This window comes from Poecilia mexicana, unplaced genomic scaffold (genome assembly GCF_051168715.1).
Source record: "Poecilia mexicana isolate PSO_F unplaced genomic scaffold, ASM5116871v1 scaffold_5, whole genome shotgun sequence".
Taxonomy (NCBI): domain Eukaryota; kingdom Metazoa; phylum Chordata; class Actinopteri; order Cyprinodontiformes; family Poeciliidae; genus Poecilia; species Poecilia mexicana.
Window position 1 is genome coordinate 17,356,408 of NW_028263374.1, and position 144,179 is coordinate 17,500,586.

Genomic DNA, 144,179 nt, shown 5'->3' on the forward strand with positions numbered 1-144,179 from the left:
TGCTACAAATGGTGGATGAAGGGGAACTTAAAATACTGACATACAGCTGCAGCTAAGCATCTTCTCATTCATTCGTCTCAGAGACTGAGAAAAAGAAACACAGCAATTATTGTAGCTAAGCATGTTACAAGATCGTTAGGATGAAAGAGTTCTTTATTTGATGTGAGTTTTGTGCTAACAGAGTGCCTGTTGTCACCATGAATGTTTTTTTACAGCGGACCCAAACACAGGAGTGGCAGAACTGATCGTGGAGAATATTTATTGAAAAAAATTATGGACAAGCTTATAAAAATCACAGGGAACCAGAGCTAAACAAAAACAGGGAATCCAGGGTGAAAAGACAGCATGGCTGCATGGGAACAAAATGAAGAAATAAACAGGATTTAAAAGGAGGAACCAGCAAAGGGTGAGATCAGCGGAAGTGTTGGGGGAGCGAATGTGGAACAATTGACCTGGACTGATTGTCTAACCGATTGCAGGTGTGAGGGGAGAGAGCAGAAGGCAGGCTGAGGTGAGAGAGATAGAGAGAGAGAGAGTGAGAGAGAGAGTGAGAAAGTGGCCCAGGGAGCGAGGGAGAGTACATGGAGGACTAGGAAATAAATCTAACCCTAAATAATAAACTAGACCTAAGAAACATAACTAAACAAGCAATAACTAGAGACATGAAATAAACTAGAATCACGAAGAAGGATTTCACTAAACAGAAACAAGATGTATCTAGTCAAAGACAAAGACTGAAGAACGCAGAATAATAGACAAACCTCAAAACGATCCAGGATCGAAACAGCTGTATGATGAATCGTTTTCTTAACTAAACTTTATTCTCACAACATAAAATCATAAAGTGGTGCAATTGGTGCAGTCCGTCAGTTTACTTTCACGGAGTTTGCTCATTCCTACAGACCAGTTTGACATATTCTGTTTGTTAAACATTCTGGGAGGTTTTACATCCTGTGTATAATAACAATTATTGATCAGAATACTTTTCATTATGCACATATTGTATTCCAGTTCCTATTTTTAAGAAATTGTAGCTACAAACGTATTTTGTTGTCAAAAAGTGGAAAACTTGCACACCCCTCTTAAAAAGCAATGGAAAGGCATATTATGATTTATTTCATGTCCTATGCTTTGAGTGTGTATTGGTTTTATTACTAAAATATTATACTTAGACTTTAAATCAGGCGTGCCACACTCTAGCCCTCCTGGCGTGACGTCCTGCATCTTTGGGATGCGTCCCAACTGTAACACACCTGAATCAAGTGACTGAATTACCTCCTCCTGCCCTCAAGTTCTACGGAGTCCTGCAAATGATCTAATTATCTGATTCAGGTGCGCTGACGCAGAGACGTATGTTAAAGTCAGATGACTCTGGCCCTTGAGGATTCAAATTTGGCACTTATACTTTAAGCTTCTTTTATGATTAAAATTTTGATTGCGTTGAGCCCTGTCCTCAAAGAAATATTTAGATTTCTTTTCATAAGATTAAGTGAAGGATTCACACAGATTGAGCAAATGATTTAAAAGCCCTTTGCTGCAATGCTCTTGAGGACATACAGAGATGGCTACAGTCGTGTATTTAGGGGAAACATTGAGATTTTGTAGACAGCTACTCCACTGTTTTCTTGTAAATAAAGCAAACCACACATGAGACTGTCTCACCTTTGTTGCAGTGCCCCCTCCCTCTCGATATATATATATATCTGTATTTAGGTGATACAATATCAACAAAGAAAATCATATAAGATTTCTTATTTTCTTACCTCCATAGAAAAGTTAAACAACAGTGAGGATATGTCAAATAAATCAAAATAAACATGTTTTCTTCTAGTACAAAAAGGAATAGTTTTCTACAGGATGGTTTTGACTCAATTTGCCCTTGGGAAGAGTTTGCACCAACTTGACTTTTGACAATTGTATGAACTTTTTATTATCAAGCCAGTGTACTGTAAAGAAATGTGGTTATGTAACTTTAATAAATACATTCTGAAAGCAAAAGATTTTTTTTAAAATCATAAGTCCTAATCTGTTTTTATCTCTTTTTTTATTTTATTTTATATGTTAGCTAATCCAAGTGTGGCTTGGAACTGCAGTCTATGGAAAGGCATTGCTGTATGTAAAATTAAGAAAACTATATATAATTTGTTTTTGGTGATGTGACAGCTGTTCCTGCTGTCACACAGGAGACAAGTTGCCAAATAGTAATCTGTGTTTTATCTACTGTGTATTTTTCAGTTTTTTTTTATTTATTGGTTTACATAATGTGAATCACTGGACATTCCTATACTATAAACCATAAACCATTATCATTATTTATGAGCCAAGTAGTCAGCTTTTTTTAGCTGACTACTTGGACTGCACACATTTTGTTAAATTTGTCAGTTTTCTATAATTTGTTTAAGTAACAGATTAATGTGCCTTTTAGTTTTGGAGTTATGAGTAGATTATTTTGAGTGCCTCGAAAACAAAAAATGCATCCCAGCTGGATCATTTCATCTTAAATGGCATTACCCACTAAGGGGATCATGCAACTCTCTGCATGTAGGGGGTCAGAACATTTTGTGTTCATTATTTGTTCAGCTTTTCTTCTGCTTTGAGGAGATAGCTCTGACTCATTAGCATGTGTGTTTTATTGGTTGCTAATTAGTTCTATTCTGTCTCATGTTTATCAGGTTGTTAATTGTCTTTTACCTTTTTCTGTCATCTGTGGTTTGATCAGCCTCTGTTAAGTTTCCCTCATTTTTCTAAGGTCAGATGGTGCTTGAGCTGCTTGTGCTCCTTCCTGAGTTGAAATCCGTGATGCTGACCTCTGATTTGGGCCCCAAATTTTACATATTGTACATAAATTCAACTTATTTTCGAAAACTCCTAGTGTCTCTCTGGCTGGTGTGCGTAAGTCCCTGACACTGAGCACATCTTCTCCATGTTTCTTATCTACATAATTCATCAAAATATTTAACCCCCAAAAGAAATACACTGATGTGCAATAAGCCTACGGCTATGAAACAGTTTGATTACTGATCCAAAATTAATGTTGGATGCGATGAAATGGGAAATCATGAGTAGAAAGTGTTGAAGCATTTATTTTTAGTGGAGTTTTGTGGACTTTTTGACACCCCATATATTACCAGCAGAGGCAGGAGAGAAATCTCGGCTAGAAGAAATAAAAGGAAGTTCTGGTGGCCAGAAAGTCGGGCTAACTACTCATCGAAGTGGAACGAGTTGATGAAAATGTTTCTGAGATCATAATGTTTATTTATTTACCAGCTTTCTAATGCGGAAATTCTACTTTAGACTGCAGTAGAATTATACTTGGATAAATGTAACAGACAATGTTACATTTATTTGTAAGCACATGTTAAATGTAGTTCACAAGTGTAAAACATTCAGATCCCCATAACAAAGATTTGCTAAAAATATAACTATTTGTGGTTTTATATATGCTTTTAATTGAAGTCTTTAATAGAATTTTAACAACCCCTATTGTTAACTACACTGTTAACAATAGGGGTTGTTGTTGTTGATCATTTATAATGATTTATAATGATCATTTATAATCATTGTTGTTGTTGATCAACAATGTTGTTGTTGATCATTTATAATGAATAACAAATAAAGAAAGTCAATAAGAGAACCACAGCAGGCCAGACTGACTTTTTTGTAATGTGCAGTGAGATGACATGTGGTGTGAACTGGGATTCTACAACTGAATTGATTTTTTTCCAAGTACCAATTAAATATCAGGTAGGGGCCTGCCAAACAAGCTCATTATAAGGTGTAACTGCCAAGAATAACCATGAAGGAGACATGTAGATAGATAGATAGATAGATAGATAGATAGATAGATAGATAGATAGATAGATAGATAGATAGATAGATAGATAGATAGATAGATAGATAGAAACTTTATTTACAGATCCTGGATTGGTTCTTTTTCTCAAGTGAAAAGTTAAAAAAAAATGTTTAATCCACATTGGAATCTGGAAAGTTATTGATTATAGTGTTCATTAAAGCCATCGACTTTACTCAAATCTATTCACCACACAGAAAGATTTGCTTTTGTACATTTTTAGAAAAACTTAGCATTTGGAGAGACCTTGTAGTAGAAATTCATGATAATTCAGTTAAAATTTCAACATAAGAACATCAGAGGAAGAGGAAGTTCTGGAAAAGGAAGTATACCTCTCGCCAAAGGATAAAAGTGCACTTACAATCAATTGTTATTTGCTAAATAAGTAAGAATAAAATAAATGTCAGGATTAATTTACATATAAATAACTCTTTGTAGCATATATTTTCTGGACCATCAGTCAAACTTTTTCGCAGTTTGGCTGGTCCTGCGACTTAAACATGATTTTTTTGTTTTACTCATCATAATTCATTTTTGACTGATGAGTTAAATATTAACTTATACTGCCTGACATGAACCAAAGAGTGAACATTACCATCTGCAGCCACGAAGAAAGCTAATAGAAGCCTGAAAACAAGATGGCCAAAGCTGGAGGAACAAGTCCACAAAATTAGGTGCTTGAAGAACATGCTGCTGGGAGAGGCTTATTAACGGTGCCGTTACGTCTCCACATCCTGGTAGTTGCCAAGGAGATGAATATAAAGGACTTTGCAGGCGTGCCTTTTTCATTTGCAGCTTCATGAAATGCAACTGTCTCTTTTTCAGAGAACAGAGATCAATGTGTCAGGAACTGGGAAGGTTCGACAGTTCCCATATGGTTATTGAAAAGCAGGTAACTGAACACAAAGTGGTGGTGTAATTAACATGGAAGAAGTCACCCTCACGTTTGGCAAACTTCTAAATAAGTGGGACTGATAGTCCTGTGCGGCTTACATATGATTGTTTTTCTCATTATGACGCATTTTTTGAATTATATGACTTGCAGGCCAGAAAACACGTGTGTTTTAGTTAAGCAAAATTCAGACCCAAAGGTTAATTACATTACAATCAATAAACAGAAATGTTCCTTTAGTTTCTACTCATTGTCTGGACCAGAAGTTTGTGCTCAATTTCTAAATAGAACTTTTATAATAAAGACGATAAAACTGGTCATTATTTTTTTTCATAAAAAAAAAAAAAAAAACTATTCACAACATCAAGGATAAAATTTGGTTTATTAAGTTTATTAAGCCCGGTGTTTGTTGCAACTGAATCAGATTAAAGACAAGTACTTCAAAAAGGCTGTAATGTTTTATTCAAGAGCATAAATCTAAATATCTTCAGAGGGAGTGTGTTTACTTATTCCACTGTCATTGTGCTCAAAGTGGTCACACACATTTTCTGATCAAGCATGGTACCTCTGCCACGAGCCTTTTTTCTTTCATCACGGGAAAATCGCAATTCAATATAAGACCTTTTCGATTGGTTTGACTGAGTCAATGTGTCCCTCTGGTAATAAAATCTTCCCACCCTCCTTAGTTAATTAGCACTAAAAAGTACAGAGGCTCTAAGCTGTTTAGGTTTTATCGCAATAAAGCAAATTATAGGACCACTAAAGATACAAAAGCCATGAATTTTCTTCTGTTTAAATTCAGTTTTATCTGCATAGCACCAAATCATAACACAAGTCATATCAGGGCACATTACATTGTAAGGTTAAAGCCTGGCAATATTACAGAGAGAGAGAAAAAAAAAAGTCATCAGTTTTTCTTTGAGCAAAGCACCAAGGGGGAGGGAAAAAGGCTCCCTTTCATTTGAAATAAAAGTCAGACAGAACGAGACTCAGGGTGAACACTGGGCGGCCATCTGCCTCAACCGGTTGGGGTGAAAGGAGAAGGGAGGGATCAAAGTCCTAAGATCCATTGTGTGGGGCTTACAAAAGACTGCAAAATGTTTCATCAAAAAACCATTTTCATCAAGTCAGTACTGAGCAAATCCAAGAAAAGCAAAACAAGCTTGTTAGTGCAAGCAGGTATTACTTTTAGGTTTTGACTTTGCCAGGGTCAAAAATCGATCCGAGTTTTATTGTACAAAAAGTTCATAAGTAGACAGGAATTTCTGTAATGTTCACTGAACTGAAAGTGGGGGCGGGGGGCGAGGGGGCATCTGCAGCTGGGTAATAAATTTTACCTTTATAAAGGTTATAATGATGTATTATTGTTGTTCAGGTGTCAATAAGTGGATTTGGAAGTTTTATTTTGAAGATATCATATTGTGAAGGGTAATTTTACTTTGTGTTATCAAAGCTTGAAGCCATCCTCAAGTCTATTTAACTATTTTAATCACAGGAGTCCTATTATTTTGGCTAAAAAAATACCTTTTGCCCTGAAGCTGCATTATGAAGGTGTTTGACAATGTATATAAACAAATCTTGAAACTCTTTTTTTAGCTCACTCAGGGGAAGTCAGATGTTTTTTTTTTCTTTTCTTTACTTATTGTAGCAACATAATCTGTATTAACATTCACCCTCATTTACTTTGATACCCCTATATGAAGCTTAGAGTGACATCAGAAAACCTGTCAGAAGCTGCAGTGGACTGGAAACTAGAATGAAGGTTCATCTTCCAGGAGGAAAGTGACTAAACAAACATCCAGAGCCACAAAAGAACAGTTGGCTTGGTTAAAAGCACTTTTATATATTTTTTAATTGGGTATATACAAGAAGATGCATAAATCTAACTGAGCATTTGTGCCAGTTAATGCAAACAAACATGTCAAGTTTAACTGGCCATGAGGTTTAATATGTACAAGTATATATACAACAGAAATTAACCAAACCTGGAAGATTGGTGCCAGGTTTTATAATAAGACAAACAGAGCTGAAGCATAGAATACAAAGAAGAAAGAAAGAGAGAAACTAAGACCGAAATTTAAAGAAAAGTGATACTGTGTGAAGGTGTACAAGAAAAGCACTTGCCACAAGATTGTAATTTAAATTTGTCCAAAAAAGATACCAAGGACTCTCCTTGTCTACACCAGTTTGAGTTGCTTTGCAAGGAAGAATTGGAAAAATGCCCATTTCTAGACGTGCTAAGCTTGAAGAGATAACCCCCAAAAAGAGTTGCAGCTGTAATTTCAGTGAAGGGTGGTGGGATGCCTGATCCCTTCCACACTTTTCAGAAAAATCTATTTACAAACTGTATTTGAAACCATAAACCCATTCCTCGCCGTTTCACAATGATGAACTAGATTGTGTTTTTCCACATAAGATCGCAGTGAAATACAAAGAGGTTTGTTGTAACGTGACAAGTGTGGAATTACTAAAGGGAAAAGATACTTACAAGGCTTTGTATATAAGCTTAACTGGACTACCGTCTTTAAATCTTACCTCATTTGTTGAAAGACTCCTCTTGATCATTTAATCATATGGATTGTGCAGTTTTTTTGTTGCCCCCCCCCTTACAGTTGAAGTCTCCCGGCCCTATAAGTCAGCACACCGTGGCCATGGCTCATTTGTTCAATGCTAATGTGATGGAAAAAAGATGAGGTCAGCAAGGCATCGAAGTCACCAAAGAGAGATTGATTCCAGATCAGATCTCACTTACATGAGAAACATGGGTGTAAACGTATCGATTGTGAATGCTGAGAAATCTTCAGAGCCGCTGGCGAGATTAAGGCTCCCTGAGTTGGAATCCGCCTCGTCCTCCTCCTCCTCCGGCCTCGTCCTTCTCTGACAAGGTTGCGATTATCGGGGATCTGATCCTGACAACTCTTCCCACTGTTGGCTTCGCGACATTAACCACCGGTCAGCATTACTTCACTGGATATCACACTTGCTGAAGGTGTTTAATTAATAGCTACAAATTCTATTTGCAGGAGAATCCCTCCCCCCCGTACAGGGCAGAACATATAAAACAGTTTAGCTTATATTTTTTTTAATTTTACTTGACGGCGATTTAAATCATTTAGATGTTCTGTGCGGAAGTAAAACAATTGCCAGACTTACATCTTGATTGTCCCTCTTTTTCTTAGCGTTTCAATTTTTTTTCTTTTTTCAATCTAATTTAGTTAGAAATTTAAAGCCACCGGAATGAAACGGCTTCTGTACAAATATCTAATCATTCACAAGGTGACACTCACAGACCCCAGAGGCGGCCCTCCTTCACAAGTCTCAATGATAATCTGCACTTACTTACATCATTGATTATGTCTCTGGAAGAGAAGGTCCAGTGGGCATTCAATCCCGCTATTGCACAGAGACAGAGAAACATGAAACAAACAAGATTAATAATAGCCTATGGTGCTCATCCCTGGGGCCACGCAGCTAACAACTCTTGACAAAACAGGGTTTAGAACAGCAGATGGATTGTCTGTAGAAATGAAGGGAATGTGCAATGGGAGTGTAATGAAGAGCGCTGGGTGCAGGCTTTTTTTTTCCCAGAGTCACTGAGAACGAGTCTATGGAAATTAAATCAGCACGTGACAGTTCCCATCGACTGCCTCCACCTGGGGACAGTGACCACAGATATGAATATACACTAATAAGCCTTTGTTTTATCAGGAGAAAAGAGTGCATTTAATGATCACAAGGAACACTCATGTGGTTCAATAAAAAGACAAACCAGACCTTGGGAGATTTCGCACCGGGGTAACCAAAAGAGATTGAACATGGGTATCAACATCTTTCCCAGGCTGCAAGACTATCCGTGACATGCATCTATTTATCACAAGGTTAAGCCGCTCCTGGAGGTTTGGTTTTGAATTTGGCAGCAGTTGTGTCTGATAATGTGGGTGCTGTTCTCGCCACGTTCGTGCTGCCGAGGTCCTTCGGCAGATCAACGAGATAGGAAAGTGGAAGTAAGAACATAATACAGGTAAAAATAATAAATCATTTACGTTTTCGGTGAAAACAAAGATGCACTGCAAATTTATTATGCAAACTTGTTTGTCACGCATGCTTTGCTGTTGGTGCGTGCATAAACAGGACAGGCTTATTTTTATTTAAGATGTCCTCGCTTTATTTTCCACAGACAAAATTATATTTTGCATAATAGCTGTCTGGATTAGGCTGAAAGGAGATCGTTTAAAGCTAAGTCCAGCCACCGGGAAGGCGGTTATGCTGTTCAGTGGACCACCTGCTGTCCACTTTCACTGCTTCTTCTCAGGCTGTTCTCTTGAACTTTCACTCCTTGTGTCAAGTGCTAACTTTAAAAAAGGAACAATTCTCACGCTCTACATGGAAGCTGTAACATGGTTAAAGAGGCCTTTTTTTTCAGGAGGCTTAAAAGAGCAGGTTTGCACGTTTATTGCTCACAAAACATTTTATTTTATGTTTCGCTTTGCTGCAGCAATTTATCACCTTCTGCAAGTGTCAAACTCCTGCTTAAAAAAGGGTTTGAAGAATGAAAAACTGAAAAACTGATGGTTGTTTCATCATTTATCACAATGCTTACCTAGTGAGTCATAACTCAATTATATTGACTGTGATGAACCTGAAATAAGGTGCTGTTGTCCTAGTTAAGTTTTTCTAACTTTTCCACATTTGCATCTTTTAGCTCATACCACAGTTTACAGAGAGGCTTCATACTGATTTCTCTGTAACAATCTATTTGAAAGGAAGAAGTGGAAAAAGTTCCACAGCATTTTTCTTACACTCGACAAATCTGATTTGTTTGTCTTGTAAAGTGCCTTTAGAGGACAATGGTGTGAATTGCCACTAAATTGAATTGAACTTTTCCCTGGCACAGTGAAAGACACTCAAGCAAGGTTGCCAAGAGGCTTAAATGCTGGTAGTGTGCTACATGTGACAACAATCTCCTGTATTCACTATATGTCCAAGGCTGAGGATTAGGGCTGTGAGACAGAAGCTTTTTGTTTCCGCAGGCCTGGCTGAAATCTCCCAAAACCTTGAGGAATAATGCATTATTGTAACCGCTTTACTGACTTTCCTAATCAAATAGGGTGATTTAATTTCAGTCCATCGTAATAGGATACTGGAGTGCTATTGACCACAAACACAAGGGGAAAAAGAATTTTAGTTAAAATTGCCAATAGCAAGAAACAAACAAGGAAGACAAACAATTTGTTACATAAACAGATGCAAAAAGAAAAAAAAAAACTTAAATGATTATGCTGTTTTTTTTTTTTTTTTTTCATTTCTGGATCAGCTAAATCAAATGTCTTCAGAAGTTTCAATCCATGACAGGTATCCTGAGGAGATATAAGAATCCACAGTTCCTACCAACTCAGCAGGCGTTGTCAAGTCTTCATAAATAGGTTCTTGTGTCAAGAGTAACTCATCACAGATTGCACAGCAGTCAGAAATCATGCATTTATTAAACAACCATTTGGTTGTGCAACACTTCAAATTTATAATAAACGTTTGATTTTTTTCCCCCCCTCTTTAGGTATAGTGTCAATCTTCTTTTACTAAATAGAAAAGAAGAAAAAAAAAATCAACAACAAGCAGGAAGAAACAGGAATTTGTTTCCATCTTGCTGTGGACAGGAGACATACCTTTGCAGAGGAGTGGACATACATTACCGAGTCAAGATGAAAGAAGCAGATAAACTCCAATCACGAAAAGCTGGATGTCAAAATTGAATTTAAAGGTGGTTCAAGAAAGTATTAAAGGAGGCACTAAGTAAAGTCAACTTTTGTGAGCTTTACATCATGTTATAATGTTCTTCCCTCATCAAAAACGTACCTGGAGTGTTGCTTTGATTCTTTCATGCATGTTTGAGAAATCCTTTAATCTCCCGTGGCAACCATTCAGTGTTGAGTTTCTAAGCGCTTGCTAACACAAAGCATTGTGTTTTTCCACAAAGCTCCTCCTTGAAGCTCCAGTCTGCAGCTGAGTTTCCACCTCACAGAGCACCCAGGCACTGCGACTCCCCCACTCAGCTCCTCCAGACTAGCAGCAGCAGCAGTTAGCAAACACCTGGTAGATCTGCACATCCGCTCAGCATACTAACTACTTCTCAGGCCAATGCTCCTAAAAATGACCGTGAATGTCTCAATGAAAAAACACTATTGTGATAACTTGCTGTTTTAGAAAGAGCAGTAGCTTCTTAAAGAGACGGAGGCCAAATTCAAGACGTCACACTACAATGTCAATCTTTTGAGTTATGTTAGAGTTAGAGCATTTTTTATTAAGTGAAGGTGCCAAAGTTACTTGATTGTGACCTGGGATAGCGCTATGTGTCTGGAAAAGACATAATAGCAGCCCTTTCACCATTAATAATCAGAACCAAATGTCTTTAATTTAGAGTTGTACATTTTTCCTTATAAATATTTTGTCTTTCGTTTAGTTGACAGTAAAATGTTACTTTACTTTATGTTTACTTTCCTTTTTATTTACATCTCACAAACCTGAGTTCCCTTTAAAATCCACTGCTGCTTCTTGGTGTTCCAGAGATGTATGGAATGAGAAAAAAAAAAAAAGACAATTTACTTCAAAAAAACTTTAGGAATATTACAAATACCAGATTTTCATGTGATGCGATTAAAACTACGCCAAACTGAGACAATCTTCAAGTTCCAGACTCTAGAAGAAGTCATGAAAGCACAACACACTGTTAAGTGACCATCCTGTAATTAATTATGAAGGAAGCTACAAATGCACAGATCGCTGTCATCTTCCTTGCAGTTTTATCTGTGCTGAGACAACCTCACATGTCTGATTCTCTGCCCGTGGCTGATTTTGCCAAACGGCTCCGAAGAATCGCAACACACACCAGCACCAATCAACACATAGATGAAGCCAGTAGGTGATCAAAATCTCCACCCGAGTTTCTCTTAATGCCAAACAGATCAGGTCTATCAAACTGAGTTAGGTCATATAATCGCAAGGTATAACTGTTAATTTTGTGCTCATGTCTTTTTTTTAAAAAAAGAAGGAACGAAACAGAGATCAGAGATCAAATCCAGAAGCTGTCAGGAAACTACACCCACTGGAAGGCCCCAGGCAGCTGGCAACACGGCGCTGATGTGAAGACCAACTGCTCCCGACACATTTAATCAAGTGAGAGGGTCTACATTTAGACAGGCACGGCCCACAGGGAACGTGCAGAAGGTTCTCACGGCAAAATGAAGAGAAAGGGAGAAAAAGACCAACCCTGTCTGTGCTGGATTGATTCTCTCTGTGGCCTCGATTGAGATTCACCCGCCGCTGTTTAAACACGTCAATAGAGAAAAGGGATTTAGCTTCAGAGCTTCAGATGAAACAGTGCCTCAAAGTGCGATTTAGACATTAATGAGGAAGCGACAACAGAAATATATAGATTGAATTGGTAAATTAATGAGGATATAATCAAATTTGGCTTAGGTTCGCATATTAATAACTAATTATGTTAGATTTTAAATAAGGTACTCTGCTCTCAGATACTGCAAGAGTGATTAAGACATATCGAATGATAATAAGGCGGCATGCATTGTTATACATTCCACGCGTTCTGGGTTATGTTTGAAATAAATACTTTAACTTCTTCATTTTATGTTCATCTTCTGAGAGCAATAAAAGTTGCAGCTCAGTCGACTGGAAAGTGCTAATTAAGTTTGATATCTCAAGGTTTCCGAGTGTTTTTTAAGAATAACAAAAATACACATACCTTCATTGTGGCCTTAATTGATTTGAATTAATTATCTGCAGAGTATTTCAAGCTCTTGCATCACTGTGGTCTTAAAATAGAAAGATCTATTTTTGCTTAATTTTGATTTGAATATCAATGAGTTTAATTTGGACATGACTTTAGGCTTTAGAATCAAACTGTGAATGCAGCATCAAGGAGGAGGAATTCTCCCAAGAGACATGGAGCATGTACGCTTTGAAACCCTGGGAACTGCGTCTCCGATCCGGGAACAAGAGCGTGTTGGGTTGGGACATAATACATGTTTTGGAGTTTCATCAGAAAAGTGGGTTTGATTATTTTTAAGCCAATTAAAGAAATAAATCTGCAGGCTGCTATTGAAAAGTCTTTTTGTTTGTTTTGCACTGAAATATAAAATAGCTCGAATCCTAGATGAGGTCTACACAAATTAGTTCAGATATTCACTGTCGTCTACTGTCTTGCCTTTAATGTTGATCAGGTTTACAGATGAAGTTGGGCTATTTTTACACAAGTACTGTACCTATCAGCAGCTATTATGCGAGCATTTAAACATGTATTTTTTCCAATGGTGCTTGAGAATATCTCAAGGATTTCTTATTATTTTGAGTGGTTAAGAATGCATTCTGGTCAATGTTATAGCTTTATACTCATTTACTTTATGCTCTGCTCACCATTAAGTTTTTTTCTCGTTTTGTGTGACAGTAATGATTATCCATCAAATTACAGGCAATATTTGCATTGCTGTGCAAATGTTTTGGACCATGACTGAGTCTTTTTAAGCAAGGTTTTCTTGTATTGTTTACACCAACATACAACTTTTTCTCATATGGTACTTTACGAAATTATTCACACCCCTTTAATATTTTCACATTTTATCACATTACAGTCTCAAAAGTTATTGTGAGATATAATGAGCTCGACGCACAAATAAGAACAAAACAGGGAAAGTAAATTGGACAATGAGAATTTGTTTTTTGTTGTTATTGGGAAATATGAATGCAAAAAGTGCATTAAGCTTATATAATTAGCCCTCTGAGTTATTAAGTACTAGACTTCTATCAAATGTTTTGGGGTACATCACTCCAAACTTTCTCATCAAAAGACTCACATTTATGCTCAGTCTTCTTTGCAAATATAACTCGAGTTCAAGATTGGATGGAGCATTAAAAAGCTACATTTTTAATGGTTGCCATAGATTCTCAGTTTTGTTTAGAGCTGGACTAAGTAAGATTGAAATTGTGGTGATAGCATACGACATGAGTATGCTTTGATCTAAACCATCCCGTTGCAGCTCTGGCCTGTTCTGTCGAAGGATGAACTCCGACCTCAGTTGATAGACAAAGACGTTCAAACTTTATGTGGCCTTTAAGAACTGTGGGTGAGCATTATGAAATGCGCTTTCATGATTGAGCAGCTGCGTCCAAACTTTGGATTACCCCTCACCTGATTGCAAAGTTTAAATTTTGGTGCAGAGGGGATTATGGTATGGGGGAAATGATACATATTTAGGTCATGTCCCAGTCTTTCTGGGGATAGTTTGGGAAAGGCTCCTCTCTTCCCCTACATAAAGAAACGGTGCTTGGCGGAGAACAACTCGGCCATGACAACCGTCTATAGAGCGCTGCAATAACAACAAACATAAGACTAAGTTAGGGATTGGATGGTGACCAGAAGCGTCAGCAGTTAAAATTCTGACTTTTTTTTTAATCCCCTCGGGGTGTGGAAGGAGAAAGCAAAACAGATCCATGGAAGTGGTCAAAAGTCAGCAACGTGATTTTCAGATGAATGTTTTGGCTGCATGGCACATTGTGGTGACAGATTTTTCCTTCTGCTCATTGCACATTAGAGAGTGAGCAGGCCCGCTGAACGAGTCCCCAGCATGTTGCTTAGCTGGAGTTATGTGGCAGGAGGGTGTTGTTTCAGGCTTCATGACTGACTGGAGAGTGATTAGTGACTCAGATGAGTATAATGCACAGCTTTAGGTTGGCAAGTTAACGGCAAAGTAAACAGTGTTTACATTCCTCTCCACCCAGGCACTGAGAGACAACTCTAGTATATGGAAATCAGTTGTTTCATCTATTTAGTAAGCGCGCACACACACATACACACACATTCATGTCACAATTATTCATTGTTGTTGCATAATGAGAATGTTTTTCACTACATTCATATGAGAAATATTGTTTTCTCTTACCCTCAGGTGAAGCTTCATAAATTAAAGTGCGAAAAGCACATTTCTCAACCCTATCAGGTCATGTTCATTATTCAAACAAACAGACGTTGGCACAGTTTTCTTAGCCTACAGGTTCTATAGTTTCCCTGAAATCAGTTTAAGAAGTTGCATCAAGACATAAAAAAAAAAAAAAGAACAGTCTGACATGACATTGTTCAAAAGTGAACTCTGTTTAGTTAGCATACAGCACAGTTGCATAATATACATATTTGCATCTTTGTTGGAAGTTTCCGGAGATGCAAAATGAATGATTTGCTTTTATTTTTAACTTATGTGAGAGCATTTCCTCAGCTCTGTTAGTTGATGAACTTGGATATAATATCATGTAGCAGCATTTTTCACATTATACGTCGACCTCTATCACAGGATCATCTATGGTGAGAGCTCTACCCATGTTTTCCATTTAATGAGACTTTGGCAACATTCACCAGTGATGGGGTCTTTCATCACTCAAGTGACTGCACAATGCTTGTACTCGTGTAGCTGAACATATGGAGAGTGCTATCAAAGTCTCTTCAGTGGTTTCAGCTGAGACACATCTCATCTACCACCCTAACACAAATGGCATCAGCAGCGGAAAAAAAAAAAAAAAAAAAAGAATCAAGCCAGGGGAATCTGTATTAAATGCACTTTCCCATAAACACTGCTGGCAGATGAATCACTGCCAGCAGCGCCTGTGAAATGCACTGTGAATTTTTAGCTTCAAATGGGAGAAAAATAATTTCGGAAATGTAGCGACAGATAGGTACTTGTTAAAAGACCTTGGTCCATTCCTGCCCCACTGCATTATTCTGTTGAGATGAGTGTCCTGTTTTTTTTTTTTTGTGTGTGTTTTTTGTTTTTTTTCCTGTTATTAGCTGTTATTTTTCATTAGTAAGAACCATCAGACCAGGTCCATAATGCACATTTCACCTTGGCACATCATTGATTTTCATTTTGTCTTAATTTGTTTTCCTTTTTTATTTGCTTGGCTGTCCACTATGTCATAATGAATACACCTTTGAGACTTTAATAATGGCTGCAAACTTTAGTGTGACCTCAGCTGAGAAGGTTTTAATTTATTTAGCATATTTTCTGTTATCGTTTATTAGAAAAAACACATTTTAGCGGAATTTGGTGCAAATGCAAAATTGGTTTTGTATTTATTTTTCCTGCTATTCAAAAATGGGTTTTTCCTCTGAATGAAATAAGTGACATCTGCAGCACAGCATTTGTCTTGAGTCAACTCTGCTGAGACAGCTCTGTTCTTCGTACAAGGCCCCGAAGGCAGCGGTAGAGCTTTGATGCAGTCCTCGTTTCTCACTTGACCTTAACTGGAACTTTGGACATTGTAAATAATGGCATCTAACTATCCATCTAGACTACAATGTACATTTCAGGCATGGAGGATTATTTGAAACAAATCTCAGTGGGGATTCATTCAAGTTCTTACTGAAAAGATGAACATTCATATTCTGTCACCTTTGCTCTGTTGTGCCTCAAGGCCTGCTGCTTGGAGCCTTTTCTCTTTTGTAATATACATCTAGTCCTTAGGCCTAGTCATTATTTCGCATGGCTCTTCATATCACTGCCACACAGATGATATCCTACAGTACTGAAAAGTTTTGCCCAATGACCCTAAGGTCCCAAATCTTAAATTTTCTCTCTGACATATCCAATATCTCTTGGTTATTTTTGCTGTGTGCTTTATAACTTTAGAGAAAAAAAATGAGCGTAGCTGACCCAATAAGTCTGGATTTAGTACAGGTCGTGGTTTCTCTCTCTTTCTTTCTTACTGCAATGCTTCTCTTGCAAGTTCCCCTATTATTTAAAGGGAAAATGTCTGTGTTATAACAGCCCCAAAAGGATAAACAAGCAGCTGCCACTCACAAACATCCACTTGTTTACATTGAGAAGTGACCACTTATTTATTACACATATAAACACAGTGTGAGGTTCTAAAACTCATACAAAAAGTCAATTCACAATATCATCAGTGGACTGGATATTAGTACAGGATATTACATAGACAGCAGCAAATAACACATTTTATTTGTAGGAGTAAATGGTAAAATAATAGCAGTATAATAGAGAGTTGAAGCAAAAAAAAAATAAATAAATAAAAAATGGAACAAAAGCTGTACTTCCAAATTTTTATTCATTCAGTCATTCCCTTTTTCTTGTTTACTGCACAGAGGACTAGGTAGTGAAAATGAGTTTTTCTAGTTGTTTACATTTTGAAATCTTATTTTGATAAAGCAGCATTTCACAATTAAATGCTGCTTTTGCCTGGCAATACATTTTGATTTATCACAAACTTCTCTCATAACGCTGGCATTAAAATATATCCCTTGCATTTTTATGCTATGTAACCAGTAGACCATCCCATCTAGTGCTTGTTTTTAAACTTAAAACTTAAAGTTTAAAACTTTAAGTTTTAAACTTTGTGTATGCCAGTAAAGATTTTAAAAACTTAAAAACAAGCATTTTTGCATCACAAAACACAGTGTTTTGAGAGAACATCACTTTCAAATAATATTTAGTACCAACTCTGATCATCGGGGCTGCCAGTTTGTAGAAATTGTAAAAAGGACACCTGGTCCTGCCATCGCAACAACAATGCAACAAAAACATTGAGAAGACGTACACTAAGCTATGTACGTACAGCAGTTGAGTCAGATTTGTACTCTGGGACGAACGGAATCTGTAGATGTTTTTAATAGAAATGTTAAATACATTTTAAGATGTAGATAATTTGAAAGTTGTATTGCAATTGATGTCAAAATGTATAAAATACTCACAATTACTTTCTGTTAATAATCTTAATAATAAAAATACATCCCAAAACTAGGAAAAAAACAAAACAAAAACATCTTAACAGCTAGTGAAGATTTTTAAGTTGTGTTTACATTGAAACAATCCAATAATAACCGAGAATTATTTTTGTCAGACCAAAGGGATACCTTGGATAATGCATTTTCTCCCTGGAAAAGCAGATACTAAGTCATTGATTAAACTCCTTTTACCCTTTACTTTGATGGTGATCAACCAATTCACTCCCTTTAACCTCGCAGTTAACCTCTTTGGTTTGATATATGAGCATAAAGCTGAACATTTCATTTCTTCAGGTACTTTTTTTATTGGGTGCACCCAGGCTAAATCACCTCAAGAGAAGTTGAACAATGGAAAAGGTGAATGTGGTCAGTGTAAAAGAACAAAATTAATTCAGGAACAAGCTACACCCCCCACTAGCTTCAGTGAGTGCTTCCCTATTCGGTGAAATTCTGCAGAGTATCTGATATTCAGCAATCTGCTTCAGACGTTGAGCCAAAGCCTGACTGCTTGTTGTTTTTATGCAATGTGAAAACACCAGAATTGCCCGTGGGATCACTTAAAATGGTGCACGAGTACAAGGTGTTTTTGTGTGTCGACGGTGAGCAAAGCAACAACTTCCCCCTCCCTGGAAGAAAACATTCTTGAAGTAAAACAACTGTGATGCTCTGGGTCTCAGCAGAAATCTCCATCCCCAGAAGAGACGTCAGAGAAGGCAGACTTGTTTTGGGAAGAGACGCGTCACGAGGCCTGCAGGCTGATGAGTCACTTTGAGGCAGATCTGAGAATGCCATTATGGTTGCAGGGGCTGGAGAATTGTCAGCCACACGGTCTTAAACCTGAAACGCAGCGGGAACACGTCTCCCCCTCACTTCCTCGCTAATATTAAGCAACAGTGAATAAGTCATGTTTAAGATAGTGCACGTCTATTTAGGATATGGTTTATGGTTTATTGAATTATTGTAGTCACGCTGCAACACCTGCCAAGACGCTGAGGTAAAATTTCATGGCAATGGCAGTGATATGCTTCCTCTGCAAATCGAATAAGACAACAACACTGAAACAACCATGAATACATATGTGGGGAGTGAAAAAGTCTCCAAAGTTGGAAGACTTACACATACAAGTGTAAAAGATTGTGTTTTAAGTTCAAAATGCCACAAAGGAGAAAATGAAAGCGTTTTCTAAAGGCCTTATCTTTGTATGTACTAGAAATTACTTTTTTATCTTCAGTAGACTGTAAAAAGTGATGAACTAAATGCAGTTCATAAGGTCTCCTCTAAGCAGTGCAAAAGATTACCTTAATCTATTATACCGTAATTTAAAAAAGAGGGAAAGGTTAATGATGAAAGAGGGGCTGCCGTCTGCTGGCTAAAACTACAACAGTGGCTTACAGAGGATTATGCTTAAATATTTTACCGAAATGACTTGGGAAAATGTTTCACTGATTAGTTAATTAGATGCATTAGATTCCTTTATTTCTCATACCATTTCGCTTTATGAGACAAGGTGCTTTTTTTTTAAACTCCGATATTGTGTGAGGCGAGTTGTTACATGCGATGTGTGTATGCCAGTAAAGATTTTAACAATTTATATCACGAGGGAGAGAAGTTCTCTCTGATATCATATTTGAAAAGGGACAAGAAGAAAGATCATCAACAGTAGATTTACAGTAAATCAGATTGAGTTTAAAGTATTAAATATTAATCTGATATATATTATTAATAGTATAAGCCTTGTTTGTACACTTACATGAATAATAGATAACATTTGATAAACACAGATGAACAATTGCTAGACAGATATTCTATGCCACAGACCACAGTTTGCATGTGCTTCTAAATCTCAAACTAATCACAATGGCAGATCTGCCCCAAACATAGTACTTAAGAGAAAATAGCAACTTTGTGCAATGAAACTGTTTCCCTACATTTAACTGAAGCATTAAGCATGAATTTCAGCTATAGTTAATCTGAGTACTTGCTTTGGATTTTAAAAGATCAAAGCTTTTTCTATCGCAGATTATATATATATAAAAAAAGAAATACCACTTGCTGAAAGTTGGTGGCTTTTGTAATGAAAGAGAGTAACAATTTGACACAATAAGCTGCTGTGCCACTGACTTTATAAAAACAGAGCAGGACTGTTTTGACAGCAGACAAAATCTCCACTATTGAGGTGTGATTAATGTTTTAGTCGATTTTTACTGTAATGAGTAAAAAGCTCCATCGCTTCCCAATTTAACCTTTTCACGTAGGGCAAAAGAAGATTAAATTGATTAAAAAAATGCCAATCCAAATGTTATTCATTCATGATACAGCCAGATGTTACAATTAAAGGGGGCTGTATTATGCAAAATTCACAATTTGCACATTTTTGTATGCTGTATTTGTGTTTGGAAAATTGCTCCAAACTGTTAGACTAGGTAGACATGTTTGCATTTGCAGACATTAAGTGCAATCTTATGCAAAAAGAGAAGCGATAGCTTGAGCCAAACAGTTGCATGTGTTGCAGGAGATTGAACTCCTTTTGAAATTCCCCCTACGTTTTATATTTTGTTTTCTTTTTTTCTTATTTTCAGAAGAGACAATGCCATAACCACACTACTCAGGCAGCAATGTGAAGAGCACTTGGTTCAGTTATGTCCTCAATAGTGCAAATATAACCACAAGCCAGCAGGTATAGTAAGAACTTACAGCACACAAACAAAATAGGCCTGGATGAATAATTTATGTGGTCAAGACAAAGTACAGCTAAAACCGCCTCATTGTCTTCATTATGCCAACAGTAGACGAACTAGTTTAAAGTGTCACTGTGGGTTCTTTCTCGACAGGGAGCGGGAAAGTCGATGATGTCCAATTTTTTTCCCCCCCTGTCTGTTTGCAGAGCCAAATTTCAAAGAGGTTTTTGGTTGCAGGTAAGTAAATTGAGATTGAGGAGGAGAGATTCACTTTAAACACATACACAGGGATGTCTGGAAATCCCTTGGAATGAAATATTCAGAGTTGGAAGTTCTATTTTTTTTATATCAGTTTTTGAAAAAGTCAGAGTGGGGATGTGCACTTGATTGATTTCACCTCATTTGTGCCATATTGCTTCAGCCACGACCACCTCAGTTTGCGCTTGCAACTTGCATCCAACTGTTGCACCAGGTTAATGTTGCTTTTAGGGAAGATTGTTGAATCCTGTTGGCTTAACGGCACTGATAGTTGAAGTTTACTTTTCTAATGTTTTGGTTGGTAGACTGAATTTTTTTATTTATTATTATTTTTTTTTATTTCAAGTATAATAAACAGGGAACATTGGATGACAAAATGAATATATGGAAACAAACTATCCAAATAAGAAAAAAAAAATAAAGTTGCATTAAGCATTGCTTTAAAAGCTGCTAAATTTGAGTAACAATCACAGTTGCTCATTTCTGTTAGAACATTTCTGATCATTGTTTTATTTGTCCTTATAATTTCCTGATATACCACTTATCTCCTTTAATATTTTGGATGTCTATCTAACACTTGAGGCCAGTCTAATGTTTTGGAGCAAGTAATTAATCCCGGCACCCATCTAAATCCTCAGCCCATCTTACCTTAGGTATCACAGCAATCAGTCTAAGCATTTTTCAGTCCATATAGAGAAATCGCTAAATATATCTACACTTAATTGGAGTCTGATAAATACACACTTACCACAAAAAAGTATTTTGTTCGACTACCTCTTTGCTGAAACTATCCTTCTAGACAATACATTGTCTAGAAGTTATTTTCCTTTGAATGTGCCTTATTTGCAAGGAAACTGCATTTGTGGGTTGAGTAGCTGAGCTGGTTATGCATACCACATAGCTTATTGTGTTGCTGACTCTTTTTTTTGGTGTTGCTTATTAGATTATTGGAGTTTAAAGAAGCAAGATATATTGGCAATTAAAATTGTGTTAACAAACAGGGACCTCGGCGGCGCATGGAAGAACTGTTCACCTCCTCCTCATGCCGGTCACTAGCTGGGTCAAACACTGCTGTGGAACAGCGTTCCCTTGTTCAACCAGAATTTGTTGCAAGTCAGCAAGGTTGTATTAGTCACTCTGGCTGAAGCGGTCCCACAAGGGTTAAATAAGGAGGTTTCAATAAAAGATTTATTGCAAGGAAACATTGTCACAAAACAGGATTAATTGACCAAGCACCAATGTCATTATTTTTGTTTGTTTTGTCCCTGATTTCAATTGATTGTCCCCAAAGCAAAGCAAAACAAAAAAGCTTTTGTTTTCAGTGACTTAAAGTGGAGCTATTATACACAATTAACCTTTTGCATGTTTTTGTGTTTCTATTTGGGTTTCTAATGTTTCTAGAAATAAAATAATTCAAGTATTTAATAAAACATCCAGTTGTTTTCTGACAATAAGTTAATGCTTTTTGCTGTTTAGAAAATAAGCTGGAGTGCCTGCTGGGTGGCTCAGTTGGTAGAGTGTGTGCACCAAGTGCAGAAGCTGTAGTCCTCTATGCAGTTGTCCTGGGTTCAATTTCCAGTCTCAGGCCGTTTGCCTTACGTCTTTGCTCTCTCTCTCTCTCCACCCTGTTTCCTGCTAATTTAGTGTATAATAAAAGCCAATAGTGCCAAAGAAATGGGGAAAAAAATGAGGTGGTTCAAAAACCTCCCATTTACTAAGTCATAATCGGCAGGCACTGCCTTGTTACCAAGCAACCCCAGTCAACCCCAAACTTTCACCTAGCAACCCAAGTGGAGTTCTGCTCATGACGTTTGGTTACGTTTAAATGTGCTGTACAATGGCTGCTGAAAAAGACAAGAGTTTTGTTGCTGCTGCAACCCTGATGTTTGCGCAGGAGACAAACATCCTGCGCAAACCCAGGATGTTTGTCAGACCCAGAATCTGATTCAGATTCTGGGTCTGAATCAGGGTCAGCGATGTGTCGTTGTACAATTTTGCATCTGTTTGCAACCACTTTCATGTGTGTAAAGTGTGTAAATGTTGAGTTGGGTGACACGGACAGCAGCAACTTCTTTGCATAAAAGTGACAGAGCCTGAAAACAGCTCATTCTGAAAGGGGCTCAAAATAGGCAGAAATGAGAAAAAGTGAAATCTCATTACCTACAAATGATTTTGAGTAAAAAATGAATTGAAAATGTATTTTATAGACCATAGACTTATCTTGTCTTGTTTAAAAGGAAGCATAATATGTCCCCTTTAATCATAACATCAGTTAATAAACAGATATAACTGCACATACTTAGTTTTGTGTCAACATCTCCTCTGTCTGTCTGTCTTATAATCTTATCTTTATATTTGCTTTACTAATGACTGATTGTTTTCATGTAGATCAGTGTTTGGCAATCTTTTGTCCTCATAGACTCCTTCTTGCATAAAAAAAGACTGCATTTAAGCCCAGGTTAATACATGTGCATATCTTGGCATGCAAATTGTGATGTAATAAATTGCTAATTTATTATCTCCCTATTTTTTGTGAGATATACAACGTAATGTTTTCTTCCATAAGAACGTTCCTTGACCGTTCCTTCCTTTGTCAGTCCTGCTTGTTAGAGTTCTGCTTTTATAGTCACTTAAAGGCTGAATGCCTTTGCATGCATGACCTTAAATCTTTATGTTTAGTCAGTCTGAGCACACCATCTTGTCCTTTGAGAATCCAGAACGTTTCTGTCATTGTCCTACATGAATTACTTTTCTCTGAATCAGCTTGAAAACTATTACATTCACTTTAGCTGATAGTTTGTGTCCTAAAATGAAAAAGTACAACACTTTCAAAATACATAGTGAACTACGTACATTTATGAAGTGCTCAGTTGCTTACTGATACGAATCACAAAGCGGAGACTCAGTTCGATTACATTTATGACTGCGGGAAAAATAACCTGCTGAAAACAAACTCTCTGAAACAAAGCCACTAACTGGCTACAGCAGCAGACGACCATAAGCTGCCTGTCCTTTCAGGTCAGAACAGGTGAATGATTTACACGGGCTAAAAAAAATAATAAAATCAGAAGAAAAAAAAGGCCTTGTCTGATGAGTCTCATTTTCACCCGCAGTTGAATTGAATTCAAGGAGACATGCTCTTGGTGCACTTTGAACATTTTACTTTAACTAAGCACCGTTTACACACCACAGTCTGCCTGTGTGTTGGAACCCACCCCTTTGTGAATACTGTGTACCAAACTCCTGACGGATGCTTCCAGACTTTAATGCACCATTGCAAAAGATCAAATTATTGAAAACAGTTATTTTGTACATTGAACAACTGTGTGTCTGAATTCATTGCTTATTGTACTCAAGTAATCTCCACCAGATCTCAACCCATGTATATGCAGCTTTCAAATCTGCTGTAATGGCATGATGATGTCTCATTAATATGGAGAGAAAGTTTATGGCATCTTATTCAACCTGTGTTAGGAGTAACTAAGGCAATTCTGAAGGCAAAGAAGGTCCATACAGTACAATGTGGCTCTAGCAGAATAAACCTAATACCTGTTAAACATCAAGTAATGTATTTACAAAAATACAGCAAATGGGTGCACAGAGATGTCTGTACAGAGCCACCAGACTTTCCTTTTGATTGAAATGTTGGTCCTAGCCAATTATTTACTTACCCTCTCCTCTGTTTTCAAAAATGGGAAAATGTCATAATCAGACAGCAGGGAAGCGGAGGTTTGTCCCATCAGACAAACAGCTCTCAGCAAGTTTTTCAGCATGAATATTCAGCTGCAACAACGTATCAATTAGTTAATTTTTTTACACAATTTGTTTTTGAAGCTAAACTGAATGTTGAGGGTGCTGTACATATTCTACTTTGTCTTTTTACTGTAGTTTTTTCTGTAAATTCATACATACAGACCCTTTCTGTTCCTCCATTATTTTGGAACCTCTTCCATCCGCTGCCATCTGTCACTCTTCTTTTCCGATACACTTCATCATTAGGATGCCACCGAAGACTCTTGTCCTTTCCTATTTTTCCTCCTGCCCTGGCGGCCGCCCTCACATTGGCGAACTCTCTGCCATACAAGATCCCTATTTTCTCAAGGATTGCCAGTGCGTCGTGGAGTCAGAGAGCAGATCATTTTTGTTACTATTTTGGATACATCCACGCTGAAATAAACTCAACAACACAGTCATCATTACCAACAAGCCAGCAGTTTTGCACAGCATCCTCCTGTGCCTCCTGTGTGTGCTTGGCAGAGGTTTGAATGCCTCTTGCACAAGCAATCTCATGTTGTCGGTGTATGTTTGAACAACCTGATTCCGATGTCAATCTGCAGAGTTTATGTGTGAAAACTGCTAAGAGAAAAAAAAAAAAAACTGCAGGCGCTAACAGGGAAACTGCTGTCTTCTGCATCTGAAGTGTGTTTTTCTGTTTGTCTAACTATTTCATCCATCTTGTTGTTTTCATTATAATTTCACCTGACGTCATTCATTGTGCCTACCATAATTACTGGGCTGTCAGTCTTTGTTCAGAGCATGCTGGATATTTGTGTGCATGACGATTAAATCTGAATTTTTTTTTTTAACAAACATACATATTTACCTTTTTTGGGGGTTAAGTATGTAATATGCCTTTTTTGTCTGTGCACAGTTATAGTCCAACTACTGGTATGCCAAGATAGTTTAACATAAAAATATACATTAGTTTCTGCCTCTAAAATCCTTTTGCAAAAAAAAATAATGTTATTTACTAATTTTTTTTCATCGTAATTAAAGCTCAAAGCCGAGCCCCTGCGCTGGGTTTAACTATAGGTCCAGGTAAGTAGAAAACAATGTCAATTTTCTGTATTCAGGAGAAGAATCCTTTTCCACTGTCTCGACGCAACGACTCCAACACAAATAAGATGAAGTATATATTGAAATACAAATGAGTTGATCTCAACATATCACACATTTTAAAGGAGCCATGGTAACGCTGTATCCAGGTGTAAATATAGAAGAAAACTGTGCTGGAACTTTCGAAAATTATAACACAAACTATAACGCAACCTTGTAATGTTTAACCTAAGATTCAATTCAATGAAAACTTTTCTTTGTGCCATGCGCTGCAGAGGATTAATACACCTAAGAAATAAGACCTGCTGAATGTCACAAGCAGCTCAATACAGCTACACAGTGAATGGGAGGAGGGAATTGTATTTCATTGTGTGTGCTTCAGGCACGGAGCAGCCTGTGTTAATTTAGTGATGGTAAAAAAAAGCTCTTTATTGCACCATGTTTGCCCAAACACCAATTGTTGGGCTCAGTTAAAAGCCAACAATAGTCTATGTCCTCCACCCAGTTTATTTCACTTCTCCAATTTTTTTTTTCTTGTGGGCAAACTTGGCTAGGCAGGCAGGAAGACAACTCTTCAACAGCTTTTCAGAACTGATTTACCACACAATAAATATTTGCACTTTGAATGCACTTCTCCTAAAGTAGTGCCTACAGTAGCGCTTCTCCTTTCCAGAGCTTTGCAGCATGCGCCACTGCAGGTAGAACTTCCTTCATACTAGCAATAAATGTTCAGTTTTAAAGACATGTCCTCTGCAGAACTAGTATTGAGAACTACAATAGTTACAGTATATGCTTGAATGATTTCTGTTCACAAAAACAAATCAGCGGCTCAAACACAGTCCTACAATTTGTAATATGGTAAATGTCATCTCAGCTTTCTAACTTTCTAACTTCCTGCTGTAATTAGTTGTGCTGCAGTTCTAACACTACCTTATGGGTAAATAAGAAAAAGTTTGTTGGTAACTTGTACACGAGCAGGATTAAGAAATTAACATTCTGCAACCTTTTGGTTAACAAGATCTTACTTTAAAATATATTTTTGCTACTAACTGTGAATGTAAGTTGGCCTGACCTTCAGAGAATGGGTATGGTCATGACAGTAAATCTATATAAATATTTAAACCCCTTAAGCAAAACTCTTCTTTAAAAACCTTGACTACTGTCACATTTTTTATTTTTTACTGAAAACTTTTGATGACTAATTTTAAAGTTCATATCATTCTAATTTTCGGCAGATACTGCAACGTGCTTATTTGCCTACTTATTGTGTTTTGGGCAAAAATGGAAATTGCCATTACACATAAGTATTACCTACACAAAATGAATCATAATAAGACAGCCACTACACAGTCACATGAATGAGCAGGTCAAGCATCAGCCTGAAATCAGTTGTATTTAAGAAAGTTTATATAATAACTGTGCATGAGGTATTGTTGAAGGAGCTCTACTTGTCAACGTTGTTTAAACTAAATTACTGTTTTTAGCTCTTTGCCATCACCCTAATTTTTCACCCTCTATTCTTGTGTAAATATTTTAGCAGTTCTACCCAGTGCAAGCAGGCTACAACGCCAATATTTAAAAAGAAAAATCACAAACCAGGCACTTCTGAAGACCACATACAAACAGGCTTAAAGTTAACTTTAGGCAAAATGTATGGAACGCAGCTATAGTGGGAGCTGGCTGGAGAGGACTACTTCTGTTGTTTCTTTCTGCATGTAGCAAGACACAAACATCTTCAAACAGCTTTCCCTGCACCATTATAAAGTCCAAAATACAGCTGCTTTTCCCTCTTGGTGGGAGTTGAAATATCCCAGCTTCACTTTCGCTGCCTTCTGCTTGGGTTTGTGGTGAAGCCTCAGAAAAGTTATGTTTAATGGACAGTAAATATAACTTTACCAGACTGGTAACCAAGTACAGTTGGATTCCAAAGGGATATTGTTAGAAATGGTATTACAGCAATCTAAATATGGCAATTGTTTTCATATTTTAAGTTTTGCTGTTGCCGCTTCGTTTACGAATGATTTCTTGTCTGGATGTCGTTTCTTGTTTACGTTACATCTAGACGGTATTGGATGTGATGGAGAGGTTAAGATGCATGTCAGACCACACACACAGCATGTTCCTCTGTAATTTCACAGCTATTTCTCTAAAGAGGAAGCTGATACAGATGTTATGCAAATATGTCTTCGTACATGGTGCAACTCTGTAGGTCTTCTAAATGCATAAGAGTGACTGTATTTCAGAAAAAAATTACATTTTCCTGTTTTCTGTTCCTTCTGTTTGCTTATTATTGCGGTAATGAAAAATTCAGGGCATTTTTTTTTGTGACTTCAACTTTATTTTGTTACTCGCTTGTCATTTGCAGACTGTCTTTTGTGCTCTGGATCACTGTGCTGCTTCATAACCCAGCCACATTTTAGCTTTAGGTTGTGTACTGACATTCATCTTTATTTTCTTGTAGAGACCAGAATTCATGGTTATGTCAGTTATGGGAAGTCTTCCAGGTTCTTAAACAGCAAAGTAGCCCCTAACCATTACACCAGCGCTGCCATGTTTGACTGTTGGTACAGTGTTCTTTTTTCTGAATGCTATGTTAGTTTTATCCAGATCTAACAGGACTGAGAAGTTCCCAAAGTTTCCACTTTTGTCTCATCACTACACAGAATATTCTCTGTGTAGTGTAGAAGAAGAGGTGGTTCACCATTTCTCTAGGTTTTTGCCATTTGTGGATAATGCTGCTTACTGTGGTTTTCCTTAGTTCTTAAAAAATACTTTGAAACACTTACCAAGCTACTAGATGTCAACGGTTTTGTCAGTTTTGAAAATCATGTGATCGGACCAATGTGTGTTGCTTTTTGAGATCTGTTTTTCCTGCTTTGTGTCGTTGGATTGGTCCTGCTTGGGTGATTTTGCTATTCCTGTTGTCTGGCAGTAAATAATCATGTAGTTTGCCAAATTGAGCTCAGCTCAAGTTCAAGAAATGAGCTTAATCACATAGAAGTCATTCACAGAAATCCAGGAGGCTTTGGTATTTTATTTTCTTCAAAAAGAAGTTAATAATTTGAAAACCGCTTTGTATATATTGTGTTTGTACATACATATACACACATACATCAGTACGGTCTATGTAGACAATTGAAACACTAACAGCTGACTAAAGTAACTTTATATTAAGATAAAGATAATGTTGCACCTTTTCTTAGTTTCCTGACAACTGTTTCTTCCCTCTAGCTGCTTATTTATCTCCGTAAACAAATTTGAAAGCGAGCTCTTTAACACCTACAGCATTCATAAGGTTAACTAACAACAGAGTGAAAATAAGGTGCAATGAGTCCATATTTCATGCGTCATGGAAAATTCTGTACCACTAAGGTAGAAATCTGTTACGTTCGATAGCTGTAGTTTGTGGCAAAGCAAGCAAATTAGCTGAATAATTTCACCCAGTGGAGAGGAAATTATTATGTGCAGGCATGTGTTCAACATTTTGCTTACCTCAGCAAAAGCCTCAAAGTCAGCAGTAAATTAACTTAAAATGACTGATAGGGATTACGGAATGACTTGAGCCAAGTTAAACAATATTCATTTTAGGCACTAATGAGAATAAAACATGTGTCGTGATTTGATTAAATTGTCATTTGCATTAGGTGACACAGAGATTGTGGGAATTTAATGGTGTGGTGAAAAGGCTCAAACAAAGGTGTGTTGTGCTGTTTGGCAGACTCTAGTTGAAAGTGAGTGAAAGCAGCAACCACACTCCATTTGGCAGCCAATACTACCTCAAATTACACTGTAGGTGCACAACTCCTGATCTCCTTCCAAGAGCTATTAGTCATTATTTAGTTGTTCATAAATTTTTTATTGGCTGTAACAGTTTATGCACTTTTCCTTGACAGGTTGGGCGTGATAAAATGTAAATCAACCGCTAGCTGCTATACTTCAGTAAAACAACACCAACAAAAACTAAATTCTAATTGAACTTCAGTCGAATGACTTTTTTTTCCCCCACTAAAATAAAAGTGCTACCCATAAATCATGACTGAGGACTTGTACATATCCGATCTAATGAAGACTAAGCTACAGTGCTGTAGTTGCAGGGCCACACAACCTTGTTCCACACAAGCACATACTTTGCATATTTTCTTGGTCGACGAACAGATGCAGAACAAATTCTTCAACACAATAAATCCACAAAGTCCTTGGCAAATTTGGAGCAGCAGCAGAAGAAATATTCTGATTCTTCACATTTTTTACGGAACACTAGATAAATGTTGTGTCTAAAGGGAGCGGTGGGGTAAAAACCATACATTCTGTTGCAACAATATATTTTAAAAGTTTGGTCTTTTTTTCGTTTGATTTCATACTTTGTTTTCACTTATGATACATTCACAAAAAAACAAACACCCACGGTGCAGCAATAGTCTAAATTCAATAGAGTTGTGCCATGCATGAGAGTCTACATGAATATTTGTGGTAACACTTTATTTGTAGGGGGGTGAATAAGACTGACATGACACTTTCATAAACATGTCATAACACCTGTTATGACACTTTTAATACAAAGTTGACATTATTCAAAATGTCTTTGTTATGACAACTTGACATTAACCAAGAAATCATTACTGATATAAATTTGTTATAAAAGTATTACTGATTGCACTTTAAAAATGAGGTAACTTTATGTTATTAAAGGTAAAGTTTAAACAGTAATGATTTCTTGGTTAATGTCAAGTTGTCATAACAAAGACATTTTGAATAATGTCAACTTTGTATTAAAAGTGTCATAATTTACCGAATGACGCTTTATGACAACAGTCATAAATATTCATGAAGGCTTATTCATGTTCATGACAGGTGTTATGTCATGTTTATGACAGTGTCATGACAGTCTTATTCAACCCCCTTCAAATAAAGTGTTACCATATTTGTTTGCTCTTATTGCCAAACGTTTTAGCTACACACTCAGAAATCAGAAATTTATTGACTAAGTAAATACGTTAGGCTTTTTCTTTGAGCTGCAGCCGAGGCTATTGGATGGCTCAAGTCACTTCCTCCTTCGAGCAATCTTACATGTACACTCACCTGGTTTGATCATCATCCTTGGCAGCTCCCTCTTCCCTATCTATCACCTGCCTTCACACCCTCCTGCACTCATACACACCCAAGTTTGGATAAACTCACAGAGAAAAATGAACCATGCCGTTCTTCCAGATTCACCTGGACTCCCCTCAGTGCAACCATCCACTGGTGAAATAATAATAATAATAATAATGATCGATCCTCACTGTCACCATGCTTGCCTTTCACCAAACCATTCTATCTCCTCTCACCTCCTCTTCAAACGCTGTCTGCAAACATGGACAGCAGTAATTGAACTGAACTGTAACATCTATCTATCTATCTATCTATCTATCTATCTATCTATCTATCTATCTATCTATCTATCTATCTATCTATCTATCTATCTATCTATCTATCTATCTATCTATCTATCTATCTATCTATCTATCTATCTATCTTCTAATTAAGCAGGTTTACTAATTCAAACCTGCCAAATTCATTTCTTTTTTAAGATTTAAAGAAGAGCAAAAGTAAATACTCTCCTATGTGAATGTGTTTTATGATATTACTCAACGGATGTAGAGCTAGAGATTACTGGGTCTGCGTTGTTTTGTGTTACTGCTTCATTTCACACAAAGGGCTGCACCGCTCTAGGGGCAGAGTCCAGCAAAATAGCTACCACATATATCCCCCACCCCCTGTGCACACACAGTAAGTGATTCTACATTACTGACCCTCAAGGCTACATGTGCACATTGTTGGAAGGAGATGCTTTACACAAGGGCTGTATTTTTTTTTTTTTTTTTCTAAACGTGGCACCATGTCACAAACAACAGGGGTTATTTCACAACAACAAAGCAGCCCATTGGCTAAATTACTTGCAATGCAGATCTATATATTTTTTCTCTTCCTTCTGCATGTGTGAGCTATCTCAACATGCAGGAAGTAACTAACAACCACACTAGCGAGCTCATCTCACAAGCACTCAAACTCAAGATGAGTTCCACGGAGAGACATGTCGAAATAAATATGACATTTGAAACACCGTAATCACCACTAAACGGTGGAGCACTGTTTACTGGCAGGTATGCTGGGTAGCCGGTAATGTGCATCTGTCGGCGCCGCTGAGCCATATCGGGACTCAACAAAACCACCGCTGTGCTCTCGGTCCAGCTATGCCAACTACAACGGGAAATAGCCAGCTCTGTCTGTCAGGCTGTCTGGATGTCTGTCATTCTCCCTTTGTCTCCTGTTCTCACACACGTCTCTAAAAATCCATCGTTTTTTGCAAAAAAAAAAAAAAAAAAAAAAAAAGGAGGGGGTCGGATGAACCAGTCCTTAATCTATTCACAGCTGTCCAACAACATGAAAGGAGTTGAGCCAGTTAGAAAAATTGCTCTTTCCTTTACCGCTTCTTGGTCGTCTTCGCTCTGCAGCGGTGGGCCTACCTCTCATTAAACGAGCACAAAGAGGCCTTACAATTACAGTTTGATAGACTGCTGCTTCAATTAATAAATTTATCTTTAACATCAGTGGGATGAACGATTTCTCATTTTCATTTTTCTTTTTTTTTCTTTTTTTCAAACAGGTTCTAGACCACAGCGCTGCGGAGCACATTGTAGCATTTTTATGAATATCAATCAACTCTCGGTCATGTGAAATCAAACTTGATATGTATTTTGGGTTTGGCAGGTAGATACTGAAGCACAGTGCTGGAAATTCATTTAAAGTGCTAGAAAATTATAAACACAGAAGGTGAAAGAATATCTCCGATCAACCGTATACGCTATGAAAAAAAACGTATGCATGTCGTATATAAAAATTACAGTTAGCTTTGAAGTAAAACTTTGCATATTCACATGCATAATTATTTCCATCTATTTATACCATTAAAAATACATTCCAGTAGCTCTGAAGATGTTTTCAATATTAAAGAGATTGTTAAATCAAGTGCAAATCTTCTAGTTACACATTGTCACCACAGACATTTGCAACACGTAACTGCAGCGGCGGACCTGTCTGCAACTCATAAATACACTCGACCCATTTTTATTATTTAATCATGAGATTATCCAAACCTGACAGCAACACAAGCAGCAATATGCTGAGAAATTATTGCAAATGGCTTCATTAATCTAATAACAAGCATTATTTAACTACGATCATGTGACTAACGCATCTGATTTCCATCGAGAAGAAACAAATTCAGCAGTTCCGGTGAAAATATCCAGAGACGGCAATTAGAGTGGAAGTAAATGAGGCCTGCTAATCTTCTATTTTTTTCTGTCTTGCTTGCCACTTGTCTGCCTTGCCAAAACGTTAACATAACCTGCTGACAGACATTACCAAAATACAGGCCTTGGTACTGTCAGCTGTTGTCATGGGGTTTTTGCTTTTACAGCTCCTATTTATGTCATTAAATTCTGCAGGTGCGTTAGCTTTTTTTTGTCTTCTAATATGAACAGCTTGAGGCCAAATCAATCAATCTGATTCAAAAATAACAAATTATTCTTTTTTCTGTGCGTGATCTTTTTTTCCAAGGCATAAAAGTAGTACAGGAACTTCTAATTTAACTGTACATAGTCACTGATCCGACTTAAATTTAGAAAGTATGAAAAATGCTATACACTTTCTTGCTTTAAAACAAAAATATAACCAACCAGAGCTGCCTGGCACATATGTTTTACATTGTCATAAACAGTTCAGGTCAGAGGTGAACAAAAACTCATCATGGAGGTGAATGTTATATTAACTCTGGGCTTTTAGTGAAACGACTGGTATGTGAAATGACTGAGTTGGCCTTTGCGGAGGCTCCAATATGAGGAGTTGATCTGTGCAACCTTTGCATCATAAAAAGCACAGATGATTTTAGTCATATATCCTGGCAACAGATGCCGCATGTTCATTTTCTGTCTGTAAAGATCAAACAAGATATAACTTTTATTAAAAAAAGAAAGAAAGTCGAATTAAAGTGAATTTCTGCAGGGCCAAAATTATATGCTCAAATATTACATTAATAAACTTCCTCTAATAGGTAGTTAAATATTTACTAGCAGGTCATAGGAAACCATAATGGCCATCAATACATTTCCAAACCATGCTGTCTTGTAAAAGTATTCATTCCACGTGAAGGCTTTCCGATCCTTTATGATAAAATACAACCACAAACCTCAATGCTTTTAATGTGATTTCATGTGCTGGAGCAACAGAATGTAGCATGTCATTTTTAAATAAAAAAAAGTTAAACTTTGAAGAATTCCTAAACAGACACCTTCAAACACAGCTCAAAGCCTCAGCTTCCCTCATGGACAAACGGGACAGCTCTCTGTAGAAGATATTTATGTTCAGTAAAGACAAAGTTTGAACCGACCAGCCACAATAACAAGAAAATGTTTGGAGGAGCCAAGATGTTGCAGTGAAACAGAGGACCTTTGTAATAGCTGCCAAGCAATGTAACAGAATCATGCTTGGTTTCAGTTTCACTACCCATAGGGTTGTGGAACTGCACAAAGTTAATAAAACAATAAAAAAGAAGGGGTACCTGGAAATTCTTTACCTTCACCTCAAATCATCTTCTGTTAACTGGTGTTTGGATATACTGTTTTATCAGGACACCAATACATTGAGTAGAGCAGACTAACATTATAATTCTGGGATGGTTTTGACCTCAACCCCATTGGAAATTTATGGAATATACTTAAAAGTGGAGTTTGTGCCAAGAAACTGACTAAGTCAAATGAGCTCTTCTACTTCTGACAAGGAGCAGCAAAGTGAATGAGATTCATGCTAATGACGAGTGTATGTAAACTTCAAGACTTGAAGTGTGTCGCGTAAAATCACAGGTTGTTTCATTGCCGCAACTGTCATCAGTAGTCTCTGTGATTCATCATGTGTCAAACACAAGTGAAGCTTTTCCTTTAATAACTCAATGTGTTTAAAGCATTTCGAGTGTCAACATCAAGAGGAGTCACTCCATTACATCTCAATGTGTGATAAAGAGTTTTGCTTTTGGAAAAACGGTACCATTTGGGCATATATTAAAGATTGAAACGAGCGTTTTGCAGAAGATTGTAGGGCTAGAGCATGATCAGAATTGGGGAGGCCATGTGGATCCATGGTAACTGCATGATTTATGCTGTATGTTTTCATCTTCCTGGGCGGAAAATAACATTAGACCAAAGGGTTGGAGGGGGGGCTGAGCATATGGCGTAGTACATTTTTCATCATTTCCTTTTAGGATCGTTTCTACTGTAACCTGCAGAGCTCTCCAGTTACTTTCACAAACATCAGAAAGGTAATGCATTTTCATCATGTGCCTTCGTGGTCCCGGCCAATTCAAAGCCCACCAGCCTCGTGTCTGCATTCAACAGACACATTCATCACTCTTTGCCGCTCCAAAAAAAATTGTCTCGGGGCGGGGTCGCGTCGAAGACAAAAAACACACAGAGAACGGCGGTGTTTCAGAGGCGCAGGCGTGTGTTCCGGCCATTTTATCTGCCTCCTTTCCAGCAGAGCTACACAGCTCATGACGAACGTGACTGTTATCCAGATTCAGAGGCTCAAAACCTTAAATACAGAAAACAGCATGTCTGTCTCCAACCATGCGTGTGAATTATCACCTGTCATTAGAAGGACCCGCGTTTTCTGAGCAACGCTGAAATGCAATTTGGAAACAGCATACTATGACAGCTTAATCAACCCCCCTTTTATGACTTCACTGACTTTGGTTTATGTGCCTGGGGCTAATTTTACTGAATGACAGTCCTCTTCCTATTTTCTGTTTCCGGCTCGTTTTCTTGTACGTTTTCCTCTGGGGTCATACTTGATTGGATCACACTAGGTTATAATCAAGAATGGCTAAGAAAAATGGCAGAAGATAAAATACATTTATGACATGATAATTACCTTCTTGAATTATATCCACTAATTTCAACGTAAGACATCACAGCAGTATCCGTGATTCATCAAAAAGTCATTGGTACATGTAAAAAATCACATATAAGTTCAATCTTTAATGGCATAATGGAACTAAAACTCATTTTGAAACAAATTTTCCCTGACAAAACTAAATTATCACCTGTCAACTCTATCAATTGACCACCATTAGGCTTTTCTCCCAATAGATGCTTTAAAGTTGACATGACAAGAAAATTGCTGGTATTACTAATAATAACATAACAGGACAATTTTAGTTTGTTTTTTTTTAAATAAAGAGCTTTTATAGCAAATATATCATGGTTGAATGAAAGGTTTCAAAAAGATCGGTAGTAAAAGTTACATTTCCAGGAGTCATACAACGGGACTTTGTAATGGCTATGGGTTCATTTAGCCAGTGGTAATCTTGCCATAGTAGCTGAATACATGGCCATAAAGAGTAAAACAAAGAACAGTGTGACCTAAATATGTCTTCAGATATAACAGAAGAGTTGGCCTTCAAGGTGATAGCGTTTATTAGACCAGAGGCTGAGTCTTTGCTCAAGCTCCCAGGGAGCCAGCGGAGGACTCGCTGTAAAACCTGCCATTGTTTGTAAACAAAGTTTGACTGAATCTGGGGAGTAAGGAAGAAAGAAAAAAAAAACATTTACAGAGAAAGAGATTAGGAGAAGCTAGTGGTTTGAGAAAAAGACTGTGGCTTATGATGTGCTGTGTTTGGAATAATATGTAAAATAAAACTTTTTCATAACATAAATAAACAGAATTATGAATATCTTTGTGATTTCTTCATATCTGTGGACTTAGGAATAATAACTTTTTTTTGGAATAGAAAAGGTCACGAAGCATCCCAATAATTTCCCTTCAGCAGGAGCAAAACAATGTAAAGAATTGTTATCACTGCAGAGTGACAAGCCAGATACAAGCAGCAGGAATGGTTGTTCTTCTGTAGCACGTCTGGGCTCTAAGCCTTTGAGATAATGCAGAGTGGAGCCGCTGCTCTTACACATCGAAAGGAGTCTGATGAGGTGAGTCTAATATCTGATCAGTTACTTTCTGGGTGCTTTACTTTGTTGGTGGTTCAGAAATGGTCCATAAGAAAAAAGACCTCGGAGCAGAACCACAATTTCCTGAGGGACCACATTTCCTGGTGTTAGAAGAGCTCAGGATACCTCAGACGGACCCGAAGGGTGGTAGTAGAAGAGGACGTATGTATGGGTGTATGGATGGATGTATGGATGGATGGACGATTTTTCACTAAGTTTGTCTTTTTGATTTCATTTGTTCTCTTTGTAGCTGTTAAACATTCAAAGCTGAAAATGTTTCAGTTTAGATAAGTCACAAAAATGATATGTTTCATCACACTGACACACAAAGAGGCTCAATTGTATTTCAAGAAAGAGACACAGCTAAAAAGTAAAGCATTCAGTCAAATGTACTTTCTTTAAAAATATAAAATAAAATAAAGAGACTATAAATATAATGGCACCAGTGCCTCAGTCAGAATCTCCATTCAAGAACAGTAAATGGTTAAACAATGAAGTGTTGAAATAAAGAGATTATATCAAGGTAGTGGACACAACATCTCCAATATTGGCTTCTTTTAGGAAAGACACAGCTAAACAATGAAGCCTTGAATATTTTCTGGATATAAAAGTAAAAGCAATAACTCAGATAATTGCTTCAGCAAGGTGAGAGACTTGTCTATTGATTGAAGTATAATGTAAGAAAGAGAAGCAACTTATTTAATAATAATGGACACAATAGCTTATAAAATGGCTTCTTTTTGAAAGGAGACACAGTTAAACACTGAAGTCCATTCTGCTGGAAAGAAAAAAAGAAAATTTATAAAGACTGTTAACAATGGAGTCCTAAACCAGACGTAAGACATTTTCTATGGGAAAACAAAAAAAGCAGTATATACATCTATTAGCAGTACAAATGGTGACATTTGGTCTTTCATGTCATGACCCATTCAAGGAAAATGACACTCAAAAACAGAGGCATTAAGTAAATAGCACTATCAGATGTGAAAGAAATATTAAGAAAAAGTACTACGTAAATGGACACATTAGCAAGTTCATTCTTCCATCAAGGAAAACAACACAGCTAAACACAGGAGAATTTCTATGAAAAGACAAACAAAGGGAGTTTCATATATGAAATAAATGACAACAGCAGCCTTTTAATGGCTTCATCAAAGAGACAATTACTGCTACACATAGAGTTGATTTTAAATTGATTCCATGTTTTTTTCTTATGTCCTAATGTCATTCACAGCCATTCCCAAAATGTCTTGAAAGTATGTATTTTATCAAATGATGAGATTCTTTTTTAACAAAGAAATTTAGAAAGACATCTCATTGAAATAATAAAAAAACAGAAAAATAAAAACCATCTTAGAAGTTGTAAAATAAAATAAAAAAACCTGTAATAAGGTGATATCTATCAGATTTTATTTAATAAGTAACAATTCACGCTGCTGAACATGAGCACTCGGGTTTACATAACTGTGCCAGATTGTACCACCTAGGCTCATGTCAATTTGCAATGTGGTCAGGAGGCTATTAAACACTAAAAAAAAAAACAACATATGTAAAATATAATATACAACACAGGCCAAAAAGATCCAACACATCAAAGTAAATAAACAAAGACCAAAGCAAATTTAGTCACATAAAATTTTACGCCTTTAACACTTTCTCCCCCAGCTTTAAATCAATACAAAAGTAATGAGAAAAAACAACAAACACATGAATCTTCTTGCAAACTATGAACGTTGCCACAAGAGGATTGGGTAATCTATTTTTTATCTTCTCTATGAAAAATGTATGCTCTTTGGTTGGAGGTTACAAAAGTTATTTACTAATGCATGTGCTGACAATGAATGCTTTCAATGGTAGTCTTTGCTAATTCCCACATTAGTTTAGACTGGGTGAAATTGGTAATCCACTCATACAAGGAGGTGATTTTACCTTTGGCAAAGAGTGGCTTTTTAGCTCATTGGCCTACTGGATTACACTTTCTGCAGGGTCTTGTGGTGAATGGTTACATTTTTTATGATGTAAGAAGCTTACGGTTCAGCGTTGATGAGCGTTTGGAAGAAAAACCCAGACTGAATCAATACAAATAGCTTTAAGGTAGAAGACTGCTCCTGTATATGCTCTGAGATGCATTAGTTTCTCAACCCGCCTGTAAGGGTCACTCCCTGCATTCAAATGCTATCTGCATTCAAATGCTATGTAAATACAGCACTTGGTCACAATGATTCACCTGTGAAGCAAAATTATATGCATCCATTAGTGCTTGGAGGACATAAATATGACCATTTTAACTGTAAAGCAAAACATCTAATGTGACTGTCCCTCTATAGTATGGCATAACAAACATTGTCAACTCTAATTGAAGTGTTTTGATTGGTCTAAATTAATAGATTCTTTTGAAAATAATGAGCAGATAATTAGTTATAATCAAGTATGCTAACAAGAGCTGATTTATTAACTGATTTCTCCATACCGGCTTCGTCAGTGTTCACTGCATGCCAGGCTTTATTTTAATAACGCTGTCTGTCCCAATCATCATCAAACCACTTTTTTTTTTATTGCAGAGAGAGAAGTCAGTTATGAAGCTTTCAAAGTGCCAGGCTCTGCTGATGCTTTTTTTTTTTTTTTTCGTCTAACACACAATGCCTCGTTTAGTGTCTTAGTACAGCAGGTATTTAGAGAGAAGGGGATTTAGAGTGATTAAAAGTCAGTTGGAGATGTGTGGGTAATAGTTTTAGTACCATACCTATTCTGTAGCTCAGTGAAGAAGGTATGCATCTTTAGATGGCTGCAGCTTCATGCTATTAGCATACCAACCATCTATTCTGCCACTTGTCCTTGCGGGGTCAAAATGGTGGGTGCCAATCTCAAGCAATCAATGGCCGAGAGGCGGGGTACACCCTGGACAGGACTCCACCCCAATGCAGGTTTTTGCTGTACAGTGCCTTGCAAAATAAATGAGTTTTCACATTTTGTCACAAAACCACCTGCTTCAATACATTTTATCACATTTTTTAAAAAAGCTAAATCAAAACAATATGCATACATGTGAAGTGGAAAGACAAAGATCTATAACTTTCTTTTTTTCAAAAAACATATATAAAGTTTCTTACGCATATGTACTCGGCTCCTTTTACTCTTTCAACTCAAAATAAAATCAAATGCAGGCAAATGCCTTCAAAAGTCATCTACTTAGTAAATGTAATATAACATCGGAAAGAATCCAGCTTTTCTACAAAGGCATCAGAGATTTCTGAGAAAACATTAATGAACAAAGAAGATCATAATGCTCAGATATATCACAAACATTCCCAGTAATATACATATTAAGATTTGTGGCAATAACGTTGCAAAATGTCAAAAAGAGCATTGGTACTTTTGGAAGGAAATGTAGACGTATCCGGGCACAAGCTTCTGGCTCCCAGTGCTGCACCAGTGAAAAGTAAGTCAAAATTCAGCACAGATAGGTATCGACTTAATGAGAATAAATGGCAAAGAAACGTCAACCAAGAAAGTAGTAGAAACAAAGAGCCCAATATCTGTAGCAATTAATTTCAAGTTCAAGACCAAGCTTTTTTGTCATGCCAACTAATTTGAGTTGAATACCACTGGCCTACATAGAGCAGGAGGATTTAATATAATTGTTGTGATCCCACATGTGAACATGACAGGCATGCCAACTTGAGAATATAATAGACCCTGGAGGCATAACTTGCTAAGGCAAGAAGTTGCATGAAATCAGGTCATTATGTCCTCCACTTGTCCTGATATGATTTCTAAACTGGAAAACATTCCAAAACATTAAAACAAGACCCTACGATCCACTGTGCGTGACCTCCAACCAATCATATTTCACTTACGATCAAAACGAGTCATCAGGAGTCTAAGATGTGTTTATTAAACCCTTTCTGAACATGTCCTATATAACTGTTTACTCCAGCTACAGCGTCCGAAGTCTTTTAGCTGAAAACTGAATCAACTCACAGCGAAACAGTGACAGTAACAAACTCTGCAGCAGCGTTTGTTCTGGAACAATAAAACCTTGCTGTAGTCGTAGGTGCGACTGAAAATATTTCTCTTTGTGTGGCCTCTTTTGTTCTAAATCCGTAAATAACTGAAACCACCTATGCTTTTGAAGTGAGACGTGCAGAAATGTTAATAAGCAGTAAGACATACAGTCGTACTTCCGGATTTATTCTCCCTCAGTAGCTAATTAAAAGACATCTTTTTGATCTTGTAATAGCTGTGCTTCTTGGGTAAACAAAGCAAGTGACAATGACACAGTAATGGATTTTAGCATTTCAAGAGCAGATGAAACTTTTTATCCATGTCTATTTTTAACATTTTTGTCTTGAAAAATAGGTATGAAAACGTATTTCAGTGCCTCTCCGTAAGAGTAAAAAAACAAATAGTTTAGATTCTGACACTTTATAGGAACACTTTTATATAAATCTACTTCTTTGTTTTTCACCACAAAAAATCTTCGGTTTGACCCAACTGACAGGATGAGGCCTTGTAAGCTGAAATAGAAAATAGAAAATAAAATGGCAATGAGAAGTAAATACAAATGTTGAGAAGGCTGACAAAACAGATGCTCAAACTACAACCACATGTTTTCATAAGTGCCTTGAGAAGACATTTGCTATGAATCGGTAATACATAAATAAAGAGAAATGACTTCATTTGAATTTATGAAGGCTACTGGAACATTTTAAAAAGAATGCAACATGGACTAGCTTGTCATTGTGTTTTCCTGCTTTATCTGTTAAAATGCTATAGGGGCTTGGCATTTCAAGACAACTAGTGCACCCATTTTGAAAATGAACTCTGTGTTTTTTGCTTTGTAAAAGAAGGCAGGTAAAGTTTCCACAATCCTAAAGAATGTTGTTATATAGTGAGCACAGAATGTGAAATTCTATTGTCTTGGGCTTCTTTTTTTCCAAGACAACATTATTTAAGTAGCAGGCTGTGTACCTTCAGCCATTATTCTAATCTTTGAATAATGCCTTCAAAGATTAGATAGTGTCACTTGCAGAGATGCATCTATTTACCAGCAAATATCCTGCATTTTGAACGGTGTGGATACAGATAAGCCTGAAATTATGTATATCAGTGGCAAGTTTATGTTTAATTTAGTCTTTAAATTTTTGCAATGCATCTCTTTTGACTGGACGTAATATTAACGACTGTAAAGTCAATAAATACTTTCATTGTATTTCCTGTGTAAAACAAACTTGTTGATTCAATGTGAGTCTTCAATGGATAATGATTTTGAGCTTGACTTAATTTGTTGTTGCGTTGGGTCATATAGATAAAATATGAAACATTTTGTTCATATTCCTGTTACACCCTGTATGCACTGGTTGTGGTCCCTTTTGCAAGGATTACTGCAGCTACATTGCAAGAGTTGCGTGGAGGAAATTAACTTGTGACTCTAAAAAGGCCTGGGCAGCTTAAATAGCCCGTCTGTGTTGTCATGTCTGGAGTCTTTCGTCCTCTTTTTGACAGTTCTGCATAGTTTAGGGTTTATATCAGGTGAGGTTGCTGACCAATCATGCACAGTATTTTCAGTCATTAAACCAAGTAATACAACAAATTGCATCATTTTTCAATGAGGTTTCCTTCACAATCCCCTTAATGCTGCAACAGTTAATTATGTTTGTTCATATGTTTAAACCAAATACGTTTTCCATTCCTTTAAACTTCAAAAACCTGTAGACGCTATAGTCTGTGAACAGACAGTTTCTTAAACAATTACATGTTGCCATCTCACCAGCTTTCTTCATGATTATTGGCCAGCAGGGCATAATGTTTCTGTTATTATTATTTTTTATTTATTGGTTATGTATAATATTTTTCTTTCCTCACGAAAATGCATTTGGGTTTGTATTAATTGTAAGCCGTATAAATAGATTAAAAAAATATTACTACTCTTTGAAAAATTTATTTAAATACAATTTGAGTGTCTTCTAATCACACACCGCTTGAGGGAAAAAAACAAAATACCTGCAGATTAAGATCCACTCGGGATTACTAAACTCCTGGCCTATGAAGGGCTCACACTACACGGTTATGAAAACATACATTTCAATACCTTTCGTAACCGTTCAATTTGACGTTCTGGCTACGTCACAGTTTCTAAGCAGGTGGTTGAAGCACATCTCGCGATCGCTGGAATGTAACGTTGGAGTCAGGTAACCATGGAGACATTTCCCGAGTTAGCTAAACAGCTATTTGTTTGCTATGTACTGCTCTCTTACTTGCCAGCTATCGTATTTTGAGATGTTAAACATTTAAGTACCCTTATTTATATTGCTTGATACGATTCGACCTTCAGAAACAGACGAACCATAAACGAATAATTTATTTTGAGCAAATTCTTTGGGTGCATTTGGCTGATTTGACGTGTCATTGAAATGTTCAAGAACAATTACCAGGTATTTGTTAGGCTTACATAGGTCACAGTTTGTTTGGTATTTAAATGTTTGCAAGTTATATATTATTATTATTATTATTATTATTATTATTATTATAAAGTAGTAGTAGAAAAACAGGAGAAAGAGGAGGAAATAATAAATTCCTTCTATTTGTTGCAGGGGGGAGCTGTGTTTGATCTCTTCAGTGGACAAGGAAAGGACCCTGTAGCCAAATGGAAGCTTTGTGGGGGACCTTCGGCTATACATAAAGTGAGGTTTACAAGCAAGCTTCTATTTCTGCTTTTTTATTTACACCGCAATCAATTTTAACAGGCCTATGTGTCCTCTAAGTCATGCTATTGTCGCATCCACACTACAGGGTTGCAGAAGCCATTCATGCAATATATGGTACAGTCTAATGTAGCATAGTGGAACAAAATACATCAGTGAGCACTATGCTAAGAAAAAAAAAAGAAAAATGTTATACAACAGCTCAATAACATAGTGTTCACTGCATAAGTGCCATATGGTGTCATCCTGATAAATCAGATCAGATGTTTGCTACATAGTTTTTGTGGAGGTCAGTTGCTTTTTTCATACAGAGCTGACAAATAATCTTACCTTCATTACAATAGACGCCAAGCAATACTGCCAACTAAACACTTTTTACAGCTGGAATTGATCTTGACACATAGACTTTATAGCTGAAGCCTCTTATATATGCTCCCATAAAAACCATTTGTTATCCCCTGGGGACATTTACACAACAGGTATACAGTCATACACGGAAAGGCCTCAGACTTAGTAAGACCTGTTCTGAATTATGTTCTCTCTTAGGAGTATAATAAAGAAGTTAAAGGATTTGTTTACTGTCTCGAGGGGAGCAGCCACACTGTCAAAATGCAAATGCCGAAGAATGCTAAGATGTCTCGTAAGTCAATATCATTCTTTTCATACGTCCATCTGTAACATTATTTTTGTTTGGTTTTTAAATTTGCATGGTAATTAAAACTTTGTTACTTTGTCGCAGTTGGGCTTATTCAACGATTTTTGATCGTTCAAGTAAATATTTCAGAGCGGCATGACTTTTCTACTGAGCTTGTGTAAGTATATGTGAGTTTGAAATAATGTTTGTACATAATACAACCATGAAAATTCTTTTTAGAAGAAGGATGTTTCAGGAAAAGGATAACTTAATTTAAATAAAATAAAATATCAAAATTCATTTCAGCTATTCATTTGGGTTCATGTTATAGTTTTATTATATACAGAATTATATCTTTGAAGCATCTGCATTCTACATCTAGAGCATCTAATTTTGATGATTACAGTTGACAGCTAAAATTATATTTCTTACAATATATTATGCAATTAAAAACGTTTAATGCAGAAATGTCGGTCGTCTGAAAAGTGTGGTCATGTATTGGACATTATAAGCACAAAATACTCTGGCTCTTCTTGCGTTGCAGTGTGACATGAAGAGGACTGACTTTGATTCTGATAAAACACAGTAGACCAATACCAGCAGATCAGATAGCCACCCAAATATTCAATATCTGTGGAAACTTCCCACTGTATTTGATGAAACTTGGATTCTGTGCTCTCTACACTTCCTACTGACTCCTAGACTTTAATTTCTAAATGAAATGAAAAATGTACTTCTAAAAAAATTAATCTGGAACAATGCAGTCATTCCTTAGCCTCGGTAAAACTCTTTTGATGTCTATGGTTTAGGGGTGTCTTTGAAACTAGGACTAGAACAGTTGTAGCCTATGTCCTGGATCTGTCTGTGTGTTGTGACTTTTAACGTGCCAAGTCTGGCTACAGCCCCTGCCTTGTGAATCTCCACAAAATTTGTTGCTTCACAATCCTCTCAAATGTTGGTTATCCCTGTTCTATGTGCACTTTTTTCTATTGAACTGTTTCCTTCCACACAACCTTCCACACAAATGCCTTGATAGTGATGACCTTTTTGGCTTACTTTTCTTATTTGATGTGTCAGCAGCAGTCTGCTGGACCACCAGAGGCAATGTGTCCACAATCTTCCTATGACTGGAAGACTGTGGACATTATGGTCCTTACATAATATTTCTAAATTCAGATTTTTTTTTATTATTGTTATTGCTTAATATTTTTGGAAAAACAAAGTTTTGGTTTGTCTAACTGTAAGACATTATCATCAAAGTGAACAAAAAAAAATGTTCACTCTATGTGTAGTTAATAAATATAACATAAACAAATACAGTAAATAAACTTTTTAATGAAATTCCTATTGACTGACATGTACCTGTAGCCCTAGAGAGGACCAAGACAGCTGCTCTATTAAAGTGAAGACATCTTTAAGAAGTCACATTGGATACCAATAAAGCTTAACATATGTATAATCAGAATCTCCTAGTGACACACTTGCAGCGGGTGATAATTTATGTGCTGTTGTGTTATCTGCTTTAAACAGGATAACGGATTTACAGCATCTTAAAAGAAGACTTTGCTTTTCAACAGTGCATAAAGAGATGTCTGCCACACTTTTGCACGCAAAGATACCTTTCACAGAGCTGAAGCGGAATACTGTGAGTATGTAATTCATGCTTTATGCATTCATTATTAATTTTTAAAAGCACTTTTGGCTATGTACTTTTTTATCTTTTTCATGTTTAAATGTAAGCTGAACTGTATCACTAAAAGCCTAAAATTATGTTGTATTCTGCTGTCTCAGTGGTCTACTTTGTGCATCGACCTCGAATCTTTCGCTAGTAGACTTTTCAAGGGATTTTCGACTCTGGATGGCATCACTTTGTTTGCTACCTGTAAAGTTCGGAGGATCTTCACTATGAAAACAGACCCTAAAATCATGTCAGGTGATACTGATGCGTTTGGTTATTGGTTACATGTTACCCTCATGCCATCTGCATATCTGGTTATTTGACTAACTGCTGTTCATTGAAGGAGTCCAGTGTTCCCAGCTTGAAGCATTGTTTTCAGTGAGTGTGGGTATGCATGCACATCTTATGTATTTATGGTGAAGTATAAGAATAGATTTGGAAACAGTTTGCTGTTTTTGTTGTGATGGTTTGCTGAAAGCTTATTGGTAGATTTAGTGAAAATGCAAAATAGTACCAGGTGCAACGAAGTGGCTGGCCAGTACTGTTTTTTTACACCACGCCACTAATTTGTTTTTTGTGACATGATAATATGTCACAATGATATATTTTGGCCTGTTTTGCCAAAAATATCCCCACATTTTGTTAGAATTTTTCCGACATTGCATATTTTTTTCTATTGCAGACACATTTCTTAATGGGGCTTGTCTCATGGAGATGATCCCTCGCAGTTTCTGGTATCCTTCAGATGTGAACCAAATTACTCACGTGCTGAACTATGAGAATTTGCAGAAGGCCGAAGTGAAGTCTGATCCTCTTAGCTCAGCCTCTGGTAAGTAAGACAAAACCCCGGAATTGAAATGAGTCAGTGCAAAAGCAAAAGCTCTAAAACAATCCATTTCAATTAAAAATGACATTAGGTTATTTAACAGGACAAAAAAACACAATAGAACAGATTATGCTCATCGTCATAGTTTTATGTGCTTTATGCGGTGGACTTTGCCTGCTCAGTCAGTGGTATTAGGCAGTTGGCTCTGCAGCTGCAGTTTGAGAAGGCCCTTTTATTGTTTCAGCTTGACTTTACCCCATGCACAAAGCAGGTGTAAGTTTTATGTGGAGCTTCTTTTTCTTCCTGAAATCTTAACCTAAACCTTGTTTTGCTATGAACTGGCGGTGGATGGAGAGGTTGGCCCTTATCTTGAGCATCAGTACCTGACTACATCCACTGCTCTAGTGAAAGAAATCCCTGCTGCCTGAAGAGATTTATTTGAAGGAAAAGAGATGTTATTTCAGAAAAAATAGCAATAGTGACATGCTCCACATCTATAAATAAAATGATGAAGGTATTTCCATGATACATCTAACCATCTTATGTAACCGGAATCCTTGGAGCACCATGTGGGCAGGTGGGGGTTATCGGTAGAGAGTTAGTACAAATTGGACAAGTCATCAGTAAGTCATGGAGCAAGACACCCTGGACAGTATGTGCACAGTCATACCTTTGTATACTACAAATTCATAAGAAAAGACGTAGCAAAGCTTGTCAAATTTATTTGTACAGCAACATTCAAGATAGTGTTTATTTCTTTACAGCAGAATAAACATAGGAAATCGCATTGAGACAAGTGGTACAGTTAAGTCCAAAATTATTAAAGCTCTTATCTGATTTACATGTTATGTAATCTTTTAATTTTGTCAACATTCCTCTTTAGACAGGAAGTAATATTTGAATTACTTAAAATATTACTTTACTATTTGAAGTAATGTTACTCTAACATCAGACGTTCAGCTCATTACCAAAGATAAACCATCAAAATACAAGTTGGAACATGAAAAACTATGGGTGCTAATTATAACAAGGGTCTTCTGTGATGCCATTATTGATTTTTGAGAAGGATATGAAGAGGTTTTTTTTTGACATTTTACTAATGTTATTTATATATATATATATATATATATATATATATATATATATATATATATATATCATAAGACAATGTAAAAAAACTGCTAAAATGTTTTTTAATTGATTCCCATGGTATATTTTTTTGTTATCTTTTGAGAGATGTATTTGTCCTGTCAGCAAGCATGTATTGATTGAATGAAAATAGATAATAAACTATATAGGTGTATAAACAATTTTGGTTTAATGATAGTAATCTCTGTCTTTGTGTCTTTTGATTAAAAACCAATGACTTTTTTCTTGTTTGCCTTAACCTGGAAGAAGGTTAAGGTTAAGTTAAAGATATGCCTAGAGACTGTAAAAGACCATTTTCATTTGGTGACAAAAAATATTAGCGTAATTAAAATAAATATAAGTCAGTGGTACACATATAGATGATGAATAACAGAAATCCTATTATGAAGATGTGATTTTATTTTGTTTCAAATTTCTAATTGGAATTTAGGAAGTAGTCCATGTATAAAATAAAGTTGTCAAACTTTAGGACCTTTACATTTTCTGAATCACGTGACTGGCATATATCTATGTAGCAAAGATGTTGCTTTGAAAAAAACATTCCAATGTCAGTTTGTGTCATTAGAGTAAAGCTGATAGACAGTTAATGCATTTATATAGAGAATTGCATATTTATAATAACACTGATCATAACCATTTTGCTTCTTGTTTGAAATTCTTTTATTTCTCATTTTTGTGTTTATTTCGATCTTACCTGCTCTCGAGAAGCTGCAATTATCTCCTCATACTGAAAGACATGCACCAGTAATCCAGTTCTGTTGCCTTCGTGGCCTTTTTTATCAGCGTATATTTATTTGTTCTGACAGCTGTCCAAGTCATGTTGAATCAAGCAGCATTGCCCTTAGATGAGAGCAGTAACCACACACGGGAGAAATCTTTTCATAATTAGCATCTTCGTTATTAACACAACATACCTAATCATAATTAAAACGATTGCTATTAAAGTAGGCGTACAATTTAACTGGGACAGAGTTGTTTGTTGAATGCATTTCCTTCAGTACCCAAACTGTCAAGAACTGTTACAAGGAAGGCTACGTTTTTTTTTGTTTTTTATGGGGGGGGGTTGGTTGTCATGCGACAACAAACAATGCCTGTTTATCTCAGTCCTACACCAAAGACTCTTTGTTGCGCTGAAGGTCAATGAATTTTCACAGATCCAAATCACTGTTGAAACTACTTCTCCAGAGCCAGCTATCATACCTATATCTCATTGTAATCCTTTCTGTTATCCCATTCTTTATGGGCTTTTGCAGATTTGAAGCACACTGAAATTTATTCACACAACAGGTACAGCTCAGTGTGTTCCATCTGCTGTATCAGAGAAGTGTGATTTCCTCTTTCCTTCTTAGAACATCCAGCTAAGCTCGGTCGGTATCATGTTGTCGATCATGTTTGTCTTGCGGACTGAAAGTGTTTGCTCGGCGCTTTGATGAGGATCAGATAGAACGTGTGTTTTGCTGTTAGCTTCAGCAGAGGTGGTCCTGATTAGCCCTGGCACAGATACAGCAAGGTCAGGTTGATGCCATATCAGAACAACTCCCACTTCAGACCATTATTTTCACATGATGAAATGGGACTGATAGCCAGAAACACATCTTTCAACTCTATTAGATAAACTCCAGTTTAACTGAAATCCAGTTATTAGGTGTTTATGTATCTTTATGCATAAGTGTTATTTAATAGAGCTATTAGCTGATGAAGACAGGATCATCCATATCATGAAATGCTTGAAGTTTGTTATTGGGTAGTTTACAATGTTTTGCATCCTAAAACATACGCCTGTATATAAGCTAAACATCTCTGTTTTAAAAGTTTTTTTTTCCTTCAGTCACAGTGAAAAAAGGAACTTTTAATAGGCCTTGTTACCAGACAAAACACTGCTTCTCTCTGACCTTAAATAGACCATTCTGTGCACCAATGAGATGTGGAAATTTCTTTCTTTTTGCAGATAGACAGTTAATGCATTTATATAGAGAATTGCATATTTATAATAACACTGATCATAACCATTTTGCTTCTTGTTTGAAATTCTTTTATTTCTCATTTTTGTGTTTATTTCGATCTTACCTGCTCTCGAGAAGCTGCAATTATCTCCTCATACTGAAAGACATGCACCAGTAATCCAGTTCTGTTGCCTTCGTGGCCTTTTTTATCAGCGTATATTTATTTGTTCTGACAGCTGTCCAAGTCATGTTGAATCAAGCAGCATTGCCCTTAGATGAGAGCAGTAACCACACACGGGAGAAATCTTTTCATAATTAGCATCTTCGTTATTAACACAACATACCTAATCATAATTAAAACGATTGCTATTAAAGTAGGCGTACAATTTAACTGGGACAGAGTTGTTTGTTGAATGCATTTCCTTCAGTACCCAAACTGTCAAGAACTGTTACAAGGAAGGCTACGTTTTTTTTTGTTTTTTATGGGGGGGGGTTGGTTGTCATGCGACAACAAACAATGCCTGTTTATCTCAGTCCTACACCAAAGACTCTTTGTTGCGCTGAAGGTCAATGAATTTTCACAGATCCAAATCACTGTTGAAACTACTTCTCCAGAGCCAGCTATCATACCTATATCTCATTGTAATCCTTTCTGTTATCCCATTCTTTATGGGCTTTTGCAGATTTGAAGCACACTGAAATTTATTCACACAACAGGTACAGCTCAGTGTGTTCCATCTGCTGTATCAGAGAAGTGTGATTTCCTCTTTCCTTCTTAGAACATCCAGCTAAGCTCGGTCGGTATCATGTTGTCGATCATGTTTGTCTTGCGGACTGAAAGTGTTTGCTCGGCGCTTTGATGAGGATCAGATAGAACGTGTGTTTTGCTGTTAGCTTCAGCAGAGGTGGTCCTGATTAGCCCTGGCACAGATACAGCAAGGTCAGGTTGATGCCATATCAGAACAACTCCCACTTCAGACCATTATTTTCACATGATGAAATGGGACTGATAGCCAGAAACACATCTTTCAACTCTATTAGATAAACTCCAGTTTAACTGAAATCCAGTTATTAGGTGTTTATGTATCTTTATGCATAAGTGTTATTTAATAGAGCTATTAGCTGATGAAGACAGGATCATCCATATCATGAAATGCTTGAAGTTTGTTATTGGGTAGTTTACAATGTTTTGCATCCTAAAACATACGCCTGTATATAAGCTAAACATCTCTGTTTTAAAAGTTTTTTTTTCCTTCAGTCACAGTGAAAAAAGGAACTTTTAATAGGCCTTGTTACCAGACAAAACACTGCTTCTCTCTGACCTTAAATAGACCATTCTGTGCACCAATGAGATGTGGAAATTTCTTTCTTTTTGCAGTACCTGATCAGTCTTCCACTGCCATATCAACTAGTTATCGGAGAACCAAGCCCCAGGGTGTTTTACAGACAGCCGCGGGCTCCAGAGCTTCTTCAGCATCTCCAAATACTGGAAGAACAAGCATTGCAAACTTGGACAGAATGGAGAGAAGTGTATGCTTTATTTACATTACTGTAATATATCTCATCCTAGAGGAAAGTGGACTTAAAACACATTGCTAAAATAGCTAAGGTTCTCTTTGTGCTCTCGAAACAGCTGTGGCCATCGAGGCATGAAATCAGAAACCCTCTTAGGATGCTCAATTGGTAAAATACCCAGCATATAGTTTCTTAAAAATCTGTTCTTTATAATCTGAGGGCTGGATTAGTGTCACTTTTTCACCACTTAACTTACCCCTTAAAAAGCTCTGTTGGAATAAAATGTGGAATTGTTGAATACTTCAAAACGTTTAAACTATTTCAGAAACATTATTCAGATGAAAGAGAGAACACTGTGGAGAAAATTGTGGTCATGTTAATTCAATTTGGAACAATGTTAAGCCAAGCAGTAATATCAAACATCAACTTGTCTGCTTGCAACCAATGTTTTCCATCTGAACGTTACTTAGAATACAAGATTCATATTTTTCCATCATATTTTCACATAGTATCCCTGCTTAAATCCAGCCCACAGTTTCATGCTGACTATTTGTACACCCTAATTTTAAGGGAGATCGATCACATCCAACTTCTGTTACTTCAAGAACGGGTTTAGAGATTTCTGTTGTTAGTCTGGTAGTTAACAGACACAGTGTTCTTTGTGGTCAGCTTGTGAAAGTTCAGTCAGGGATTGCTTGTCTGAATAATTTGGAAACCAAAAGAATCCCATCTAGGCCAACTTATGGTTAAAATGACTATAATATTTGCAATCCTAATAGTTCTATTATCTTTAAAGATACACAACCTAGAAAAATAACACTCTTGTGTTGCCTCTTAATATATTGGATACCCCAGCATACACATTGTGAGCTGCATCTAATCCAAGCTACCATGGGTATTTTAACATGCAGAAAACTCCTCAGGCATTGTACATATCAAAAACCATATTTGCCATTACTACAACATTTAAGTGCTGCTGAAACATTATGAGATCTCATTGTATGCCATGCATGCCAGGAAAGCTGTTTCTGGGAATGAAGAATCACTCGGTTTAGCCTGTGGAATGCTTCGAGTAGCTAATATCAGAGCAGACTTGACTCTGTCCATTTGGTAATCTGTCTGATAAGTGTTTCACTGCTTGTGGGCACACAGTGATTGTGTATAGTGAGCAAAAAATACTGTTCAACCAAATTAAGAGATAATGCAGCAGAATCTTAAGTTTCAGTCCAAACAATGTGTTCTCAAAGATGCACAAAGACTCCTTTCTGCTTTATCTAATATTCTGGATTTCAAGAATGACTTGCTGCCACCAGAAAGTCCTTCCATTTTTAAAAAGACAGTATGTTGTGACCATGTCTATTAGAGTTATAAGTAGGGCTTCAAGCACTTTGTAGATTAGTAATTCTAGCTACTCAGACAAACCTTCACTGTAAAACATGTCACAGAGCCTCGAACCACCCTGACCCCTTCAGAAGGGAATAACCTTCTCTGGGCAGCTTCCAGTGGGCATTAAACATGTAATATGGTTAATTGCCTGCGTTTTTGCATAAGGCTTTGCACAAATCGATGTAGATCTTTGTGAATTATCTGTGTCATTAGAGTACAAAAATGTAGGAAAATTGTGTTATTGAGCCTGTACCGTATGTATCTTTTGATATTGTACCACAGGTTTCTCCATCATGTAGACTGAATCAAAAGGAGCCCACTGAGAGCCAGCATGTCACCATGCTTGGTGAGCATTTCTCCCAGGGTCAACAGTCCCTTACTACAGTAAAAGGTAAATCTGAGTATATATCAAACTGTTGTTTTTTTTTGTTTTTTTTATTGAACACTTTCAACAATTTTGAATGCCCTTGTTCTGCTATTTCATCTATCAAGATCTCTGTTTTTTTAACCTTTGTGAGCGTTGTTGTGTTCTTGCTCAAACTAACAACTCAGGATACAGCGGTCAATACACAATGATGTTTGTAACACAAAAAATGGAGAGAATCTAGATTTGTCAGGGTACAGTTGGTTGTCAGTAAAATGAAAAAATAAGAAACAATCATGAAAGGTTTCACATGGTCCTTGAAAAATGTGTATACCCAAAGAAAAAAAGAAATAGTTACTGATGTCACTGCTGCCACATCTTCAGTAGGCCATAATGATGTTGGATTTTCTGATGCCTATAATTTATTTATCCTTAGTAATTCATCCAAAGTCTCAAATTAACGTCTTCTTACCCTTCCCCACAATACAACAAAAGCAAAATGAACTTTCTCTGAGATAATGTGAAACTGGTTAAAATTTGATATGTCCCCGATTAACAAAAGCAAGATTTTGCATTTGATTATAGGTTAACTTTTGGTGCTTAGTTAACTTTTTCAAATATTTAAACAGGTAGTAAAATATAGTATCTTTATTATTTCGTGGCAGCCTCTTTTGCTGCAGTCACTGTCGTAAGTGTTCTCTGTACTTCACAACATAAGACTTGACTTGACTTGCCAAAAAGCTCCAGTTTTGTCATTTTAGTTTAAAGAATATACCCCAGAAATTTTGGGCCTTGTCAACATGCATAATAGCAAATGGCATAAAGTTGTCTTTGTTGGATGTCCCTGTAAGTGGTGAAGTTTTTGTAGATCTTCTTCATTACTACTCATTATGGATCAGAACGCATGAGATGATTTGACGTAGCTTGACTTTGCAGTTTAGCTTGGCTCTTTTCTACCATTTGGATTATCGACCCAAGATTACGTTTAGTCTTACTTCTAGTGACAGGATCATGTTATGTGCTATAGCTGTTTGAGATCTTTTAGTAGCCCTTAATAGATCTTCTGAGCTCTCTCTGGTTCATGTTCAGCATGGTGCAAACAACACGAAATATTCAGCAGCACTTTTGTTTCTTTTAAACCTTGTGTCTAGAAATGGGGTCCAACCAACCACACACACATAAAACCTGTATCATTTGCCACAGTCCTCTACGTTTGCCTCAGTCCTCGCACGCACAAGGGTTACATAGCTAATAAAATGCTTGATGGCAAACGTGATAGTACTCAAGGTTAAACACTTGGTTTAAAACCTGACTGTGATACAATTATTCGTCGTTTCTTTTGGGGAGCTGTTGCATCTCTAGCCAGAAACGATAGGCAACTGAGACTGATGGTTCCTAACTTTTTTGGCAGATTTCGTTAGAAGCACATTATAAGAAGTAAAAAAAACAAACAAAAGAAAACCAAATAAGGATTGCAAAACTACTGCATACATTTCTCTTTTGGTACAAACTGATCTTAAATTTTATTGCACTGGGAAACGCAAAAAGAGAAAACATCATTAAAAAATGTCCATAAGTTGGATTTTATTTTGTTTCTTTTAATATATGAAAAAAATATCCAGTCATAAACTGCATTGGGATAATAATGCATTTCTGACTTATAAGCACCACTTTTGACATTTATTAAACATAAACAACTGCAGTTTGCATTACAAACAAGGCTAAGCTAGTTGCCAAAGGTATACAAGCCCAGGTAGGCAAGGCTATCCAAGTAAAGTAATTGCTTTATGAAAACACACTTTACATGCACAAACCACCATATTTTTCATACCATAAAAATATACTGTATTCATCCTCTGTATTAAAAAAATCTTTCCATAAAGCTTAACCACCTTTCAAGCATACTTGAAATGTACATTTTTTACTATTTTTAAATATCTATATGCCAGCTTTTTCTCTCTAAGCATTATTTGAAATACTTGACTTCAATACAAAAGCCCTCAGTAAAATTACTAACCTTAAGATAAATAAAAAGGTGTATAGAAGGCAATGAGTTAAGGAGTCCTCTACAGGTAACACATTTATTTATACTATTTTAGACTAATTAAAGAGGGAAATAAAGCATTGTTTCAAGAAGCTCTATTGATACCTACAAGTTTGTCCATATATATATATATATATATATATATATATATATATATATATATATATATATATATATATATATATAGTAAAGCTGTGGACTGGTCATTGAAAAAGAAAATCTGAGGATGAACCCATTCCCTGTCATTGTTGGCGAGCGCACGTACACCCTTGACATATCTACAGTAATAGGATGAATGTAAAAAATATTAAAAGAAAGTGTCACTGACTTTGCCACTGCTAGGAATCTAGATAGCTTTGGCTCATTACATGGCATCTCCTGTGGCAGAGAATCTTTCTAAGAAAATGATTCAGCTTCTTCCAAGCACTGTGCCCTTTCAGAAGTATTATAGGGCAACAAAAAATAAGCCCTGTTTCTGCAGAGTATGAAGTCTCTCGAGCATCCAATAACAGCCTTTATGATTGGTAATACACTATCCTTTCAGCACGACTGAATGCAAAATCTGGCTGATTAAAATTCCTTAATTCAGCCGAACATAATGTAGCTGGATATATTCTTTTTGCAATGAATGAATGTAAGAAGCTCAGTTGCCGAAATGCCTTCATTATTAGGGATTTTCACGGTGCATAATCAGTTCACAGATACGCTTCTGGCAAGCTTTAATAACATTGTTGTTTGAATCTATTGTTATAAACCAATTTCTGATGTTCAAATTATTATTTGTAGGAGAATCTTGCAAATTACAACCCCACCCGCCCAAACAAAGGGTGTTTGGTAAGCAGGGATCTAAGAAGTTACGGATCCTGAGTTCTGGAAGAGAGAGGGTATCATCAGGTACATTATAGGCACATATCAGTGTTTTGTATTGTGTTTTTATTTGATTAAGAATTAACTATTTGGTTATATCCCCCAGATGCTGAATTTGGTAGTAAAAGCAGTGGAAGGAAGGATAATAGCCCTTTTCCATCCAGTCACCCAGAGAGCAGCCAGCAGCTTCAGACTCAAGAACAAAAGTCATCCAACCTAGTAATGGGTAAGGTAAAATAAGAATGATGTGAATTTTAAGACAAAGCAAAAGTCACGGTATCATAATAAGACAGTGAGGGATGAGAACATAAAAAAAAAAAAAAAAAAAAAAAATTGATATGCAGGTTGGATGGTTTTGCATGTTCTGATTTTCCTAGACAGCTCCTTTATACTTGAGAAAAATAGTCAGTGCCACTCTTTAGATAATTCATAAATAGGATCACTTCAAAATATTGCATGAATTTTAATGCTTCTATGCTGCATATGTGCTTTTGTTCCCCCTTTTAAATTTTACATAACCCACATCAGGGCCACTTGCATGACCCTCCTCTCTCCAACCTGTGCTCTCTTCCCCATCGCCATCCCCCCACGTAACCCTCATCCTCACACACCCACACTCCCATTGTCCTTGCAAAACGAGTGCATGTGTTCTGAGAGCTCATTTATGGAGGTTTCTCCACAAGCAGTAAGCTCCTTTGGTGCAGCCCTGCCCACAGATGGAAAGTAGTTAGTTCATTAATGGTAATGTGGCACATTAAATAAAAGTCAGAGGGACATCTCCTGGGCCCAGGGTTTGCCACACAGTGGGCAATTAGAGGAAGTGATTGTACTGTCGAGAGGTTCAAATGTGCTCACTCATTCAGATTTAGGTGCCTCTGTCTTTTAACTGAGGTTTATCTTGGAGAATAAAGATTTGCCGTGTCTTATTTGCACTTACATATTGAAGAAACTTTCATTTAAGCTTGCAAAAGCTTTTTCTCCCATTGATTGTGCATTAAAGTGCCTTGCAAAGGTATTCATATACCTTGATCTTGTTTACACTACACCCACAAGCTTCTGGATAATTTTTGATGATTTTATGTGATAGGCAAATGCAGAGTAGTGTCTTTTTTTATACATTCTAATTAAATACTTTTATTTACAGAGGGCATTTGGCCCTCTGCAAATAAATTACCTTGAACAGACATTCTACATCATTACATAAAGTGGTGGCAGCATCATGCTGTGAGGAGCCTTTTTTCAGCTGGGACCTAAAACTCCTTGCTGAAAAGGGACTGATCAGATGAGATGTGAAGATTGGGGGATATACTAATGGAAGAAAGCCTATTGGAGGCTGTGAAGGACTTGAGACTGGGGTGGAGGGTCCTGAGTCAGCAGGAAGAACCTAAACACACAGCCAGAGCAAGAATGGAGTGGTTTAGATAGCATATTCATGTGTTAAAATGGCACAGTCAAAGTCTGTATCTAAATACAATTGAGAATTTGTGACAAGAGTTGAAAATTGGTGTTCAAAGATGTTCCCCATTCAATCTGACTGAGCTTGAGCTTTTTTGGAAGCACAGGCAAAAACGTGCAATGCTGTTGTTGAAATGAAAAAAAAAAAATTCTGCAATGCATTGACTTAGTGAGGCCTAATATATACTCAGCACACACCATAGCTGTAGTTTTATTCATATTTACATGGTTACCTCATTCAGAGATTTCTAAAATAAATACATGAAAGGGATCTATTTGTTATAGATAGAAGGTAGACTTTATCTATGGCCACAAATGCCAGGAATGAAGGCAGACTTTTCCAGGCAGAGAAATTAATTACAACCATGCATACTAGTATCAAATATTGCTAAGTGACTATTAGCAATAAGAATAGCATCTCACCACCTTGAAGGGGATGTTCTGTTCATAGAGAAATTACTCATCAAAAACAGCTAAGGAGTAAAGTAACTCAAACGCATGTGTATTTATAATTCTAGATGAGCAGAGCTGCAGCCCTGCCAATGCAAGTATGGAAGCCACCCCCACACCAGTGGAGACTCAACTTCGATCAGGTTTGTCTTTTGACCCGGAGGTCTGGAACAGCCGGGAGAGTAATGAGGGGTCCGAGCCCCAGCTCACTTTGCAGAAGGAGGTGTTCACTTTCTCATCCCAGCCTCACTCACCCAAGCGAGGGCAAAGCCAGGGTGACCAGGAGAAGATGGATCTGGGAGACGGTCAGGCCCAGAGCACTGGTGGGGGGCGGCGGCAAGCGCAGCCTGAAGACGACTTTATCGGCAGTGAAAGCGATGAGGTACGTCTGTTTCTTGTGAGCCACAGAATCACAAAAGTTTAATGTGCTTTCCGTAATACCAGATAACTAATTACAAGCAGAAGAACATCTGCTTTGTGTCACAGAGAATAGTATTCTTGACAGCCTCGCAATAGATTTTAAAGCTGCCCTTGCCATTTTTTGCCATGCAACATAGTTGAATTGTTTCAAGCATGACTGACCCACGTTAAGTCCTACAATATGTTTAAAGTTAAATTAAGTTTACTTTGTTGTAATTTAAGACATTGACATCATCACTTGTAAGAACCAGAAGTAATTGTGTGTTTATCATTTGAAGTGAAGAGTTTGCTGTTGCACATTTCAGTTCAAAAGTCAAAGTTGTTCATCATCACATTGTATATTAATCACTCTGCTATTTGTGTTAAAGGGCAGGATTTTTTTATGCTAAGCAGGGGAAATTAAAACTGTAGAAATAAAATCATGAAGACAAAAATGCTAATTGCTTTTACTTATTTAAAACTTGGTAATAAGTCTGATAATTCACAGTTAAGAACTTTTTTGTTGTGCAGCTGGTCTTTGTCATTAGAATACCAGAGCCGGTTTAAGCATACAGAAAAAATTCTAGAGCACATGCATACATCAGAAATCAGGTACTCACAGTCTTTGCTAAACCATTAGTAGGACATTTTAATACTTCAAAATAAGTGAATCTTTTATACTGACCTTTTTGAACTGTAGGTATAACATTTTCTTCCATAAAACTTTTAACTGAACTGAAATTTACTTTTAGAATTCCCTTTCTAGTCAGACTTGAAAAGGTTTTTACACTGCCTTGCAAAAATATTTATTCCCTTTTATTTTTTCCCCAGTTTGTCACATTACAACCACAAGTTTAAGCATCTTGTATGGGGATCTTATATAATAGTTCAATAAAAATTAGTGCATAATCTTTAGATGGGAAGAAAATTATACATGTCCTTAAAACGTACAAATAAACATTTGAAATGTTGATATTAAGCTCCCCTGAGTAAATCATTTGTGGATTGATCTTCTACTGTATTTGTAGCTGCAAGGCTTTTGAGATATTTATTTTCCAAACTTGCTTTTTTTTTCTATTTCTCTTTGCAAAATAGCTTAAGTTGAGTCAGAATAGAGTATACAGTTGCAAGTCTTGCCACAGACTGTAAATTTGATTTAGGACTGGGAGTTTCTGGGCTCATTCTAACACATGTATATGATTTGATCTAAGATGGTGGTTTTGTGAGATGGTGTTACTAGGATTAAAATACTCACGGGTGAACTCTGCTAACTAGTTAGTTGAATTCAGAAGGCAATTACCATAGTTGGACTGGATTTCATTTAGGGGTATTCGAGTTAAGGGAAGCACTACTTTCTGTTGATTTATTACAAATAATCTAATATTGTGCCTTGGTTTACCTTTAATTATTTGTGAAAAAGGTTAATGGGAAATTAATGCAATGCTTTGGTAAGGCACTGTATATCTAATACCCCTGCATCGAGGTGGAAGTGGCCAGTCCTCTTCAAAGCTGTAAATTTACATAATGTATCCATAATGTCTTCTGCCACATTTATACTTTATGATAAGTTATCTACATATATTATAATGGAAATCAAGCTAAAAACAGTTTAAATGCAAAGAAAGAGATCAGTATAAGTGTTTGCTTTGTATGTGGGGAAGAATCACATGGTATACTCATGCGCAAACTCACTCTGCACACCCACACACCCTCTCACAAACACACTTACACACCCACATGGAGACAGGTTGTTAGAGGAAAGCATCTTTCTCTCTATGCAATCAAATGATCATGTAGCCTCTTCGTTGAATCTGTCTGAACACTTCAAAAGAAAAAGAGCACTTCAAAGGAAACAAACACCGCTGTACGAGCGGACGCCCTGAGGTTTTCAAAATACAGTATCGTGTTTCGTATGTAATTGTTTTTTTATCTGCTGCTGTTTTTGTATTATTGATGCATCTATTATTGCAGAAAACATGCAATGAACATAAAAAAAAAACCACAAACAATGCCTCAGAAATCCTGACCGATTTAGAAAGTAAAACTTTGTGTCAGTTATCGAAATTTTCCACAAGAACATTTAAACACTTTTGTGATCTGTGAAGATCATTAGCACAATGAAAAAAAGATGTATATTTCCCAATGAAATTAGACAAACTAAGTATTTCACATGCATTTAATACTAAAATATTATTTGACATTGTTGCAGGTCTGTGTGTTTAAATTTCACATTTTTATAGCTGGTTAAATATAACACACAAAATGTGTACAGGTGTCAACATTTTGGAGTACAGTTCTGCAAACTATGCACAACTTTTAATAAAACTAATGAAACCTCTCTGGATTGGGCATATTATAGCTAATATAACTGATAGCCTGTTTTAAGGGCTTTTGTTTGCTCAGTCAGTTAGCTTTGTTACAAACATGTAAGTGAAACAGTGTTGCTTTTAATGTAACAAAGTAAAAACCCAACATTTCTCTCATGCACTCAGAAACCTTGCTATATTGGTCTAAGTACCTTTCAGTCCTACTCACCTAGTAATTCACATGCAACCTTCCTGAGCCTCAGTGATGGCTACATAAGCACCGGTGAGTGAGACATAAGAGGTTCTTGATAAAGTCACATAAAGGAGATTTGTTAAGAACAACACTGACAATTCTGTGGAGCTAGTTAAAGAAAACGTTGAAGTATTTTGACAATTAAATTTTGGTAAAACCACAAATGAAAAAAGTTAGACAGAAGGAAATTAGATAACTACTTGGGGCTAGTTTTTGCTTATAGTGATCATGTTTTAGTGGAACTTGTAATAATATACCGTAAGTAATTCAAGATAGATGTGCTAGGCCGTTATTTTAGAAAGGTGATAATACACAGACTTGTACAAAATATGAACATTATGTTGTTTTTGACCAATAGCTTTACATTTAGTGACTAATGTCCAGGCTAAAGATGTTCAGAGTTACTAATTTATTGATGCCAAAGCTTTTAACAAAACAAAGGTTTACATTTATAGTTAGTACTTTGCACATTTCCATATAATGTGGGTATAGATGTTGACACGACATCATATTTCAGTCTCTGATGTTTTTTCAGTTTTCACCATGTGCATCTGATCATTCTTTGAGTTAAACATTTTGACACTGTGTTTTGTGTGTTGGAGTTTTTAGACATTTTGTTTTCTGAAGTTTGTTTTTTCTGTTTATTTTTCTTTCATCTTCTACTATGCCTTAGCTTTTCTAGTCCTATTGTTTGTTTGCTATAACTTCCGTTGGTATACTTTTCATTTTGTCTCCATCAGTCAGTGTTATGGTGCAGTTGTAATAAAATGTATTTACTCTTGTTATCCTGCTTTCTGGGTTCCTGAACTTTCTGTTGTTTCATGCATGATGTTTCCTGGCACTTCGGTCCTGTTAGTTTGGAGGAGATATAACGCAGCTGATAATGCTTTTTTTTTTACTTCCAGCAGTGATCTCCGCTTGTTAGTCCTAGGTTTTGGTCATCCACTTTTAACATTGTCTTTGAAAAGAAAGATCGTTTGTTTCATAACAAGAACAGGCATAGAAGTTTGACACAATCATAAATGCTCACATTTCAAAACCAATGAAAAGTGAGTACTTGCAACTTCATAAATAGAAAAATCAGACACCCTTTTCTATGTTTTTTTCTGAAAAGGCTGATCTCAAACTAGACTTGATTTCTAATCATCAAAAAGCCAACTAAAACCTACGCTTGACTCTAACACGTTTTACCCACAACTATATGTTTTCATAGGAATCCACACAACGTCAACAATATTAACTGAGACAAATATTCTTTCCTGTAATACTGCAAGCAGCTGTGTTGCTACCCTGTCAATATTATTAAACCGTATGTTTATCCATCCAACGGAGGTCAGCCTGATTTTGATTTTTATTCATTTGTCGGTTGCTCTTTTCTGAACTTGGAGCATTATTATCTTTCAAAGTGTTGCATCAGGTTCAAGCAACTCTCTTGAGCAGACATCGGTTTTTAAACAGAGAGAAATATTAAAAGCAGAACAAAGCAACAAACTTTCCGCATATGAAACACTTTGAAATATATCAGAAACAATGGGCCAAGGTAAAGTTTGTTATAATTTCAGCGGAAAGCAGTTGTTTTGATGTAAAAATACCTCAAACAATGGACAGCGGAGCAGCTCAGCAAAGCTCATTCATGCTTGCAGACACGCCCATATCCGGCCTTTCAATAATACATGTATTTCATTGTTTATTCACCTGAACTTATGAAAATGATAAAGCAAAGAAAGCGAGTAGAGAAAATAATATGTGGAACCACTGAGCGTCAAACCTCCAGGGCCTTATGATAACATTTCACCCTAAACAATCCTAAGAGATGAAGGACAATAGAAGGAAGCGATATAGTGCTGAAGTTACACTAGGAGGACTTAATTTGAGAGAAATAATGCCTATACAATGAGCCTAATAAATGCACATATGCTAGCAATCAGTCTAAATGCATGCAATAGCTGTGACTCCCTCTTTTGTGAAGAACTTGCAGAGGCTGGAGAGAAAAATGAGAGGACACATAATTAGAGAAACATTGGTTTTAGGCTGGGAATTCTCAGTACCACTGAAAACATGGTTTATTAAAATATAAATAGAATTTGATGCATCTATTCATCAAGTTAGGATATTAAATCAATGTCAGTTTGTAACCAATAGTGCAGAATAACACTAAATTAATGCTCCACAGAAAATCTATGCTTTCGATATGAAACATTCATGCAGTGTAAGCTTGAACAGTGTGTCTCATGTGTGTAGCTTGCTCCTTTGAGAACGACAGAAGCTGTTGTCAGCTTTGTCTCACAACCCCTGCAATAGATTTTTTTGTGGCGACCCACTTGTACATTGAGAAAAAAACTATCAATAGAAGGGAGAGAAATTTTCCATAACCCTTTCTGCATAATTACTGAGGTTTTGTCCAAGAAAAGCATCTGTATTTAACGTCTGTTGGCCTTGAATGAGTTAGAGTACATGTTCTCATGGGTTTGCTAACCTGTGTTGCTACATATCTGAACAAACAATACAATGCTTGTCTTTAGTGTACAGTTGTACAGTGGTCATCTGATCTAGATAGCATTTTTTGAGGAAATTTATGTCAGAGTTTTAATATCCTTTTCTTGTGCTGTGAAACTGGGTCACATTTTGAGTTCTGTGCTGTTAATTCAGCTGCCATCCCCCAGTCAAACTTTTTAGCATCATGCATCTTTGAAGCTTGCTGGGGTAACTTTTGGTATTCAAAATTGTGGTTTCTATGAGTTTTCCTTCAGTGCAGAAAAAAACCATATCCAGTGTCCTATATTACACAAGTCGGCACAGATCTATAGCTGGAGTGTTGAGAGCTAACTCTAAATCTCATAGTTTTGCAGATTAGCACATTTAAGCCTTTTGGAATGTGACATCAACTAAAAAGAATTGTTGAAGTGCGTTTGTAATTGTATTTATTTGTTTGCATATTTATGAACGCAGGTTTTGTTAAAAGGTCATAAACATTGAATGTGTTACCACGAGTACAAAACCTTATTGGTGTCAGTTGTATGAGTCCAAATTGGTGGATGCCTGATCCAGTCTCAGAACTATCAGCATATTTACCATTAAATCTCTTCTAGCATGCTGGTGTAGAAGGAAAGAGAAATGGAGTAGGAGTTATCCTGCAGGAGGAGTTTGATAGGAATATTCTGGAAGTGAAGGGGGTGTCAGATGGGCTGATGAGACTCAAAATTGAAGGTGTGATTATAAATGTTGTTAGTGGTTATGCCCTACAGGTAGGATGTGTATAAGAAGAGAAGCAGAAATTCTAGAGTGACCTAGAGTGATGCAAAGTTGAGAGAATGGTGATTGGTGCAGACTTTACCCAACATGTTTAAGGGAACAAAGGTGATGAGGAAGTGATGGCCATGTTTGGTATACAGGATTTCTTAAAACCCTGTATATCAAACATCTCATAAAATACTATTCTCTTGCTCAATACACATTACATTTCTGGTTCTTCAAAAATAAAAGCACTTCCTACTTAATGAATTCAGACATATATCATTAACTGATATCATCCTATTTATGTTATTTTTCCCTGAATATTAATATTTATATTTCCTTTTCCGGGTAAATATTATATCATAATTTTCCAAATGCATTACATATTATGGCTAATGATTTTTAATTCATAATTAATTCAATTAATTGTAATTATTAGAGACTTGAGAATTGACTGCAACTGGGGAAAAAAACAACTTCATTTTGACATAACAAAGCCGTAAATGTGATATTTACCTGACCGAAACCTTTTATTTCTTTCAGGATGTGAGCTACATCAAGTTCCACCATCAAAGTGTGTCTTATCCTTCTACTCCAAGATCTGCTGATACAAGCCAGCATGTGCAGCTAGAGAATCCTCTAGCTTCTGAATCTCCGAGAACAAACCCAGCATCACCAAGACAAGATTTAACTAACACCTGCATGCAGTATCCATGCAGCGGAAGAGCTGAACCAGCGAGGATGGTCCCTGCACGTTGCCACTCACCCAGCAGAAGCAGGCACAAGTCTGGAAAGGCAGATCAGGTTTTGGGTTCAAATATCAGCGTTTCACTTTGTAGGAGCCTTCTCCAAGAGGTTCACTTCAATGACTCCAAACAGCATAAGGTAGGACTCAAAGACTGTCGCCCACTTTACATTATATCTCTCAAAGTGCTCTTATGGATAATATTTTCCTTTGCCTTGTTATAATTCACTGAATGGATGTAGATGAGATTCTGCACCTAGTTACTCCCATTGCGAGCTCCCACTTTTGATGTTACAGTGTACAGCTGCAAAACAGTGGCTTTCCAGCATTCACAAGAAATGCATCCTCAGTAAGATAACTATTGAATCAGGTTTGACTGTAGTAGTTTTTCAGTTAAAAGCCAAACAAGTTAATCTTTTTAACTTCAGTATTGTCATTGCTCTTCTTGTTTTGTAATTTCATATAGCTGCTCAAGCTTGAAATTTTTATGGAATAACTGAAAATGATCAAGTGAGACGGCCATAGATGGAGGAGAAATTCCCACCTTCTTTGAGGACATTTTTCTGTAAATATATTTAACAGTCAAAACCTGACTCTGAGCCACTGTCAGCAGTGCCCGCAGGCATCGGTTCCTCTAAAAAAAAAAAGCTCGGGTGAATCCACCGTAAACTGTTTGTCCCGCATCAAACATCAGACAGAGGTGACAGAAGAGCAGGTGAACGCAGAGCTGGCTCAATCAAACATCCAAATGCTTGTGGGGAGTTTTGTGGACGCCACAGTGGGATAAAACAGACAGCTGTTGTTTGTTTTATTTCCACAAAAGTTGATTAATGAACCAAAATAAACATAATTGCCTTTAAGCGGGCTGCCTGTGTTCTGTAGAACTTCCAGTAAATTTCTTATTTATGCTTAGCTCTGCTGTTAAAACTCAGTTTTGAAGCCTCATAAGAAACAGTCATCATATTAAATCATTTTATGATATTTTTACTACGGTTCTTTACAAAAGTTTTTAGGCATCCTTATCTTTTCCACATTTTGTCATGTTACATCCACAAACCTTTGTGTATTTCACTCAGATCGTATGTAGGCCTACATCAAAATAGTGTAGTTTGAGGTGAGAGGAATTTTGAAATTTTCCACATATAAAAACACATGAAAAATGTAACCTGAGTTAGTATCCTTCCAATTTAATACTTTTTAAGAATACCTTTGCTGCAGTTGCATTCTTCTGGGGGAAAACCTCCACCAGTTCTTCACATGTAGAGACTAAAATTATTCTCCTTTGTACAGTAGCTCAAGTTCAATTAGATTAGATGGTGGTGAACTTAATGGGGCTAAGTATAAATGAATCCTGCACTTTCCAGACTTTTATCTGTGGAAAAAAAGATTAACACGTTTAATTTTCCTTCCACTTCATAGCTACGCTGGCCTGGCCAATGCCTTCCTACGCAATTTCGCTCTATTCTCATCGCCCTTCATTTCGCCGTCTGCGTTTTGCCCCATTGAGCTCTATTTCTCAGAATCCATTTCACCCTGGCCAATCAGCAAACAGAAGGAGGAGTTATGAAGAATGGCGATGAGTTTCTGTGCTGTTTTTGAATTGTAGTCTGCCTGTGGTTGTAGCTTGGCAACGGTGGCAGAGGAAGTGAACATTCAGTCCATGTTGGCCGCGCTTTCCAGATATTGAACAATTAAACTTGGAGCTTCTCTCTTTGCAGCAGGGGTACGGTTGTTTACAGTGCACACAACTCGTGGCGTAGCTTCCTTCACAATTGAGCTGGAGCATTACAAATGTCACGGCCAAATGTTAGTGACTGGGCACAATCAGATCCAACTGTTTAAATTTCAACATGGACAACATCTGCAGCAAGCAGTTGTTTCTAAATAGACGAGGTTTCAGACCCTCTGTACGAAGCAAAGCAGAGAATAAGGGGCTTTTACCAGGCTACACTTTTGTACTGTGTTGTGCAGATCTGTCACACAAATCGCAGTAAAATACATTATTGTTTATAGTTGTAAGCTAATGTGTAAAAGTATAAAGTGTATAAATAATCCTGTAAAGCTGCCTACCTGTTTCTACATCAGCTATGATCACTGTTAGTTCAGACAACTAAAGGGGTTACCAAAAATGTGTTTCAGGATTAAACTATAACAACAATTGAGTGGAGTCCCTTGCTTATATCGAACACATCTAGGATCTGAGAGGAGTCAGCTGAAGTGATCTCAAGGCCTGAAGCAAGTTCTGTATCAAAGCTGTTGGTTTTTGCATGCGCACAACTCTCTGCTGAGTGATATCGCAGCATCCTTCATCAGTGCAACTCCTCACCGCTGATTTGTGCCAACTCCAGCAGGCAGCACGCAGTGATGGCTTTGAGTGAAATGTTGTCAGAGAAATATGACAAGGGGTTTGTTTCCCCTCCTGCAGCTCCAGTGTATTGACTACCATTGATTCGGCACAAGAGTCCCTTACACTTTGTCTGACAAATCAAGTTACCATAGGACTCTCCTAAATCAATAGATGCACTGTTTAAAGAGGGTTAAAGCAACAGAGCAAGTCCAGCACTACCTTAATGTCTGCCTGGCATCCAGGCTGCAGTTAAACTTTTCAGACTATGTTGACTGCAAAGAATACAGTACTTACAGATTCATACACCTCGGACCTTTTTTACAATTTGCCACATTGTAAAAAGTGGCAAGCTGCCATTTTTTACAATGTGGGATCACAAATGTCAATGTTTTATTGTAATAATGATAATAATAGTAATAATAATAGACCAGCACAAAGTGGCCAGTAATTGTTAAGTAGAAGGAAAATGAATGCCAAGAATCTAAAATGTCTCTGCCCTTATAAGTCTATAAAGATGCAGTTCAGGTCACCTAATTAGTAAATGAAATGCAATTGTGTGTAATGTAATCCCAACATAATACAGCTCTGCTTAGGCTTCATGGGTTTGTCAGAGAGCAGCTGAGGTGCAAGAATCTGTTGACAGGACACCTATTAGTCCTCCAAAGATAAAGGATTTGTTAAAAAATAAAAATAAAAGCAACAACAGTAGTGTAAGGTTGTTGTAAAGTAAGTATGTAAGATTATGTAAGGGGCACAAACATCCATGAAGGTGCTTGGGTTAGCAAAAATCAAGTGATTTTTTTGTTTTGTTTTGTTTTGTTTTGTTCTACATTAAAATTGCAGTGACGGAAAACTAAAAACCTAAAAACACCATCCTCACTGTATGACATGGTAGCGGCAGCATCATGCTTTGGGGATGCTGTTTTTCAAGAGGGTCAGAGAAGCTGGTCAGCATTGATGGAAAGACTAGTGGAACTAAATGCAGAGCCAAAAGAAAAAAGAGTTGAGAAAGTTAAGATGCATGAGAATGAGCAGTTTATGCCCCAGCCCAGCTGAGAGCCTGTAGTGGAAACTGTTTTTTCACAGACGTCCTGCATCAAAACCGGGATGCGGCTGTATAAATGAGTGTGAATTTTGTTTGCTTTTATTGATAAATCATGCGTTTAATTTTGTTGTTGTTGCCTAACAACATGTGGAAAAGTTCAAGGGGTATGTAATAAACAGGGTCTGTTAGTCACGTCTTTGAATTTAGTGTGTAGCTTGCAAAAAAAAAAAAAAAAAAAAAAAAAATTGATAGCCTCCAAATGAGTGATCTCTATCTTTTATGGATAATAAATTTAAAGGGAGAAGAAAATGAGATTCTGAGGACTGTTGAGTCGAGTAATTATGCCTCACAACTGCAAGCCAGCACAAGGATGTGTGAAGACGATGACGAGGAACTCCAAATGCTGGCAAGCCTGAAAAGACAGCAGGACGAAGACGAATGTAGGGCTCCTGCCCTCAGCGCATCTCAAGTCCACCAGTGTGATGTCAGCATCAGCCTGAGCAGCGACGACGCCTCAACCTGGACCCACATCTCACAAGTATGCGCCATCACGCTCTGATACTTTCCATCAGCCCTCGTTAACTCTTTCCTAACAAACCCTGCTCAGCAGAGTGATGTAGTCATTAGTAGGTTGTCCTTCTGTCTGAAATATTTCCTTTGACCCCGGTTGACCCTCACTCTTGCTAATTTCCATTTCAAGCCCCTACATATGCCACCCTGAAGTGCTAATGCATCTTCTTCTCTACAGTACTTTCTGCATTACAAAGGATTGAGAAGATAGTAGCACTTTTATTGGGCTTTTCCTGCTTTTAAGAGTACACTGGCATCACATCCGCAGCACCCTCAGTGACTGAAAATTATTTAGGTCAGTTGAAATTATCCCCCAGAAGTCTTTACAGAATTCAAAGATGGTGCAGTTTGCTCTTGGCTACTGAAGGTCATTATATTATGATCCATTAGCATATGCACGACTCTTTTATGAAGACAGAACACTGCTGGCTTCACTGTAGAATCCCCAGTGAATAAAAATCATCACAGAAGCTCAGGTTTTGGGGCTGTTGGCAACTCTGTACATGCAGGTTTCCTTTACAGTGCTGGGATAAACAGAAGTGGTACCAAAGGGATTTTCATCCTGTGGTTTAGTTTGAGGACACACAGATATGGTCACCAATAATATATATATATATATATATATATATATATATATATATATATATATATATATATATATATATATATATATATATATATATATATATATATATATATATATATATATAAAAACAAGTTCCTGAAGCCTTCAAGAGATTCAGTTTTTACCGAAGGACTGAGAGAGATTTACAGAAGTGATCTCTAGTCAGTTGCATTGTTTAAAAGTCTTAATATGCACAGTATGACAACAGCACCACCAACAGTATATGGGGGAAATGCTTTTAAATAAAGAGAAGATGGAAACACAGCACAACACATTGTGAGAGCAGATATAGATTTGGAGACACTGTAACAAATAAAACCTCCAACAAAAATGAAGTGATGCATTTAGAACCAGAAGATAATCATGAAACCTTAATAGAAAAGGCAGGCACTCACAGGAAATGACAAGCCATTTCTTGTCCCTGGATGCTGTGATTTCAGTGATTCCCACCGCTGTCATTCGTGCCATTGTTGCTGGTTTCACTGCTTCAGCAGCCACTGTAAGAGCCCAGACAGAAGTTCTCCCCCGGGCGATGCTGTGCGAGGCTTGCATTACTAGCAGTCTACTTGTAGATTAAGCAGTTGTGTGAAATTAGGTGTCACATTTACATGTGGTCTCAGACTTTATAGGTAGGGGATTTTTGGGGGGGCAAAAAGAAGTCTTACATTGCCTTTCAAATGTATTAAATATTTTTTCCTATTTTATCAGGACTCTGCTCTGTGGTTAGACTGTGAAGAAACATATTTTCAGAGAAAGGGTAGCTCTTTATTTTTTTATTATTTTGAACAAGGCAACATGGGGGACATGTTGCCTCAATTAAACTGAGAACTAAAGAACATAAAGTGAGACATGACTATGCATAATTTTCTGTGGCGTTTTTTTTCACAGTGCCTTGCAAAAGTTTTTGTGCTCCTTCCTCATTTTGTCAGAAGCAGACTAATAGAAGTCAGCTCTGTTGTGTAATAAGATCTCCTCTTCATTATTTTGAAACCACCAGGCTGCCTCAGTTAAAGTGAATGAAGTTGAAGTTAGAAACGATCATGCATAACCTTCAGTGGATTTATTTACAGCATCTTGCTAGAGTAATACGTAGTAGTGCAGAATTGTAAGATGGAAGGAAACTGTTACATAAAATGTTATTTGCATTTGTATTCAGTGAACCACTGATACAACACTTTGCAAAACCGTCTTTTACCACAACGACAGCTACAAGGTGTTGAGGTCTTTGCTATCTTTGTATTTTTGGTCTGAGTCTAAAAGTGGTTTTTATTGACACTAAAAGACAATGAGGTTATCTTTTAGTGTCAGTATGCCTGTATGTGTAGTGTTGTTGTCCTGCTGGAAAGAAAAACTAAATTCCAGTCTTAAGTCTTTTGAAACTTGTTTTCTTCCAAGATTGCCCTGTGTTTAGCTCCATCCATCTTCCCATAATTTCTAAATAATTTTCCTCTTTCCTTGCCAAAGAAATAATCGAAGAGTGCGATGAGGCCGCAGTTGTGTGGGGCTCTTCTGCTCAGGGTGATGTGCAATGTTAGTTTTCTGCCACATATTGCATTTTTCATGTATTTCAATAAGATTTAATTTTGGTCTCATCTGACCAAAAATGCTTTTTGTAAGATGTTTTCTACCTTCCAAACTTTGCTTGTGGCAAATTGCAAACGGGACTACTTATGAGCCTCTTTCTATTCTGGTTTTCTTTCTACACTGGTCCAGAATGACCAGACTCTAGTGTCCACAACTAATAGTTGACAGACGCTCCCACTTGAGTTGTAGATCTCTACATCTGCTCCAGAGTTATGGGCCTCTTGGTTGCTGATTTCTCTGATTAATGACCTCCTTCCCAGGGCTGTTAAGTTTAGGTGGATGTCTGGATAACTTTGCGATTCTGCCGTAATCTTCCCATTTCCAAAGTGTCAACAACATATTGCTCTGTGACATGGACGATGCTTGGCTTATTTCAAACCCTACTTTAAGCTTCTCTACAACTTTCTCCCTGAATTTTCTGCTGTGCTCATTGGTTTTAATGGTGTTGTCTTTTAGTAATGGTCTCTAACCTACCCTCTAAGGTCTTCACAAGAAAGCTGGATTTAAACTGAGCTGCAGTTACACATAGGTGGACTATTTACTAAATATGTGATTATCGAAGGCAGTTGTTTAAACTGGAATTTATTTAGGGGTATCTGTTTCAATGGGGCTGAATACTTATGCATGCCACATTTTCTGGATCTCTGCTTGCAAATAAAAAAAAAATGAAAATCATGTTTTCTTCTGTCTTTTCCTAAATTTGGCAAATGACATTTGTGTTTTCAGTGAAAAAATTGGAAAAAGCTAAAACGAATTTAATACTTTTGCTTTTATCTTGACAATAATAACCACAGATGGAAGTCTGATTCAAGCAGAACCCCCAAAATGCCCAAAAGCATATAACACATGACAACACCAAGAAATGTTTTTTTTATTCTTTCAAAAATTGATTTTTTTTTTTTCTTCCCTTGCACCAAAAACATTTGCCAAGTTGACTATGACAGTTGCTGTGAGGAATTTAAATGGTTAAGACATACGACTAGACTCCGGTGTTTTAAATGCCACAAAAGCGTTTGTAGAGAGCTTCATCCAGTCGCCTCATCAAAAGAGCTTTCTTACATGTCAGTGTTGACTAAACAGCTCATGACAAGCCTGCAACTTGCACGATGATAAAAGCTCAACAATCACCAGCAACACAGAGTGCCCTGACAATCTTCCCCAACAAATGGGGCATTCCTTTGTTTGTTATGAAAACGCCTTTCTTGACCGATCCTGCCACAACAATTCAAGGCGGACTGACTTCGGCTCCATTTTGTAGTTGCCAGGGTGATTTTTTTTTTTTTTTATGTTTATGGTGAGATGCCTGAGAAGTAGCAACAGTGATGACATCAGCATCTTTTAAAAAAGTTCTTTTTTTTTTTTTTTACCTAAAGTACTTGGATCAGCTTGACAGAATAAAAGGAGAGGAAGCTCTGAAACAGCTTGGCACAGCACTTTTCCTATAGGAGGTCACATGCCGCCACAAACATTTTCTCATCTTTGGGAGGAATAGATAAGAGATTCCAGTGTTCAGATACAACACTATGTGGATAAAAGCACTTAATGTAGAGGCTACGTAGCCTAACCTTTGTGTTGAAAAAGTCCAATTTCCTGCTAAAATGTTAACACAATGGTCTCTTTGCTTATATTTCATGTTGGTTAAAAGGTTTATGAAAACTTACATTTCTAATATTAATGTAAAAATTAAACCTATACATCCATTAGTGGTGTGTGATTTATCTTGCAAGAGAGAGGCTGGCTCTTTTCCCAGCTTTCTTTGGGAAGGAGGTGGAGTAAACCCACCACATCAGGGCCAAAATGGTGAACTGACACCCACTTGTGCTCACACCCAGTTCAGAATCAGTAATTAACCTAACATGCTTGGTTTTAGATAGGTGTTGTCTGTAGCTGCAGGCCAGTGAGGAAAAACCCACACACACGGGCAGAAAGGCAGGCCAGTCAGATCAAATCTACATCTGTCCTCCTGAAGGGAGAATGTATGAACTACAACATATAATAAAAAAAAAAAAAATCAAACTTTAAACTGTTTTTAATGTTAAGATTAAAACACACAAGGGCCTGTCAGACATTTTGTAATTTTGCCAATTATTGACCACCGATTTTTTTTCAGGGCTTGACCTGCTGATATGGCTTCTAGCTGATTCTGGGTTCTCTTCAGCTGCCAGCTGATTTCAGAACTTTCTTTTTCTACATTACTGAGACTTTATAAAATAAAGGGGGAAGAAGGGTTGTTCATTTTCCAGGCACATAGTATCATTTTATAGCACAATCAAGTAACTATGCTACCTTCACTTATTGTGAAAATGCTGCATATATCAGAAACTACTTGAAATAAAGTTAACATTGCATTATACTTGTATCTGGCACTTTGAAATTGCCTGTGTCTTTTTAAGAACCTCCTGGCCTCTCTGACACTCCAACTTCAGCACCTCCCACGTCAACTTTTGAGTACAGAAAATGATATGGAACAGTTTTTCTCTTCTGCTTTTTTATCTTTGTAGTGTTAACACAGCTTTTCTACAGTTTGACTTTTCTGTATCTTCCTTTCGTAAAACAAGACGTACACTGAGGCAACAAAATGTTTCATGAAATATAGTTAAAAGGTAAGCGAGTTAGAAAATAGCCTTCCATATTAATTAATACATCTTGTATTACATTTTCCTTTACGTCCAATAAAGTTTTATTTACACTGAATTTGTAATATAATTACAGTTGAAAGCCGTGGCTGAGCAAGGTTTCAATTAGAGCTACACAATACACGTTTGTTACACTTAAGAGCAAATATTCATTGTTACTGCCTCGCCTGTAAATGTGTTTGGGCAGTAAGCAGTGGAAGTAAACACTTGGAGCTGCATATATAGAAAATGAAAGAGAACTGCCATGAGACAAGTTGGGACACCTTTCAACTCCCGAAAACAGCCTTGATTAAAAGAAATGCTCTTGAGGTAAACAGTAATTTTCTGCTGTGGTTTATTTAAACATGTTTGCCTATGGGGTTGCAATGCATGCTTTTATTAAAAGCTTCTTACTGAATGTTTAAATTTTTTTTTTGTTGTTGTTGTTGTGCTCCCAAAAAGTCCTAATTTTACCAGAGACAAACACAGCTCCTAAGGTTTTCTCTGTTTTTGCAGGGTCGCATTACTCACATGCAAGATCCTAATGTACAAAAGTGGAGTGAGGTGGAGCGATAATAAACTACAGCTCCATGATCACTGATGATAACACAGTGAGACAATGCAAGCAATTGAGATGTCAGCTGTAAAAGCCAGTCGTCTTGTATGGTTTTTTTTTGTTTTTTTCTGAGAGACTCAGCAGCAACTTGTGTGTCAGACATGCCATCAGTGCATCAGCTACAGCTGCTGAATTGAACTTTCAAACCACGTTTTGCTGTCAGGCAAATGGAAAATAGTGTTTGTTCAAAATAAATGATGTACGTTGTAGAACAGCAGATGCACTTCTGTGTTCTGTTCAATGCAAGTGCTTTGTTTGAAATTCCAGTTTATCTAAGTTTACATGACAAAATGTGGGGCTGTTTTTTTTTTATGTTACAGTGGAATACTGACATGGTTCCTAACCTTCAGTTTCTGGGTGTTTTTCTTTCCTAGTCCTCTCCAGGTAACATGTCATCGTCAGTCCATTTTACCTGTGGGATTCCACAGGGTGCAATTTTAGTTTCTACTACAAGATTAAATAAGAAAGGCAGTGGGACAACTCAGACGGACCAAATTAAATCAAGCAATGCAAAGACTAAAGCTCCAGTGTGCCTGTTTCTTCATCAAAGTCTTCTAATAAAATAGCCCTTACACTCAAAAACACTCCTGAGACTATAATATGGTATTTAGCCTCAGCAAGATCTGTCTGTCTGTTTGTTTCTGCCTTTCTTGCAGTTGTTTTAGTTTTGAATTATACATCAGATTATTATTTCTTTTCTGTTTTATGGATGCCTTGATCTCGTTGTGTTGACCTTTCACAGCCCACCTGTTTGTTCTGGTTCTTAGATCTCTTGTGTGTTTCTGTTTTTCTTCTCTTTTCTTTGGTTTCAATAAAAATCCTAGCTTTTTTTTTTTTTTTTTGACTTGCTAGCCTGTTACACTTCAAATAATGCCCTTAAAAGAAATTAAAAACAGAAAACAAGACATTATTCTCAAAAGTGAAAACAAAAATCTGCTAATGGATCTAATAGTTTTTATCTACACTCAAGACTTATTGACTTAAGACAAGCTCAGACATCTTACTGAAAAGTTTCTTGTACATTAGTTTTATTTCAAGTGTACTAATATGTACTAAAAACTAGGACAATAACAGCTGATAAGATTTTGTGTTTTGGCAGTGCATCTTTGTGTAGAACCAGGAAATGTACTTGTACAACACAAAAATAACTTTTTGCCCCAATCTGACCAGCCAGCATGATGCATACATAAATTACATAGAAATGTGGAACTAAAGAACTATAGGCTTTTGTAAGAATTCCCTCTAGGTCTTCTTCATTTTCCAGGATGAGTAGTTCCAGTTGTACAGTTTGTGTTGGAGACGTGAGTTGATATTCTGAACCGTGTCTCCACAAGACACGTCTCACACTGAGTATAATGCCGACCTGAGGGACGTGTTCCAGAAATACAGAAATTACTCCATTGATAATAGGAGCCACACTGGCATGGTTTAATTCTCAGACAAGAGTGCATTGAATTTGACCATGGATCTCCACAAATGCGAAAGGAAATACAGATCTTATGGGTCCATATGCATTTCTCAAGGATGCAAGAACGGGTGTAAAGCAGAGAATAAATCAAAGTACATCTCGGCAGATGAATTCAAAGCTGTCTTCCTCTGGTTTGCCCTCGCTGCAGGGCTGCACGTGCACCTGCCACAGGGCAGCCTTTTGAAGACCCCATGTAAAACATGGGTGGGGCCCTGTCAGAAGAAATGCGATTTCCAGAGTGTATGCTCGCCATGCAGAAAGGTCAGGGACCAGATGGGCTGGTTTATCACTTTAAAGCAAGTGTGCACTGCCTTCTGGATTCTATAGTTTTATCTGGGGAACGCTTTAGAAATGGGTTTGTAGACGTTTTAACTCTGACACATTTGAATTTGTTTGTTTTTTATCCAAATTTCAAAAGCTGTGATACTAAACAGTAGTTTCATAATAGGTCATAGAGAAGTGTACACTCACCGGCCACTTTATTAGGTACACATGCTCGTGCATATGCAAATCCAATGACAGAAACTCAATTCAGTTAGATATCCAGAGACTTCTCGGTGAAGTTCAACCCGAGCTCAGAATGGTGAGGAAAGGGAATTTAAGTGAAGCTGAATGGCGGCATGGCCGTTGCCCCTGATGTACTGGGATTTTCATGCACAACCTTTTCTTGGATTTACAGAGAATGGTCCAAATAAGAGGAAACAACCAGAGAGCAGCAGTGTCAGTGCATCAAAACTTGAAGCAGATGGCCTACAGCAGCACAAGGCCACACAGGTACCGCTCCTGTCAGCTAAGAACACAAAACCGAGGCTTTAATTCACACAGCTAGCTGAGTACTGCTGGTTGACCATCCTTTTTTCACCAGAGTACACCCATCTTGTGATGGCTTTTTCCAGCAGGGTAATGTCACAAAGCTCAAGTAATCTCAAATCGGTTTCTTGACTGTGACAATAAGTTCACTGTACTCCAGTGGCCGCCACAGTTGCTTGAGCTCATCTAACAGAGAACCTCAGGAATCTGGTGGAGAGATTTGCATCATGGATGTGTAGCTGACCACTCTGCAGCAACGGTGAGATGCTCGTGCTGTCATGTTAATATGGACCAAGATCTCTTAGGAGTGTTTCTAACACTTAGCTGAATCTGTAAAGAAAATGAGTATTAAAACAGTTCTGAAGGGAAAAATGGGGTCCAACTTAGTTATAGCAAGGTGTACCTAATAAAACGGCTGGTGACTATATCTCTGTAATAGAAAGAATCCTGGATATACTTAAGTTTAATTTATTATTTTATTCAACAGGGGCAGGGCCCATTATTTAGCTGTTTAATATAACATAATACAAAAGCATTTTAAAAATATTAACATTGTATCCTAGTTACCTGTATGATTTACCAAAAGAAACATGTTAATAGTTTTCTTTCTTAACAATTACAATTATAAACACAACACAGTACAATTAGAAAGAAAAGAAAATATCTTTTAAAAGAACTACATTGAGAAAAACAGGTGTTTTCAACTGCAATATTTTTTTTATAGATCGCACACAACATTTGTTTGCTATTTGTTCATCACTTAGGGAAGAACAGCTATGAAATTGATGCATTTGCATTTGGAAACTGTGGCTGCAGACACACAATATGTAGTCAAACAAGCTCTCAGTGCGAGTTTAACCAGCCATCCTTAGGTTGCAGAAACAAATCAAAATCTATCAGAGAGACAGCAGGAACGCTGAGAATGAGAAAGAAAAAGAAAAACAGTACAGCTTGGTACATTCTGTGATAGAAAAAAAAAAGTGCACTTTGAGTTTAACAACATTAAAGGACCTAGAGGTCCATAGGAGACAGCTGTGGTGGCAAAGCTTTCAATATTAAAGAAAAAGCTCCTCAGAAAAAAATGCAGTTAAGAGAAGAATGCTGTAGAGTAGAACGGTGGATCGTTATCCACATCTGTCATGAAACTTCATTAGTGCAAATATTGAGACTTTACCCTGAGGTGCAAATCATTCATTCACCATTACTCAAGAACAACATTCTTTAATGGGCAAAAGATCGACATTAACCAGTATGCTGAATACAGAATAGGAGAAGGGAATGTTAAAATGGCTTATGATCTGAACCATATATCAACTTGGAAACATGTGGAGAAAGTAAGATAGCAAGGACACGCATGGCTTGTGTTGTCACCGGGTCACAAGTGTCTGCTGATGATCCGATGGGCCAAAGCATTCAAAGGTATTATGCAGGAAAGGAAGTTGTGCTCTCTGCTCTGATAGACTCAAATGCAGCAAATCGGATGACATTGTTTCATTGAACAGATAGGCAGTGACCCAAAGCATCCACAGCGGCATCCAGTGATTTTATTTTATTTTTTTTATTTTTTATTTAAGGTAAAATGGCGCAAAGTTATTGGGTCGCGAAGTGAATCTCATTCGCACCGATGAAGATCAGCTGAAGAATATCAATATAACACAACAGGAGTAAAGTTTTGCAAAATCCTCCACACCTCAGTATTTTTCCTGGAATACTATGTCCCCTTCCTACCCAATTTCTAAGTTCAGTCCCTTCTAATTTACAACTGCTACAAACATCTGATTTTGTGAAATTCTCTCTGTGCAGAAGAGAGGCTAAATGCCCTGCGACAATTATCTGTGGAAAACTGCCACTTTCTGTTTTGGAAGCATCGATGTTTGACAAACGGTAACCTTCATTACTCATCCAGGACAAAAAAAAAAAAAAAAGATCTTTCTCTCTTCATGCAGATAATTTTTTTTTTGTCTCTAAATCACATACTTAGTGCTGTTCTTCACACTGACATGTCATTGACGTGACAAAATAATAACAAGAATTTCTGGAAATGTGCTGAACTTGGGCATTGGTGACATTTTAAAGCAGCTTCTGACTTTTTTTTTTTTTTTCATCTAGGCAGTGAATCAGGGACATCATTATCAGAAGGAAATGAACCCCTTGCTTCAATCAAACCCAAGGTAAAAGAACTCGTCTCTCTATAGACGTGTATTTTATTGTTTTTTTATTTAAAATACAATATAAACTACAAACTTTTTTGGGGTAGATGAGGACATGTTTTTTATTTTTTTTTCGCACACTCAAATGCATTGCACTCCAGTGTCTTACTATGAAAAGACTTGCTCCCATTAAACAGAACTGACATGCCGTCTAACCTCTTTGCGTATTGGATTATTAATAGCCTTGGTGAAGAGAAGACAATAGTTTTTAAAATTGTAAGCACCACTGATGTACATCATGCATTGCCTTAGAAACAAACGGCCTTGAAGCCCAGAGTTAGGCATACAAAAAAAAAAAAGAAAGTTAGAAAATCACAATCAGATGGTTACCAGTGACTGCAATATTTACTCTAAATGTCAACTGTCAGATGGATGTGTAGGCTGGGGCTTATCTTGCTCTCAGAAGACTCCAAATAAACTTGGAGTATGTCAGGTACTGTGCTTTTCTTCTCCCGGAACTGCTGTTGTCATTTTCACAATGGCATTTTTTCCCCCCATCTTTTTCTTTGTTTTTAGCAGATTATCATGCTTGGCAGGCTTCATATCTGGAAACTATCTGATAAGAAGTTTAATTTTGCTGGGAAATTTGATGTACACATTTGATTTGAGCTTCTGAAAATTAAAAGAGCACATCTTTTCCCTTTCTGTGGTGCAGGAGATTCAGTTGTCTTTAATGCAGAACAACAATTAGACATGGCCAACATTGTTTTACTTGCCTGCAGATTAAAGTGAAATTCAAAACTAATAAAATTCTAAGTAGTAATCTGTTATTACTGGAGGAGAAGGAATTGTTTAATAATTCCAGGCTTCATTTAAGTTTAAAGCTGAACTACCTTCTGCTGCATAACAAAAATCTTCTTACTGGTGGGAAAGACGGTCTGAAATGTTTCACACCTATCATTTATATGTGTCATTTTGTAATTTTTCACAAAAAGGTGAGAAAAATTTGATTGTATAACCCTAATGTAGAGTGGATTAAAAAACTGAGAACAATGTGGATCATTTAGAATTGTTTTCAACATTGTTGTGCCCTACAAATAACACCACATAATTATTTGTGGAAGACACATTTGTCGTGCAAAAATAATACTGAACATCATAAAAAATAACCAATTCTCACAGTGAAGCATGGTGGGGGGAGCATCTTGTTTTGAGCTTTTTGTTTCTTCAGCTCAAACTGGGACTATAAGTCAAGATGGAGGGAATTATAAGGAGTTCTGCTTACAGCTCAATGTTAGTGCAAAACCTACAGGCTTTTCTTAGACAACTAATCATGCAAAATAATTTCCAAACCTATACGTCCAAATCGGCCATAGAATTTGCGGGTTCGACGGAGGAAGGTTCTTAGAATGAGCCAGCCAGAGTCCAGACCTGAGTCTGATTTTTAGAGGAGAGGGCAAATAATACCAAGTCAAGATGTGCCATGTTGATAGGGCCCCTATCCAAAAAGACAATAACAAAATGAAAAGATGCATCATCAGCTTGAAGGTATCTAAAACCAATATTTTACCTTCTCTGTTTTAACCTAAAAATATTTAATTTGTTTTTTTGTTGGTTTTTTTTTAAGTTGAGTTGTATAGGATCTAGGTCACAATAAAGGCATGCAAAGTTCAGAAGTTGTTTATCTTGGCCTCAAGTCGTTTACATCACAGAAAATAGGCATTCCAACAGGGCTGTGCTATCTCTTCATGCTCACTGTCTGTCAAATTTGTTTTGGTCCTCGGAGAGAAGGAAGCTTAGCGGATTGAGTTATTTTAAAATAGGTTCAAAACCTCCTCTAATGCATCTGTTGCTTTCATTAAAAAAACAATAAAAACAAAGAGTGATAAATAATCTAGCATTGCAAACATGTCACAGTGTACCGCTCAGTCTCACTGAGACTGAATCCCAGCCTTTATCTGGGCTGTATTGTGCACTATTTATCCATCTGAGCGCCCTGCTGTGGCAGTGTATGAATGGATCCAGTTGTCCTTGGAGGCTTCTGCAGACATTATATCGCGCCAGCACTCGCTAAAGCACAGCCGCGTCTCTGTGCTTGTCCATCTCTTTACGGGTGTACACAACCATGTGATGTGTTACAAAGGAAGACAAAGGGGTTGCATCACAGATCGTGCTACTGCAAAATATGCAACTCCCTCCAACCACCCACCCAAACGCTTCTGATTTATTGATGAAAAGCAAGGTACCCCGGCGAGAACGCATGTTGTCTCCCATGTGTTTAAATAGTCTTTGTGGTATTTGTAAGAACAGATGTAAAATATTTCCTTGGCTGCAGGAACAAACGAGATGGATGTTTTTTTTTTCCCCTTTTTGTTGTATTTAACCAACAAACTGTGTGACTGCTCAGTGAAGGGATGTTATTTGATTGAATGTCCACTGAAATGGATATTAGTATTGACTGGGAGCTCAAACACGCAGCTCTACAGCATCTACAGCTGTAATGCTGAAATTAGACTTAGAGGCAAGTCATGATTTACATATTAAATAGCAGCTGCGCAGGATTTCTGCTTGTTTTCTTTGTTTTCTTCAAGGCTTTGCATCCTCATACACCCTTACAGTGAATACTATTATAATGTTTTTAGAGCATCCTGGCACCGCTGTAATTCTTTCTCTCTCTGCTAAGAGCTACAGCTTCCTTGACAACAAAAATGCTCCAGTCTCTGAGCTTTATGTTGCCATGGCTTCTTCTTCTTTTTTTTTTTTTTTGTAACGTGATGTATTTCTTTGGCAGCTTATTTTAAAATCTAACATGATGACATGCGTTTTGTTATTATCTCATGCTTTCAGGCGCACGCATGAGAAAATGCAAATAACGATATTAGAGGAATACTTAAACGTAAATTAGAATTGCAAGATATTTAAACGAATACAAGTTTGAACTTTTAGTGGAGTTGTGAAGGTGTAAAGCAAACAGTGTTTTATTTTATTTTATTTTTTTCTCTGGGAGCTATTTGGAAAGCATACTTTCAATACACGGACTAACTTTGCAGAGGCAGCGTACCTGCACACGCTAAATGAAGAGGAATTATTCTCTTTATCCTACGCCTGTATTTGGAGTGTAATAAATTAAAATTCCAAGAATTTAATCACTCTTGCCAAGTCCCACTTAACATTTTGAAGTCCAATTTACACTTTGGTTGCAGGGACCCTTGTCCTTGAAAATTGCTTCCATTAACTTTTATACAATGTTCCTGCCCATCAAACAGTCAAAGTGGTTTTTGGAAAGCGGTAAATGCTTCTGTTACACAGAAAAATCTCACTTACGTTACTGCTTAAAAGGTATTAGAACAAAAATAAAATAATTCATTTTCATATGCATGGAGAGGTCAGATCTGTACAGGTGTAAAACTATATAAATCCAACAGAATATTTACTTTGGTGTTGGTGATGTTGCCTCTTCACTTTTTTTGTTCCTTTGCAGTTTTGCGACCTTGCACCAAAACCTTTCTGGGGACGTAAATGATGTCCTCCACTGCAGGACTTTTTTTTTTTTCCCGATCATGCATGAACATTTACTTGTTTTGTGCTTTTGTCTTCGAGAATCTAGTCATAGACTTCTAACTGGAATTTTATTAGGCTTTATAAGACTGACCCAAATGAGGATCAGAACCAAAACGAATAGGAATGGAGTGTTTATGTAACGTTTATAAGCCACAAATTGAATTAAATTATTTTTATTTCTTTGTTATGGTATCGATTGCCATCCGCCTTGCATGGAGGATCAGGGCAATACCTGGACTTTGGCATGAGTGAAAGAATGACTACAATTACATGTGAGACTTTTTAATGACTATTTCTGAAAATTATTTACTACAATGAATATTAAGCTATAGTTTAATTACATATATACAAAATGGTTTGTTTCGAGGCACAAAATAGAAGAAGGAAGGGACAAAACTCTAGCGCTCACAGAAGACTTGTAAGAGGATTCAACTGAATCTGAGATGTTTGATTCTTCTTGCAGCTGTTAGTCTAAATTGGTGGATGTTTGCTTTAGTTGTTTCTTGTAATTACCAAATAAACTAGCATCATTATGGTGCCATCAATCAGGCAAAATTCTGTAATAATAAATCTGCTTTCTTCATTTTTTGTAGATTTAAAAAAAAATCTGCTTTGGATTTATGCAAAATAGTTGTTTTTTTTGTGTGTTTTTTTAAATTGACAGCAGTCTTAAATATGTCATGTTGCTGGCAGTGCGCTGTAAAATATAGCAGTAAACAAACCATGAAAAATTTGCCTCCTAAGTGGATGAACTGTTTTCAGGAAGAGCGACAGCAGCAAACATTGCACTTCTGGATGAGAAGGCAGACCAACCAGAGGCAAACGCTCGAATCTCCTGCTGCCAGGCGAATATTGTGCAGAAGATTATACTGTAATTCCACATTAAATATGCTCTGGTTTGCTCTTATCCAGAGGCGCAAGATGTTAATGGTTGATTGCACAACTGATGTATAGCCCAAAAATGATTATGGATGCTGTTTAACAAATGAATCTTGCATCTCTTCCGAGTAATAACTCATCTTGCGATATTTCCTCCCTGGCTGCAATCATTCACGCCGTGCTAAAGGAGCAGTGTTTTCATTTACTGGTAAGTGAAAGATCTATAGTTGTGCCCTGCGTGCATCACGGATGGGGAGAATGCACTCATTTGGGGAGAAATGAAGTCATGCTCCCACAGAAACAGGCGAGGTTAGGACCCCGACTCGTAGTCACAATGTGATGATACTTGGAAGTCGCAGCTGGAGTCAGAATTTAATAAGTGATCCTTCAGGTAAATCTGCGAGGCTGCGGGAGAAGTGGCTCAAGGACAATGGAATCTAAGATGGGCTTCTGAGAGTGCATGATGATGGGACTCCATTGTTAAAATGTCATAGGGTAAGATGGTGAGTGTAATGGTATGTGTTGTCATGACTGTCTGGCTTTATGGTCTTTTCCCCAGAGAGTGGATGGACGTGCTCAGCCCTCCTATTATGCCTCCCAGCCAGCAGAGAAGGTCAGGCAACACAGAGAACAATTGGGAAAGTCCACTCAGAGGTATGGTAACCTTCATTTTAGTCCTTTTACCCCCGCTCTGCCTTTTATGTCCTTGGGAGTAGGGAAGATGGCAAACAGTCTGTTGCTTTAAGACTAGTTACACGAAAGCATTCAGCTAATGGAAACAGTCGCTGCTGAAAGAGCTTTCAGAGATGTTAAATTTCCTCCAAGGATGCGGGCAGGAAGATGGGACAGCAACTGAAAGTGTATCTAATTAGGCCTAAGAAAAAAAAAAAAAAAGTCATGAGTGGAGCTCTCTGTCCTTCACATAACACCATAGGTCAGAAGAGACAGGCTCATTACAGGCCTGAACCGCCCCAGACACATCCGCAAGGTTAACTGATGAAACCTTTCCAGTTTACTACATCACTTTTAAAACTCTCACAACGTGTCACATAATTAGTTTTCATTATTTTTGCCCACGTTCGAATAAGATAAAATGCTCATCTCGATGCGTTCCATAACCTTTTTAGCATTTAACTGCCTGTCAGTTTAACAGCTCAGTTTCTGCACTTTAAGGTAGTGGGGGATTACAGGGAATCTCTTTACGGCTTCATAATTTGGTTCTGCGTCTGGGTGTCTTAGGGCTTGATTGATTAGGGAAAAAATGGCAGCGGCAGAAAACTTTTAAATCCACCTGGGTCTGAAGGTCACCATACAAGCTGTATTCTATTAAAAGTTGACAGAGTAGGCCTTTATTCGCATCTGGCACTGCAGTGCTACTGAAAATACAAAAAAAAAAAAAAAAAACACCAACCAAAAATAAAACCCTAAATAAATCTGTGCAATCATGATTGGAATCAATGCTTTCTTGTTTCATTTTGCATGTTCTAAATATGAGGTTTTCACTGTGGTTTTCTTGGCTTTAATACAGGAGGGGGTAGCATGGTGAAAGAAGAGGAGAATGGAGATGAATATTTGAAACTCCTCTATGATCCTTGCCTCAACTGCTATTTTGATCCTGAGTCAGGAAAGTACTATGAACTAGCTTAACTCAAAGCCCATTACCATCAGAATGAATAAATCACATTAACAGGAGATGAATTGCTTTGAGATTTTACTTTTTTTTTTTTTTTTTTCTCTGAGCTGAGCTTTATTGATCGGAAGTGAATTCCCTTTTCACCAAAACCCCTTCCTGTGTTAGCTCCTTTGTTCCTGAAAACTAACGTCAGCTTTGTTTTGCCATGTGTGGTTAGTCATGCTAGATTGTAAGGTATTGGGAAACTCTCTAAATCAAACACATGGCCCTTTGCAAGTGAGGGCTCATTCACTTCTGATGACAAAGAGAGACTTTTCATAAGTCTTGGCTTGGGAGTTAATATGGAAACCTTCTAAAAGAATTTCCCGGCGCTTCTTTTTAGCGTTATAGTGTCTTAATATTTAAATAGTGAAAAGATTTATGTTGTTTTTTTGTTTTTTTTTATTGAATGTATGCATCAAAACACATCAAAAACATCAAAATACATTGATGTTTTCATAGTATCTGAAATAAATTTGACTTAAAAAATATGGTTCCGGTCTCTTGTGTTTGTTTTCTTTCCAATTAGTCAGAGCTGTCCAAGAATACAAGAATGAAATGAAAGATGATTGATTTTAATACATTCAACTGGATTTAAGATACTCCGGGCTCTTTTCATGGTGTTTAACTGTAACTAGGAGTAGCAGCTGGTGGGCTGCTGATTAGACTGGCAGGCCTCACCAATTCCCCCCGCCCCACAACACTTGTCACACCTGAAGCCATGGGGTATTGATTCACCATTTTTGTGGCTGATAAAATTACGGCACAAAATGAATCAAAAAAACAAAAGAAAGAAAAAAAAAAACAATGTTTTTCTATTCTGTTCTACATGCACTGCATTTCAGTCAGTAAGCTTGAGTAGAAAGTGATAGCATGTGGACAATTGTTATTTTAACATAAAGTTCTGATGAGAAGCTAACATGCAGCCATCCTCGGCATGATGGCAAGTTGCGATTTCTTTGAGATTTTGTCTAATTAAGACAGATTTGCAATTATACATCCTGGCTGAAAATATACACTTATTCCACATATTCATATAAATGTACTTCAGCAGGGTTGAGAAAAGCCAAACACCTTTTGTAGCCGTCAACAAGGACTTGTTATGATTATTTCTGGATATTTGACCTTTTTTTCCTCATCAATCGATCTCGTTTATTATGCCATAGAAAGGGCAATTACAATGCACGGCAGGAATAAAAGCAGTCAGCCTTATATAGTGCCATACATTTATGAGACATAAAAACTTATTGGGTCGTACAAGATCATTAAGCAACTTTGTGACTCCAAGAACAAGTGAGTTTTTAATCTGTTTGCTCTATACCTGGGGAGAAGATACCAGCATCCAGAGGGAAGGAACTGGAAGCCATTACTGAGAGGGTGATCCTGTTGCTCTAACATCTATTTTTTTCTTTTACAGCTGGCTTAGTCTTATACATGTGAGTAAGGTCCTTCAGGTTTATTCCAGCAATTTTAGCTACATAATTTAATAATATTCTGAAGTCTAAACCCTGTAATCAGAAATGGAAGCACTCATTTAATTTGTCCGTTTCCTGGCACGGACCGGGCATTTTTACTAAGTTAATTCATTTACATTGGGGTTGAGGTGGGTGTACTTCCACAATCTTAATCATCAACCTGCTTTGTATTGTTTGTTTTCGGATCCTTATTGTTCTCCAACAACAGTTTTAACCTTTTGGGTTGTTGATTTAAAGTGAGACTGAAACATTTGATGACAGCTTTCCGTTTTAGGATTCCGTCCACTTGGTGAAAAGAACCAGCTAAGTTGGCATTCATTACAGTTAGCACTGTACCCCATTCTGTGTCTCCTCACACAGTTCCTGTCATTTTGTTCAAGAGGGCCAAACTTTGTCTTGGTCTGATCATAACACTATCCTCCAGAAGGCATTTGACTTGTCCTTGTGGGCAGCTGCAATTTTTAATTCCTCTTTCATTTTTGAGGAGGCCTTTTGCTATCGGCCCCCCTATCAGTAAGTATTAATGTTAAAATGATTTTGCTGTGGAATTAATAGTTGGCTTTGAACTTGGCATTTCTTGCATTGTTAAATAACATGAGCAGTTTGCTTGTATCTGAGGGAAACTGAGTTAAAACTGGGAAACAACTTGGTGTACAAGTAATCCAGTGATCGTTAGCATGTGTAAAATAAAACATTTTTTGTAGAGAGGAAAAGAAAACACAGGCTTAGGTGCTCTGGGAATAGCACTAACCTTAACCCGATTGAAAAAAGCAGAGGTTATATTTAAAAAGAACAGGAGCAGGCCTTGAAACCACACCGTTTAAATTATTTCCACTACCTATGATAAGAAGTGTGGTCAAACATCTCCTCCAAAACCTTGTTAATGATTACAAGCAGTTTGTTTTCTCTGCAACTTGCTGATGGACGTTTATCTAAATATTAGTGCAGCATCATGTATGCATTTGTTTTTGTTTTATTTTTTTTTTATTTTTTTATATATATATTTCTTGTGTGGATTAATGAAACTAATTCCTGTTTTTTTTTTTTTTTTTTTAAATCATCGATATTGTATAATAATTTCACTGTAATATTATTGGTAAAATCCATTATTAAAAGACACAATTTAATGACTTTGATGCCCATAATGACTGCATGTGAACTTCCATCTGGAAATATATTCAGCGCAACACCCAGGTTACGATATTCAGTTTAATAATTCATTGTTTCAAGTTAATAGTCCTGACCTCTAACAAAACTTTGGAAACAGAGTTCAGTAATTTTGATTTCTAATGCTCTCATAACTTACAAAATACAGGTAGCGGAAACTGTGCTGCAGCACGGATGTTAAAAAGACATTGAATGTTACATAAGGAGCTGTCATAAATTAACCACAGGTCATACATTTTAAACATGATCTCAATGTTTTATATCATAATTCATGACTGAGTGGGATATGTCCAGGGATTACCTGCGAGTTTCGCCTCCTTGGTTTCAAGCATAAGTTTGGGGGTCACGATGACAACATCCCATGGTTCTCAAACTGTGGTACAGCTGCCACTGCAGGTACTTGACTGCCTAGAGTGATACTCACAAAAAAGATATTATTTGGAAACATATTGTAATAAATGTAATGTCCAACTACCATGCACCAATAACCAAACACTTTACTAATTATTTCTGTTAAATTGATAACTGGCAACATTTTCATCTACTCTTGCGTAATTCTGTGAGCTTGTATGACTGTGATGGATGGGTGTTCAGACAGAGCCGGGTTCTGCTGCGGGTTTCTTTCTGTTCCAGATTACAACCACATGCTCATTCATTCACGACTTGATGGAATCTGTGAAAATAAACTGTTTTACTATTTGGCAAAATAAACTTTACTGTGTTGTGTAATGACTGAAATTTAATTGTGCATGTAGCTTGATGAATTTGAATCTGTCTAAAGGACTGAATTGTTTTGATTTTAAATTTCAGAAAATGAATTGCATGTGTCTGTTTTGCAAAATTGTTTAAGATATTTGGTATTTTGTGCTTCTTGTACTGTTGTTCTATTTCAAATGGTACTTCTCAGAGTAGTTATACTGCACAGTATTTAATTTCTTCTATTTCCTGAATAATATTTGCAGTAACTCTTATTGTAAGCTATATTTTGGCTAATGTACCAACTTCTGGTCACTTAACTGGATAATGAACAATCATGTTTTAACCAACAATGCACAGATACACCCACACACCATATGGCAATGTCAGAATCCTGGCATGGACAGAACATTCCTGGTTCTCAGGTTATTTTCTCTCTGCCAAGTCTGCTGTGGCATTTGGAGGGCAAGTAAGTATACAGCATATCTTGTCAATGGGATAAGTCTACACCTGTGAGACTAGGAAGCTTAGATTTCCAGCTACTTTATTAACTTCGCTGAAAATGTTTCAACCAAATATTCAGCAAACACCAACACACATCTAGATTATTTTAAAAAAATGCAAAATTATATTTGGAAATGTGTTTCTTTGAAGTTTTTTGTTTGGATTTCATTTATTTTTACTCATATGTATTTTTATCCTTTAAAATATCTGAATTTGAGCTTATTTATAGTAGCCTATTAGTTTGTCTCAATAAAATCCTTTTTAGCAAATTAAGTCATATGTTGTGACCAAACAAGATATGATTGTTATTTTATCAAATCTATTTTATTTATTACTTAAGTCACTTTTTGGACGCTTATCTTTTTTTACTTCCACTGGAGTAAAATCATATTGAAGTAAAGCTACTTTTGGTCGAGTAAAACTTTTAGCTACACGGCTGTACTTAGTAACTTGGTCTGACGTGAAAACTCGTTTCCAAGGTGCGTCATTAAGGGGCGTGGCAACAGGTGAGAGCTTTGACCAGGAACCAGGAAGTAAACAACGATGGCTGGCTTGGAAAACATTACGTGTAGACTTTAAAAGAAAACATTTTTACTAGCTAGTTTCACACTCTAAAAAAAAAAAAACTGTTGGAACGGCGTTCTCTTTCTCTTTTGAGAAAGTTAGACAACATCGCGATGACAAAGTTTTAAAACCCAACTTTGAAGTTCTCCAGGATGTCAGCGCAACAGGTACATCTTTTAAAGTCTTGACCTCCTCCTGAGAGTAAATGACGTGTGTATTTTTGTCGTTAAATTTATTTGTAAAGTGTTTGGTATTGAATTCTGTATTCGTCGTTTGTTAAAAAGGAAAGCCACAGTCTATGAAGGGGAAATAGACTGCAAAGAGATTTTCCTCAGAATATTCTCGATCATACGCCAAATCGTCATTGTCCTCTCGCTGTTTGATTGACTGAGCTCTTATTAAATGCATTTTTTTTTTTTTTTTTAGGCGTAGAAACAGAAAGTGTTGTGATCCTCTCAGCAACTTTAGCTGACTCTGATGTAGGAATTACAAGTTTGCAGCCTCAAATGAGGAGGTGCAGCTGCTTGTTAAAACTCTTAATTATTCGCATGTTTGGTAAATGTGTTGCTAAAGACAGCAAGAATTTATACGAATTAAAGAATTGGTGATAAATACTCTGCTCAGCTTCACTATAAAAGGTAAATTTGAAATTAATGAGAAGATAATACATTAATCAATCATTAAGTAAAGATTACTACTTGAATATGTGAAACTTCCATTATGCAAGCCTCCTCATTAACTCTACTGTTGAGCAGCATTTAAGTATTAATGATGCTCATTAATAATTACCCCTACATCAGTAGTGTTTTCTTCTTCTCTTGATAATACAGTTGCCAAGTAATTCATTACTCCAGAGAATACTCATCCTTATTTTTGCCCCCTTCAACTGAAGTGGCGCAACGTGGATGTTCCCTTATGCTCTTGTGTGTTTTAGCGAAAAACAACTGCTTTGTCACAGCTAAAAATGCATAAAGTCCCAATAATCCATGTTTTCGCTTGTCATGGCCTCGCTGACTAAGCTCAGACAGCATCATTTCATCATGATTTCATCAGTCGCTTTTATGACAACAAAATTAGCAAGACCTAAAAGGGAAAACTAAATCATGCATTGGAATATTTTACTTGTTGAGTCTAAATTATAAATACAAGTCGCAGACTAACAAGTAGATCAGTCATGATGATGTAAGGCTCGACGTACAGAAGCTTCTCATTCTAACGCAGCACTTTGCTTTAAAGACCAAGTTATCAGTGATGTAATGAAGGACTGCTTAGTATGCATCAGGACTTTGCAGAGTTATATATTATTACTTGGAGTGCAGGAAGATAGTACTTAGTTTGTCCAGATCCATTCGAAAGCATTATGCAAGCTCTTTGGTTTAAGCAATTATCAAGCCTAATTCCTAATTTGTGTCCTTCTTCATTTTTAATTAGCTTACCATTAGCCTATCATTAACACAATTGAATTAGGGGGTACACATCAAGTAATGTTTAACCAGCACTAAGTTCCTCATTTGTTTCTAATTTGTTTTCTGGTAAATACTCACAGTTTACTGTCCCCCATTATTTGTCTGCAAATACAGATGAATTATTAGTAAAATGGTAAAGCTTTATGTATGCATGTCTAGACAAGAATATAATCTCTAAAGAACCTACAACTTTCAATCTGAACAAAAACATAATACCTGTAGAGACACAATTGTACCCTAGAGTTAATCTCACACAAGTACTTTACAAATGTTTTTTTTTTTAACCTTTCAACCACAAATGTCAGCGTGTTTTACTAACGTTTTATATGACGGATCATTGTTGTGAAGTGTAATAAATATTAATTTAGTATTAGTTCATATGAGTTAACTTTTAGTTTGTCATTATCGCTTGTGGTGAATTACTAGTCACAACCCAGGTCTGACAGAGGAGACATATTGAAAGAGGTTCTCTTGTCAGGTGAAACTGGATCTGCACAATATACTGAATTGTACTTGACAATATGTACAATATCAATTAATTAAAAATCACACTACCACCTTACAACATTTGCTGTACCATTTCAAAATCTATTTATAAAAACTCTGCTTTCCAATAGTATATTTACCTAAGCTACTGCAATGTTGTTCTACTCTCCACAACTCACGTAGAGTTTGGTGAGGATATTGTAATGATGGAAAAGAAAGAGAAAATACAATAAAATGTGGGTTGATCATAACTGATATCCATTTGCCTTCGTTCAAAACGCTTTAAAGGAAGAATGCTAACATTATGTATCACCTTGAACACACCACTTCCACAGTGGCACATGGTAGTGGCAGCATTATTACGTGGGAATGCTTTAAATTGCATTATCCACCTATAAACATAGCATACACTTTGATGACTACAAGTACATCCCACCGTTTACTTATTTAAAATATTTAATATTTTCTCCTTGCGTCTCATCGTCCTTATGGAAAAGCCAACAAAATCCACGTACAGAAATTCCCCACACTCTCTTATTCCATGGCCCCTCTCAGAACCTATAAATGGTTTCCAGACCTCCGGGGAAACATTTGTCTTAACACCCTGCAGAGGTACAGAACAGACAGGTGAGTAATCACATCCTAGCATTTTTAAGCAGCTTCTTTGCACTTCCCCTTTTACCTTTAGACTTCACACAAACATTTGTCTGGGTTTTACTAAACACTAGACCTTATTTGCTGCAAGTAACAATTCTTTTCCCCTCACAGACAACCATGCTTCCTAATGAGGAGCAGCTGTGCAGAGCCTGGAACAAAAGGATACATGCTAATTATTGAAATGCTCAATAACTATTCAATAAATGGTTAAAACGTCTAGTGTGGATGTTGCTATTGAGTGTAAATCCATTACTAAGTGCAGTGCTAAACAAGGTACTAGTTAAAATGTTTTGTTTTTTTTAAAGTTCAAAGGTTCTTTCAAAGGGCTGTACAAGTTACCGCTCCGGATCTGGTCCCACTAATTAAGACTTCTTCATTACAGGTGTGAATATTTTTCCAAGACCCCGAACGCTACCAATTAGAAAAACAACGCTAAGTGATGCGTTACAAGTGTCACACTCCCATCCGGCCTCGTCTGTGTTTCACTGTTTCTCATGTCTGACGCCGCCACACGTGATAAATTGTTCCTGCTGGGTCTGTTGTGCTTCGGTCACGCTCGCTGTGCTTTCTAATTATTGCTGCAAACCCTAATACTTACTAAGTCCACATTACAAAACGATCCCATGCACAGCCCTTGCTTTAAACACACCAAGGAATAATAGATGATTTGTATGATTAGTGATGGTCCAAGAAAGTGTCACTTTTTTTTTTGTGCTTACTCAGAGATTCACAACCCTGCTGCGGAGCTTTCGCTATGATTTATAACCCATGGCTGTTCAGCTGTCATATCTCCTGCGTGTATTTCCTTTTTATCTGTGCTACACATCATGAACCGAGCTGTTAGGTTTATGGGCTCTTTAACTACCCCACTGTTACATCTTATTGGATTCATTTGTCTTTTTAGGCCGGGTTAAGGCTTCACCCTGGCATTATTGCATCGGTGATCCTGGTCTGCGCGGCGGCAGTCGCTGCTGCCGTATTGATCATCCGAAAATACTGCTTCCCAGTCAAGTAAGCAGGCTTGATTAATGAGCCGTGGCGTGATTATTTTAAACCATTAACGCAGGAGAAACTCATCAGCCTGTACTGTCACGTAACTTCATTCCAGTGAGGCGACGTACAGATACTCTTTGCTGCGGCGCATGGAGGATCAGGAGTCGGCGGTGACAGAGGAAGATGGCAACAGGGGGCCCTCCACTGTGGGAGAGGAGTCAGACGAGGTCAGTGCATCGTGGCATCTCTGACTGTAGCTTTCACTCTTCTCTGTCCCCCAGCACAAGTCAACACAGCCATAACCTTCCTCATCTCATGCAACCTCCCTTTTTTTTTTTTTATCTTGTGACAGGAGCTACTAGAATAAATCTCCAACTGGGACGCAGCCGCACTGACTGGAAAGGAGTTCATTATCGACGGATTGTGCGGTACAAAGGCCTGCAGCTGACTATTATTTACAGACGACCATTTTAACTTCCTGCTGCTCATCTTAAAATGTGAGATTCAATACAGAACAAGACAAGACTATGTTACAAACTCCCGTATTTGAGAAGCTGGAACCATCTAGTATTTTTTTTTTTTCTTTGAGATTTAACTTGGGTCGGTTAATTTTTACCAACACCTTCTGATTGATCTACAGAGGATCAGATAATAGACTTGTTTCACCTGCCCTGTGGACTCATCATTTATTTAAATTCCACCCAGACTTTTATCTTTTGTTTGATGTGAGGTATTGATCCCCAGTTGCATCGTAGACTCCCACGAGTTTAGTCAGTTTCTATCAGAGAACAGATACAGCTCAAGTTGACGCCTTTGAAGTGACACCGAGCTGTCGATAAGCATTAATCCTTGACCTTGTTTTTACCTCCGGCTACTGTAGGACCTTCTGATAGGTGAAGGTTGTTCCTGCAGGCATAACCCAGGGCTTAAAGAAACTAAAAGCACCATCTCTGTCTTTCATTGTCAGTATTCTTCTAAAATGTGCAACAATAGAGCATAAATTAAATATTTATTATCAGAGGTGGCAGGGAAAGATGGGCAAAATATCAGACTGCCTGCCTGTGTTTTTAGTGAGTTTATTTCTGCAGTTGATTTAGAAGGAACGCATTTTAATATTTTACTGCTCATCAACTCAAATTCTTTTAACTTTTGCTCAATTTTTTGTTGTAGGCATCCGCTTACAACAAGGCTTGGTTTTTTTCTGCTTTTGTGAAATAGAGATAAGTAACACTCCACTGTGCAAATTCTTTCTTTTCTTAAATTAAAACATTTGTCTGTTGACCAGGGAATTCATTTTTTATGTATCTTTAGTGTTATTGGAGTTATCTATCGTTGGTTAGACTTCAGCATCTTGCCTGCTGTACTGTCACACCGAAGCTCTTTATTGAAGTTGAATGTCGCCACTGTGACAACATCCCTGCTTTGCAGATTGTCGTATTGAAACTGAGAGCATACAGAAAGAGACACCGCAAGCTCTAAAATTAATTTAATTGGAAAATTGAAAAAAAAAAATAAAAATGCCTTGGCACACTGGTGAAATTAGCTAAGAATATTGGGCATGAGTAATGCATTTTTTAAAATGATATTAATTGTTAAAAAAGACCAAGTTGTTTTGAAACTACTACTTTTCAAGGCCAGAGTACCTTTTTTGCCGTTGTTACTAACTATTCCTGTACTGATGGTGACTGCTATCATAGTTTTATCAGAAAACAATTACAAAATGGGCCACAGACGAGATGCGTGTTGATTTTCAGGACACGTAACCTCTCAACCTCATAGATTTATTGCTTTGGCAAACATATATGTACCAGCGATCAATGCTAAATCAGAGTAGGTGTCGTCAGCACCAGGATTTGTGGTAGACTATGTTCACTGTGCGTCTTCCTCCCAGCTGTATGGACAGGTTTTGTTTCAAGACACAAATATACAAAAGTGAATAGTTTCGTATTCTGAACTTAAAACATGTTTGATGTTGGACTTTTTAATGGGAACTAAAAATAAAAAAAGAAGGGGGGAAATTAAGATTACGGTTTGAATGGTCTTTTCTATCTACTGGTACGTGTTAAGGTAAAGGGTTTTCCATAAATAATCGAATACTTTCCTGCATCCCTTAAACATGCCTTCAATAAATTTAGAAGAAAAAGTTTTGTTGGTTAATAGAGAGAAGCTGTCGTTTCTTGAGTATTGTTATATCACTGGGGCGGCTATATTGTAGGAGCAGCTTCCATCAGTGGTATAACACTTTAAATCCCTGTTGTTGCCGCTTCACGTCTGTCTATCTCTTATATAAATTCTGAGAGTAGTCCGCCGTTTGCACACCTCAAGTCTAAGAAAAGCGGACAGGATTACCTGCATGGCCACAAAGCAATTTTCTGCTGTGAATTGGGGTCAAACCCAAAACGTGCTTTATTCACTTAAATCACTACAACCGTGTACTACACATAAGTGTTTCGAACTTGAACATGCAAAACAACATCTTTTTTTTTTTTTTACATTTCACTTTCAGAAGTGAGGAAATTAAATTAAACCACGTAATGGGTTAAAAATGGCTCATTATAATCCGTTTCAAGAGTATGCAACATTTAGACTATTTTCACAGTTTCACAGGGAGGCGGCTGTTATATTGCTCTCTTCAAACCCACCAGACTCCGTTGGAAAGAGTGATAATTTTACCTCACAGATCACATGGGTTTCATCTCACACAGAGGGAATCAATCTTCAGATCTAAGCCTTTTGTGTTGGAAATCTGAGTTGTTCTTAACACAAATGATCTGTAAATTACAGTGGCATTCCTTCCCCTATGTGCATCAGGGTACAATTGTTTTTTTGTTTTTTTTGTTTTGTTGTTTTTTTAATCGAAGGAACATTTTAACCTTGATGATTTATGACATAATGATATGATGGAAAAAAAAAATGCTGAACAAGTTGACGTTTTTCTTCATAAATGTTTTTCTTATCGGGGTCTTTACATGAAATTCACACCAAATGTCTGTAAGCATTTGCTTTCCACACATGTAGAAACACAAAGTTCAAGATTTTTTAACAAATTAGTCCATAACCTAAGTGTGACAAATGCATGAAGTCAAGGGAAATTATTGGACAAGTTTATGGAAACGTGTTAAATAGTTAGAAATGCAGCGTTTGGAATCGGCAACTTCAGGAGCCTTCAGTGCTGAGAAACCGATCACTTGTATTATATATATATGTACAGACGTAATTTTAAGTCACAAACTCTCCAAATCCTTAAGATGAAGTTTTGATCTTTTATCTCTGATTTTAACGTTTTTTCCACTCTTTTACAATTGGATTGAAATCGTGTGATTGACTTGGTCCTTTTAGCCTCTTTATTTTCTTTCTCTGCAATCAATCGAGTTTCCTTGGCTGTGTGTTCAGGATCATTGTGTTTCTCAGCGAGTTTCTAAAGTGGCACTTTTTAAGGTCTGTCAGCGTGTTGACTCCAGCCCCACACTTCTCTGTTCATATGATGTCTTTGTCACTTGTCCTTCAAAACATGAATGCCTACATCCTTTTTCTTCAGAGGGGAGTTTTGTTTAGTGACTCTGCATAGAGGCCATTGCTGTTCAGTGTGTTGGATGTTGCATTCATGGGAAAAAACAAAATCCATATCTTCCAAGTATTTCTGAAACTCACCGGTCTTTGAATGTTGAGAAAGTTTTCTTATTATCATTTTATCCCCTTTGTCACAAATCTTGTGAAGAACCCCTGGTTCTCGGTGTGGACAAATCATGTTCTCTCCTCTTCTGGATTATGGCCTCAGTGCTGCTCACTGGAACATTCAGAAGATTAGAAATATGTCTGTAGCCAGAGTATGTTTTGCAATAATAATGTTGAGAGCTCTCTTTTCTCCTACCCATGATGAGATGCTTTCGTGATACCTTGGTAATTGGAAACATGTTTACAGACCATGACTTTGGACTAACCCAGCTGATGCTACTTTGAACTGACGGGGAGCAGGATTGCTCTATAAATACTGTCAGCTGTTTTCTTGGCTCTCCGTGGCTTTTTGCTTGTTCCTTTGCTTAACGTGTTCAATCGTTTTTCCATCACGTTCCACTTTATTGCACATTACGTAATTTGCTTTGATATCTTTGGGAATTATTTGGGTTGTTTCCAATATTTGATGTGAATTTAATGCCAGTGGCCCCCAGTTAGAAATGTATTTACGGTGAAAAATATTTGTCTCCAGTGCTTTGATTGAAAAGAATTGAAAACGATGCCGGATTTTCTGGTGTCTATTTAATGTTGATCAGCTGTTTGTATTTGCACAAATGATACAAGACAAAGATAGCGACTAAATAATATAGCATAAGTACCGTAAAATGTGCCTTGTGAATAAATCAGCAGTATTTCCGTGGAAGTGTTAATAAGCTAAGCTAAAACTGAATATTTTAAATTCAAACAATGTTACAGATCTCAAACATATAACTTGTAGCAGAAATAAAATTAGCATCTCTCGCAAACTATCACATCTAGATTAGATGTTTTATTTTTTTATTTTTTTTTTTACTTAAGAAATTTAAATGATCTTCAGATAGAAATAGCTGCATTAAGAGGTGATCATCCACCAGCTGGCCATTTCCCCTTTGAAACCATTCTCCTTTCATTAACCCACTTCAGGTAAATTCTCTGCAGAGCTGCGAAGCCCAACAACCTTTAAATGGACGTCGGGATTTTGCATAACATTTTCTGACACCTTATCCAACAGAGAAGAAGGGAAAAAAAAAAACAAAGAAATTGCACCTGTCAGGGAGTTTGGAGCAAACAACGTGATGCGGTGAGCGTCACAGGATGCCAGTGGCAGTTCATAATGAATGATTAATCAGAAATTGCTTCACTGTGTTTTGTTCCACACTCTGTATTCGCACATTGTCCATGTGATCAGCAAATGAGAAAATAAAACCACACTGAGGTCTTCTGTCTCGTCTTTATCGGGTTTGTCATGTTGTTGTTCTGTTTTACCGTGAATGTGAATTGTTGTAATAATGTGAATACTAAATGCTCATACATTGGTGAATTGTTTGAGACATCGCATTGCTTATTAAACATATTTATCTTTTCAACTGGGCTCAATAGTGTTTGGCTTGTTCTTACTTCAAATTTTTATGTTAATTATATTCCTTATGTGAGAGATGTCTTTTTTTAATGATCATTACTTTCTTGGCTCACTTTTTTTCAGTTGTTACTATTTCTTCTTCAAATTTTTAATTAGAATTTGACATTTCTTTCCACAGTTTTATTGTCTTTGACTCTTTGAGTTCCCCTGGACCAGAGTGGCAGTGCACAAGGGCCCCCTTCTGATTCTCTCTGGTATTACACCTTCATTTTGTCTCATTTTAATTTCATGATGTAAAGCTAAATATTAAATTAAAATGTAGTCATTCCAGAAATGAACTTGATTGCATGAGGGAACACACACAATCTAAAAGATAAATTAAATAAAGGATGCACCCTTAGTGCCTCTCTATAAGACCGGCTTTTCTCTGTTGAGGATTGAGAGTAGACAATTTCACAGATTAATGTCCTTGCAAATATAAATGGTTTTAAAGAAAAAAAAATGGCACAATCTTAAGGACTTATTTCATGGAATTGTGTTAAGTCGAATTCTGGTATTCCAGTATGATGTAATAAATTCTATTAATTTTTGTTCAGATCAAAGATGAACATGGCTTCTAAGTGCCAAATTTGGTTATATTTTCTTTAAAAGTGTACATGTGAAAATATCTTTGGCATTTTTAGCCTCTTTAAAGAGTAACTAAACATGTCCACAATAGTGAATGTGATTCCTGTTTTTTTTTGTTTGTTTTTTTTTTTTTTATTAGGGTGTTTTACAATATTTTGCAGCAGCTGTATTGGCATCACTGGTAGAGATGTGTAAAAATTAAGAAATTATAGCAATATAGTTTCAAACTGCATCATAGCCCAATGCATAAAATAAGTGCATGTTTTTGATGGAAAAATTTACATTTACTACATAAATAAATATATTTTTAATACGTGACACCTTATTACTGGTTAAAAATAAAAAATCTTCATCGAAGCAGTAGTTTCCTTTTCCATCCATGACTTACTTTTTCCCTGGGGCATAAATATTGTGCGACACAGAGACATTTCTATGAGCCCCTCTTCAAAATGGGAAAGACAAGTCAGCACCTGATTCAAATAAGGCAGATGTTTGTTGATCTTTATTGGTTGAAAATGGCAGTAAGAAACTAGCAGCATGCCTTTGCAGAGAGTAATATTTAAAATGTTTGAAATATCAGGAAATGTTAGGAGCAAAGCCGGACTTAAAATACTGTGCTTTGCAAATGCACTCATGCCACTCTGAATTCCCCAACATTTATTATATTACTCTCAAACATGTCAGTGTCTTGTACTAAAATTTTGTGTTATCAGCTCAATGCGTATTTTAAACTATAAGTCTTATGAATGGATTGCAACATATTTTGCACAAACTTGTCTGAAAAGTGTGCCGCCACCCGGACTTTGTTAACTCGCAGTAAACTGCAGTTACGGACGTAAAGCGCTGGCCGTGTGTCTCCACCTTTAGACAATGAAATCCAAATTCTTGAGGTATTAATCGGTTTGAAAAATCCTAATGCCCAACCATAATAACAGAACTACAAAAGGAAACATGTTGCACTTAATCTGGTCACTGTTTAAATCCCAAATAAAAAAGAAAATTAAAAATAGAAATAGTGAGAAAGTCTCACCAAAATTTTAGTATGAGCAGATTGGAAACTGCGGGTTCTTATCACTTTGCATTTTTTGGTAGTGTGTTTCAACTCTTCAACAAGATGTTGACTGGCAATTGTTTCTGTAAAAACATTGTACTCCTCGTCTGCACACACTGTCATTTTCTCGCTGTCTGCATATAGTTTTTGTTCCGGTGTTTTGCCATCTGTACATAACTTTCCTTGCCCTGCCATCTGGAGATGCAGATTTTCATTCTACATTCTGCGCTGTCACTCTTATGCCTCTTTGCACGTTTGGAATGGTCTTTCTGTCATTGGTCCTTCCAACTCACACATTTGTGTTTCATTTAGTTTTATTCATTTAGAAGGTTGTCACTAAATGCTCATGCTAAATACAGTTATTAGGTGCACAGGAAGAGGGAAAGTCCAGCCTGTCTGCTCTGAGGGAAAGTCATCTCTTTCCAAGCCACAAGAAAGTCTTGAAGCCAGTCCCAAGTCCTTAACTTTGAATTTTAAGTCTTAAGCAGCTGATTTGATCAATAATGCAATATAAATCCATCACATCATTTCCTGTATATCTACACATTTGGCATATTTTGTTTCTGTTTAACTACCTCATAATTCCTGTAAACAAATGCAATGACCTTTTATTTATTTTTTCCTCTCTAATGCCATAGAGCAAAATATAGTGTCTATTCATGCTTCTCTTCTGTAACTTCACTGTATGTTGTGTCAGACGGAGGGATTCTGATTCAGAAGATATCGGCGAAGATTTCCAACTGGAAGTGAAGTCACAGGTGTTGAAGTCTGAATCATGCTCTCAGTCTTTAGGGATATCATCAAGTCGAATATGGAGTCATTAAATGTGTTACTCGGGTTTGAGTTGATTCCAACTCATGCGATTCAAGTCCACAGGTCCAGGGAACTGCAGCAATCAATAATGTAATAACCTGCCACTCCTGTAATAAGGCATCACGGCCAACAGGGTGATAACATTTCCCCAGTAATGTGATAAGTTATCACGTTTTTTGGCCAGTATTCTGAAGGTAATTTAAAAATGTAGGTCGCGTGATCTCTCCCCGTATTCTAGCACATTTTACACTGAGATTTAAACACCAAATGAATGTCGCATTTGTTCAATAAATCTCACTCCACACAGAGAAATTATATGAGCAAAAAAAGCTTTCAAACCATTTGTACAACACAAGATTCTCCAACACGGATTACAGTTATTAATTAAAAAGACTGAATGCTGAATAGTATGTAACCTTGACGAATGAATATGAAGTTTATGTCATCCATCAAGCCTATTTTATATGAGCTCCACTGCAAAAAAAAATCTCTTACTTTCAATAAATTATCTTTATGTAACACACTTACTGACTGCAGCTGCTGCATTTTCAAATGTTTTTTTTTTTTTTTCTTTTTTTTTTTTATGTTAACATAATGACTTATTACACTACCGGCAAAAGGTTATTTCATTATTGGTTTAAAAATCTTATTACACTATTGGCTTTATTACATTTAAAACGGCCAGAGTAATTATGCTATTGGCAGGAATTATGTTATTGGCTGCAACAGGGATTACAACATTAACAATGTTGGTTCTAATCAAAACCATGAACCTAAATACTAACATGATGCCATAATACATTATCATATTCATACCACCTTCATAGCAGCCTGCGTAGATCTCACATTCTCTGCCATGTTTTGAGTTTTATTGTTTTGCTGTAATTAATTTCACATATGATTCCATGTTGTGTTTAGTTTCTTATCACAGAATGTGTTTTCTACGCCTCGGTTTTAATCCTTTGATTGTTTTTTTTGTTTTTTTTCCTTCTGTAGTCTCCAGAGGTTTTATGCAGTTAGGTGTGTGTGAGCTGTTTTATGCAGATATTGGTTTTACAAAAATTTACATACAAATAGAAAACTCTGACAACTGCTACAATGATTCTTTAACCCCCCCTTTTTTTTTTCATTCACCCATGCAATTTGAAATATGAGGCTTTTGGCCCCTTTTTCCACCTCCCTTTTTACTGTTCTGTCTTTTCTTTCTTCCGCTGTCAGATGCCTATTTGCATGGCAAAATACCAGTGTACCCAGTAGTTTGATACTTGAGTAAACTTTCTTTAGGTTGAGAAGGGAAACTTGACCATCAGGTTCACACTGGGTGTGATATGTACACGTGTGTTGTGTGTGCGTGTGTGTGTGTGTTGTTAATGCCACGTCCTGGTCTTTCTGTAACTCTAGGAGCCTTGACACATTTTTTTTCCCCCCTTTTTTGTTTGCACAAATACGAGAGTTGGCTGCTGGGAATTTTTCGGGGAAAGTCTGCAACAGATAAGATGACACCAACGCTGCACTGCGCCAGTTTTATTTGCGTAATGAGCGCATGAAGAACACCTGAAAGGATTCATTTTGACAGATCAGTCTTTCGGTTTGTTGCTGAAATGAAAGATCGAAGTGAGGGTTTATTTTAAAACTGGTAGGTTTTGCTTCTGAGACTCGTGATCTTCACGTGTCTTTCTTCTTTCTTGGCAGCGTCCCTGACCCTCACTGCTGTGATTGTGCTCCTTCTAATCTTTTTCCTGACTTCATTTGATGCACAGGAGAAGGCACAAAATGTTCTTGGTGAGATGATTTATTTCTATTCTTAAATCTTTAAAGCTGAGTAGTGATCTCTTGTCAATGCCATACATCTTTATTTTATTTTATTTTATTTCAGGGTTCAATAAAATTCACACAACATTCACAACAGGTGAGTCAGAAATTCACATTTTTGCTGCCGGCCTTGAAATCAAGTCAGTTTTATACTCAATTTGTATTAAAGTGGTAACCTAGTTCTTTTTTTTTTTTAATGTCTAATTTACATTTTAAGGCCCAGCTAAAGCAGTACCAAAGTGCAGCCTCTCTGCAGTCTGTCCCTCGGACCACTTTGCTTTTAAAATCCAGAGTGGAGCTGCTAATGTAGTTGGTCCAAAAATCTGCTTTGATGGTAAAAAGTATGTGTGAATGTGATCTCAGATTCGCATGCTGAACCGGCAAAGGCTGCGACCCTCCTGTGAAAATCAATTTTCATCTGTGTCTCAACAGCATCATGAGTCACATTATGAACAATGTGGGACCAGGACTAAACATTGTGGTGGTAAATGGTAAACTCTGATTTATAAATATAGGAGTCATCATGCTGACAAGCTGTCTGTGTAAAGTCATGATGTCTAAATGTTTATTGTCGATCGTTTATAAAAGGATTAACCTGAATGGCTTCGGGCTTATAGGTTTATTCTTGCAGAAATATGGTGCTTTGCAAAAGTATTAACACCCACTGATTTGTCATGTTGCAAACACAAAATTTACTTGATCAACTCAATGTTTTATAGAATCACATTTTGCTTCAGGTCTAGATTCCCAAGGTTGAACGAAAGATGTGTGCAAGCATGAATCTTCAAGTTTTCCTGTCTTAAGATTTCTGCAGGATCCTTGATTAGGACAATCTAACCCATGAATATTATTGCACGTAAGTCTGACAGGTTCTCCTTCAGAACTTCCCTGTATTTAGCTCCGTCTTGCATCTCATCAACTCTGCTTTTGAAAAATGCATCTCCACAGAATGTTACTTCCGCTACAATTCCTCACGGCAAGGGATTGTGTTCGGGGTGTGTTGAGAGCTTGAGATAAAACTCAGTGTCCATTCGCTGCTTGAGCCTCAATGACAAACTCCTAATCATGCTATTTTTAGCTCAGCTGAACAAAAGCCTTCCACTCAGAGATTTACAGTTTTCACTCCAGCGTCTGAGAGGGCAATAGTAGCTAATATGTGTTGTCTACTCAGAGGAAGAGAAAGGAAAGGATCAAATGACGAGAATATTAACCCGCTTCTTTTTTTTTTTTGTATGCCTTGTCCACACAACAACACACTGCTCCTCACTGTATTTCTTTAAAGTAAACATAATTGTTGTTGTTTTTCTTCTGCTTATGATCCGACCCTTCATGTTTTATATCCGCTGTGGATTTGGTGTCACCGTCTGACTGAGGCAATTACTACCCCTGCTGGCCCACATAGCCAGACTGTTGTGGACAGGTAAAGATGAACTGGATGAGTTAGATGAATTCACTCGCCAGATGGCGGAGCGAACAGAGCGGAATTAGGCTTTGGTTTTTATCCACACATCAGTTTTTGCCTGTAGGTCAAGGAGTTTAGTTTAGGTCTCATCTGACCAGAGTGCCTCCACATATTTTCTGGGTAGTAAACTTTAGACCAGAAGACTTTCTGTCAACAATGACTTTGTGGTTGCGATATTTGTTAAGTTCTCTTGTCAACAGATTTAAAGTGAAAAGTCTTAATACAAAAATAAATAAATAAATAAAAAACAAAGTTTGTTCCACTTGAAAGGTTGTTGCATGCAAAATGTTTGGTTGTATCATTGTTGTCTGTTGACCTAGAGGGAAATGGAGGTTGGTGCATTTAGGATGATAATGGCTTGTGGGAAGAAACTGTCCCTGAGTCTGTTTGTCCTGGTTCTAATGCCTGGCGGAGGGCAGCAGGTCAAGCAGGAGGTAGGCGGGATGAGTGCCGTCTTTGATGATGTGCTTCGCTCTCCTGAAGCAACAAGAAGTGTAAATGCCTTTCAAAGAAGGCGGAGGGCAGCCCATGATCTTCTGCACTGTCTTGATGACTCTCTGGAGCCTCTTCTAATCTGCTTCAGTTCAGTGGCTGAACCACGTCGAGGCGCAGTGGGTTAGGCTGCTCTCTGTGGAGGATCGGTGGAAGGTCATCAACGGCTTCTGGTAGATGCCGTTCCCTCTAAGCAATCTCAGGAAATGCAAATGTTGTACCTTCTCGTCGACAGACCAGGACTGAGGAAAGATTTTGGCACCCTGACTCACAGACGAGCATGCAACGTGTCTTTAAGTAATGCCTTGGTATGTTGGTAATTGTGTTATTCTCTTTTCATTTTTGTATGATGTTCCCTGTTGGAAACTTGAAATGTTATTTCTTAATCTAACTTTGCTTTAAGCTTCTCCACAACTTCATCCCGGTGCTGCCTGACGTGTTCCTTGATCTTCATGATGATGTTTGATCACCAACATTATCTACAAAACCTTTGAGGCCTTCACAGAAAAACTGGAGTTATGCTGAGATTAAATTGCACACAAGAGGGCTGTATTTGCTGTATGGGTTCATTCTGAGGGCAGTCTAAGTTTAGGGGGCAGTATAAATATCCACGCCGCAATATTTTACATTTTTATGAGGAAAAAAGTTCAAATCATGAATCTTTTTCCTTCCACTTCAATATTATATGCCACTTTGTCGAAGTCCAGCACAAAAAATCCCAATGAAATACACTGTAGTTTGTGATTGTAATGTGAAAAAGGGTGAATATGGGGTATGAATACTTTTGTAAATCACTATATATTCCTTCAAGGCTTTGCAATAATAGTCAAGCAGTCAATGTGAATGGTCTGTTTCTGACTATTTTTCCCATTACTGTAAATAAAAAGTAAATAATTTAATTTAGTACGTAATATATATATATATTTTTTTTTTCTATCACAAATAGGTGAGAATGGAGTTGTAGAAAAGTTTAGCCATCTTAACATGATTAGTGGAAGTAAGTAATGACAATTTGTTTAACACATTTCAAACGCTGAGCTTTATTGAAGCGCCACAGTTTCTTCTCTTTCCAAATTTGAATTCCATATCAGACTCGGCAGACATCTTGGCATACCTGAACGAGATAAAGCCAGGAATGATTGTGCTGGTGGCCTCCTTTGATGATGCAGCAACAAAGTAAGCCCGAATCAAAACTTTCCAACATTTAAAAACGATCCAGGGTCACAGAACAGTGGCCTTTTCTGCTCATTTGCTGCAGGATGACAGATGAAATAAGGCAGATGTTTGTCGAGATGGGAAGCACTTTGATCGGCTCCGTTAAGCGGAGAGACAACTGGGTGTTTGCTGGGAGAACGGGGATAAAAATCAAAAGCTTCTTTGAGCAGGTCAGTGGACCCTGTCTGTGTCACTTTATTTGTTGTATTTGTGCCAGAAAAGCAGAATACATAAAACAAGTGTTTTTTTCTTTTTTTTCTCTTCCTGCCTCCGGTAGCGAGCTGAGAACGATAAGGAAACAAACATTTTCGATGGATGGCCAGGGATGGTGGAGGTGGGCGGCTGTTTCCCAAGAACCACAAGTGTCTAAAAGTTTTCATAAATGGACTTTGAAGATTTCCTTGCAAAAGACTTGAAGCTATGGAAAGTATTTTATTCTGCAGAATTCAACAAAACACTCTGTTGTACAAAATCCTTGCGGGCAAAAAATAAAAATAAAAATAAAAATAACAATCTGCATTAATTTTCAAAATTTTTATCTTCTCATTTTATCCTTGGAGGATTGGAATAAATCACCTGTCCAATGAGGTGGACATCATGCACCAATGGTTGTGTTTTAGCAATACTGGTAATGTGCTGTTCCTGGAAATACTTGAACACCAGCACCGGTTCCTGCATCAAAAAAACAAAACCAAACAAGCATAGTTTCTGTCACGTTCAGGAACTGATGGACGCAGGGACTAAACAGTAAATACAAAAACTGGTGTTTAATAGGAAATACTGTTTCTTGGTCAGGCAGGCCAGGGTCAGAACCAGGGAATCCAAATCAGGGTCAGGCAATTCCAGATCTCGGAGTCAGACAGACAGGGGGTCAGAGCCAGCGGGTCCAAATCCAGGTCAAAACGGGTTCCAGATCTCAGGGTCAGACAGACAGGGGGTCGAAACCAGAAGGTCCAAAGCCAGTGGTGGGGGGTCAGGATCGGGGACAGGAGAGGCAACGCTGAGGGTTTCACAATAATCTGACGCCATGCAGGGGGAAGATCCGTCCTTATATAGCAGCAGCAGCTGGGGATCAAGGTGATGATCATCAGGTGTGAGTGGTCACAGCTAGCAGCAGCTGTGACAGTTTCATTATTAGGCTGTACTTTTCAGATTAGTTCAATTGCGCATGAAGCAGTCGGTGAATTTTATTTGTTTTCTCTTTTTTTCACTATGTAAGTCTGAGGACCTGTAGGCGGCACAGAGGAGCTTGGTCAAGGGAGCAAAAAGTCAGAACCCTAAAGATGTTTCTCAGGACATAAATGAAGGATTAGGAAATAATAGACATAGTGATTCTCAGCTGCTGAGGGAGAGAAAGGATGTACATGAAAAAGTTGAAGATTTGCCATCTGACAAAACTTAAGAACATTATAAAGCAAAATTTTGGATGCTCAAAGAAAAAAAAAAAAAATCTGTTGTTTCGGTGTGATTGCCTTCTGGATATGTTCCTTAGTCGTACCAATAGGTTGCTGGGTTGGGTCATTTAGTGCTCAGAGGTCATTTGTTAAATTGCTGGGGCAACTGAAGCAGTAGAGCTCCAAGGGGAATGAGTTGGAAAGGTGAAAGGAGCATCTAGAAAGACTCTGTAAACGTTAACACTGAGACCTCTTTCACTGTACTCAACAATACTAGGAAATGTAAAAATGTGTACGATAGCAATATATTTGCAATGTTTTTGTTTTTCCTCTTAAATATTGTTAGTGTTTTGTAACATTCAGCTAAATCCCCAAATGATTCATACCTTTGGCTGATTTAGGTTTTAAAGCAACATTATCTTATTAAAACATTTTCCTTCTGACTCTAAACGTGATAAATGTTTCCGAGTGGAAAAAGTCGAGTCCTGTCTTGAATCTGTGGCTTGAGCTAAAGATTAGGGTGATGGCTGGAAGTCCTTCCAACCTCTAAGACTTTCTCCTCGGTATATGGAATCATAAAGTTAGGATTACTGCAATCACATTAAAAGTTGCTTTCAAGTGATTGAGGACAGAAATCATTTTTCAAATTTCAGTTTTTATTAAAACGTAAATGAAAACAGTTATTTTCTGTAATTATCTTTTCTTAAATCATTTTGGGCCCGTGTGCAAATACTTTAAAACTAAAACACTTTTATCACATGAGTGAAACGTGGGGACTTTTAAACATTACATTGAAAGAAAGTAATGTATGTTTGTGTCACAGAGACAAGTACTGGCAAGTGTTTAACATGTTGAAACTTCATCTCAAACACTTTCACAACAGTGATGGCAAAACATAAGGCTGCAAGGGACTCTGAATCCCTTCTGGAATAGTTGGCATTATTATCCAGGAAAGACAAAACTCAGGTTTGGTGTGGATTGTGAAGAATCATCTCAGAAGGCTTTCGGACAGCTTCAGGCTGACCTGAGGCTGTCTCCGCTGTCCGCCTGAGACTCACCATGAACGAGCTGTGTGCAGAGCGGAGTGGAAAACAGGAGAGGTTTCATGAGCAGAAGCCAAAGGAGACACCCGTACTGTAACAGCAGCCCAGAAATGTGAAATTAATGTTTGTTTTAATGAGCCAGTCTCTCTGAAATGCGGCAAAAATAGATCTCTTTGGGAATAAAGAGCATCGGTTTGTTTACAGTCAGCAAAATGAAGTCCATGTGGGAAAGCGTTGTCTGTCTTTTGATGCCCTGTGTGTTTTCTCCTCTAACTGTTTTTTGGATAGTCTCTGAGTCATACTTTGATCTTTTTGAATCGTCGTGACTTTGAACACTTATCTAGATGATCATTTTTGGACTTCTTTGAAGACAAATATCTTTGAGTGAATTTTTTACACTGTGTAACTGGGTTAGGGGTCTCAGCGAGACTTTTTGAAGGACCGTTTTGATGTTTTAGCAATGCCATGGAGTTTTTTTTTTTCTTTTTTTTGTGCTTATGAGATGTCAAAACATCTTCAAAACCTAACTCTGAAAGATACTGCATGGCCTAACTTTGCCTCTTTAATAAATTCAAAAGATCAAACTCAATTTTCTCCTGAATTTATTCAGATTCTGACAGAATCCAATACTCCTGTATGTAACCTGTTTGTTTTGAGTGCTGCTTTCCTGGGAGGATAATTATTGGTTGAAAAAGTTTCTATTTATCTTTTTTGTTTGGCAGCTGCAGCAAAGAAAGAATTGCCTCAAGTGAACTGTAGAAACTCACTTGCTGATACAAGTGTCTGAAAACAGTTCAGAACAGAATAACGTTTATCCATCCATTTTCCGTCACCCTTGTCCCTCAGTGGGGTCGGGAGGGGTGCTGGTGCCTATCTCCAGCTCACGTTCCGGGCGAGAGGCGGGGTACACCCTGGACAGGTTGCCTGTCTGTCGCAGGGCAACACAGAGACACACAGGACAAACAACCATGCACACACACACTCACACCTAGGGGCAATTTGGAAAGGCCAATTAACCTGACAGTCATGTTTTTGGACTGTTGGAGGAAACCGGAGAACCCAGAGAAAACCCACACATGCACAGGGAGAACATGCAAACTCCATGCAGAAAGACCGGGGCCGGGAATCGAACCCAGAACCTTCTTGCTGCAAGGCGACAGCTCTACCAACTGCGCCACTGTGCAGCCTGAATAATGTTTATGTATTTATTTATTTATTTCATTTCTCCCTTAGTTGAAAAATGTAACTTTCTAGTAGCTGATCCATTCAGAAGTTTGGAGCAGAAACATCTTTTTAGGCATTTATTTTCTTCTGCTGGATTTGTGGACATCCTGCAGGACGGAGATCCCGGGGCGGATCCGGAACATCTTGGATGGATTATTTTTTTTCCCTTTTGGCCCTGGAACAGCAGGGCCTCCCCAGTGGAGAGGGATGTCTTGGTTTTCCCACTCGGAAACTGTAGCTCCTGCGACCTGACCTTAGATAAGCAGACAGAGATGAATGGGTGAATGGACTCTCTCCACCCGGAGACCCAGCAGGTCTCTGACCAGTCGCTGAATTCCTGATTCATGCTGAGAACGTGGCAGTGACCCATAGACAGGTGAGTTTTCTCTTGACTTCCTCATGAAACACATCATGTGAGTCATTCTTCAGGAACATCAGGATAACCAAGCATAACCTATGTGACAAAACCTCTTTCTCTAAAGTTATAAAACAAATGCTTTAGGTTTAACTCACATTTTTCTGCTCTCTGTGTCTCACTTCTGCTTGTTTCCCCAAAGGAAGTGAATAATCGGACCAAAAACAGGTCTTTATCAAACTGAAAAGATGCCCGCCGAACAGTGGGCCTCAGAGACTGTTTATGCTGTCATGTCCTATTAATTCCTCTCAGCACAATATCCTCTGTGTGAGACTGGCCAAACAGCAGGACTCCCCCTTCATCAACCAAACAGCTGCTGGCACTGATGCTACCATTAAAGACCTTTCCGCGCTTTTATAGATTCTTTTTCTATTTAGATCATTTGCTGCTGTCTCGTGAAATCCAACTAATGATGTAAAGTAGACACTGCGGAGCGTTTGTGATGGCAGAAAATTATAGAGAAACGGGACTATTTTCTGCGCCGCACAACTCATTTTGTAAGAAAGTTGCTGTTTATGTACAGGCGCTTATAACCGCTTTTCATCATGCCTTTCGTTAATAGCTCTTCGGAGCCATTTGGGAAGTCAGGAAGACGAACTTCTGCCGTTCTGAAACTAAATGTTTTCCTTTAATTAGTTGATGATGGATCTCAGCTGCCCAGCAGTTCAGAATCTTCTCTCGTGCTTTGTTCTGTTTGTTTTCAGCGCACAAATTAGTTCTGCAGTCATGTCTGTGTTAACACCTAAACCGCCTTTCTATGAAGCTGCTGTTGTTGTTGTTTTATTTTTTAAAAGGGTCCTTTGGCATTTTGAAGCACAGATCTCGTCGTATGTGTGTAGGATATGATTCATTAAACAGTTAGTGCACTGCTTTTGTTAAAACAAACCAAGTAAATAGATGAAACTGATAGAAAGAGAGCTCAACATGATCTGAAGGCTGATGACAGCCAGCTGAAGGTTATAGCTCGTGCCAGTAAATAGGCACATACATTCTATTTATCAGACAGCTTTAAAAGAAAAAAAAACACAAAGTGCCTCACACAAAGCCAGAGGAAAATTAATAAAACATGATGAAAAAGTCAAAAAACCTTCTCCGCAGAACCGATTTACATGTTTTTCAGTTGAGCTGCGTGTTATACACGTACAGCAGATCAAAGCAGGAAAAAGTGTCGATATCATTAATAATGACCTCATTATATCTGACCAAAAATGTAGCATTTCATCAGGGAGTGTGGACACTTGTTTTTATATCCACGACCTAAGAATTTAAGATTTGGTCAGGAATGATCCAGCTTAAGGTCCTCTGGGATTTCCAGCTGCTGACCGCAGCCGCTGGGAAACCTCAAATGAAGCCGGTGGTGATGGATGCAGCGATCTGAGCTGGCAGCAGAAGTATGAGAAGTACGGAAAGAGGAAGTTTCAGAAACTCTAAGTGCTGAAAGGTGAAAAATGAATCAGAAATTGTGAAAAGTTAACGTCTCAGTGGTGGAGGGGCCTTTAGATCTCTTGGGGCCCGTGTCCCCTCAACCTGAACCCAGCAGAGGTCCAGACTGCCGACTCTCGGATGTGAACTTCAGGACCAGGTTTGAGATGGAAAAGATCCTCACATTTATAAAGCTAATGATGCATTTATTAACATGTTTCTTCAGGTCTCTTGATTCTCTGAATAAAGCTAAGACAATTAAATGACAGATATTTTACAGTTTTCTTTCAGGAACATTGTCTTAAAATGTCCCTTTGCAGTCTTTAACTCAAAGCTGAAACCTTACTTCTCTGGCTTAATAATATTCATAAAATATCCCACATTTTAAGCCTAAAACAGATCTTTTTTTTTTTTTCCTGTCAAATTTAAAATGAATACAATCAAAATGTTACATCTTCAGAAATCATTAACTTGCTTTTCCAGTTACATTTTCCCCAGTGCCCTGTCTCTTGCTTTCCCATTGTTACAGCACAGTCAATGAATTTATTATCAGACAACAAAGGCAGAAGGAAACAGTTTATTCAGCTGTCCTGTCTGAGTCCCACAGGGGGAGTGATTTTTTTTTCTCCCGTCAATTAATTCTGCTCAAACTCCATCAAATGAGGACCTCAGTAGGAATCAGAGTAGTTCTTGTTTGATCCCCTCATTAATGAGGTAGCTGTTCACCTTGAGGGCGCTCGCTTCACCGGACACGTAGAGCACCAACGGCTTCATTTGTATGTCATCATTATAGCATTGGCATGTGCTGCTGTTGTGTGAAATTGTGTATTTGTTTCATTAGTTCGTTTATTTAAAGCGTTTTTGCACACTAGAATTTTGAAATATCCAAAGATATTAAGTATGAGTGCCTGAGGTGTTAAAAGAAAGATATTTAATGTGTTTGCATTTTTAAGTAATTTGATGTATTTTTTTTTATTAATGCTAACATATGTAATATATGATAATGACTACTATTGTCAGCATCAATACCAGCGTTGTTGCTATTTTTTGTTTATATACATTTGTAGACATTAAATTAATTAATCATGAATTATTTAGATACTAAAATGGATGTTTCTATTTTGATATGGTGTTAGATGGAAGTTTGGTCTGAAGAATCCAGCAGAACCACATCGACTGCAAGAACCGAAGCTGTTCTATGTTTTATTTCATGTATGTTGAATCTAAGATATAAGTTTCACTTTATAAAATATATCCCAAAGAGTAAATGTCTGTTCCACAAAAATAACATATTTAGATTTACCTATATGTAACTATTTAAAGACAAAAAGAGCATAATGTTTCTCCCCATGAATAAATACCTCATGCTTTGAAACTGTGAAACAGTTTCACTCCTTGGCATTCTCTTTTGTCGTTTGTCACAATATTGACCTTGTAGCAAATTGAAACTAGGCCACCTTAACAAGTCTGTTCACAGGAGCTCCAACCTGAAAAGGATTGCTGTGTTTTCGTTCTCTTTTGGGTCACTTTAATCTGTACTTTATCCCTGAAACTGCACCTCTCATCTAAATATCAAACCACTTCTTTTGTTTTGACTTTAAACTTCACATTATAAAACCAGCAGCTCGTCGAAGGATAACTCACCCACACAATTTTACAACTGCCTGTTTTTCAAAGACAATAAAAGGAAACCCAAAACAACTGTGAACTCGTCATTTTTGACATCTTCTGCATTTGCTTTTTTTAAATTCAATCTGAAGAAGCAAGATAAGAAACATGTCAGCACTGCTTTGCCGCAAAACTAAATCCAGCTCTGTCAACTATCTTTATCTCCGCTTTAGCATTTAAAAAAAATAATAAGTACAGTGATAGTGGGTGTTAATAAAGTCAATAAACATTTTAAATATCGTATTTATCATTTGCATAAACTAGCTGGTAACTTTAAAGTATCACTCAAACTCCACTCAATGATTCATTTTTAAACTTTTCAATATTATTCTCCCCTTCAAAACAGCTTCAAGAGGTATGTAAAAAAAATCTGTTTTAACAGCTAGCCCAATACGATATTCATTACATAAAAAACCCCACAATAATAGTGAACATATCGCATTACGGTGCAGATTCACCTATGTTAACATGTGATTGAATACCAACAGTTTTTGTCTCTTTTATCTCAGCTCCACTGCCAGGCAGAAAGCAGTGATTTTATCAGACCCCACAGACCTCCCTGTCATTTAACAACCTGCAGACGCTCCGCCAATAACCACGGATGACACACAAGAGGTTGGACAGATACACACTGAAAGTCATAAATACTCGCAGGCAAGTTTTATTATTTGTATAAATCCTGGAATTTGCTGTCTTTTCAGAGAGGAGAATAGGCCAGGAAGGACACTCTGGACACACGAGAGCTTTGGAGAGGAGAAAACAAGAGGGAAGGGAAAGTGGAGGTCGCCATGCCTCCGTGGAGGAAAGTAGAGATGACTAAAACAAAAGCAAGACTTTTTATGAAGGTCAACATTTGAAATTTGTGAAAGTATGTCCAATTATCTCAGTTATATGAAGTGAGTGCTTACATTTAAATGGCTAATAGTGTATTTGTGATGATTAAGATCTATAAACTGTTGTAATGCTCATTTATGACCCTTTTGAGACATTTTTTTCTCCCGATATACTTTAAATCCATAGAATGTATCATTTTTTTTTCTAGTTTGAAACAGTGCTTCAGGTAATGTACCCTTTAAGTTTATCTTCCCTAAATTGTCCCGTGACAAGGAAGGAAAATACATATGTGGGCTGAACAGAAGAGTTGGAGTCGAGTATATGGGATCGACTCATGAAAGAAGAAGAACTGGACACTGTTCTGCAGCAGTGTGTGATATAAGCAAGTGACCACCATCAGGAGGAGGTTGGTGTGGTGTGTACGTATACGGTTCTCTCATGCACTTCTGATGAAATTGTCTTTAGGTGGGACTGTGTGATGAAAGATGGTCCTGTGTTGTGTTTTGATAGAGCTCTGACCTTCCCGGGGTCCAGGATCTTCACTATTTCGCATCCCGCAAGGATCAAGTGGGTTTGAAAAACAAATGCATTGACGCATTGATTGTACAGCATGTATTGTAGTTCCATAATCAGCCAGTGGAGGGCGGCCCAACCTAGACTTTATCAATGTACTGAATTTATTCGTTCAAGACATACTCTATCTGATTTATTTCGGGTGATACAGTTTCCATGGAAATTAACAGAGATGCATCATATATGATGAATAAATATCTGTACTGTAACACAATTTTATTGCCTGTTTTATTTTTTATGAATTTTGCTTTTTGATTTAGCAGTCTTTTTTAAAATATTTATTTGTTTCAAGGATAACCCCCATTTTGAAAGGGGTTCATGTCAAGATCCCAAAATCTACATGCAGTTACTTAAGTGTTGCTTCTACTAACAAAAAGACAAGAAGTGTAAGAAAAAGCCTAACTCCAAATTAAAGTGTTGTTTAGAACCTCTGCTCTCAATAATAATAATAATAATAATAATAAAATGCTGTGAATCCTGAGATAGGTGACATTGTGTCTGTTTCTTTTGGATATTTTGCTCGCTTGGCTATTTAACCCGGGATCATTGAGGTTTTTTTTTCTAAATAATAAACAGGTATTACAGAAAAATACACAGTTAAAAGATTCTCAAGCTATAAAAGAATAGGCATGTGTCATAGAATCAGCGTCAAAAACTTTCAGTTTAGATTAAAAGCACTAAACAAGATGAGGTCAGTCAATCTAAAAGCTTGTTGTAACAAGTTTCTTGGAGAGGGAGCAGAGTGAACGAAAACATTCTTTCCCAATTCAGTCTGAGCAAAAGGGACAGAAAGAAGCAGAAAATTGCGTGAGTCCTCAGTACAAATATAGATACAAATATACATACATATATACATACGAGCTCCATACCACCAAATTATGGTGAAAGGTCAATGTGTTGGAGTGACCATCACAAAGAAAATCTGTGGATTGAACAGAAAAGGTGTTTGTGAGAGAGGAGGTCAATAAACTTGACCCGGTTTATAGACGGCCCATTCCTTCCTGTCAGGAGAAATGAGCCAAAATTACAACAATCCACTGTGAGAAGCTTGTAAAGAGACTCACAAAAGGTTTCATCAGCGTAATACAGTTTAAAAGGCAATCCCGCCCTGTACAGAGGACGTGTTTAAAACTCTGAATTTAAAGAGAAGGAAATCTGTACATTGTTTAAGCAAACAGAATCAGAATCTCATAGAAAAAAAAAGAAAAAAGTAGAAATATCTTTGTTTGAGTGCAGCTAGTCTGGAGTTGAAAAAGTCCTAATTAAAAAAGTCTCATGTCTGTCTTGCCAACACAAATAGGAGGATTCTCAGAGATGCAGCAAAGAGAGAGGCGTCCAAGTCTGTATCACAGCTGTTAGACTGTGTCGACATGACAACCAGTTAGTTGGGAGTCTGTCCTGATATGTTGAGTTTGTCCAAAGTTATTTCAACTGGAGCTGTGTGGAGCAAAATTAAATGGGGCCATTTAATTTTGCAGCAAAAACACCCCTCCACACTGGATTGGCACAGATGAAAAACTGGAAAAGCGGCCTCTATTAGGGAAAGAGATCTGTGATGCTGTGGACTTGTTTCTCTTCCAATAGGAAGATAGACTTGGTCATCAAATTTCTTTGGTATTTTTACAGCATGAAGATCCAAAACATGTATCTAAATCCAAGAGAATGGTTCACCAGATACAAAATCAACTTCACCTGCAAGGCCAAGAAATTTCTGCACATCTATAACTTTAAACCAAAGCACACCGTAAAGAATGCAAATAGTTATCTGTGAACTGAATTTGTTCACAAGCGAATCTGTTTTCTCGTTTTGCTTTCCATTCTAAAGATCTTCTCGTCGTCTCACGACAACACAAACAATGCATAGACAAGGAAGTTTTATTTCATTTCCTGCAGTCGTTTCTTTGTGGGTACAAATCGTATTTTCATACAACTTTTTCAATAACCCCTGATGCATTGCATCCATACATTTGTAGCTCAAAACAGCTTTTACAAAAAAGGATATACAATATATACTTATATTTATATATTTTTTTTATATATATATATTTATATATATATAATATACATGTGTTTCTTTATGCATTTTAGTGTGTTTGTAATGGTTAACATAAGCTTAAAAAAAAAAAAAAATCACAGCCGGGTGGAGATAAATCCCAAAAGAAAGTCTTTACCAAACATATAATGGCCAGGTTATCAAAGTCATCAACATTGGCTATAGTACACTCAACATGAAGCCCTTCAAACACAGTTTGCATATATTCCACAATTACAGTCATGTAAATCCAGAGTGATTGCCTTGTTGTTGTTGTTTTTTTTGTACTATGGACCCACATTAACAGCTACATATGAAACAAAACTCTTTAACGAAGGAGGATCAGTTGATGGGTTAGTTCACTGAGTTTCTAAAGCTTTTTTTTTCTTTCTTTCTTAAAACAGAATCCAACATATCATGGGATACATTCTTTTATACCGGTAATGATGTGAAGAATATCAGGATTGTAGGCCTTTTTTTATTCAGTGGTAAAGTTGCAGTAATAATATTATGTGTCTTCAATCGTTTGTACAATTGGAGTGGTTGTTGAGTTGTACGATAAGTAAAACAAATAAAAATAAACAATGTATCACAATCTATGTATGGCTTCAGTGTCTTTTCCTTAAGAGGACAAACGTAAATAGTTCACTCCAGCAGCCAGTTGCTGCTACTTGCACATTTGTTTTTAGGACCCTGCTGAAAATAGATTTTAAAAAATACTAACTTAGCACAACAGCTGATATGTTTTTTTTTTCTTTAGTAGGGTCAAAGATGAGGGGGGAAAAAACAAGCAGGAAAACACAGCCAGAAATAAACATAGTACAGAAAAAAGATCACTCAGAAAGAGACTTGACTGTTCGAGTCAATGCAAATGATAAGTCCACTGTGCTGTGTTGTACTTTGTCAACGTTACTTCAGGTGTTAATCACTTCACATTATATAGCTCAAAAAATTACATCAGTTTTCAATACAACATAGTAATATTAAATTGTGTCTTTATACTAATTGATCATCATTCATGTAAACATATTAAACCAGGTCATGCAAACAGTAGACCAAAACTTCTTCCACTAGAGGTGCACAGCACAGAGCAGGCAGAGCGCCCAGACTGAGATCCTCCCGACTCAACATGAGCCGGGTCTGGGCCAGGACAGGAGACTGACAGCCTGTGGATTTCTTTATTTTTTTATTAGTTTATTTTATTTATTTATTTTTATTATTATTTCTTTTTGCTGAAAACAAAATGGTGAACATAAGCGTGGCGTTTCTGTGTTCCTCATGGCATAATAAGAGCTCATGGATATGAAGACATAGTGGGGATCTCAGTTTGAGCCTCTGGTAACAAAACAGCCATAAAACAAACAAACAAAAATGTCTCCTTTTGGATATTCGTACATTTCAATGGTTTTCCCCGACAGGAAGCATGCAGACACTTCAGGTCAAAACCACCCATTACTAACCCAGTCTGAGCCAGAACAAAGAGTCCAAAAACCCCATGTTTTAATTGCTACTTTCAGGTATCTCCATATTGTTTACACAAAGTGGTAATTAGTCAGAGGAAAAAAGAAGAAAAAAAAAAAGATAGTTGACAAAATAATTAAAAAAACTTAATTTTGCAGTAATAAATGCTCAGCTTTAAGACAGGCAGCTCTTTTATGATCACAAAACACATTTCCTGTTAAATGTTGTGTTATTATCCACCTGATTTGCTGTGTTTTTACTTCTCATCCACATGAAAACAGCATTTGTTGGGGGAAAATGACATTTTAAGCTTGGCATTTTGTGTTTATTCATGAATAGAATATCCAGCCACTAATGCCCACTACAAACTGCATCCAGTAAAGAATTAGATTAAACTGGGCTTCACTGGACTGAAATGCATTTCATTCAGTTAGAAAACGCTTGATGTAAAAATGGGCTGAACCGAGACAGAATTTGAATTTGGTGGATTATATTGGGACTTAAATATATTGTATTCAGTTCAAACAATTTAGTACATTTTAGTCAGTTGGATGATAACTAGGCTAATTTTCTAAGTAGGATTTCTAGGTTGAACTGTGTTACAGCTGAACTAGATTATAACTGGGGCGAAAAAGCTAAAATAAATTAGATTATTTATTTATTTATTTATTTTTAATTAATTTATTTATTTATTAGTATTTACTTGAGCTGAGCTATATTCAGCTGGAATGAACTGGAGTTAATCGGTCTGTGTTTTTAATTGAAGCGTATTATATTTAATTGGAAGAAACTGGAAGCAATTTATTTATTTAGACTAATAAATTAGACTGAAGTATTCAGTTTGTAAGAGTGAGACTAAATCGGATTCAACTGGACTAAAACCAGATGAAAGTGTGAAAAAATAACAAACAACTGAAGTCAATTATAAGTCAACTTGATTGGACAGATTTCTATACTGGAACTGAATAGGAAACTGAAAAGAGTCAATTGGGTTATAAGGTACTACATCTACTTGTTAAAACAACCGGATCAAATCACATTACAGCAGAACTGCATTCAGTTTAATTGAAACGGCTTACTTTGTCTAAAATGTTCCCTGAGTGGACTTTTGTTTTGAAGAGCTTCCACACAAACCGAGTTGTTCACTAGGCATTAAAACATAACTTGAGGGAGAAACAATGTTCAGCTACTTGACTCGAGTCACTTCTTGGACAGTTGCTGGCATTTCATTAACGAATAAAGAGCAGAAAGACCTGCAGGACTCTCTTTAAGTACCGGTTCCCTTTAAATGGCATTTTCTCTGTAACCTGCCTGGCCAGATTTTGCAGGGAAAGCTGCCAGTATTGTAGAGTGTGTGGGCCAGATGGCTGCAGACACAGAAATTATGATTAGAGGTAGATGTTTCACATAATGAGATAACAATTATGATAAAGGACACAGCTTTTAGAACTCCTCTTTGATTGAAACACCCTGTGAAGCTAACATGCTGAACCATTGGTTAAGAAAAAAATAAATGAATAAATGCTCTGTTATGGCTGCACAAAAAAGATAATTGCTGAGTTAGACCTTTTTAAACTGAAATAACCTCTGGATTCTCAAAGCAGCCTTACAGATTATTTTCAGTTTTTGGTTTGTTGTCACAGCTAAATGTTTCAGATCACCTGAGTTGATACAAAACGCAGTTCTCAAATGGTAATTTCATTTATGAAGGGTAAAAACTATTCAAACAATGTATCCCTTTGTGAAAAAGTATTTGGTTGCTAAATTTAACAATCCTTGGCAAAGGCTGCCACCGAGCTCATGGGTTAACCTGCAATGAGTCTTTTTATATCTCAGTGCAGGAATGTTATCTCACTCTTCTTTGAAGAATTTTAATTCAGGCACATTGTAGCGTTTGAACGTTTTAACAGCCTGATCACGGTCTCTGACAGATTTAGGTCCAATCAGCAGCGATATTCACTTTAGATCTATTATGGAGGACATTTTACTCAGGCAGGTGAGGCATGCAGTGCTCTACACATCAGAAGTGACTTTCTAGATGACAATTTTATTTATTTATTTTTTTTATTATTATGTGAGGATAATTACTCTTATCCTCAAATAATAGGACCTACAATGTAGGTCCTAAAGCTTTTGGACCCCTTTTCAGATTTAAACTTAGTAATTTTATTTCTCATCTGTTGTTTCATTCCTTTGAGATCTTTTGACCTACTTCACGTTCCTTCCTGATTCTGCTGTTCTGGCAGCAACTAGTCCTGTATGTGGCTGTAAAATTGAACAACAATGGGGTCAATTACAGGCAAAGGCTGTGATGAACCTTTCCCTGTCATTAACCTTGCTTTGGTTAGCTTGCCTTAATAATTGAAATCATCACTTATGAACTGCTTCTTGTATTTTGCCTTCTATCTTTGACAGTATAATTTGCTTAATGATGCAGCAAAATATTGAAGTGTGACAAAAACATAAATAAATAAATAAATAAGCAATCTGTAATTGGGCAAATACTTTTCTTAAAGTACTGAAATGATTTACTTGAACATAAAAAATAAAAAAAACATTTGGTTCTTACAAAAAGAAAAGAAAAAAAAAAGAAAGAGAGGAGAACTGTTGTCTGGGTATGTGCTCTGGACATTGACTAATATCTACTCTGCCTTACTGGCCAGACTGGGTGGGCGGGTTCTGGGTGCTCCAAAGACACTTAATCATCATGACACCAGGAGGCTTTGCTCAGATGCGACTGGTTGGCCTGCAGCAGTAGGTGCAGCTTCTCAGGCTGTCCCGATCCGTGCTGCCCTCGTTACTTCCACGGCGACCATCCTCGTAGTGCGACACTGGGTGATGAAGAGCAGAGCAGCAGAGGAGTTGAGGAAAAACAACCCAAGGGATTGTTTTTCATATTTAACATGAGAGCTGTCTGTTTGACTGTGACAGTGCGGCATAATTTAATACGTTGGCAAACCTGTCCAACTAATAAATAAGATTTATGAGTAGGAGGGAAGATATAAGATATGCAATAGAGCAGAATTAATGCAATTCCAATTCAAGTCTGGCAACAGCACACAGGGAACAAGCCTTTTGCTTTCTGTAGCAGCAGGACCTTCATCTCACTCATTATCTTTAACATTTTAATGCTTTACTTTAAATTATACACAATCAGAAATTTTGAAATGTGTAGTCAGAAGCTCATGGCAGGTTTAGATTTAAAGTTCCCCTATCCATTTGCAACAAAACTCTTAATACTAACACAAAGTACCACCTGTAACCATTTCCACATGTGTGTGTTGCACATGACACACATGATGCTTTACAGCTGCAGGTCTTGCAGAGATCTAAATCATTACTTTAGGAGTAACAAATGACAAGGGTTAGAATATGTAACACAGTAGCTTGTCTTATATTAGAAAACGTTCATTCACGACATATATAATAGTTTGAGGGAAGTTTAGACTATGCAAATAGGAATAATGAAAGCAAAATACTAGTCTCCAAAGAAATACGTTACTTCTAAAGAGATACTGAGTGTTGCAAAAGAAAACACACAATCCCATCTGCACAAAAAATTTATATAACTGCTTTCGGTGCTTTTTGTCATCGTTTGTCAACAGACTGGGCTGAGTCACACCAGATCGTCTCTCAAAAATACGGCAGACGAGGCGTCCTGGCAGCTGAAGGATTTGTAAATGAAAAAAATAAAAATAAAAATCTTACATTGCTCATCATCATTTTGTCCTGTAAATTACACAGTTGGTTAAAGAACTTTGTAAAATCAGCCTGAGATTTCTCTGAAGTTAATGAAGTATCTATCTGTGTCTGTAATCTTAAATATTTTTAAATTGTGATAACTTACAACGACTCACTACTTCTACACACACCTGTCAAAATTCCAGATTTTTTGAAAACAATGAATAACTTCCAGTCTTTTTTTTTTTTTACTTTCAGTGTCATCACGTGTTTCCTGCCCAGTTCAGCAGGTAAATAAACCAGATCAGAGGAAAATGTAAGGAAAAAAGAAAAAAAAAATTAAATGATTAACATTAAATCAAAAGATATTTCAGCAAAGGATTAGTTTAAGGTTATTTTTCCCACCTAACATTTTTATTCATTTTTTTATTTAATTTGTAACTTTAAAAAGAAAATATGGACATTATTTATCATAGACTTAATTGAAATGTCAAAAAATGATTTCTAACTGAGGTGTGCACTCCACTGTGCAAAAGCAAAATTAAAGACTTCATCTCTTAAAAAAAATACTCTGAAAAAGTCTTTGGAGGCACCTTCACAAAGCACCTACTTTGGCAAGATTCTTCTATTAACCACATACAGCAGTGGCCGGTTTGAAGTTGTATTTGCTCGTTAACTATGAGCTGCTGACTTACAGCTCTCCTCCTCCTCGTTCCCCAGTTCATCCTCCTCTTCCTCCACCTCCTCCTCTGGGAGCAGATGTCCATGGCAGGGACTGGTGGGAGTAATCTGACTCGGTCCCTCGAGACTGGTGCCCAGCTGCAGCCTCCGCATGTGTCGCACCACTGCCGTGGCATTGAATGCTTGCTGCGGAAGCCAAAAATACAGGGAAACAAAAAAAACAAAAACGTATATATATATATATATATATATATATATATATATATATATATATATATATATATATATATATATATATATATATGCTTCCTGTAGGTAAACAAATTCCTCTATTTTTTTTCTCCTTGTATGGTTTCTTCTTTTTGACAGGGATTTAAAATCTGAGTTGTAGAAATAAATATTTCAAATTTAAAATGTTTTTTGTATTTTATTTAAATATATATTTATAACAGGCTGACTGAAACATTATGCCAAATATGCCCCAGTAAGGAAAATGTAAGAAAATGATCATTTTTAACTTATTAAAATGAAGTTGGCCAACTAATTAGCAATAAGTGTCTGTGGAGAGTCACATAAAGAACTGAATAATAAATGTACACAAAAGTACATTCACAGAGTTGGACCATTTATTTTTGACAGATGCTATCATGCATATTTTGTAAATCAATTCAAATGACTAAATAGCCTTACATTAACATTGTTCTTATTGTTCTGTTTTACCAGCGATTATGTTTTTGTGTGTTTTTTTCTAAGCTGTATATGAAAAAAAAAAATATTTTGCACATAAAAACTTTACCAATAAATATGACAAGATTCTTTAAACTGAACAGTGAAGTGAAAATGGCAAAAATCACAGATGGTGTAGCCCACTAGAGGTTACATTAAATTATTTATGACAAACTCCCACACAGTCATACTGGTGTGTAACAGAAAGTTGCCTCTAAACAAAAGATACAAAAAAGAGGCATGTCAGCAAACTTCTGAGTGTGTTACGGTTACAGCTGGGACGTTTCATCATTTGTCACATGGAGAAAAACTGTTTACTTGAAAATCCTCTTTTATTTTGTAATATTAATCTCATTATTTTACCTGCTCAACAGTAAACTAAAACAAAAATAATTTTAGGAAACCAACAAAATATTCTGATTTTGGTAGAAAAGTGATCTGTTGATCACTGAAGATCCTAACACACAGCAGAGAGAGAAGGGAACATTATGGGTCAGTTCATGAGCAGATGAAGACAAATTATGGCCATGTGTGTTTTTTAAGAAAAGTTAGGACCTCTGCTCTTTCCCAGCTTTAAGAAATTAAGTCCTTTTCTTAACTTTTTTCTCTGCAGAGACACCGTATAAACCAGGGCATCATCATCTCCCCCAGGGAGGCTTTAGTAAAAACTGTATATTTCTGGGGGGAAGACGGCTATACAGCTGACCTAAAAATAGCAGGAAGAGGGCTCATATACAAGAACATAGAGAGATTTGTCTACTTGAAAACACCTTCAGGATACAAAGGTATAACATTTTTATAGTGACAAGCCTTAGTCATAAGTTTATAGAAAATGCAATGACTGACAGAAACATTAAGCAGTCAGATTCGGTTGCTTTACACTTGTCATCAGTGAGTGTCTACTTTTATGTTGAGTCAATATTCCAAAACCAAAAATAATTAAACTCAACTATTCTGCAATGGCCCCAAAGTTCCTTCTCTAGCCTAGCAGTGCCAGAGCAATTGTCTGCATGAGTTCAATTATTTTCATTAACTGCACCAGGGGAGGTGTAGATTTTATGTATGCCTGCTTTGGGTTCAAGAGAAAGAAAGATAGATAAAGAGAGACAGAGAGAGAGAGAGAGAGAAAGAGATGATATTGCTGCTGCTTCTCAGGCTTGTTTGTGCTGGGGTCTCTTGGACTTTTTGTCGTAGGGAGGGGAGCTTGAGGGACATTTTAGGTCTGTCAAGGTGTGGAAATTTGCCAGGTGGTGACTAATTATTTCTGTACATCCAAAGGAGTGTGTGCAGTTTTATACCTCTATATCTTGTAATCCAACTCCTGCTGGACCTAAATCTGCTCCGTTCACAGTTTGTTGACTGACCTTCCATTTACTTTTGGCAAAGTTCTTCTTGATTTGAGCGCTGACAGATTCATGGATATTCTTGTCCAGAGCTGTGTCACCACATATCCTGAGAAAATAAATAAATAAAAATAAAACAGGAGACATTAAAAGGACTTTTGTAACATGGACGCTGGGAGTTTGCTCATCACAAGTGAATTTAACACAGCAGACTATTGACATTTGTCTTAATAATCATCTAATTGTTTCACTTTTAGAGTGATAAGGCTTCACAAACTTTTCTTGAGCCAATCCGAAGGCCGCATGAATAACAATCATTGACCCCTTTGTGTGATTTTACTCACTTTGTAGATGAGTGATTGTTTTCACTAACTTCACTAACTTTCTGAGTCCTGTTTCCAAAAATGTTTGTAGAAGCAGTCAGAAAACCTCAGAGATAGAGTTTGTACACCTGGGGCCACTGAAGGGGTCACCTGAGTTCAATGATTTTCAGTTGTGAATGTTGTTGATCAGCAAATATCTCTGATCAATATTACTTTTGTGGAAGACCAATGTAACTCTGAGACGGGGGAGAAGAATAGGGGTGAAACCATCATTTATGACTCTTCCTACTCTTTTCGTTGTCTCTCGCCATTGATCTCTTTAAAGTGTTGATTTGTAATCTGCATACTGACCTTGGACCTTCCTGTGCTTTTGAAATCAGTTCAGGATTTTCAGCACCACAGAGAGGGCTCGTTTCTTACCTGGCTCTGTCACCACAGTAACATATGCGACAAACCTAATCTGCCCTTTAACAGATTAGGTTTGCAGATTAGAGCTCAGGAGCATAAAATCACTTTTTCTCAACCAATGAATGCCAGGAAAAGAATAAATAAATGAAACCTGGTAGTCTGTGAGCAGTACCTTCTTTTTCTCCTGCACCTTCTTTCTTTGAACATAATTTTATGAGTTGCTTCTCATCAGAATTAATCCATATCTACCTAAAACAGAGATTGTTAATTCTAAAGTTTGCTCCAATTAGAGATTAATGGGCTAAAACTAATATTAGTTGTGTTTCTTAAGTGAAATGCCCCAATCTTAAACAATGTTCATGTTGAAACAATTTCAATCTACTTGCCATCCAGGGCAGAGTTTGGATGGCAGAAAATGACCTCGGACGTTTGTAATATCTCCACTTTTCATTTTTGTGGCTCATTTAATTCAAAAGGGGATTTAGAACAGTCAGGACTGCGGCGCACAGATTAAACCTGCAGCTTTTACAACGTCAATGTATCAAAACCAACTCATATCCAAAGTGAGTAACCCTTTTGTATCACAATTCGAGCAAAATGTTCTGTTTTTGGGTTAGTAAAAGCAGATTTCTCTGTTGAGGTAATTTAAAATTACCTCAACAGGCCACAAATCCCACATTGTGGTCTAGGCTCATCTTAACTTTACTCTTTTTCTTAATCTAATTTTCCCCAAAACAAAAAGCTTTTCATAGTGAAATTAAAAATATAACTTAAAGCATTTCTTTTTTTCTTTTTTTTTTTTTTTTTTTGCCATTGGCCTTCCTGCACAGAAAAGTTGCAGCATTATTTAAAACAGATACCAAAAGCTCCCTACCAAGGATGTTGGAGAGCCTGCTCACAGGTATACCTCTTCATGGGGTCCTTTTCCATCATATGACAGATGAAGTCTTTGGCTGCCAACAAAATGTAGGTTCATGTTATTACAAAAGCATTTGCAATTGTTGTGTCCACTGTAAATATTCTGGAAGCACCTGAATCTGAGATGTCATCCCAGTACGGCGAGTCGAATTCATACTCTGCTTTCAGAATCTGCTCAAATAACTTGGCATCGTTTTCGTCGTAAAACGGAGGATATCCACAGAGTCTGGGGGAACAAAGTTACAATGTGATCATTTTCTTTAAAACAAAAAAAAAGGTTCATTTGAAAAGCAAACAGAAGAAATCAACTCACAAAATGTAAGAGATAACTCCTATGGACCAACAATCCACGGCTTTACTGTATGGTTTCTGAGCGAGCACTTCGGGGGCTGTGAAGCAAACACAATACACAGAGAGTGAAAAAAATACTCAAGATGTAAGTAATCTTGACCTTTCAGCAAAACGGTATGATCTAACAGGTGACTCTAAGCAGGAACAGAGCTCTTCTGAAGCACTTAGAACCGGCTCAGGAGTGGATAAAGAGCCTCTTACAGTCCATTGAGTAATAAGGAGATGTCAGCTGTAGCAGCACTCATAGAAATGAGAGGAGAAGGTGAAGAGAATCTGAATGACCAGAGAAAGGGCTCCTCACCCACATAACCAGGCGTACCACACGCCGTGGACATGACACTGCCCGCTCCCTCGATCTTCGACAGACCGAAGTCACTGATCATGATCTTGGAGTCCTCGTCCATACTGTAATACAGTAAATTCTCTGGCTGCAAACACAACAACGTGGGACCGGCGTTATTGTTTGAGAACGAGAAGCGAAGGTATAGCGTCTGTCTTTTATGAAAGAAGGTACCTTCAAGTCTCTGTGGACGATTCCCATATCGTGGAGATATTTTACAGCATCCAAGATCTGGTGGATGAGCTGGCTGGCGTCCCTCTCTGTGTAGAACCCTTTCTCCACAATCCGGTCGAAAAGTTCCCCACCAGAAACTCTGTCAAAAAGAAAAGTATGTTAAAAAAAAATAAAATAAAATGCTTACTTTTCTAAAATAACTTTTAAAGCTTTTCTTCAGTGACAAAATGTATGCTGCTGATTAGTTTTTTTTGTTTGCCTTTTCTGATTAAAAGAAAGTTATTTTTATGATTTAAGTGCAAATAAATCCGTTTTATTTCTAGAGAAAACGCTCCCTCTGCCCGTCCAAAACAATGAACTGAACACCAGCATATGAAGATTTCCTGATGAACTGAATATTAATGGTATGTCCTAATTTTTTCACATCAGTTACATGAGCACTACGTAAGGTTTATGAGTGGCATAAGTACAATATTTAAATTGATCATAGCTCTAAACATCAGCTGTAAAATAGAAAAAAAAATTATCTTATTAAAAAATTTTGTGAAATTTTTTATTTTTTTAGCTCATTTTTAGTATCTTGTTTAAATCTTCACACAATCCTGTCTGAGACCCCTAATCAGATTCATGCCTTTCCAGTAATTTTAAGTTCACAAAATGAAGCAGTTTCATCTCTAAAATGAAAGTTTACTGTATGTGGAGTTTTGCCATCACAGATTGTTTAGCATTTGCAAATAAATCAGATCTCAGCTTGCAGAGAGAAAAAAAAGGAGCGTTTTGATACTGTGACTTTACTCCTCGGGCCATCATACTAGTGACTAAAGCCAAATTAACAGGGCAGATGTCTTCAGATTATGTAAGTGGAGGATTACTGAGCTGATGTTTTGCCTAAATGAAATCGGGGTTTAAAATCAGCTTGGAGGGCTTTGAGAGCGACTGCAATCTAAAACGTGGTCTTAATGAGGCTTTATTTAATTTGAATCCCAGACTTTATTTACAATCTGACAACAGAGGTGGAAAAATATGTGAATGTGAGCTAGTTTATTAGGAACATGGTCGAAGGCATTATTTGTAAACACAGATTATAACAAAGACCAAAGTAATTGTAGAAAGGCTGACACAGACAGTTTTTCTAAAATAAGTTGACAATTAATTTGCAAAGTGGCATTTCTTCAGTGCTCTGAAAAAGTGTTTATTCCTTTACAGATTGCTTTTGAATTTGCTTTTTTTTGGTCTCACTTACATCATTCAGATCATAAAACAAAATTTTATATCATACAGACATAGACTCAAATCAGAAATGGTTCTCAAATGATTTTATTCATTTAAAAAGCTTCTGAACCACAGTCCTGCTCTGAGAAAGTAATTACTTTTCTGGTTAAATCTCAAACTTTGTTTTTTTTTTTTTTTTTTTTTTGAGGGGGGGCGGGGGGCGGAGGTTTAAAGGTCCTTTTAGAAGAATATCTTGTAACCTCTTGTCCGCTTTGAAATTTTAAATAACTACCTTTTCTTTTTTTGACTGCTAGCTCTTGGTATGTTGTATAACCCTGGACATCTTGTCTTTCACAACCTTTCTTTAGCCGCAGAGTTTTGTTGTTCTTGAGCTAGCCACAGTCTGAGTTTCACTTCATGACTATTTCTCAATGATTATCTGGTATAATTGGGTTGTCAAAAACTTAACTAGAATCCTTCACATCCCTTAATTTTACCTATAAAAACCAGTCCTATTTAAAGGTAAGGGTTGGTATCTCCAAAATTGTTTAGTATATGACTACATTTTTTTTTACACCTACCAAAAACTTTTGCACTGTGATACATTTCTGAGCATCTTCACTGTTTAGGCTGCATTTTGTTGCTATTTTTCACATGTGTGGGTGTCTATGATGGCTAAATGCCTGGATTTTGCAGTGTATGTTTCCCCATATATATATATATATATATATATATATATATATATATATATATATATATATATATATATATATATATATATATATATATATATATATATATATATATATATATATATATATATATATAGCGGCTGTGTCTTTAAGCTAACTATATATATATATATATATATATATATATATATATATATATATATATATATATATATATATATATATATATATATATGGGTATTTTTCACTCAAGTAGTAAGACAAATATTTTTATTTTAATTGCTTCTACAGTCATCCAGTCATCTGCAGAGAAATGATGGACACTCTTTGATTTAGACCAGGGGTGTCAAACTCAATTTCACCGAGGGCCACTTCAGCATATTGGCCCCCCTCAACGGGCCACATTGACGGTACAAATCAGAAGTGCATCCCTGCTAAAACACACCACAGACAAAAGGTTGACTTCCCTCATTCAGTTATGTAGAGGCTTATAATGACTCAATGGTCCAGGTGTGTTAGAGAAGGAATGCATCTAAAGCTGCAGATGGTAGCTCTGGAAAACTAGACTTGGGCAGCCCCAGCATAAATGTATAAAAATACAATGTTAAAAATAAATTAAACACCTCATATTGTCAAATAACAGATTTTATGTATTGAAGTTTTAAATATTACATTTGAGTTTCCATGGATATAAAATTACTGCTCAGTTTAAAAATTACAATATTTAAATCAGTGTTTAAAGGTGAGCAAGCAAATAATAAAAACAAGTCACATGGGCAGACATTATATTTAAGCAAAGATTTAGTCTCAGAGGCAACTGAAACCAATTAATTAAAAACATTCTTTCTGAATATCATCTCATGGTCTCTGAACTAAATGCGTCTTTCTGACAGCGTGTTGAAGAGTTATGGACCGGATGCTTTGGAGCGTCTGGTTACGAAGCGCATTACAATCCTTTGGTTGAAATGTAGTTTGTAGTCAATTCATGCTCAAAATCTATTTTAAGTCAATCATCAGCCTATAAAATGCTGGGGGGCCACATGTGGCCCCCCAGCATGTTTGAGCACGGTGCATGTGTCAAACATGGTGTAATGCATGTTTGACACATGTGCATTACACCATAGAACTGCCAATTGGTAATTGAAGTAAAGTAGCTTTGATTTCAAAGAAGCCGACATTGAAGTCGATTGGCAAATGAACCATCACCAAAGAGGAAGGCTCTTGTTGTCTCACTGCACCCCAAGAGATGCATAACCTACAAAAACAGTTTCTGTCTGGTTTCGAACCAGAGACCTTTTGTGTGTAAAGCAAACGTGATAACCACTACACTACAGGAACTGAACTTCTCTGCTTTGTTTCAGTTTGAGGTTCCAAAGTTGATGATGTGAGATGCAGCACATGAAAATTTCAACTGAGGTTTGCACTCAGATGCCTGGATTCAGAGTACAGACCATGACACCACAGAGCCCTTGTTGACCTTTAGTAAACACTTGTGATGAATAGAACATGCAAAATCTGTTTCTGTCTGGTTTTGAACCAGAGACCTTTTGCATGTAAAGCAAACATGATAACCACTATACTACAGAAACTCATGCTCTTTGGAGTGTTCCTGGTAGATAATCCACATTTTGTTAGAGACTAATGTCAACGATGGGCATAAAACAATGTCAAATACTTATTCCACAGATCCTCTCAGAGAGCACAGTAACTTGGTGAACAAACTGTCAGACTTGTGCCTAATTTCACATTACAGTCCATAAACTAAGCCTAGGATCAAAAAAATGTATTGAAAATGTCATTAGCAGAGACAAATGGTTCTACAGAGACTTGCTAAATGGCTATAAAATAAAATCAATACTTACAAATAAAAAAATGGTTAAAAAATAAAATTAACACATTAAAATAAAAATATCTCTGAAATACAACCAACACTTGAAAATTAAAAATGGTTCACAAAATAATATCAACACTTCAAAATACAAAATCTCTGGAAAATAAAATATGATGTATGTTGTTTTGAAAAACATTAGAATATAAGCACTTTTATCAAATCTTCAGTGGTAAGATCATGTAAGTTCTTCTTAAATCCATGGAAACTCAACAGTTTGTAAGGTAGGTGAGTTAGCTCAGCAGGTTAGAGCACGGTGCTGGTAATGCTGATGTCATCGGTTCAAATCCCGTACTGGTCACTTCATGTCTAAGGTCTTTCAGACAATCAACACTTCAAAATAAATAAGGGTTCAAAAATAAAATCAATACTTCAAAATAAATAAGGGTTCAAAAATAAAATCAACACTACAATAAATAAGGTTTCAAAAATAAAATCAACACTTTACAATTAAAAATGGTTCAAAAATAAAATCAACACTACAATAAATAAGGTTTCAAAAATAAAAACACTTTACAATTAAAAATGGTTCAAAATGTATAATGGTAACTGTTTCTGTCTGTTCAGTCCATAAACTAAGCCTGGGATACAAAAAAATGTTTTGAAGACGTCATTAGCAGAGACAAATGGTTCTACAGAGTCCAGAACGCCCAGAAGAGCAGCGTTCTGGAGGACAGTGACACTAATTTAAGTGAAGTCGCTCAATTTAATTTATTAAAAGTTATTGGGGCCTCAGTCAGTGGTTTTTGTCACTACGAGAAAATGTAGATACATGTATCTGCTTAATTTGTGATGGGATCTGGATTCACGGCGAATATTAACTAAACCGCATAAAATGCGGCTAAATAGCCGATGTTAATATGATTGTAATTTCACAGATAAAAATAGTACATGACCGATTTTTTTAATGTTGTCGGTCAAGTTAGAATAACAAAAAAAAGTCTAGCGCGACCTGCTGCCCTGACACCAACTCACACACATCTTCATTCACAGTCTTACTTGTAAATCGATTTTTCCTTTCTTGGACGTTTTGATGTTAGCTTGTCGATGTCTCAGTTTTATTCGCTGGGAAAATCAATAAGCAGCTTGAGGTGACTCTGCTGCTCTCTAGTGGCGAGAAGCCGTAATGTTGGCTGGTAACAATCGGAATGCATTGTGGGAGAGGTAGTTTGTAGTCAATTCGTGCTCAAAACCTATTTTAAATCAATCATGGGCCTATAAAATGCTGGGGGGGGGGGCACATAAAATGACATGGCGGGCCACATGTGGCCCGCGGGCCTTGAGTTTGACACATGTGATTTAGACCATAGATAGATGGAAAAGAAAGAAGGGATACTCACAGTTGCATGACAAGGTATAGATGAGACATACTCTCAAAGATGTCTTCCAGTGAAACAATGTTTGGATGCTTGATTCTAGGGAAGATGGATGACAGAAATCTTACTGAAACAAGCCACATCTCATCACAAGTTGGTCAACAGATGGTATCTGTGATGAGCAGATCACATGAAGAAAAGTCTGCTCTCTCATTTTTATAGAAAGCAAAACTGGACATTACACAGAAAATATATAAAAGTTAAAAATAAACCCGTTCACTGAAAAATGACAAAAGTTAAGGAGGGTTGACGTTCCGAACAACAGTTTGAAACACTAACAAAGAAATGATGCAGAACTTAACAAAAACAAAAAGACTACAATAAATGCTAATCTCATCTCATAGGGGATTGATCTGGACAAAGTGGCCATCAGAGTCGAGTTGAGAGCGAATGAGCTAACACCACTTCAACAAAAAAAGGCTAAAAAAACTGTTTATTAACAGACTCCAAACCCCCTGCTCTCCCATACACTTCTTCTTCTTCTTCATCATCTTCTTCTTCTTCTTCTTCTTCTACTCTTCTATCAAAGCCTCCCGCACACACCTCCCACCACTCCCCACACTCCCACCCTCTCCGTGTCTCTTTCTCTTTCTTCATTGCACTGCTGCGGGGAACTCCACACCATCTCCGCCTCTGTGTGCTGTTGCCCTAGAAACAGGAACACTAAAAATAGGCCTATCTTCTTTACTCCTGACATTTCCGGTGCACAATCCTACTGTTTCTCCTGACACTATACATTCAGTCATCTTTTCTGCTGACCCCTGTGCTGGATCTACACGTGCATGTGGTGTGAGACGCTGCGCTGACTAATTCCTGAGCCCCCGGCGGATGCATGGCAGGTGCCTCACCTGTGCAGAACAGCAATCTCGTTTTCAATGTTGTTCTCTTTTCCTTCCAGGGCTTTCTTAGGGATGCACTTGATGGCGACTAGCCTCTGAGTCCTCTTCTCCTCTGCGAGAACCACCTCGGAGAAAGCCCCCCTGCAACACATCATCACATATAAATATGAATTTAATAGAGTGTGGGAAAAAATTGCTTTTTCTCATGCTTGTAAAACCTGGTTTTCCCCAACAACTTCACATCTTCCATTCTTTTTTGTAACCATTGGTTTGTGTGTATGCTAGTGTGTGTGTGCAGATGAAAAATTCAAAGTGGTGACATCACTAAGTGATTTGGAAGGGGATGGAGCAAAGGCTCCAGAGTTGAAGCATATTTGCAGGAAGGAAAACAAAAAAAAATGCAGCTGCTGTTAAGAAATGAAACTATTTTTAATCCATTCAATAATAGATAGCGTAAATGTAGTGGAGTTGCATCTGAGGGAGACCAGACTGCATTATGGATTATGGTCTGGTAATGATGAGTTGGAGAATTGTGTGTATTTACACAGTCTACCCACTGAAGCGTGGGTGGAGGCCCAGGAGGAGGCCTAAATGCCTGAACATTGTAAGTAACCACAGGGATCCGATCCATGTGCGAAACAGCGCTGACGAGACGATCATAATAGATCACCGCTCAAGAACCTGTTCTCCTGAGTTTTTAAGGGGAGGCATCAAAATAGAGATGGTGTTTTTGTAATATATTTTTTGTCAAATCAATCCGCAGCCTTCTCAGCGTCAGAAACCAACAAACTCCAATATTCATGTTCAGCTTCTTGTTTGATTCCAGGCGTCTCTCTCTGATGTGGATCTCTGTTCCCATCTGGCTCCATAGAATGAATCCCCGCTTTGCTCCGTTACATCCTGCAATCATGAAAACAAGCGCGGCAAAAGTCTAAAGCTGTCAAGAGAGGGGCCGCTTTTCACACTCATCTCCAGTTTCATTTTTTTAAACCGTCCTAAAATAATCCCCTCGACAAAATCACATAAGGCTCCTGTTCTCATCGACCCATAAAAGCGTCTTAATGAGTTTATGTCTGCAGCATCTTTAGCCATGGATTCATCAGAGAGACCAGAACTCTAAACCTCAATTATCTGCCGGTTAAAGGTTTTTGTTTAGGAAGTTGAATGGAAAACCACAGGAAAGAACAGAAGAGTCTGAAACTTGATATTTCTATTCACTGTAAGAAAAGACATGTAACCTTTTTTTTTCCTACTGTCTGACATTAACACTTTTCTTTCGTAGGTCGGTTAGGGTTACCAAAATTGTGTCTGTTACTAAATGCCACAACAACGAGAGAGAAAATTTCTCAGTCACATTTGGTAAATTCTGAGGTTCACAGAACTTTATGCACATTTTCTTACATTGCCTTTTAAACCGTATGCTTTTTGGTTAAACATTTTGGCTATCCTTCCGCTCAAAATAATTTGCAGGAATTTTGTCCCATTCCTCTAGAGAGAACTGGTGTACGCTGCTTTGCTACGCTAATCGTTTTAGCTCTGATCACATTTTTTTGTTTTGTTTAATGTATGACCAAGCAATCTTAATCTGCGAAAAAGCTTTAACTTAGTTTAAACCATCCATTTTTGTTCCCCCTTATCTATCTAATGAAGGGTAGATTTCTGAGGAAAATGCCATGTCAAAGCTGTTCTATGACATTTAAATTCATGGTCACAGAAACTGCCAAGCTGACAGATGAATTAGCTATGAGTCTCTGAGACCAGTGAGTCATGCAAAACTTTTATTTTTATATATATATATATATATATATATATATATATATATATATATATATATATATATATATATATATATATATATATATATATATATATATATATATATATATATATATATATATTTTTTTTTTTTTTTTTTTTTTTTTTTTTTAACATGGAGTTAAAGTAAGGGCAAGAATTTGTTACTGGCATTAAATTAGTTTTTGCTGTACCATGGTTTAACTGCATTATTTAAATATTTAAATCCACGAGGCCTGACTGAAGCACAAACCACCCATTTATCTATTTTTATGACTGTCAGGCCTTACTGTACGAAGTGCACATTAACTCTTCACAGAATCTCATTAGCAGAGAGCAGCAGCGACAGTAGCTTCCCCTCCTCCTTTGCGTTTCTCTCTCACAAATCCGCTGAGAGCCCACACCTACTATGTCTCCAAGGAGAAGCGAGCAAGTGGATGGTTAATTACACAGTGTCTAATGGCAACAGAAGATACGTGTGTATGTGTGTATACTTCCTGATTTAGTGTCAGGCTTTTTGACTCTCTCAAGGATTTCAGAGAATGATACTGCTAATAAAACTAGTTTGGTTTATTTAGAAGAACAAACACAGTTACTCTAAATATTATACATCATGTATTCATGGTTGATTTGGTTTATGACCACATTTGTGCATCATTTACCTGGAAACAGTAGCATTTTTGTGCTAAGAGCAACATTTTTAGTTAGTGTAATCATTTTAAAAAAATATAACACAGCTATAAATACTCAGCTTAGTTTATATATATATATATATATATATATATATATATATATATATATATATATATATATATATATATATATATATATATATAGTTTATATATATATATGTATATATATATATATATAAAGTTCACATTTAGATTTTTTTGTTTGTTTGTTTTTTATCTCTGGAAATTAACATTAAACACAATAATTACAAATAAATACCAAAAAGTAATAATTTTTTTAATGATCAAAAATGGATTAACAAAATAGCGTGATTGTTCTGAAGAAAAAGTTAGAAAACACTCACACCCTGACAAGAAAAAAAAAAAACTTCAGGAAATTACATCTTATCATATTTACAGCAAGATAAACATGTTCAACACACCCCGTTTCAGTCAAATTTCTTCTGTCCTTCTCTGATTGTACAGAAATTCATATTTATATCCACTTCAACAACAATCGACTGTATGTCCTGTGATGACATTTTTGAGTTTTGGAAACTTTTTTTAAGCATCTCGTGCAATCTCCTCTGGCGATATTGACTGTGTTAACTAATATAACTAATTATAGATAGACAATAAGATATAGCTAATTACAGATAGATAATAAAATGTAAGTAATTATGGACAGACAGACAGATACCACCATGGTCCCACAGCCATCGGCACACCATGAACACATGCAGCACAGCATGGGTCCCTGTCTGACAGACTCTCACGCTCACGCACACCCACAAACAGGCACACACATACAAGTTGGTGAAGCCACTGTAATCCCAGCTGCCTATATGGGCAAATATTGATTCACACATTCTCAATTTGCTATGAGTGTCTCAGTGTTCGAGGTATGAGCTGTGTCTTCAAGACTTCCCAAAGGGGTGGTTTAATTCTATTAAATAAACACAAACGATGTTGATGACTGTATCAATTATTATGCTTTTCATTTTGGCTCCATCACCCATCTTAAAATATCAAAATGATCAGCAGGGACAAAGTTATTTGTTTTCAATCCAATAGCACATGGAAAATTGCAGCCAAATCACTCCAAAGGAGTCCAAATGCAATTTGTCTACATCGAAAGCACAGACTTCTGTGAGCAAAAGATGAACACAACCACTAATTTCACCTTTTGGTTTGTGAAATTCAGCTTAATATAGCATGCATATCAAAAACTTCAACCAACATATTCACTAGGCCCTTTGTTTTTTTTTTCTTCTTCTTCTTCATTTGGTGCCAAATTGTTCCTCAAAGGGACACATTTGTTTTCTTCCTGCATTGTGATGAAAAGACATTTCCAAGCTGGTTAAATTTGCATATCAGCTGGATAAGATAAATATGGCACCTTCAGGTCTCTGGAAAACTAGTTTGGTTTATTTAGCACTAGCACAGCTACTCTAAATATTATTAAATGTATACCACATTTTCAAGGTTAATTGAGTTCATCACTATATTTCTACTGCATTATGTAATCCACCTGGAAACAGTAGCAATATTGTGGTAAAAGCAACATTTCAGTTTGTTTAGTGATTTTTTTTAAAACTGACACAGCAATAAGTACTCAGTTTCAGTAAACGGTTTGTACTTGTGTAGCGCTAAGCATTCAGTTATTCCTGCACACATTCACACACTGATGGTGGCAAACTGGTGGATAGTAGCCACAGCTGCACTAGCAGGCCAGGCGGCCGATGTGACTTGCCCAAGGACACAACAGAGACGGACAGAGCGAGAATCTGACCAGCAACCCACCGATTGCTGAACTCCTACCATCGACGCCACCATGCATGTAAATTTTTTTTTCTTATTTGCATGCCTTGAAATGTGCCCACAGGTTTCCTTCCATTTAACTCAAACAATGTTAATTAACCTATTGAATACTTATACAGTCATGACACAAGCATCTGTGCTTCCACTGTTTAATGGGCTTGTTCTCTCAGTGTATGTAAATTTCTGACTCGGGGGGAAAGTAGTAAAATGATTTCCCTCATTACTCTCCTGTTTAAGCAATAAGGTGTTATTTTGTTAATCCTAAAACAGGAAAGGTTTAGTTTGTGCCGTTTTACGCAGGATCTGGGTTCAACTGTAAATTAGTCTCTGTCAGTCATATTATTTGTTCATGATGTAGCTGTCATTTTTAAATTAACTATAAAACATTTAAATTACTTTTCCATTTCGCCATTTTACTTCACCATAAATAATGATATGTTTGAATCTGTGTCGTTTGTTTAATGGAGAATATAATTAATTGTAAAACATGCTGGAGACCAGCTCATTTCTAGATTAAATTGACAGAAGTTGTGCTTTCTTTTTAGCTTTACTGAAACAAAACAAAACAAACAAAAAACAGAAACAAAAAACTCAGAAAACTTCTACTTGACATCAAGATCTGTACAACATAAACTCCATCATCTATGCCAGATGGTGAGTGTCTGCTGCAGGTTTTGAGTCAAACTAAGTGGATGAAAAATAACAAGGGCAGGAGATAAAGTCTTAAAAATAAGTTGGACCAATATAGTCTTAAAAATGTGACTACGTAACTTGGCAAGGCTCTAACACCTTTGCACAATCAGGAACTGACGAGCATAAAGTGATCTTGCATTCGTAAAGTTTCCAGTCACTACTGACATTTGCTAAATCATCCATCCATTGTCTGAACTGGACAGGTTGCCAGTCCATCAAAGCGCCTAGAAAATTGTACATAATTCAAATATCTCCAACTTTTATAAAGGATGTCTTCACAAAATTCCCCCCCCCGTCACATAGCAATTGTGCAACTTGTCCTCTGGCTCCTCTTAAATCATGAGTTGGTGAAGCCTCTTACCTCCACAGACAATCTGACGAGCACGAGTGCTTTGTAGCGGTTTTAAGAGGTACATAGGCACATAGTTTAAGCTCTTACTGGATACCTACCTGAAGAGTTCAGGTAGCTCTTAAAACAGACCCATTCTGTAATTTACAATCCTGTACTTTGTTTTAAAAAAAATGTCTATGAAATGAAATCCTTGTTAGAAAACATGGTTCCTACATTTACACCATATAAAAACTCCCAAAATATTTTCATCCATCAACAAACATCTGAAATTACACCTCAAAGGAAAAGTTCGAATATAATCTTTATCCCTTGTTGCTCTAATCTACACATCTGCCTGTATGACTATTCCTCAGTAAAATTAATACTGGTTTAAATGTTGTCTCCTTGCATTCTTTGGGTAGTTTTTTTGTTTTTTTGTATGAATGGCAACATTTTTAGAACATATGGTGTTTTTTTTAAATAAAAATATGCTGTAACAGCAACATTTTACAAAGGATAATAAACCCTTTGTGAATATTTGTGCAAGACTGAGTGTCTCTGCCTCAAATTTAGATTCACTGAATTGGGGATTCATCTATTTAAGTTTGAATACATTTTAATGTTTACAGAAAAATTGTTCATTAGAGGAACAAACACAATTGGGAAAAAAAAAATGTCTCTACTCTGAGACTAACATAACTGATGAAAATGGGAAATTTCTCTCCCATCTGCTAACCCTCTGATGAGGACAGTTTGTCCTAAAGTGGATTCCAAACAGAGGTAGAACTGTGGGGATTAGCCGGATCTGAAAATAATATTTCAACATAAATCAATTAACTCCACACACTGAATTCCTGGATAAAGCTCCTCTGTAATCTTTTCTCTGAGCATAAGGAGCTTTCCATCTATGCGTTTAATTCTGCTCTCTGTCAGGTCCATCTACAGCGACAGGAGGGAAAAATATTATTGCAGCTTGTTTTTCCTCTTTTTTTTTTCCTATTAAAATAAGGAAACAAGGAATCCCAGCAAATCACATATTAGACCTTGTTATATAACTTTTTAGGTCCTCGTTTAAATTACAGACATTTAAATGAGTGTTTGTCAAATATTTGCTGAAGAAATCAACAGAACTTCTCAACTTTAGAGTTTGTTAAAGTTAAAAAGTGAATATCCGCATCTGACACGTGGATGCGGTTAAGTATTATCTGCTGTGCTCTTTCAGAGTTGGGAATAACAGTTTAATTTGAATCACTGCTGTTTCACTTTCCTGGAGCTGGACCAGTGTTTTGCGGGAATTAATGTCCAATGCTGTCCAGCCTCTCCGGGGGAAGCAGGTGTGATTCCAAAATGAGAGAAAAAAACGGTCTCACCACATATGGTGGCATCATGTCATGACAGGTGGGCATGCGCTGGGATCACCTGTACACAGACTGAGAGTGGGAAGTTGTTCCCTGACCATCTGGGCTCAGTCCTGTCCCTTTTGGATAGAGAAAATCAGAGCCCAGCTCTTGACTTTACTTAGTTTATGCCACTGATTTGTGATTAATATAGCAATTCTTGAAAAAAAAATGGGATGAATAAATCAAATTATAATTTGAATTTCAAAATTCAGACTCAGTAGCAATAAAATAATCTAACCAGGGTCAGAGTAAGAGCAGCAGAAAGTAACGTTCAGCAGTAGATTATGTATTTGAAATATTTGTCAGGGTTAATGGCAGCAGTTTCATTAATGCCATCCATTGGTTTTGATTACCCTAAAGAGTTTGTGCATTGATTCATCATATTCAGTCGGCTCTTTAGTGTAAGATGGAACACAGATGCATCCAATTCCCCCTGACTCTTGAAAAAAGCAAAGAAGGTGTTAAACAGATTTACAGACTCCATTCTGCTGTGTGTTGTGAAATCTAAAGCATATATTGTTTTAGACTTCATAAACTGATATGTCACTGCAAACAAAGCCCAGTTTTAACAACAAATAGTGATTTCCTTTAGCATCTCCCTGAGCTTTGGGCGCAAATCAGACTGTAATAAAAGTAAAACTCGACTTCTCTTCCCAGGAAACTCAAAATGTCTGTGGTAAAGTACAATTATTTAACTCCATAGCTGAAAGGTTTACAGCTCTTAAAAAAAAAAAAAAGAAAAAGAAAGTAAATGCTGTTTTTGCAAAAGCATGGCTAAAACACAAACAATGAGCAAAAATGTGGAAGAAGGTGTTTGGATCAGATGAAATGTGAACAAAAAACAAATCCATGTGTGCATCATTCTGGACTTGACAAGAACACATAGTGGCTCATATGTAGTGGCAACATCATGCTGTGGGAATGCTTTTCTTCAGCAGGTAGAGAGAAGCTGATCAGAGTTGAAGGAGCTAAATACAGGGGAATACTGGAAGGAAGAATGTCAAAAGCTGCAAAAAAAAAAAAAATCCTTCAGGCAAGGGTAGAAATTTACCTTCCAGCAGGACAATAATCATAAACAAACACAAACAGAGCAACATAAACTGGTTTTGATCAGAGCATGGTAGAACAGCCCAGTCTGAAAAGTCTGGAAGCTTAAAATTTGTGGCAAGATGCGAAAATAGATTTTCACAGACACTCTCCATCCAAATTGGCTGAGCGTGAGCTATTTGGCAAAGAAAAAATGGACCAAAAAAATCTGCTTCTAAATGTGCGAAATTAGTAGAAATATACACAAAAGAACATTGTGGCAGAAATTATTCTCTCAATATAAATTCTTGCCAAACTCTTCAGACTTATTTGTAAAAAAAAAAAAAAAAAAAAAAAAAAAAATCCCCCTTTGAGAACCAAATGTTCTTTCCCCTTCATTTCACGTGAGATTTATGTGCAACAACTCACCGAAGTCAGGTGGCTTTAAATGCCTATAAACCTGAGGACTAAATTTCCCCAAAGCATCAACTCAGGCCGATTCACAACTGCAATGAAGTCTAAAACCAAAACTTTCACCGCACAACATTCTGCACAACATTCTGAGCTTATGGCACTCTTTTTCTTTTTACACTAACCAAACTATAAAAGTTAACTGTACTTCGGGGAAGGAAAACAGTTGGTGGGAGTGGAAGGAGTGATGTGTGGGTTTATATGGGAAACAGCAAAGTCGGCTCTAAGCCGTGGCCAAGAACAAGAGATGTTTGACCCAAAATCTCCAGTGTCCCGGCTTGAGTCCTACAGCCCAAACAGCAAGGATTGATGGGATGAAAACATTCTCTTTATTCCTTCATCTGCGAGCTTTTGTGCGTGTTGAATATGCACTTATTTTGGTATCCAGTTGTTTGGGATTGTTTAGGATTAGTTTTGAAAATGCTTTGAGCAAATCTCCTTCTGCAGAGGCCTCTGTAGAAAGAGTGCACTGGAGATAAATAATGCCAGTGTCACATTTTGAATGCATTATTTTCTCTCTAGGCAGCAGATACACTAGTCCAAAGTCTGTTCATCTGTAGATTTGCACCTGTTCAAACCGATGGACGAATACATGTGCACTCAGCTCACTATATATATTATTACACCTTGAAACTACTTAGATCAAAAGGTGCTCATTTGGCAGGTTGTGTTAAAAAAAAAAAAAAAAAAAAAAAACGTAATTTAACTGCTACATTACTTACGTTCCCAGCACTTCTTTGAAGTCATAATGTTCTTTGATGTCTGATGTCTTCTTCTTCCATCCGTTTCCATCCTCTCCAAGAGGCATCCTACAAGGCTGACTGGACTCGCCACACTAAAGCTAAAGGTCAAAAAGAACAGATTGCGTACAGTCAAGTTTTAAGCAGCCACACATAGGAGCAGATCACAATTACAGTAAGAGGCACATGCTAAATGTGCTAACAGTTTTTAAATGCTTAAAGGTAAAAATCTTAGTGAGACACACGCAATGTTTGAAAATGTTCCTCTGGAGCTTGTTTGCATCACATGGATAGAAAAATTTCATTTTTGGCTTCCTTTACTGGAAGTATTTTTACCCCTCAAAAGTAGAAAACCTCACCAATTTTCCTCTTTGCGACTAGAACGCACACAAATCAAGTGAGACGTAATTTTTTTAATCTGAACTCCAACATCGAGGACAACATGTATTCTATTCTATTTCAATGTGAGCTCATAGAAGGACGCTTTATTCAGTATTTTGTCCAGTGACGGGGGAGCACAAACGAGGACAGATTTTGTTTGAGAGGCAGCAGCTTCAAGACGTCATGGTGACTAACAAGGCGGATGTCGTGACCAAAGCAGGAGATAGACAGTGAGAACAAAATGCAAAAGATTTAGTTGTGCTTATGGTTTTTTCTCTTCTTTAATAACTGTAATTTTCTCTTGTAGTATTGGTGGTGTTGTGCACAGGCTCCTTCAAATGCCTGCATTTGTGAGTGTTAAAACTGTTGTGAACTTTAAGTTTAAAGAGGTTGTTTTGTCAGTAAGTGAAGGGCTGCAGCAAAGGTTTGTAGGTTAACCTCTTGCTATTGGATGGAAGAACAAGAATAGCTGGATACTGGATAGCAGTTAGACTATAAATATGATAAAATACAAAATGGAAGAAGGGGATGCCATATGAACATTACCTTTTCACCTGTTTAGCAAAGCAATTTTCAAATCTTCCTAGTTTCTGACCTGACACTTGTCTATGTTTTAAGTTTGGTATCTACATCTATATCTACTGCATAGAACTCTTCATATTTTTAAACCCACAATATTCACTACTTGTGATTTCTGAATGAATGCTACCAGGGTGTAGCATGCACACCCTATATACAAAAATATGTTAATCTTAATTTAAGTTTGGCTTGATGGCAAAAAAGCAAACCAAACACAGAAGAGAAAGAGATTTCCTATTCTGCCCATAATGGGCAGCTTCTTATGTTGGTGTCCCAAAGAAGAGCTCTGTAACAGCATGGTGCAGTACAGTTGGTTTTGTCTGATTTTAAAAAGTGCAGTGTGAAACTGTACCAAACCAAATGAAGGTGTGACATGTTTAGGCATATGACAACTAATTGAAATGAGTTCCCTGGACTATTCCAGTGTGAAAATGTCCAAAGAGTTTTGGAATTTTCTTTTTTTTTGGTGGGGGAGGGGGGGGGTGGACTAGCTGCCTTTATTTGACAGAGTGGACAGGAAACTAGGTTGTGAGAGCGAGGGAAGACATGCAGCAAAGGTCAAACGACCAGGACTTGAACCTGTGATGGCCATATAGAGGACTGAAGCCTCCATACATGGGTCATATGCTTTACCCCTGCACCACCACCATACCCAAAAATGTTCCAAGAGTTTATAAACCTCAATCTGCATACTAAAGACTGTTCAGAATACAATTAGAGTCTGATCAATGTTATTGATTTTGAACTACGGGTATCAAATGCAGTCCAATTTTCTTACAAAAAAGAAAATAATTTAAAAATCAGATTGTGTTGTTAGTGTAGTTCTTCAGGAGTATCATACAGATATGTTTTCTTATGGTGCCTACACTGTGCACCACACAGGAAGATTATTTCTTTAATGAAAGGACATAAAAATAAAGAAAAACAGAAAACATGGCACAACTGACATACATTTTTAAAGACTTTGTGCTGCTTTTTGACAGAATAGTGCATGAGCCATGTGATATACAGGTATAGGTTCACATAGCCATCAAATTTCTATATTATTGTCGATTACACCAATAAGCTGTTTGTTTGCTGTTCCATAGGATAAATCTTCTCTCTTTATATTGTAATATCATTTCCATTTTAGGAAGACGTTTAAAGTTTTGTTTTTTTTTAATATACGTTTTCTGAAACCAAAACATATGAATATGTGTCCTTGTATCAACTACAAAGAGAAAAAATGTAAAAGAATTAAGTAAATGTATCCCTAAAATGATATGCTGAGGGATCTTAAACTTGCAAAACTGAATCCATTGTATACCAAACAAATTAAGCAACTAGAAAGAGTCTTTAGGATACCTAACCTATTTATCATTTAGATTTATTATCATTATCAAATGCTTGCAGAATTTTTGGATAAAAACCCTACATATTAGGGCTTTCCTTGATTATTTATTTGTTATTTGCCTAAATTAGAGGAAAAAGCTAAAGGTTAACATTTTGGCATAATGAAGACACGCCAGTAAAAAAAAAGCGCTCAATTCTCAATTAGTAACGCCTCAAAGTGGCACAACTGCAGAGCTTTCTGCTGACATTTCGCTTTCATCAATAAATAGCAACTAATAATAGCGTTTTAAGCATGGCCAATAGAGGAGGAGGCTGCACGAAAGGGACCGTATACCGTCGCAAAAACAAACGCATGGTCAGTAGAGGCGGACACAAGCTGGAGGACCTGTGCTATATTTAACATCTACAGCTTCAAACAGTTTCTCTTGCCTGAGGTGGGAAAAAAAAAAAAATCAAAATATGAGGAAAAATTCATACAGCGATATGCATTCTAGGAGCCCTTGTCAAGTGGAAACTGAATTCCTCTGAGTAACATTTACCAACCTGTTCTGCATTAAGCCTGCAGGGCGTGAATGACATGTAGGTGAGGGAGTTTGCATGAAATGAAACCGTTCGTAGGTGCCATGACCATTACTCAAGTCTATCTATTTTTTTTAGGATGGTAATCATGAAATAACCCCCTTTTAAACAGAAAGAATAGGCGGTGTGGGTGTGCAGCCTGCATACTGCAGCGTTCAAGGGTATGGCAGTCAAATGTAAGCAGCATCTTTAGGTTAGATCAAGAGGCTGCGGACATGGAAGCGCACCCAATGCGCTTTGTTTTACGCAAAAAGGAAAGTACATTAAAAACCGGATAGTGCATTTGAATAAATCCGCAGCTGGAGAGGAACGTACCTAAATGGCGATCTGTAGCTGTGCGGTGTCCTGCTTTCCTCTGGGAGCGATGTGGTTGCTGAGCTTGTGCGCAGAGCTGGATGCGCTCAGACTTCTTTTGACGTCAAGAAATCCAGACGTCTACGGACGTAGTGTACCATAAAATCACTAAGTGTTCTCTCAACAACACGGATCTGCAAAATTTAGTTTCTGGTCGTCGAGCCACCTTCTCTTAATATGGGAGGTGC

The 144,179-nt window shown here is 37.1% G+C and overlaps 4 protein-coding genes across 7 annotated transcripts; 3 read left to right on the forward strand and 1 right to left on the reverse strand.

The window, feature by feature from the left end:
• The first annotated feature begins 42,765 nt into the window (after nt 1-42,765).
• cfap20dc (CFAP20 domain containing) lies at nt 42,766-85,315 on the forward strand. 3 transcript variants are annotated; one of them, XM_088005666.1, is made up of 18 exons: nt 42,766-42,786; nt 42,946-43,035; nt 43,603-43,696; nt 43,796-43,868; nt 45,221-45,335; nt 45,482-45,623; nt 46,051-46,197; nt 50,665-50,816; nt 52,165-52,172; nt 52,487-52,578; nt 55,382-55,489; nt 55,569-55,688; nt 57,436-57,749; nt 64,103-64,444; nt 67,995-68,234; nt 78,094-78,155; nt 83,134-83,228; nt 84,103-85,315. In XM_088005666.1, exons 1-18 carry the CDS (start codon nt 42,766-42,768, stop codon nt 84,219-84,221), a joined length of 2,334 nt encoding a protein of 777 aa, XP_087861792.1. In that variant the 3' UTR covers nt 84,222-85,315. The 3 variants fall into 3 exon arrangements, with proteins under 3 accessions (XP_087861792.1, XP_014843596.2, XP_087861793.1); XM_014988110.2 differs by lacking the exon at nt 52,165-52,172 and having other exon boundaries at nt 52,470-52,578; XM_088005667.1 differs by lacking the exons at nt 52,165-52,172; nt 55,569-55,688 and having other exon boundaries at nt 52,470-52,578.
• Nucleotides 85,316-88,545: 3,230 nt separating this feature from the next.
• Nucleotides 88,546-97,340, forward strand: LOC148159687 (uncharacterized). 2 transcript variants are annotated; one of them, XM_088005669.1, is made up of 4 exons: nt 88,550-88,819; nt 92,166-92,272; nt 92,370-92,481; nt 92,607-97,340. In XM_088005669.1, the coding sequence occupies exons 1-4, from the start codon at nt 88,805-88,807 to the stop codon at nt 92,619-92,621; spliced, it is 249 nt and encodes an 82-aa protein (XP_087861795.1). In that variant the 5' UTR covers nt 88,550-88,804; the 3' UTR covers nt 92,622-97,340. The 2 variants fall into 2 exon arrangements, with proteins under 2 accessions (XP_087861794.1, XP_087861795.1); XM_088005668.1 differs by lacking the exon at nt 92,607-97,340 and having other exon boundaries at nt 88,546-88,819; nt 92,370-92,600.
• A 2,769-nt stretch (nt 97,341-100,109) lies between these two features.
• Nucleotides 100,110-105,503, forward strand: LOC106918401 (FAM3 metabolism regulating signaling molecule D). Its single transcript, XM_014988114.2, has 9 exons — nt 100,110-101,433; nt 101,512-101,601; nt 101,696-101,728; nt 101,849-101,972; nt 102,064-102,122; nt 104,532-104,582; nt 104,677-104,761; nt 104,844-104,970; nt 105,078-105,503. Exons 1-9 carry the CDS (start codon nt 101,421-101,423, stop codon nt 105,168-105,170), a joined length of 675 nt encoding a protein of 224 aa, XP_014843600.2. The 5' UTR covers nt 100,110-101,420; the 3' UTR covers nt 105,171-105,503.
• Nucleotides 105,504-115,232: 9,729 nt separating this feature from the next.
• camk1a (calcium/calmodulin-dependent protein kinase Ia) lies at nt 115,233-141,292 on the reverse strand. The gene is made up of 11 exons (XM_088005670.1): nt 140,749-141,292; nt 131,828-131,959; nt 130,944-131,018; nt 125,812-125,950; nt 125,599-125,725; nt 125,260-125,335; nt 125,060-125,172; nt 124,903-124,981; nt 123,319-123,406; nt 121,243-121,414; nt 115,233-119,697 (listed from the first exon to the last, which is right to left on the reverse strand). The coding sequence occupies exons 1-11, from the start codon at nt 140,832-140,834 to the stop codon at nt 119,594-119,596; spliced, it is 1,191 nt and encodes a 396-aa protein (XP_087861796.1). The 5' UTR covers nt 140,835-141,292; the 3' UTR covers nt 115,233-119,593.
• Between the last annotated feature and the right edge of the window lie 2,887 nt (nt 141,293-144,179).

Excerpts from the sequence above, each read along its gene's own strand:
- cfap20dc (XM_014988110.2), top strand. The coding sequence starts at position 42,766 with ATGTTCAAGAACAATTACCAG. Across the intron at positions 57,750-64,102 it reads TCGGCAGTGAAAGCGATGAG|GATGTGAGCTACATCAAGTT; the intron begins GTACGTCTGTTT and ends TATTTCTTTCAG. Across the intron at positions 64,445-67,994 it reads ATGACTCCAAACAGCATAAG|GGAGAAGAAAATGAGATTCT; the intron begins GTAGGACTCAAA and ends ATAAATTTAAAG.
- LOC148159687 (XM_088005668.1), top strand. Across the intron at positions 92,273-92,369 it reads AAATACTGCTTCCCAGTCAA|TGAGGCGACGTACAGATACT; the intron begins GTAAGCAGGCTT and ends ACTTCATTCCAG.
- LOC106918401 (XM_014988114.2), top strand. Across the intron at positions 101,973-102,063 it reads ATCTGCTTTGATGGTAAAAA|CATCATGAGTCACATTATGA; the intron begins GTATGTGTGAAT and ends GTGTCTCAACAG. Across the intron at positions 104,971-105,077 it reads TCAAAAGCTTCTTTGAGCAG|CGAGCTGAGAACGATAAGGA; the intron begins GTCAGTGGACCC and ends TGCCTCCGGTAG.
- camk1a (XM_088005670.1), bottom strand. The coding sequence starts at position 140,834 with ATGCCTCTTGGAGAGGATGGAAACGGATGGAAGAAGAAGACATCAGAC. Across the intron at positions 125,173-125,259 it reads GGAGTTATCTCTTACATTTT|ACTCTGTGGATATCCTCCGT; the intron begins GTGAGTTGATTT and ends TTGTTCCCCCAG. Across the intron at positions 121,415-123,318 it reads TTGCCAAAAGTAAATGGAAG|CAAGCATTCAATGCCACGGC; the intron begins GTCAGTCAACAA and ends TGGCTTCCGCAG.